This window comes from Phragmites australis, chromosome 7 (genome assembly GCF_958298935.1).
Source record: "Phragmites australis chromosome 7, lpPhrAust1.1, whole genome shotgun sequence".
Classification (NCBI taxonomy): Eukaryota; Viridiplantae; Streptophyta; class Magnoliopsida; order Poales; family Poaceae; genus Phragmites; species Phragmites australis.
This window is the reverse complement of record NC_084927.1, coordinates 20906985-21049816: the sequence shown is the minus strand read 5'-3', so window position 1 is coordinate 21049816 and position 142832 is coordinate 20906985. Positions and strand designations below refer to the sequence as shown.

The following is a 142832-nucleotide window of genomic DNA, read 5'->3' as shown; positions in this document are numbered from 1 at the left end:
GAGTTGTCGCTCTCCAATAGTCCTCGTTGGAATACCTATGCAAGGGTATAACTCCATCTTTATCAGCACAAGGATCAAATGCTCTCTTGGTGGTAGTCCTTCTCTACTCTGAAACAGTCGACTCCAAACTGACACATCATTATCTTGGGGCTTCAACACATTGTCATTATGAAGCTCACCAAGATCAAACACCACTAAACTGTCTAAGTGACACCAATCACCAAGAGTAACAAGGTAAAGACTTCACTTGACCTAATCTAAGATAAATAGATGGTTGGATGCACACTAGCTACTCTCATAACACTAATGATATCCTTAATCTTCAATTAAGGAACTTGCAAACCACTTGAATACTTCTTCTTCCTTTTGACTCTTCCATGAAGTGTATGAACTCACCAACCAACCAAGAGACCTCAATGCAGCAGGTGTGGGGGTATTTATAGCCCCAAAGAAAAACTAGATATGAGTATTCACGAGTTGTAGAATCTTGGGTTATTATATGATGCAATGGGTCACCGCATTATGCAGTGAGTAGGAACTCCAACGGTCATAAAAACTAGTTGTTACTGTTTTGTACAGCTCACTGAATCATGCAGCACGACCACCATATCATACAATGATTGTCCATCTTCGATCTCAAGTTTTTCCAAACTCCTAGAAAGCAACAGACAGTGCAACAAAACATGCGGTGACCACAACCACTGCATCATGTGGTGACTTGCCATCCTATCAAACTTCAAATCTTGGAGCTCTCTAAAAATAAAGAACGGCGCACCCCAACATGCTATGACTTCAACCACCACACATGTAGTGACTTAGCTCTGATCTCCCCGAGTTGCAACCTCTCTGCAACAGACCTATGGTGCACCGCACCTTGGGCCACTGCATCATGCGATGATCACTACATCATTTGAATCTTTAAAGAGGTCATCCATCTGTTAAGCCGTATTGCGTCATGCGGTGATGTCGATGCGGTGACCACTCACCAACCAAACTGTTTTGTGCACATGTTGATGGTTATTTTAGTGATAACTACATTTTTAACAGCTATCATGGCATTTTACACAATAAAGAATTTTATAACTGATATTTTTCTATGTGATCACGATGTAGGATAGCTTCTGTTATAGTGCTCACTATCAACTATAGCTCGCAACCCCACTACGCCGCAATGCCGTGAAAATCACTATTTGAACCATTGGGATTAAAAAAAAAGGATTTGGGAGTGCTTGCATTGTTTGAAATACTGAAGCGAGTATTATGTTCTTATGTGATGGTCACTGGATGAAATATGGGAACTTGACCTTGATCATTGCAGCCTCTTGCATAAAGGAATTAGGAAAATATTGTTTTTACGAGATCATCAATAATTGACTCCCATCCCAAACCAATCAATGGGAAGAGAAAGTATATGATCTAACTGAACAAGGAAATAATATGTTATGTTAAACAAAGGATTTTGTGTTGGTCATGAATAACGTAAACACAACTCTTCGTTAGCATACGATAGTGAGGGAAGGAAGAACATCATAGAGTAGAGGCTAGAAAGGAGTCTAAGGATTAGCCATCTTTCCCAGACATGACGCTGACAAGTTTTTCTTGCAGAGAAGGAAGGAGGAGTTAGGGAATCTATCTTACAGATGTTCTCTCCAGTTATCACCCTCGCGCTTAAATAGCCACTCAAACACCCGCTCACACCTCACGCTTCACGGGTTGAGCCCACACACATGTTACATAGTCATTTTAGTGAACTCACTCTCTTATTGGCCCGCCTGTCCCATCCTATATTGCTGGATGGGCAACATGCATGCTGACACTCCCCTGATCTTGACAGCCTACTTGTCCCCAAGCGAGAGCATTTGGGACAGCTTGATGAAGCGCTTCCGTGTCCTCCCATGATGCATGCTCAATTGGCCGAGAAGCCCATTTGATCAACGACTGCACCACCGACTTGTCTTCAAGGCGGATGATGCGTCTCAAAAGAACTACTTTAGGAACCTGAAACTGCACAGAAATATCAGGTAATGAAGATGTTACCTGATGGTTGCCGATGACCTTTTTGAGTTGTAACACATGAAACATCGGGTGGATGGTACTGTAAGTTGGCAACTCCAATTTGTAAGCCACAGTCTCGATTTTTGCTAGCACATGAAAATGTCCATAATACTTGAAGGAAAGCTTCTAACAAGATCGATTAGCTAGTGAAGGTTGTGTATATGGTTGAATTTTGAGGAAGACCAGATCATTCACTTCAAAAGATCTTTCAGATCTATTCTTGTTAGCCTGCTTTTTCATTCTCTCTTGTGCTCTCATCAGATGCTGATGAATGACAGCTTTCATCACCTCTCTATCAGATAACCATTGATCTAATTATGGTACTGTGCAGATCATAGATGCATCTACCCCAAAATGTCTGGGCTGGTGGCCATAAAGAACATCAAATGGCGAATGCTTGAGAGCTATATGGAAACTGGTATTGTACCAATATTCAAATAATGGAAGCCATTTACTCCACTGCTTAGGGCATGTGTGCACAAAACATCTTAGAAAGGTTTCAATGCATTGATTACTCGCTCTGTTTGACCGTCTGATCGTGGATGGTAAGAAGAGCTCATGTGAAGCCGCACATCAGCTAATTTGAATAGTTCTTGCCAAAACTTACTTGTAAAAATATGGTCTCTATCAGATATAATAGCAAAAGACATGCCATGTAGCTTGTAAACATTGTTTATAAAAGCATGTGCTACTGTTGCAATTGTGAAATGATGAAGTAAAGGAATGAAATGTCCATTCTTTGAAAACCTATCAACTACCACAAAAATGTAGTTGGCTGCACCTGATCTGGGGAAACCTTCAATAAAATCAATATATATTGTTTGCCAAGCACCAGATGGAATTGGTAGAGGTTCTAAGAGACCAGGATATCTAGATCTATCAGATTTTGCTCTTTGGTAGTTAATGCAAGATTGCACAAAAGTATGTGTTGTTGTTTTCATACCTTTCCAAGCAAACATCTGTTTCAATTTTCTGTATGTGACAAACCCAGAATGTCCTCCCACAGCTGAATTATGTACTACTGCTAATAGTTGCATTTGCTTGAGGGTTACTTTTGTACCTCAACAAACCATACTTATAGGTGAAATGATGAAAAACAGATCCATCAATAGCCAAAGATGCTATAAGTTGTAGAGCTTTTGGGTCCTTTTGATACCCTTCAGTCACACTGTAAATCCATGTAGGAGTTGGGGCAGAAATATGCATCAGTTGATTAGGTGGATTATGATGTCTAGACAAGGCATCTGCAACACTATTTTCACTACCTTTCTTATAAACAATTCTGTATTGAAGGCCAACCAATTCTGTGAAGACATTATGCTGCCAATGGGTATGGAGTCTTTGATTTGAGAGATGTGTTAAGCTCTTTTGATCAGTATATATGGTAAACTCATCTAACTGGAGACAGGATCTCCATTGCTCTACTCCAACAAGTATGGTCAAATATTCTTTTTTATAAGTAGATAAACCACCAGTCTTTGGACCAAGTGCTTTGCTAATGAAAGCCACTGGATGACATGCCTGCAAAAATATAGCTCCCACTCCCCTATCACTTGCATCAGTCTTGATTTGAAAAGGTTTACTAAAATTTGGTAGGACCAATATAGGTGCATATATCAATGCTTGCTGGAGGGTGAGAAATGTTGTTTGATGAATAGAGGTCCACTGAAATATGGCATTCTTCTTGAGAAGCTCAGGTAGAGGTTTACTAATAAGTGCAAACTGCTTGATAAATTTTCTATAATAACCTGCCAACCCTAAAAAGCTTCTGAGCTGTTTCACATTGCAAGGTGGAATCCAATTCCTGATGGCCTCAATTTTGGAAGGGTCTGTTGTAACACCTTCTTCAGATTTAACATGGCCTACATAGCCTATACTCCTCTGAGCAAAAGAACACTTGGAGAATTTTACTTGCCACTGGTCTTTGGAAAGTAACTGGAATACTTGTCTAAGGTGGTGTAAGTGATACTCAAGTGTTTTGTTGTAAATGAGGATGCCATAAAAAAAAGACTAACACACACTTTTGAAGCAGTGGTGCTAGTGTAGTGTTCATGGCCCTTTGAAATGTATTCGGTGCTCCAGATAGCCCAAATTCCATGACTCAAAATTCAAAATGACCAGAATGTGTTTGGAAATCAGTTTTGTATTCTTCTCCTAGAGCCAAGCGAATTTGGTGATACCCAGCCTTCATATCAAGCTTAGAGAACCAACTTGCTAATACTAGTTCACCAAGTAACTCATCTATCACTGGAATAGGAAATTTCCCTTTGATGCCTATAGTCTACACAAAAACACCACGAGCCATCTTTTTTCTTGACTAGTAAGACAGGAGAAGAAAAGGCACTAGCACTAGGTTGTATGATGCTAGACTTGAGCATTTCAGAAACCTGTTTTTCAATCTCATCTTTCAATACAAGTGCATACCTATATGGTTTGATATGGACTGGTCTTGCTCCAAGTATCAATGGTATGTGATGGTGACAATCTCTAGTAGGAGGTAAAGCATTTTTTTCCTCAAAGATTCAAGAAAATTTAGATAAGAGAGACTGCACCTTAGCTAGAATGATAGTGTTGTTGTTAGGAACTTGATCAGCTGTGATATGAAAAAGTTCAATTAATGTGCATTTTGGCATGTGTGGTAGCATCCCTTGCAAAACCCATTGAGAATCCTTTGTAAGGGATAGACATCCATTTCTGCTCCCAATGTACTTTCGTTGGTGAAAATGCTTCTAGCTAGTCCATACCAACTATTAGATCATATGACTTCAGAGGTAATATTTTGAGCGTAGAGTGAAAAAGATATTCTTGAATATACCAGTCAGCATGCTGCAATTCAGATGTACACTCAAGTACACCTCCATTTGCAACATGTGCTTGCATTGGATGATCAATAGTAGACACTCCACTAAGAGTTGATGCCATAGATGTACTAAGAAAGGAGAATGTGAACTGCCAGAATCCACCAATATAAGAAGTTCAATGTTCTGAATCGTACCTTTCAGTTTCATTGTGCGAGGAGCATCTGAACCAGAGAAGGCTACATTAGAAATAGCCATGACTTGAGAGTCTGCATAAACTTGTTACCGTTGGCCTTCTGAATTTGTATCTTCCTCATATGGAAACAACTTTAGAATGTCTTGTAAGGCATGTAACTGAACATTCGAGGAGCACCGATGCTCTCTATTCCACTTTTCACCACACTTGTGACAGAGCCCTTTGGCCTTGCGATAAGCACGAAGGTTGGACATCTTCTCTTCCACTGACAAAGATTTTGTCAGATCAGGTAGTGTTTTGTCTTCTAAGATACCCCCTGCTTTAGTTGATGTATTGCTCAGAGGTAAAGGTAGTGGATGAGGGCCTTTTGTAAATGCTTGGCAGCAGGAAATTCAGACTTGCGATATTCACGCTTGCACACATTGTCTGCAACTTCTTCCTGCAGAGAAGCAAGCACACCAGTAGTATTGAGGTCATGTGGATGTTGGACTAATACAATAGACTTGATGTCATCTTTTAATCCATCTATAAATTGCATTGTAAAATATCGAGGATCGGTGACTGATTTATAAGCTATGAGCTAGTCAACTAATTCAGAAAACTGCTCTATGTAGTTAGAGCCTGATCCTACTTGCTTAATGTGAAAAAGCTACCTAATCAGTATATCATGCTGATTTCTACCATTACTATCATGCAATAGATCACAAAAGTCATCCCAACATATGTGACGAATGCGATGTTCAACTACTTGAAGCCAGCGAGCAACCATACCTACAAAGTGCATAGTGGCTACCTTAATCCAAATTTCAAGGGAAACATTGTAGAGATCGAAATAATCCTCACAACGAGATTTCCACAGCTTAGGATTGCTACCGTCGAATGAGGGTAAAATTGATCTTAGGAATATGGTTGTGAAATTGCTGCTAAGCAGCGTGATGTACAAAAGAGGAATGACTACCCATGTGGCATCCCGAATGAGACTCATCAATGGAATGCTTAGAATGAGGTAATTCAGTCATACCCTTGATCCGGAGATGAGAGAAGGTGGTAATACACTCAAACCCACGCTCCCAGTGATGTGCGTCGCAGTGGTGCCCACTTGGGCTGACAGTCGTGAACTCGACAGGTATGGTTGCTGTGGTCGCTTCTGGAGGTGCGAGCAGACTCGGCGAAGGAGATTTGTGCTCAACCAACATCCGATCGATATGGTTGCGGATCACCCCAATCTCTAGCTTTAGATCATCGACGACGGCTTCCATCTGAGGCTTCTAGAGACTGATGGACCTCAAATGTTTGTCCAATTGCTTGATGCATTCATCATGCTTCAGATCGGATTCTGCCAGTTGCTTCTTGAGCGCTCGCTTCATGCTCTTCATCTCGTCCAGAAGTAGCTTCGTGTTGGGATCCATGGCGCTGAGCTTCCGTTTGAACCTTGTGAAGTGATCGTGGGACTCCAAAGCGGCACAAGATCGATGTCTCTGATACCAAGTTGTTAGCACACGATAGTGAGGGAAAGGAAGAACATCATAGAGTAGAGGCTAGAGAGGAGCCCGGGGATTAGCCATCTTGCCCTGGCGTGGCGACGCAAGTTCTTCTTGCAAAGGAGGAAGAAGGAGTCAGGGAATCTATCTTACAGCCTGTTCTATCCATTTGTCACCCTTGCACTCAAATAACCACTCGAACACCCGCTCACACATCACGCTTCATGGGCTGAGCCCACACATATGGTACACAACCATTCTGGCCCACTAACTCTCATATTGGCCTGCCTGGCCCGTTCTTGGCATGGAGACGCAGCTTCATCAGCGACACTCTCCTGTATTGTCGAATGGGCAACATACGTGCTGACACTCTTCAAATTGCATGCTATGCTATCCCTTTTGCTGCAGGATGCGCTAGGCACCATTTTTTTTAATCAAAATTGCCTATGAGAGATGTTGTAAAAACTAGCATTCTGTCAATGGAATGGAGATACTAGAATTAGTATGTCATACATACTTTGTCATGTGGCAACAATTACAGAACTAACATGACATCATTATACTGTATAGTTCTAGTATCTACATCATCTTAATTCTAGTATAAATGATTACAATATACTACATCATGTTATCTACATCATGTTAGTTCTAGTATCTACATCATGTTATCTACAACATGTTAGTTCTACATCATTTATACTGGAACTAACATGGCATCATTTATCATGATGTACTAGAACAAACAGTTGTCGCCATTTTACCGTAATTTGTCATACGTACTGTTGTCGCCATTGTTTCGTACATGTAGATACTAGAATTAGTTCAGTCATACATACTGTAAATTAAGCTCATGACATGCCAATTACCAGAGGCCTTTACAATGGAAGTATTTGTTGAGAATGAGTGACGATTTAATAACATACTTTGTGACATTTGATGGCACACTATTTATATAGTGGTTTTATCTTTAGGTTTTTCCAATTCCTATAATGTTCGCGGATCGCATTATATTGTAATAATGAACCAGGTCGTGTGCATTGCATGATGCAGATGCCGGAAACAATGTTTCTACTATCTAAAAAACTATAAATTAAGCTACATCTTTGTCGATTATTTGATACTCGATTATCGGTAATGAAATAAGAATGGGATATCTAGGCGTAGTCGTCGAAGAGTATCACGAATAGACACAGAGTTATACAAGTTCAGACATCTGAATTGGATAATAGTCATAGTCCTATCTTGCCTTGATTATTCTCAGGATCGAAGAGTACAATGAGGTATATGGATGGATTTAACCCTAAGAACTAGATGGATTTTTATGTATCTACTATTGAAGATCTAGTCGGATAGGGGATTGTTGTTGGTGTGGATCTTTAATGAGTATTGATCTTCTATCCGACTAAACTTGACGATGGGTTCATGACTTCGGTCTCCGTAGTTCTAAAGGTGTGAGTTGCTAAGGCTTGATTGCTCTATTGCTTTGTTGCTTTTGCTTTCGATTGCGGTTGTGGATTGGTTATCTTGACGTACCTCTCTCTCCCCGTCTTATATATATTCAGGGGAACCTAGGGTGTGATGCTACTCGGACATCTCCGAATATATCCTACTCGGATCGTTAGACTTCCGAATATCTAGGAATGCTCTCGAATAAAGTATAACTTTCGTATCTGAGATCAGTAGCTTTCAAGTATATCATCTCCATACCTTACTCGGGTACCTTTTTCAGATATACGATATTTATAGACTATATAATATTAATTATATATCCTTGTCAGTCTTTACCGTGCAAACAAAACTATATTTCAATCATAATAACCATGACAAATTCTTGATTGTCTTTTGCACTAGTATCCAGATCATCTGACTTCACCTTTGTGAAGTAAGGTGGGAACAATAATTTGTGAGGGGAGATATAGTAATTTGCAGTTAGATACCGTAACATCAAAACTTATTTATTAAATCAAACGGCTCATGCAGAATTAAAGCCACCGCTTGTGAAGTTGGAGCATCCCAATTCATATAGGAGAGTAAAAAAACAGGAGACTACTCTAGATTACATAAAGAAGCTTGTCACCCCACGCACGAACCCCAATTTTTGCATTGACGCCTTTGATACGATGGACCTACGACATAAGATCCGATGCCGTACTGCGGATGTTTCAAGCAGTCATCCAAACGTTGTTACGGAACACCTTATTGTTCCTGTTCTTCTATATGTTCCAGAGAATCGCTGTGAAAAGCGGTGGCACGAATGGCCCTGGGCGGCGACTGCTGTCAGAGGTAGGGGCTGGACCGGAGGGTGGAAAGCTGGTCCATGAGATGTTCAGCATCTGGAGAAGTATATGGGAGTTAGCTTTTAAAAGCGGCGCTGCATATATGGTAGTGCCCCTTCGACCATATTGTCGCGAAACAGTCTGTGGCTGCTGTTGGACAACGAGGCCGGGCGTCGTGTGCGTAGGTGCGACGTCGCTGTTTGGGGGGGTCCGGCTGAATTGTGATTGTCAATGTGTCACCACAAACATGTGCAGTGGCGGATCCACCGGGGGGGCTATGGGGGCTCAAGCCCCCCCTACGTTGTGCTGCCTCTGAGGAGGAGAGGAAGAAAGAAGGGGGGCTGGAGGAGGAAGGAGGAGGGCTGGAGGAGGAAGAAGGAGATCAGCCCCCCCTTCCACTCAGACCTGGCTCCGCCACTGAACATATGGGTAATGAGGCGACGTGTTCATAATATATATATGCAGAGGGGTAGTTAGTTCACCTCCCTTTCTTTGAAAAGCAGCCAACGCGCATGCTAACTCTGACCGCATCGACCCACTCCCGTTATTTTTCTGACCATTCCACATCGGGGAAATGGGTGCGGGCATGGACGCACGGTGCCGTGGACTATATGTGACCAACTGGCGAAGACTGTGCAGCCCAATGCCGAGACAAATCTGCTAAAGGTTGACATGAGAAGAAAGGAGAATATCTCATTGCCACCTACCTTTGAAAACTTCAACTTTCAGGTTTTGAAGTAGAAAAGCAGGTGTTTCTTTTGTTTAGCCGGAATATTTTTATATAGCAACTAGCAAGCGTTCAGAGCTCAGACGACAGATGAACACGAATGTATCAATCTCACAGGTATATTCACTGCAGACGAATTAGCTGGAATGGAACAATTACACGTATTATCACGATAAAAAATATAATCAAAATTGATTAACTCCCGGCAGCGAGGGACGAGTAGGACGACATGACCAGAAACTAACGTCGCTACTCGACGAATTCTCCTCTGAGCACTAGGAGGAATCAAGAGAGGCATCGGATGAGGTTATGGTGGAGGAGGCGCCGGCGGTCATGGGGGTCATGTCCATGGGGTAACTGCCGAGCACCCGCAAGAAGGAGGTGAACTCCTGGACCTCGGCCAGCGCGTTCTGCGCGCGGGGCTCGGCGAGGGAGGCCTGGAAGTCGACGTAGAACATGTACTCGAAGTGCTTGGCGGTGCCGACGTTGGCGTCGTCGACGAGGCGGATGGGCCTGTGGCGGTGCGGCCGGCTCTCGATCTTGGTGAGGGAGATGTCGCGGAAGGCGAAGGCGGAGAGAACCTTGAAGAGCACGGAGGTGCCCTCCTTGTCGTGAGCGAACACGATGCTGGTCTTGAAGGGGCGGTCCGTGCGCGGCACGATGGGCTCCCTGGCCAGCATCACGAACCGCGTCACGTTGCCGGAGTCGTCCTGGATGCCGTCGGCGAGCACCTCCATCCCGTACAGCTCGGCGGCGCGGGAGGACGCGATGGCGGCCGTGTCGCGGAGCCCGTTGGCGGCCACGTATTCGGCGGCGCCGGCCGTGTCGTCGAAGGCCTCGCGGACCACGTTGAGGCCCATGCGGGTGAGCGTGTGCTCGCACTGCGCCAGCGCTTGCGGGTGGCTGATGACGCGGGTGAGGCACTCCTTGCGCACCCCCGGGAGAGCCAGGAGGCAGTGGTGCACGGGGAGCTGCACCTCGCCGACGATGTGGAGGCGGTGCCGGAGCAGGAGGTCGTAGTTGCGGTGGATGCTGCCGCCCAGCGAGTTCTCCACGGGGAGCACGGCGCGGTCCGCGATCCACAGCTCCACGGCATGGAACGCCACCTCGAACTGGTCGCAGGGGATGGCGTCGCAGCCCGGGTACGCCTTCCCGGCCGCCTTCTCGCTGTACGCCCCCGGCACGCCCTGGTACGCTACGCGCAGCTGCGACCCGTGCATCGGCGCCGGGGACAGGTCCGCGATGCGCAGCGGCTGCGGCAGGTTCTTGGCTCCGCCGTTGATACTACTCACAGGGACCAGGTTCAGCACCTCCCCGTTCTGCGCCGGCGCCGATGCGACGTGGCCGTCGATGGACTGCGAGCCGAGCGCGGCCGCCTTGCTAGACAGCACCGCGCAGCTGCTCTGCCACTCCGTCCGGCCGCCGACGATCGCGCCCTGCAACGAGCACCTGACCAGGCCTCCGCTCCTCCCCGGGGCGCGGCACGCCAGCCTAGGATTCTGGCCGATGGGCACCTTGATCAAACTCGCTGCGGCCATGGCCACACCAATCAATCGCTTACCTCTCCTCTGTTTCTTGGCTTCGTACTCTGTTTGGCAGAAGCTCAGAAGGAACCGTGCCGGGTAACTGGTAGTTCGAAGCTTCAGAGCGAGAAGCTGAGGAGGGTACCGGCCGGTGAGGTGCGATATATAAGTGGTGCTGATTGGTTTGGTCTGATGCTTGGGGGTTGGTGGCGCGGTGGGAACTGGTGATGCGTGGGCTAAGGCTCATGGACTCGGCAGGAGGGACGGGGTTTGGTTGGGTCAAGCGTCACAATGCATCCTCCATCTCTTCACCCATCCAACCCCCGCGCCGCGGTGGGATTGAACGGAACGTGCAGTGCATCCCCCTTGGCTTGCCTCGGCTGCTTCTAGCGCCCGCTGTCTCTTTCGCCGTCTCTTCTTAGGTCTAGCTCGGTTTTTCTAGACTTCTACTAAAAAACCAAAAATCGAACCCAACAGTTCACCTATAAGCTATCTTTTAAAAAGCTAATGTTACACTCGGTTTAAAACCAAACCGAACGTATACTATATGTAAACCAAGATCATTTTATACATACATATTTCGACATCACTCGTAAAAAGTAGACACCGTGTTCATTATTACAAAATGACCACACAAATCTAAAGAAAATTACATAACAATGAAAAAGTAACACATCGTAGTGTCCACTCCACAGGCAGCCGATCGGGAGCTACACAAGTCTAGAACTCTGCACCATCCATGAGATATTCCTCAAAAGTTTCACCTTCTGAAAAGCAAACGTGAGTATTTCCAATACTTAGTAAGTAGGAAAAAAAATATGATATTAAGACTTAAATCAAGATTTCTCATCCTCTAGAGTTTAATTTGCATAAAAACCAATTTTAAACTAAGATAACATAAAGCAGTTTTTCAAAAGGAAAGAAGTGTAAATGATCTCCTTTAACCTTCGAGAATTTAACAATTTCTTTACCATGATAAACATCCACCAACTAATCATGTGAGGGTCAATGCTGCTTGTAACCGTGAGCACTGTTGAATATTCAGTTTGACATTGTAAAGTTTGTATGTGACCAACTCTTTCGCCGGTATCCGTCGGTATCTTACACACTTCCGAGGTGTACGCCGAAAGATCACTATGAGGCTTTTTCAAAGAGTCTCTCAGCATGCATTTGCCCACTAAAATTTTTTCACCGTACATAAGTGGAGTACCCTCTCCACCCCAAAAACCCTCTCTTGTGTTAGGTAGAATCAGAAAGTATTCATTCCTTCTCTATACATTCATTTGGCTCATACTCCACTAGAAGAACATATAGCAACTTAGCTAAACCATACCATATAGGTCTCGTAGTTGTACTATTATCATGGATGGTCGTTCCATAAACCGGTTCTTACTATGATTTGAGTAAGACCGCCAACTAACCGGGGGAAGCATCACACCTTAGCCAACAAACCAAAAACTGCCTCGAACATATCCACATGCTCTTCTTACCCAAACTCTAGATTCCTTGTTGCTAATATCCTTAACAACATCAATTATTATGTCATACTTTTTATCTCAACTTTTAATTTCATAGCTTATGATTCATCACCTACACACTACATGTTCATCTTAAAGCATGGCTAAGCAGTATACTCATGTTATTGAATAAAATATCTATAAAGGAAAACTACACATGTTGCTAGTATTTGCTAAATTACCCCATTTCACAAAAAACACAATATGCATGTTTTGTAAAATTGACTTTAATTGAAAATCAGGCTCACAACTTGCCTTCATCAAAGGCAATGCACGGTTCCTTCAAAGTCTTCTTGATGGAGATTTTCAAACTGCACTTGAACTGATCCTCTACACGAGCACACAAACAAACATAAGAATAATACACCAAACAGTAAGAAAATTTGGTAAAAACCCTATAAAAAAATTATACACGTCACTATGAGAATTTGAGCGCAAAAATTGCCTAAAACAAAGCTACGAGCAAAAAAGTTACAAGCATTTGAACTTCTAGGTGTTTTTCTACAAATTTACCTATTAACAGAGAAATTCTAGATTTATTTTAATTATGAAAATCCTTTTTATTGCGTATGCCGATGTCATAAAATAAATTGAAATATTTTGTTATTGAAAAACTATGTGAACCGAGTCCACGCTGCTTATGAACCAAAGGGAGACCTTGGTCCACGGGTCCACCATGGACCAGAGGCTCTGGCGGGGCTCGGCACGATGGCGGGCGGCTGGAGTTGGCTTGACAGGGGGTTCTGGCAGCTGTGGAATTCTGTTGAGCGGCGAAAAATGGCGAGGAAGCGCTGGCCCCCACGAGCCGAATCAAGGTCAAAACGGGGGTGATACGGCCGGGCAATGGTGACGGCGGCGGTGGAGGTCGCTGTGATTTTAGGGACGGGCTCCGGTGACTGAACGACGACAACGACCCACGGGTTCGACTCCGAAGAGACCTGCGGCGCCAGAGAGAAGGTTAACACAGCCAAAGATGACACAAATGCAAAGAATGGCGGCGGCGGCGCAACCTCACCGGAGATGAAAATGATGGCGCTGACGGCAATCTGAGTGAGGAAAGGGGCGAGAGTGGGGTGGATTGGGTGCGGAACCTCGCTGTAAAGGTGTACGATGGCTTAAATAGGCGCGAGGGAGAGCATAGCGGCCGGTGCTCGGAGAGAAACGACCGGTGGCGATGATGGCCATAAAGGCATTGGTTACCACACGAATTCGGACATTAGAGAGAAATGAAGAGGGGAAATGAATGGGGCGTCTTGATAGCGTTTAAAGCCACAGTTTCGGCCGTTATAGGGAGGGGAGAGGGCGCAGATTTGGCTGCGGCCAGTGGAGGGGATTAGAGCAGGGCGTAACAATAAAGGGACTCAAATCAGGGATTTTAATTTTGTTTAACAATTTTTTCATTCGCCGGTGAACATATTGAAATTTGTGAAATTTAATCAAAATTTTGATCATTTTTCGTTCTCTGATCTGTTTGTCCGATATGTCAGTGAAATAAAATTTTAGAATGAGATATTTTGTTTCCCTCTGAAATTCTTGTAATTTCAGCGTAATTTTGATCCCTAACTCAAACAGTGTCTATACCGATTGAGGAGAAGTCCCCATTTGCACTCGATTGCTTCCATCCAAGGACCTAAACAGAAGGGGTTATGTCCTAGGCTGAGTTGGCCCTTCCTAGAATGGGCATTATACCCTTTTGTTTTATTTTCGTATTTATACATTGTTTTTGTTTGGGATGTGGTTAATTCCAAAAAAACATTATAAGACAAGCCACACTGTTTGGTTGATTTTTTAGTTTAAAACATTAAAAAGGTTCGAATTGTGATTATATGAGTTTAGAACTTCTTAATCTTTTAATCAAACATAAATCTAAATCCAAAATATTGAATTCTGGACTTTGGAATCTGTAATCTGAATTCGGATTTCATACGCGAATAACTCTAAAATTTCAATTTTAGAGTTCAAATCTGGTTTCTTGGTTTTAAAATCTTTCACGAATGACTTGCAAAAGGGATATTGTAATTACAACTTGTCAAAGACTCGTGTAGTGGCTGAGTAACGGTCGCCACGGTTGTTTCCTAGGCATTACGATGACGTTTAAGCCTTTATTAAGCAGCGTTTACGGAGAGTGAACAGGGTGAGTCTCTGCATTACGATGCAGTTTACGGGGAGTTTTGCTATGGTTTCTTGCATGACTGAGCACGGCTAGTCAAGTCATCTTTTTGGGAGACTCGTACTCACCAGTGAAGTCATTCGTGAACATGTGTACTCACGTTTCGAGATGTACTCGCAAGTTCGGACGTCAGCAAAGTGAAAACCCGTGGACCTCCAGTCAAGCGACCAAGCCGGCCGGGTGCATGAGAACGGGCTAAACCAAGGGAACACGACCGAAGACCGCCCGAGCTGTTGAGGTCGCCGCGCTCGGGGTAGAACGAGAGAAACGGCCCAAAAGCTCGCTGCGCGCCAGCGTAGGTAGCTTGCGCTTGCAGCCTGGGGCGGAGGCGGCACTGCCAGCAGCTGTGGCTGGCGCTGCTCTCGCCTCCTGCGCGCGCACGTCTGACCACCGCAGCGAAACGTGGTACGCCCCGCGCGGGCTCAAGTGGAACGCCCTGACCGACAGGACTGGCTTGGCCCCAGCTAACCAACTACCCCACTCTGCACTACAGGCGCCTGCTCTCAGTGGCGGACCTAACCCAGGATAGACTAGGTATGCAAGATTGCGAGAGAGCAAATTAAGGAAACGTAATTGGACTCGTGGGTGACTAAGATGTGTTCAAGTGTGGGCCGTAGATTCGATGAGAGTATGCGAAAGTGAGGATGGGTCGACAGTGAACGTCTGATAGAAAGCTAATGTCGTAAGTGTTAAGTCTAATTAATTATGTACTACATATATCTAATATATACTATATATAATTAATTTTTTTCAAAAATAATTAGATATGTAATTGCATACCTATGCACCAACGTAGTTCCGCCATTACCGGTCCTACGGAGTACAAGCTTCACTAATTTTTGGCTCAACTGTAGTGTTGGTGCGATAGCCTCCTAGAGTCGTGTATGAGTCCTCTCTCATCGTGGTCCTCACTCAATTTCATGCGCATTTGCACCGAAAGTGTAAAGGGCGGCGGAAAAGGGCGAAAAAGAGTCAAGGGGACGCGCCGTGAAGAGTGCAGGTGTGGGATCGGTTGTGGCTGTCTGCAGGGCCGGCCCTGAGCTCTTGGAGGCCGCGGGGCGAGACAAAACTCGATGCCCTGTTTCGAGCATCAATACGAACAACTAGTAATTTGGCCCACGTATTTGCGCAGTTAGTTTCGTTAGTGTTTTTTTTAGATTAGGCAAGTATTTCTCAACCCCTTACTCTAATTAATGAATCCTTGGCGATCACATAGCATGGCTCCTATCGTTAGCTGCAGAATAGCGACATTGCCACAAAACTCAAAGATGAGCAGCTAAAGTACTCACCTTGCCGAGAACTAAGTCTTGTTTGAGTGGTTAGTGAAGTTGTTTATACTTCTACCACCAGGCCCTATACGCTACAAGGTGTACTCGTGTTTAAAAAAAAATCCCCACCTTGCTGATAGTAGACACGAGCTAGTTGTAGTACTCTTTCTTCCATGAGATGATCTGTCCACCGTGTATGATAATCTGCAACGACATCAACCAATACCTGATGACATGCAAACTATGGACTTTAGTATTTTATTGTGTGTCCTGCGAATGACATGCATAAAAATAATAAACTAACAGTGATATATACAACATAAAAAAGAAATTGCAGGAGCAGTGCAACATTTTCTATTGGTGTCAATGGCAGAAGCTGCACCCAAAAGTTCTCCATATACTTCATCAGTTATGTGAAATGTGCAAAAACATAGAAGGAAAAAAACTAGCAAAGAGTATAAACTATATCAGTTCAACAATATCACCTTATGCTACATGAACAGACATGGGTCTCTCCTAACTTTAGTTCAATGCTTACATCAAAGAAAATAATCTGTTTTCCTCCCACATACAAAAATTTGCACACATCATATGTATATATCTTAATAAGTACATACTCTGAATGGCTCCAATACTCCTTATAATTAGGTGAAATATATTGCCTACGAACTAAACCTAAGTAGTACTTCATAAGAATAGTGCAATCTAAGTTCAAACAACATGAAAAAACAAGTTGTATATCTAAAATGAAAACTCCTGACTCTAAGACATTACATGCAAGTCTGAACTTCCAGTGGTGGAACTAATCAGAAAAGTTTAGCGTGTACCATAAGATCACGTCTGCATGTTTCAAATTTCCAGCGATGCATAAAAAGATACTCCAATATGCATATTACAACGACATCTATAAGTTTTCAAATAGTTCAGGATATTCGGAGCGAATTTTATCCTTATGCTCCCAAGTTGCTTTATCCTCGATGTGGTTGCTCCATTGGACTTTGATGAATTTAATAGAGTGCCATCGAGTCTTGCGTTCTGCTTCATCTAAGATTAGAATTGGATTACAATTTTTGATTTGCAATTTCAATAACTTCGGTTGGAACTCGAAGGTATTTCTTCAGTTGCGAGACGTGGAACACATTGTGAATAGCATAGAGGAAGGAAGGTAGGTCCAATTGATAGGTCACCTCTCCATACTGAGCAATGATTTGGAAATACCCTACATATTAGGGTGCTAATTTCCCTTTGACTTGAAAGTATCGAACTCCTTTGAGAAGAGAAATCTTGAGATAGACAAAGTCCCTAATATCAAACACAAGTTCTCGTCAGCGGTGGTCTGCATAGCTCTTCTATCGGGACTAATCCATGAGGAGACACTTGCGAATAGCTAGAATATGCTCTTCTTCCTCTTTGATCAAATCCGGACCTAGAAAAGCCCTTTTGTTGGATTCAGATCAATTCAAGGACATTCGGCATCTTTGGCCACAGAGAGCTTCAAACGGCGACATTTAATACTCGACTGATTATTGTTGTTGTAGAAGAACTCGGTGAATGACAAGTAAATTTCCCACTTCTTCTCATATGTGAGAGCATAAACTCGCAACATATCTCCTAGAACCTGATTCACCCTCTACCATCAGTTTGAGGGTGGTAGGCGGTGCTATGGAAGAGCTTGGTTCTTATGGTTTTATGAAGGCTCCTCCAGAAATATGAGGTAAATTGAGTGCCTCAATCGGAGATGATCTTCTTTAGAATCCCATGAAAGCAAACAATTTGTGTAAGGTACAACCCCGTATATTGCTTGACCGAATAAGTGGTCTTGATAGGAAAGAAATGAGCACCTATACTTAACCAAAAGTATCTTCCTACCCTGTAACCAACAACTTGAACATAATATAACTGGAACCATCTCATGTAATCAATAATCATAAACAACCATTTCCAACATACCATTCCATATCACACATCCCCAAATTCAGAAACTCTACGACCGATACAAATAAACAGAAATATACTTATGAATGAGAGCGTGGCAATTCGAATTATTTTTACACCTTGTATGGGGTACTTCTTTACCTACACGACTCGAGGACCATTCGAGTCACATGTCCACACATGCCCACGTAAGAGGGTACTCGTGTCAACCATGCAATGGTACATAAGCCTGACACTAACTCGCTAATCATGCAAGGGTACATAAGCGACAACTTATCAATTTAGACTCCATTCAATTCAAACAAAGGTGCAATATACTTAGATGCTTGCCTTGCTGCTCTGGTTGTAGCTTGATATTTTCCTATAGAACTTAGGTAGCTCGGCACTGCCTTCACTCGCTTGGACTATCGGTGTAACGCTCTCTAAATAAATCAAGAATGCATTGCATAATAATCAAACGATTGAAAAGTGTGCATATGATGCATGCTTGAATATTAATAGAGCGACATGTTTTGAAAATATTTGCAAAAGACCGTTAAAAGATTAGGGTTTCAAAGTTTGAAACTCGAGACGAGGTAACTTAAATACATACAATCTTGAATGGTTGGCGGTCATATCGATGTGGAAGTGGTGGTATGTCCATGGGCCTGCAGAAGGTTCTGACATCTGACGGTCAGACCGATGGTATGTCGACGTTTAGACCATTGTCTGGTGGTCAAACTGACCATGATGGCAGTCAGACCATGAGACTCTATCGGCAGCACCTTTCGAAGGTTCCAGTGATACCTTGAAGGTATAGAAATGCTCTATGGGACTAGTGGAGTAGTTCTAAGGTGTTTTGGACAACATTTACTAGGCTAAATTCAATACACCCCATGGAGAAGTTCTAGGCTAGGGTAGAACTTGGGTCTAAATGGAATGGGAATCAACTCGAGCTCTAGAACAATAGAAAAAGGGATGGCTCATCTTAGTGTAGAGAAGCTTTCAATTGGAGAGGTTTACTCTGGAGAAGCTCCGATTTGGAGATCAGGCTCTGAGATAGTGTAGGGGCTTGAGTTGATAAAAGCGCATAGGAACTCCCCCGACGAAGAGGATGAAGGGGATGAGCTCGACAAAGCCTTCAAGGAGCTCAAGGAAGTTCCCTCTGTCAATCTCCGGTCGTCGAGGTGGTCTCTCCCTCTCTCTTGGTGTGGGTGCAGGAGTGAGTGAGAGTGTGTGAGAGAGTTGGCCGATTTCTTTAAGTAGATCATCTACGTTGTGGTGGTCAGACCATGGGAAGCCCATGTGACAAGCTCACATGGCTATCCCCTGACTGTCAGACCGCGAGAGGGATCTTTTACTGAGTTTTCCTAAATTTGGCACTCTTTTTTTCTTCTTTCTTTTCTTATTTTCTCCAAGGTATTTAGGGTCTTCCTATTTCTTCCTAAACCATTTCCACTCCCAAAAATATCCAAAATAATAATAATCACATAAGACATAATGTCAAGATGATTACACATGCTTAATAACATAATTAGTATTTTGGGATGTGACATAGGCAAGTGGAGGCCGTTCTACCATCCCAACACAAGTAGGAGCCGGACTGACACATTAGATAGTGCGGCGCCGCAATAAGCGATCGGTTGAGTACAACACCCTTAGAGTCACTCACACCTCTGCATTGCTATAGTAGATAATATCTTCTGATTATGGATAAATACATCCTACCTAGACTCATGTTGGGCGATTCGACCGGTCCTAGGTCTCTGTGGTATAGTGATAACTTGTATCACTATTTGTAAAGATATGCTTGCATATTTACACCTTAAACGACACTATAACACATGACCATCAGATAAGAGGACCCTAATCTTTTTACTACCAACACGTTTTTGGTTCTTCCCCCTCTCTACTTTTTCTCTAAACTTGAGCCTCCTCTCTAGAAGAGACTCTCGTCACACTTGATTCGTGGAAGACATCTGTTTGTAATTAAAAAAAAAACATAAGTGACAAGAGGCAAAGATAGTATGGGAGATGAGGAGCAACAACCCTAGTTCACTCTTTTTTTTGAATCTTTTGCCACCTCTAAAAATATCATAAGTGGCAGGATAATCGTTTTGTTTTATTTGGGTTGTGTGTTTTTTCCCCAAAACATTTGTTTGATAGTCTAGCTTTTCATTGGATCGGTTGGTTAATAGAATTTACTTTAAGGGTTGATTAATTGAAAAAAGTTCGATATAATATTACTTGAGTTTAAACTTTTTATTTTTTAATCAAAATAAATTTCAAATCCAAATATTGATTTTTTGAACTTGTAATTAAAAATTTGGGTTCGGATTTCATACGCAATTTGCTTCAATTTTTATTTTTTTTCTTACCAAACACCAAAGTCAAATCAAAATTTGAAAAATTTAGAGCTTTGTGGTCTACATTGTAAATATTTTTGGAAAAGATTGAAGGGGCAAGATCCGCCTCTGCAGCCCATAACTCCATATATAGAGGGAATTCTGAATGGCTTTTAGCAGGGAGAGCGGGAGGCCAGAGGCGCTTCATTTTTTTTATTTTTTTGTTCGGTTTATCAGAACAAAATGAAGGACATATTATTATTATGTGAAGTCAAGAAATTCTGTACCCACTTGGTATATTTTGGTTCAAGCTTACTTAGCCACCAGTAGTGCGCATTTTTAGGATGGTTAAAGTAATTTTCGAGGCTCAAACTTTGCTCCGCCATTGTAGCATACCATGCCATGACAACGATTTCGGTTCTTTTTGGGAAAAGGAGGAGAAATTTATAGCATGGATGCCTCCACTTTCTTTGATGCTCAAACAAAAAGGCTAGCAAGGGGGCCATGGGTAAGTAAAAGTGATGGAAATGAGAGAATGGGACAAAAGAAAATATACGATATTTGGCATGCGTGGAACATGACTTAATTCCTTTACAAAGAGATTTTCGTTCTCTTCAGCGTTTCAACGGTTTCCTTTATCATTCCTGTCACAAAAGGATTCTAAAGTTATTCCCTTTAGGATAGAATTCTCTCCTTTCACTTCACGAATCGTTTCGAATGAAAGCTGTTGAAAATGAGAGAAAATAAAGGAAATAAAAACGAGAAGGAAAATTGAAAAAGGAACAAAATGAAAAGAATATAGTTGGAGATGCCTTAGAACCTAGAAAAAACTTGCACGAAATGTGACATTGTAATTATGACATGTAAAAGACTAGTCCAGTGTTTGAACAACGGTTGCCACGGTTGATCTCGCCGATCGATGCCCTTCCAACGTAGAACACGGTGAAGCTGTTTGTTACGACGAAGGATCAGGTGCTTTCGGGTCGTTTCTCACATGACTCTTCTTCGCCGCCCCTGATCAGCAATCCCCAGTTCCGCCCTGATCAAACGTAAGCACGGTTGTGTGTAGTCAAGTCATTGTTTTCTGGGAGACTCACCGGTGGTCTCTTGCCATCTTGTCCACCTGCCCATATGCACCCACCAATTCTTCCTTTGAGATGTACTAAGTACTCGCGTTTTGTCGCTATGGAAGCAAGTCCGGACATTATATAGCAAAGTGAAAACCCTTCGTCTTGGATTCAAGCCGAGCCAGCAGGTTAGCTGGGTTTATGAGAACACGCTAAACCGATAGGGAACACGAGCAAAGACCGAGCGAGCTGCTGAGGTCGCCCGTCGTCGCGAGCGGGAGGACGGAGGGCGAGACAAACGGCACAAAACCTCGCTGCGCGCACGAGCGCCCCCGTACCCGGGCTACGTAGCTGGGGCTGTTTGGTTTGGTTTGACACCAATTTTTTCGTTTTCTTATTTTCTTAACACATTTTAATATAATATTTTAATTATGATTCCTATATAACTGAATTTTTAAGATTTAGTCCATATTTGTTAGGGCATGATACATAGCGTTGCTATATGGGTTGTCAGAGCAAGAATTTAGTCACGACATAGGTCTTGGCGCAGCAGCACATTTAGCCACGCTACGCATATGACGTGATGTGGTCCAAAGACCTAAAATAATTTCAAATCTTCCCTGCCAAATCTTACCAAAATTTTGTATTACCAAAATTTGGTCACCATTTTAGCTATCCATGATTTGATCAAACATTGGCAAAAACTACAGTAGTGTCACCAAAATTTGGTAGCAAACCAAATACTAGCCAACGATATCAAATTTTATCCGGGGCGGAAGGAGCACGAGCAGAGCAGCATCGCAACCAAACTTGACGTGTCCCGCGCATCGCAACCAAACTTGGCGCGTCCCGCGTGCACTCAGTCTGGAACACCGTGACCGATCGTGTCTTCTCACTACTGGCGGAAGGAGCAGGAGCAGAGCAGCGCCGCAACCAAACTTGACGCATCCCGCGTGCACTCAGTGTGGAACACCGTGACCGATCGTGTCTTCTCACTACTAAAAAAGGCATAAGAGTGCCGATTAAAAATAGCTTCAGTGCCAGTTTTTTAACCGGTACTCTTTAATCAGTACTGATAGTCAATGACTATCAGTGTTGGATCTGGAACCGGTACTGAAAGTTCTTTTCAGTATCGGGTTCATGCCTCCAACAGGCACTAAAAAAAGTTCCCAAGCCAAAAAAAAAGAGCAAACTCGAAAGAGCCAGTTGGGCTGTCGCTCCTGCCGTCGTCATGCTCCTGCCACCGCCACTGCCGTCTGGTCGTGCCCGCTCCGTGCGTTCCACTGGCCGCTCCGCCACCACGCTCCTCTAGTCGTCGCTTCCGCTCCTCTAGCTGAGCCCTCTTCCCCATCCCTCACTTAACAAGCGTCACAGCCCATTTCCCCCAAAGAGCAAGCACAGACACAGAAGAACACGCATACATAGCAAAATCAAATCCATCCATTATCCAACTCCAGTTCATATGCAGTATTTTGCATGCACACATAAAAAAAATCAAGCACGCAGATTGTTGGCGCTAATCCACTCAATTAGCATCTCTCTCTAATTCACTCTTGTGTTTAGCTCTCACAGACACAACCCAAGTCACACATGCACGAGCAAAAGAAGAACACACACACAAGCACTCGAACACTGTACTATACACAAGCTAGCAAAATGTAGCCTGTATTCGGTGGATTAGCGCCAACACAGACGAACTACTGATTGATGTACTCGGTGGCCTCCCCCGAGACATTGTCCTCGGGCCCGCACCCGCTAAAGCCCCGTCGCGGCGTCGTAACGTGTGAAGGTGACGGCGCTTAGTGGGGTACTCTAGGTAGTCATTCGGGAAGGGCATCCCTAGGAGCTCACAGAATTGACGCAGCAAGTGGAGGAGGAGGAGCACGACGGGAGCTCGCAGAACTATGGGAGCCCACAAATGTAGTGAGAGAGAGGAAGAGAGAGGGAGAGAGGAGGGGATCGATTAGACTTGTGGTGAGGAAGAGATAAGGATGTAGACGTGAGGACTGAGCGTCTGAGCTGGACATGAGAGCAAACAGATAAGGCTTGACGTGAGGATTGAGCCGGCAAGCCAAAATTGTATTAGAGGCGAATTTTAGGTCTGGACACATTAGTGTCGGTTGGGGTCGACCCAGCACTGATGTGTACTATCAGTGCCGGTTCGTGGCTGGAACCGGCACTGAAGTATTAGTGCCGGTTCTTAGCGGCTCACTCATTTTTCACGCGCGAGAGATTAAGAACCGGCAATGATATATCTTCAGTCACAGTTTTTACACAAATCAGCACCGATATGATGCTACTTATAGCTTGTTCTATAGTAGTGTCTGGCCCCAACGAACTGCTTCTAGCATTAGTACTGCTAACTTCCACCGACGGCTAAAGCCCTATTTGTTTTCTGCTTCTGGTTCTGCCAGAAATGGGAACAAACGAGGTTCTGGAGAAGTGACTTCTAAAGAAGCTAGAAGGCTGCTTCTAAGGAAAATAAATTGAAGCTAAGAAGCTCACTGAGATACAATTTTCTGAGAAGTTATGTGCTTAAAAATAAAAAATATGTTGTAAAAACTAACAGTCTATTTTCAAAAACAGTTTTTCAGATAAATAAAAAACACAGCTTTTCAAAAAAACTCAAAAATAAAAACCTAAATAAATAGGCTCTAAAACTTTTAGTACTTGTTAGTTCTGACTTCGTGTAATTGAGCTTGATCCGTGAGAATAGGGCCATCAGAACCCCCAACATCCGAGGGGAATGGGTGCGAAACTTCCATATATAGCCTGGAAAAATAAAAGCGTACGATTCATGAAAAAATATACAAAACAGGAAAGTACGTATTGCACCACGGCCCCTCATTTCGTTGTGGCTTGTGTCTAGGCTCTTTTTGGAACGCAGGAATGCAAAAATACAGGAATAGTAAAATTACATAAATAGGATAGGACTGTATGTACAAAATAGAGAATTGAAAAACACAAGAATTTTATTGAAAAAGTTGTTTGGATGAGGTGTAGGAAATATATAGGAATTTTTTTAAGAGGTATGTGGAAGTGAATGATAAATCACATTCTTGTTCTCATCTTCAGTAGCTAATGAGGACGATTTGCCTCGGTCCTACTTACGCCAGCGAAAAAATGAGGTTCGAGTGGATGTTTGTAATCCTACGATTTTCATGTGAAATCCGTAGCAACGAAAGTTTTCCTCCACTTTTCCTATACCTCAATCCTACGTTTCAAACGGTGCTACAGTTCTAAATTCCATATGAATAAGAATCCTATATTTTTCCTATAAAATTCTTTTGATTCAAATGAGGCCTTAGCCGGTGTTGAAGGGACATGGTATGATCTCAACGGTCAACTTTAGTCTGGATATGGAGCTGGTGACTTGGGACCACGAGCCCTTAGTCATGGTCCTCAGTCAATTTCCTGTGTACTAATCCACCGAAAGTGGTAAGCTAGACATGAAAGCGAGAGAAAAAGCGAGGGGATATGCCATGAAGCGTATGGGTGTCTAATGACGAAGTTTGAATTAAAATAATGACTATACTATTTCATATACTTCTCCGATTACAAATATAGATCGTTTTATACTTGTGTATAATAATTAAAAAAATAGATTAAATGATCTTATTATTCTTTATTTATTCTACATTAAAAAAGATAACTTATTAATTTGTGAGAGTGATAGCATTCATTGAACAAGGACAATAAAAGAACGAAAGAGAAAAAAGTGCATAGAAATTCGAGAATGATTTATATTTAGAGAATAGTTGAAAAGACTAAAACGACCTACATTTACAATCAGATGGAGTATATAACAACATATAGAAATAAATTGTTACAGGGTGCATAATTTTGAGTTTAAAGGATGCACATATGATCACAACGGTCAACTTCCACTAAAATTTTGCTTTACCAGAGGGGCCCCACCAATGTAAGATGTCGGCTTGGCTGCAGAGTAAGGTGCACTAGACGACCATGCATGCAAAGGATTCTTTGGTCTAGCGTGGAGGTTTAGTTTGTGTTTGTTTACAGAAAGGACGAGGCAATTGAAACGACAGCTCCAAAATCTGCATAAACTAGCGGCTATATATAGCTTCTTCAAGAAATTTTGTCCACCGCGCACCTAACCTTTTGTGTGTTACGAAGTAGTACTATGAAAATTTCTCGTGACCCAAACTCATCGTGTGGCAGAAAATGAACTTGGAGCCGCTCCTCGTGCATGCATAGACGATCACATATCAGGGGCGCATGCGCTAGTGATCATGCGGTAACAATCGTGGTTAGCGTTCATGTGGTATGGGACCCAGGAACTTATGGTCCATTTGAGAGCAATGCGTCGGCGATCGTTAACTGGCCGAACGACGAACCACGAAAATTAGCGGAGGATCACACACATATTCTTGTGACCTGTCACCGGCGGCAGCTTGAACACGGCGGCGTCTCTGCTTTCTAGCCCAAAAAGGAAAGCCGGGAGGGGTCCCCGCCGGCCGGGACTAGTGATAAGGGAGGCGTACGCGGTACGCGCCTCTTGATTTGTGCGGCATACAAGTCCCGGCCAGTGCCGGAGCTTGGACCAAGAATAAGACTGGACAAAGTTAGAAATTAGACAATTTTCAGAGGTGGCTAATTAATTCGAAGACTAACTAGTGAATCAACCTAAATACTTATACTTTACTGGGTAATTGCAAAAATGTTGAGCCTTGGCCCCAATGAAATGACCTCCAACATCGACGCTGATAGAAGGTTTAAATAAAATAAAAAATGTCTGTGGTTGGAGAATTTGGAAGAGGGTAGATCCGTACAAATGTATGCATGCATGTTGCAAGACGCAGGCATATAAAAACGATGACCGCCGTCTAGTTTGAAGCTCGGTTCGTGAAGTCAAACTCGTGCGCGCACGTGGGATTATTACCTGTTCTTGGGAAACAAAACGTGGTGTTATTACGTTGCCCTTTTTGTACATTTGTACTAGTACTTATTTTGTCCTGATCTTGATAGTCGGTGTTAGCGGGCTGCTTAACCAGGCGATTAAACAAATCGCTCGAAGTACTATTCACCTGCTCCAAGGAAGAAGCCCGGAAGGTGCGGCTCGAGCCTTGCTCACATGTGACACACGAGCCCACATGAAAAAGAACTCCAGGATGGCCCATTTACCATTCCTCTTGGTCCATTTCCGTAATGCTGCGAATTTTGGCTTCAACTTTGGAAGACAAAAACTTTTAGACCAAGAGCTTTATAATAACTTTATTCTTACGTCAGAGCATGTAAGTCACGTCATTCTTTTTTGGAGGACTCACACTCTAGCGAATCATTTAGAGAGGGTACACTTATCTTGTCCACCTGCCACCACTGAGCCTAAGCCTTTCGAGAACTTGTGTACTCATTTACACTATAATATATATAGAAAACTATTGCATCTTTACTAATCGTGGCAACAAGATGCGTGCAAAATCTTCACAATGTTCACTGGGAGTTTTAACTATATGTTAATACAACCTAATGACGCAACAATCATAGCGTGCACCATATGCTAAGCATGTATGTCCCATGGTTAACATATGATGACATTATAGCACATAACCATATTTGTGGAAATTGAAGGTTCCTCTAAAAATCAAGATATTTATGTGGTTATTGTTTAAAGATGTAGTCCTCATAAAAGACAACTTAGTTAAAAGAAATAATTATGGTAATAAAAATTGTTGCTTCTGTAATGGAAGTGAAACCATACATCTCTTTATGGATTGTAGCTTTGCTAAATTCATTTGAAGAACGGTAGAGATGATATTTGGCTTAATTACAACCTCCCCGCAGTATTACACATATGTTGGGTTAATGGATTAGGGGAATAGGGGCAAAGTTAAAAAAACAAATTCTAGTTAGGGCTAGTGCTATTTGTTGGGCAATTTGGTTTTGCCGAAATGATGTAATTTTTGACAAAACACGATTACATTCTCCAAATAGGTGGCCCGGCCCGATATGACACGGGCCCGGTCAGGCACGGCTCGTTTAGGCACGGCCCGTTACAACCTGTTAGCTAAACGGACCGTGCCATGCCGGCCCATGTGTCGTGGCTGCAGCCCAGGCACGGCCCATTTAAGATCAGATTGTGCTGTACCGACCCGCGGCACGGTAAATCCAATGATATTTTTTTTGCCTATCGGCCTGTTAACACGTGAAAATCAGAAAAAATATCAAAAAACTACTGGATGTTGGGGCCAAAGTCACGATATCATACATGGGAAACAACCACTCTACCACCCTGTTAAGCATCTCTTTATATATTAAGGATAAACAAATTATATAAAATCTTAAAAAAAACTTAAATGGATCGTGCCGTGTCGTGGCTCTGGCCCAGGCATGACCTGCCTAACCGTGCCGTGCCGGCTCAGCCCGTTTACTCTCGTGTCATACCGTACCTAAGCCGGACCATTTTTCCCGTGCCTCAGGCTCAACCGTTAGGCCCGACCAGTTGGTCACCTTTAGCTCTTGCACTTCAGCTAATAAGACAATGTCTTGTCAAAACATTAAGAATTACAAAGAAGAACACCTGAGGCTACAGATTAGTTGCTAAACAGATCATGTGAACTTTGAAAGGCAAAGAGCCACATTTTGTAAGTTATTAAGTATGTAAATTGACACATACAAAGTTCAGTAATAATAGTTCTGGGGTTATGCAAATTCATTTGCAACTAAATTGTAAATTAAACAGAGTGAAAAGTGGGGAAAAGTAAAATGGATAGAGTAATGAAAAATGAAGCGATGCACGGACTTCCTATCCTTTTCTCCTTGTAGTATGGAAAAAAACTGTGGTACGAATGTATATTGTTGCTTCCTACCTTATCTTTTACCAATTAATCATCGGATCGTCAATTGACATATTGTAGCTCGGCAAGACAAAAAACACAAAATGAATCACAAAGTGTAAGCACTAAAGCCACGCACACAAGAACAGGAAGCTAAATAACTTATTAGACACTTCAAAGTTCAAACTACCTACGATGGTATCCTGAAAAAAATGGTTATCAGTATTGCCTCAGAAAATTATATTGACAGAATAATCTCAATATACTACAATTTGCACAAATCATCAAATTGTTATTGCAAAGCTAGACATGCATGAAAGACTAATAAACTAAGAATTGTGGGGAGCCAGAACACATCAATAATGCAAACAAATCAGATGCATTTCACAAATATATATGGAAGCACTCCATTTAACCACACCAATCAGCGTAGACATTTCTAGTGACCAAGAAAAAGAAAACCCTACGAGACAACTATTCTGCTGGCTAGAATCAAATATCTCCAAAGCAGGAGGGAAGCATTCTTCTTTATCCTGGAAACACAATATATATATATATATATATATATATATATATATATATATATATATATATATATATATATATATATATTTTCAATGAAAGACAAGGAAAAATAGAAAAGAAAAAGGCAAAGACAAGAACGATTTTTGTAAGGAAGAAAAAAATTTGTAAGATTAGTGAAGCCTACAAAGAAAATTTTGTGATCAGTAATCTAAAGATGAAAAAATAATAATATTGGTGAAACCCTACAAACAGTATTAAAGATAGCCACATAAAGATTAAAATTACAGAGAAAAAATTTGATGTTACACATCGTTAACAAAGAAAAAGTTTGTGTGTTGTCAAGCCCAAAACATTTAAAAGCTCTATAGACGACCCCTATATTTAAAACACAAGAAAATTTTTGTGAATTGTCAAGCCCAAAACACTTGAAAGCTCTGCTCTGTAGATGGCCCTATATTTAAAGAGAAAATCTACAATTCACCATTAAATAAATCTCAGTTTTATCATTCGCTATCGAATAACTTCAGTTTCCTTATGCCACTGAATAACTGATTTTTGTCTACCATATGCCATTACGGTTAATTTAGCTAGGTTAGACATAATTTATATTTCTCAATTGACACGAATGCCCTCCATTAAAGGCAAGCCCCAATCTTACTAGCTACTCTGTTTTTTGAGGGATAATGGCCAGTTGTTCCGTCGTTTCGTTATAGGAGAAAGCAATGTTTAATTACAGGAGAGAGGCCAAGCCTTACGCGTTGTTTGGATCTTGAGTTGTATTAAAACTGGCTTTCCTGAACTCCGTTTCAGCCTAACAACCTCAATAATGTTTGGATATTATTCCAACTAATATGCGTTTAACAGAAACAAGTTTCCCATAAACCAGGAATTGTGGGCTTTGGCAAAAGCGATTGTATCTTGTTTCTAACAAAACCGATTTGCAGAACACCCAGTGGAACGATCCAACAGATATCGCTAGCGTACAGGGCACTTACAGCACGTGACGACAAAGACGAGATCCACCGGCATCAAATCGATTGCATTGCTACCCAGCATGCACACTTCCCAGTGACACTACGATGGGCTCGACGACCACATCTGCCGGCGGCGACGAATTTAACACCGCCGTTACGTCCTGGCACCTGCAACGTCACGCCGTGCACCCTCGCTTGGCAGTGTCCAAAACGCATCACCGCGTTGGAGCATGGGATCCAGGAGATGCAGAACGTGCAGACCAAAAGGGTGAGAAACAAGGGCATACCTATCTTTTTATGACACTTAACAAAACTAAACCGATAGCAATAACATATTGTAGACAAAATAAGTTATTAGATGGTATAAAAGGAAACTAAAGATGACTTATTCTATGGCAGATCATAGATTTTCTCATATTTAAAACACAATAAAAACAAAGAAATTTTCTTACACCAAACCCACTTCAAAGATTCATGAAACGTGAGTCACACTACGTGAAAAATAGATAAAAAAAAGACACAAAATTAGCAACGGGTCGTTATGACCTTTCACTAAAGAACCTTTAGTGACGGGTTTTTCTCTGGGCTTGGTCCTCGGCTACTGCTCTCTCCCTCTCTCCAACTGGGATCCGCTCTTGAGCGTGAACCATAGCACGGTGACCACAACGTCTGTCTGTAGGAGCACTAGGGATATACTCTTGAAACTGAGTAGGAGAATCCTCATAGACCTCGAGGAACTCAGGATACCTGATCGCGTGAACCAGCATATGTGAAATAAAGTATGCAAACGGCTGTTGTCTGGCCAGAGATATCCCCTCTGCTATGACATCCTCAATCTCACAAAGAATCAGATCCACTATATCAAAACGCTAGTGAGTGAGGATAGAGAGGATCAACCACTGCTGCAAACTAGTGATAGCCTCTTTGTAGCCGATCCTCGGCAACAAGCTACGTCTCAGGGCCAAATGGATGGCCTTCGCCTTAGGTGTTAACATGTTTGGTAGTCTCGACGATCCTAGAGCGAACGGCTGCCTGAATAGTGGCCTGATCTCCATATCAGTGGGAAAGACACCACCAATTAGAGGATGATGAGGGGGCTTGGCATTCGGATGAACGACCTTGTGAAGAGACCTGGAACTCGCCTGAACCCCCAAAATCTCAAGTATCATGTTCTTGTATAATCTGATATGCTCTCCTTGGAACATGAATTCGATGAAGTTCCTCTCTAGTGCAACCCATACTGTAATGTAGAAGATTCTGATCCACTCCTCAACATATTTGTCCACACCTATGAGCAGAGCTGTAAGACACAGAATGGAGTTAAAGTGATGCCTCACGTCCACTCCCCCTGCAGCCAACTGCATATAGTGCCAATTGAGCGTCATGTGCTGGCTCAACTTGACCTTCTTCCTAAGATAAGAGTGGAAAAAGCTCTCCTACAGAATGGTGTAGAACCTGTGATCTACCCCTCATCTCTGACCTAGGGAAACCACTCCTCGATCATCACAAACCTCAGTTTCTTAATTTTTGGTGACTTGTAAGAGCTCAAGTCACAGAAACGAATCTCTCCCTAGGGCTAAGGCTACTCTGTTTGCTCTGGCTCAAATTGCTCCTCCTCCTTCTCCTTTGCCACTGGCTCCGGACGAGCCCTCTTCCGACTACCTGACTAGCCGGAAGGCATCGAGCCCATCCCTGTGGTAGGACGGGTGCGGGTGGACCGACAAGGAAGTGAAGCGATGTCTCTGGTCTCAAAACCTCGCTGAGTGTTAGCTGCATCTACCACTGCAATGGCACGATCAATCTCTTTCTGAACCTTTGACTTCTTCTTCTTTAGCTTCTCAATAGCCTTGCACTTACCCTTATCACTACTCTCACAACCCATCTGATAGGTAGAAAGATGAAAACGAATGAGAGAGTGCTTCGGGTTTTAAGGATTTGAAATGAAATTTGACACGAATTGAACCCTAAGTAAGAATTGGATAATACTTGGGATGAATATGCTATGGATTCGAGATAGAGACACTAGAAATTGACCAACTTCAAGAAATTGACTTCAAATTTGAACAAATTAATCAAATTTGGCTTAAATTTGAGGTAAATTTGCATGAATTCTCTTGGATTTGAATGAATTTAGCAATTAAAGCACAAAAACTTGATAAGCATGCCCTCAATTCATGACAATTGATTGGAACTGCAGCATATTATAGCAATTTTGCACTTAATTGATCGAATTTTGCATGGTTTTGGGCAAGTTTGCATGAAATTTGCATCTAGGGTTTGCAAAAAAGAGGAACTGGCTGAAAATGTGCTCACCGCAATGAAAATGAGAAGAAAGCCAGTGATGAGGGAATCACAGGGGCCAGAGACGATGAGCGGCGGCGCTAGACACGGCGATGAGGCTGCTCTGGGCGCGGGAGCTCGGGGCGATGGACGCGGTTAAGCGACGGCGAGATGGCAACGGTGAACAGCGATGAGGGCGCAGGGTGCACAAGCGGCGACGACGAGTGGGGTTTTGGGCAACACGGAAGCCTCAAGTAGAACTTGGTGTGGTATCTCGACTCATCAAGACCAGTAGAACCAAAAGGTAAACCTGGAGAGTATGATTACATCGTTGTAAAAGGACTCCTTCACGTGTAAATTCTATCTAGCTTAGTTTACATATTTAACTTTTCTAATATTCAAATATTCCATAATTGATCACTCATTATGTAGGGATTTTCACAAGTACCTTCGAGCTGATCCTGACTACAACGTGGAAGACGGCCGCAGACTGACACACAAGACTGGATTCATGATAAATGCTACCAAAAAGATTATCAAATACTCTTTGTTGCTATTTTTTTTCTTTTGATCTAACAGTAAATGTTCTTTCCCACAGTGCTACCAACAACTAACAGGCAACACATGCGGATTCTATGTTGCGTACAACATGCTCATACTCATGATCCGAGTAAAGGATATCAAATCCCCTTATGTAAGTTAAATACAAGATTATTCATAACTTATTTTAGTAATTAGTTTAATTCGATGATAACATGATATTGGTTACGCGTCAAATTATACAGGATTATAAGGCTTTTTTTCCCCGGCAGTGCACTCTCGGGGATTCGATAACGGATCACCGAGTTCATAATGTCTGAAGTCATCAACCCACACGATGAGTTCCACTGTAGAAACCCTAGGTCGTGATGTCTCATGTAATATGAAGTGATTATAACTTTGTAACTTATGATTCTGTGATTAATTGTTTCGAATTTTGTAACCTTTACGATTTTATGATGAAGTGAGTTCTTATATAAGTGTATTTGTCGATATGGATATGAATGCATTGCTGTTGTTTGCAGGGAGAAGACGGCTCCCAAATTCTAGCTATGCTCTAGGATGCAATATGGAAACAGGAGAAACCTATAGGGGGCGAGGTCAATAGTGATAGGTCAAGACCATTACCCGTCACTGATGTGTTTCCCTCAGCACATAGGAGATACAAATTAGTGATGGATGAATACCATTAACCATCAGTTATGATCTACACATAAGTGACGGGTAACCTTGTCACTTATGATCTACATATAAGTGATGGGTAACTATATAACCCATCACTGATGTATTTCTCCCCATCACATGGAAGATGCATGTCAGTGATGGGTCACTATTATAATTTATCACTAATGATCTCTTATTAGTGACATATCAGAGATGACGGGTGCATTTTTTGTCACTAATAACGGTTACCACCCTTCACTAATGTGTTTTTTTCACATAATGGCACTGTCTTCAACTAACTAATTATCTCAACAAGGATCGTCCTCACTGGCAGAAATAATGGCAGGACTACTGAAATGAATCATGTTTGTCCCCAATCATCTATTATCAACTACTGTTCAAAGAAAAAATTAAATTAAAGTAATTATTGAAGAATACAACGTGCTAGATGCATTATCCACTGACATTAGCAGGACCTATATGAGAAGCAATTGAAATAAATTTAACTTGTTTAATATTTTAGCAGAAATTGTTCCTTCAAAAGATCGATATGCACACTTGCCATTAAGGAGTTACAATTTTTCCTTTTCGTTTTGTAAAATTACAAGGAAAAATTACATCAACATAAACGAATAAATTTAACAAGAAGACTGTAATTAGTGTCGAGACATGTTTAGAGAAGTCTAGTTATATCAGGCAAAGGCATCCACGGAGTAAAAAATTATGGGAAAGTATCTCCAGCAGAAAGAAAGGTCACGAGCCACAGTAAAATATGAGAACCAATCAACACTAGGTTGTTTGCACCTCCTTTCGTCTGCTAACACCTCTACTATAGGCAAGAATTTAATGCACAAAGGACAAATTATCAGGCATGCATGAACAACACTAAGCAACTAATAAATAGATTAAATCAAGGCCTCATCCACTTAGCGTGCGGTTGGTTCACTGGATGAATCCATTCGGCAGATGGCCATCCAGTTTTTAAGATGTTTAGTTTATTGGATAATTTGGATGGGGCGGTCAGATTTAGCGAATATTAGCTCAGATGCTGGATGGAGCAATCCACATGAAAACGGGCGGACGGAGCGATTCAGTTCCGATTCGTGCACTAGAGACGTGCTAGTGTGTTATTAATTTTTCATTTAACTCTCAATTTTTATCTGAAAGTATATTAGTGATCTAAAAATTCTAAATAAGAGCTCACTAGCAATCCATTTTAATTAGTTTGATCAAAAAGATAAACCAATATTTAATTAAAATTGTCTAAAAAAACTACTTTTATAACCTCTCATAATTTTTAATACTCAAATAAATTCTCAAAAATCTAAAAAAAATTACTAATATTTTTTTCATGTGATGTACTAATTTATAAAATATATTGAATCCTAGGTTATTTAGTGAAAAATGAGTTTCTTTACAATACTCTATTTATATGTATTTTTATTATTTCATAGAATGCATATAAATATGAATGAATCATCCTAATTTAACCTCATCAACCAAACAGAAAATTGATTTATCCTATCTACTCTAATACTACTAATCAAACAGAAAATTAACTCAACCTATACACCCTACCTAAATAAAAATTTAGATCATCCTATAAAAAAACATGAATAATACTATCGTATCTAACCCCGTTGTCTACCCAAACACACCTTTTGGTTAAACAAAACATGTACAATAACCAAAGGTCTGTCAAACATGATGTAACAAGCAAGAACCTCACCTAGGTCATAGGAAGGAAAACATCAACAACATGCAAATTATATGATGGACCATGCTAAACACCGCAGCAATCAACAATAATAGGAAGCAAATCAATCAACACAGCAACTGGTTTCTCTGTCTAAAAGCGTTAATCACAGCCAGTGAGGTCACAGGGACACCACGTAGCCACAGATATGAATCGAGGAAAGCCAAATCATTCTGATTTGTAACTCAAATCGCACCAGATTTGAGCAGCGCACAAGCCTTTCCATCTCCCAAAGCACACTGGGTCGACGTCGGCAACCGCGTCATAGAAAATTAGTTGACTAATATATAGCAATTCCGTATAAAAAATGCAATTATTTGGACTTGGCTGGGTATCATGTCCTTCGTACCATGGCTACTTGTTCAAGGTCTAAGATGGCCCGTTTACCATTCCCCGCGGCCCATCTTGATAATGGGTCAGAGCAGCAAGCAACACATTGCATTGCTCGAATCTCTGAGGCCTTTCTGTCAGAGTAGCAAGTCAGCGTGAGCCTAAAAAGCTTCTGGAGGTCAGTTCGCGATATGTGCCGTGCATTCTACTCTTCCAAACTACCAAACCAAACATCACAAAATTTCTAGAGATCAGTAGATCACATAAATACACAAATAGTCCTCGCTTGCAACTGCAAAATGCGGAAAGCATCGGAGATAGAGTGAGACGACAAGTTGCACACTTTTGTTGATGAGTCCTGACGCCAGCGACCATCACCAGGGGCCTAGAAAGGTGCTGCACCTGTAAACAATGGGGAAAAGGGTGCACGCCGACGTGAAAGGCGAGATGGGCGAAGCACCAAGGAACGAAAGAGATGGGCGAGAGGAGAGGGAGGAGAGACCACTTGGCAGCTGAGGATGAGACGCCTCACCTTGCTCAGCAGTAGCCTAGCTACGCGCCGATCGAGCACACGGCAGTAGGCTAGCTAGCAAGCGAGGATCAGCTACGGATTGACTGTAATTGGTGGCCATGGATGAGTGCTCGGCGTGATGTATGAGTAGGATGTGGGTAGGTATCTAATAGATAGTTTTGGATATCGGTAGATTTATTGGGTGAGGGTATGAATCTTTACTTCTGGATAGAACTTTTAGTTTTCATATAAATTTTGGTATAGGAGAGAAGGAAGAAGTGAGGAAAAGGACGAGGAGGAGAAAGAAAAGAAAAAAAAGGAGGGAAAATAGGAAGAAGAAGTTGAGTTTTTAATTCTTAGTTCTGGATCCACCATTGATTTTGTATCACCAATTAGTTTTTTTAATTTAATTAGGTGGGACTGAATTTTTAGGTTTTTTTAGTTTTGAGTTGACTAAATAATAAAAAATATAAAACTTGCATCTTGTACTAGCGTTGAGGGTGAGGGGTGCTTGTTCTGGATCGTCCAAGCGCAGATCAATAACATCCAGAGCGTTGATTTTTTATCCTACGATGCGCACGGGGCTGTGGCACGACCGTGAGTCGCACGATGAGTCGATGAGAGACCAGAATCGAGATTTGTATGATCAATTACATGCAAATTCAGATGGGATGAATGATCGCGGAAAGTAAATTTAAATTTTAACTCACCCTAAATAAATATTAAATTTAATCACGAAATCAATTCGAGATAGACTATCACGTTAATAAAAACAATTTTCAAAAAAGTAGAACGGTTGGATTGCCTTCACATTTTTACTTAGAAATTAGAAAATTGTGTGAAACTATTCTAATAAAAATCTCGATCAAATCTTTGAATCTAAAGATATGAAATTCTCAAGCAAAAATACTGATTGTGATAAAAATATATTAAACCTTAAAATGATGCTCTATGTCAGTTGCCACTGTGTCATGCCAACAACTCCAGTGCTGCCACCAGCACAGTAGCAAAACACAAGCACTCACAGTGCCTTGTATGTACACAGTACCTCAGTGCAGTACCACGCACCTCTTTCTTCCTTTATTCCAAAATTGCAAGCGCACATGAATGGACAAAAATACAAATTTATACAGCATACGTGAGCATATTTAAAGAAATAAATGATTTTTTTCCTGTATTTACGATTTTAGTTCGACGCATGGTGTGTCGAAAATAGCTTTTCGGGATACGGTGTACCAAAAAGGTATTTTCGGCACACCGTGTGTTGAATATATTCGGCACACCGTGTGCTAAAAATCACCTGTATTCGGCACACTGTGTGCCGAATACAGGGAAAAGTATATTTCGGCATACCGTGTGCCGAAAATCACGTGTATTCGGTACACCGTGTGCCGAAATACGCTTTTCCCGTCAGATCGTGTCGCGTCGCGCTTTACTTTTTCTTTTCTTTTCGCTTTTGCTTTTTGCTTTTCCTTTATGCATGCGCATGTCGGCCGGCTGTCTGTTTTTTGTATGCGGCTAGGAGCTGAAGTCTCGCGCAGCGCAACTATAAAAGGTCGTCGTTCGCTCCATCCTCTGCAAGCGCAAGCAGAGCGACGACGCTGCGTGAGCTGAGCAGTAGGTGAGCGCGAGCGCGAGCAACATTTGAAGCAGCAGTCAAGCACGAGTAGCTGTAGTGCAGCAGCGCGTGAAGAGAACAGCCTTCCGTAATAGTAAGTACGTAGATTATGTATGTATGTAATGTTTAGATGTGTAGATGTAATTAGAGGAATTAGAGTATTTATTAAGTTGATAAAATAGAGTAGCTATAATATTTGCATATTTTATGATGTCGTAACAGAATCATTCAGTTATTTTGATCCTAGATTATGTATGTACTTAATATTTAGATTAGAAAATATAATTAGAGGAAGCAGAGTATTTATTCTGTTCGAATATATTTGTTAAATGATATTAAGTTGATAAAATAGAGTAGGTATAATATTTGCATATTGTATGATCTCGCAACAGAAGCTACTATAGTGTAACAGTAATCGTAATATTTAGATTAGAAAATGTAATTAGAGCAAGTAGAGTATTTATTTTGTTCGAATATATTGGTTAAATGATATTAAGTTGCTAAAATAGAGTAGGTATAATATTTGCATATTGTATGATCTCGCAACAGAAGCTACTATAGTGTAACAGTAATCGTAATATTTAGATTAGAAAATGTAATTAGAGCAAGTAGAGTATTTATTTCGTTTAAATACATTGGTTAAATGGTATTAAATTGATAAAATAGAGTAGGTATAATATTTGCATATTTTTTGTTCTCGTAACAGAATCTAGTATAGTGTAACAGTAATTTTGTATATAGATTATGTATGTACTTAATATGTCAAATAAAAAATGTAATTAGAGAAAGTAGAGTATTTATTCTGTTCGAATACATTGGTTAAATGGTATTAAGTTGATAAAATATAGTAGATATATAACATACATCTAAGCAGTTATTTGGCAATTTACGTTTGTTTAGTAGAGATGCTATAACTATACATATTTATTATGGAGAACGTCCCGCTGTTTTGCATGGGAGACTCGTGTCAATTCAGAACTGCCAGCACGTATTGAGTACGGTTGAGCTACCTATTGATCTAGAAGGCTTAAAATCACATGTTATGAGCCTTTTGCGTCTGAATCAGCAGTCCTACAATATTGTCCTAGAGGGTGTACGGCCACAGCTTGTGCCAAACAGCTCGCTCATTGTCCATACGTTGTTCGATTTGAAAAGGAACAACACATGGGTCTTGTACTCACGTAAGGCATTAGAGGAGAACTTTGAAATGTGGGTGTACATAAACATAGTATCACGATTGGTGCATGGTGAAACGGTGCTTAGCGTGGAAGAATCAGACCATAGTGTGATGCATGATGAGGCGGGAGGGAATGTCGGGGAGGGCACTTCCGATACAGATGGACCCGAAGTGGACCATGGTGAGGTAGATGCAGGATGCATGGATGATGAAACCAGTGGTAGTGGGGACGAAGAAGGTGCTGACAACGATGACCCGGTGCCGGCGATCCAGTACTTTCATGGTGCTGGGCTGCTAGATTGTACCATCGTTGAGTATAACACTCTATCTAACGGGAGATACCAGAATAGCGACATCCAGGTGGGACAACGGTTTCGGAACAGGGAGGAGGTCATCCACTTTATCAATAACTATGTTGTAATCACAAGAAGGGACCACAAGTGCGCCCGGTCTAACCATACGGAGTATGAGGTTAGGTGTATCAAGCACCCGGATTGTCCTTACTTTGTACGAGCCTATAAGCCAAAGCATGAGAACTATTTTATACTGAGTAGACACACCTCACATACATTCAGTGAAGAAGCTGCTAGGAATGTGAGCCACGCCATTGATGCAAGGTTCATAGCCCAACTACTCATCACCCTTGTTGGCACAAATATATGTTTGTCACCAAAATCCATTATGGAGGAGGTGCAGACTAAGACGGGTATGCTGATCAATTACTACACCACGTGGCGAGCGAAGCAGAAGGCGTTGAAAATGTTGTTTGAAAGTTTCGAAGAGTCATACCACTATGCACTGAGGCTACTGCAGATGATTGCCATGACCAATCCAGGGACCCATGGGTCATGGCGGATGAGCCGATCAGGCTAGAGGATGAGTCATACAGTAGCACCGACCGGGAGGCTCTTATGATGGCAGGAGCTCCCATGGAGGGTGGTGGCAAGACTCCCCTGTCGCCGATTGAGGTCTCACTGCTCACAAGCCTCGTCGATAGCTGGCGTCCTGAGACGCACACGTTCCACTTTCCTTGCAGAGAGATGACCGTTACTTTACGGGACGTGGCCATGCTGACCGGGCTCCCGATAAGGGACACCCCATTAGTACTTTCACGACCAGCAAAGGAGCAGTGGAAGAGTTATATTCAGGGCAGGTAATTATTTGTTACATAAAGCATTTCATACGTTGCAGTGTTGTTCATGGTTCATTGAGTCTCTGCATCTTGTAGGTTTAATGTGCAATATGACATGAAGGACGCAGGGCTCTCCATGTCATGGATTCATGGGCTACCACAGTTCAGCCCTTGCCCACCGGATGTAGACGATGCAACAGTTATGCAGCATTACGAGGTGTACTTATACATCTTTCTTGGAGGCATTATGTTCTGCAACATGGCATACGACTATATACTTCCGCATATTGTATGGTTAGTGCGTCAGCTCGCGTCACGTCCGTACGAGCCGACACATTACAGTTAGGGATCTGCTGTGTTGGCCGCTACATACAAAGGATTGTGTGCCGCTATCCAACGGTCAACGAAGATGGGATCTATTTCTGTCTATCTACACCTTCTACAGCTCTGGAGCTAGGAGTATCTCCCGGTTTGTCGACCGTGGGTGAGCAAGACCTACTATCCAGTTCCCATCTCCGATGGCGTTGCCGACGACATGAGGCCAACGATGGGGTATCGGTGGATTCATGCCAGGCTGCAATGGTCACCACCAAGAAAACTACGCCCGGGTGATCAGTGACCTTGACGTCCTCAGTGCCGACCTCGTGGAGTGGGATCCATGCGTAGGGAACGAGTGGCTGAAATTGCGACTAGTGGCCTCATCGCATCCTCTTGTTTCCGTGACTCCGACTTATGGATGACCAGATGTTTTTTGCTTTACATGAACAATGTAGAAGTGTATTCTCCTGACCGTGTACAGAGGCAGTTTAGTCATTGTCAGTTGGTGCCAGTACCTCCCCCACGAGACGCTGATTGGGTGCACGGGTAAGTGTGTTATTGTACGTACCATTATTTTGTTACGAAATTGTAACTGTTTATGCCACGTATAGGAGGAGTGCACAAGGGAACGCATGCACACATGACTGGTCGGAGATTAATACAGAGCACATAACCTGGTGGATGGAGTCAGGCCCAGTGGATGTCGTCGTTCCTACGGGACAGGACGACAACATGTATTGGGAGTACCTTTCGTGGTACCAGTCACGCACACGTGCCACCTTACTCAGCGGCAACGTACTACCAGCCCCCAGACCCTTCCCCGAAGATCGTGCCCGGCTTCTTCATATGGTGGTAAGTGATGTTGTACTTATAACGATTTTCATTAGTTTCTTATCCGTATTACTGACATAACCCTCAACAACTACAGACTGAAGCGGGATACGAAATGCAAAGGCATGCGGAGCATGCATTTGGGGAAGCAAGTGGGTCATCCACGCGAAGGGATCGGCACCCTCTCCAGAACTACATGAGGACGAGAGGGTCTCACTTGTTGTCCGTGATACGTGGTCTAGATGGTTGCGCCCCGCGTTCTAGGGGCTACGATGTAGCCGCCATGGACCCGTCCCGTGCCTCCCACAGTAGGCGTTCGTCCAATGCTCATGAGGCACATTCACGGGAGGCACCTTCGTCTGCGGCTCATCATGTGACACGTTCTTGTGCTGGGGCCAAGGAGGTGACCGAGGCTCCTGCTCCCGAGGAGTGTACACTGGGTTCCCAGCCCCCTCCGTTCACACAATCTACTCAGGCTACGCAGACAACTCCACCAGTATTATCAACTCACCACGAAGACGTCATTGACTGCACGCAGCAGACGCCCACCTGAAGCAGCACACAAGATTTTGACTAGGCTGCTGTATTGCAAGTGGGCAGCTTCACCGAGCTACTGAGCGGCCAATACCCCCAATATCCCGATGCAACTGGGGGTTCACAGTGGCAACAGGAAGCTGAGACTTCAGCATTTTGGACTCCATCCGAGCACGTATTACCGGTAGAGACACTCCCGCATGACGATCCTACATCGTGGTACATGCAGGGTCGAGTTAGCGGTTCTAGATACACATTCGATGGAGTTGGAACACAGCACGACAATGAAGATGAGGACCAAGGGCACACGTGGCAGGGGCCAGCTCAAGCCGTTGGGATGAGGGTCACACACCCGCCAGACGCTTACACTCCTGGAGATTGCTTGCGGCGTCGGCGTCATTAATGAGCCAGTGCAATATATTGTGTACTTATCTATTTTGTGTACTCATCTGTACTATGTGGTTATTCACTATATTATGTACTCATTTGCACTATACCATACACTACAGTGTTCAAGTAATTACATTTAATTTACATAATCTTTGTCAACTAATTAGGATACATAACTTATTTATGAGTAACTTATTAAGCATTTGTATATATCATTTATGATATTTCATACCTATTTAATGTTTATTAAATAATCAACGGTTAGTGCTTTGGTGCAGAGCAAAAAAGTTACAGTGAAAGATCAATACCTATATGGCGGGAAATTCTAGTACTGGCTTCTCATGGACACATACAACAATCTATATAGCATTAACTGCCTCCTTGCAGGTTGTGTATAGAGGAAAGTATGATCCCTTCAAAGAGAGCAACCTAATTCAAGCTGTGTCTAAATTGAATGCAAGACCGCCATGTTCCGCGTTCACCGTTCCACTTCTACATGTAACAACCGACGACCTTAGGGCCCTCTTGCATGAGTGCCGCCAAATATACCTCAGGGTGTACGAACTAGCCGACCATTCTTCTATGCTGGGTTTCTGTATGAGGCAAAGAAGGAAGGCGATGTTGCCCGACATGCATCCCACATACAGGTTCATCAATTTCTATTTGATCACCATACTTATCTTATTGCTATTGATTCGAATGCCCCTCTTCTACTTTAGACGTTTGTCGGTGCATCAGGAACCGGGGGTCCTTAAGTCCCGAGGCCAGGCCAGCCATCCGCCACGTGTCACCGCCCCGCGAGGTCCCTCCTGTGAGGTGAGGAAAATCTAAGTTCCGGGAGAAGGTGCTTGGGGCCACAGTCTCTGGTCCCCGAGCACCCCAGTTCCTCGATGACCCGTAGAGTCCAAGTACCGGGAAGAAAGTGCTCGGGGAGGTGCCCGGTCATCCTCGAGCATCCTAGTCCCCCGACTATCAGAAGAGCTAAGTTCCGAGAGATAGTGCTCGGGGACCGCGCGCAGCAGTCCCCGAGCGCACGGTTCCCCGAGGGCCAGCGTGAGAATGCTCGGGAGAGAGTGCTCTCTCAGTTCCCCGAAGGGTCTGTGCAAAAGTGCTCGGGAGAGAGTGCTCGGGGTTGCTCGTGGTGGCCCCCGAGCACTCGGTTCCCCGAAGGATCGTGCGCGAGTGCTCGGGAGAGAGTCCTCGGGGAGGTAACCAGTACCCCTGAGCACACGGTACCCCGAAGACAAAGATAGGCATTCCCGGGAGAGAGTGCTCGGGGAGGTGAACGGTACCCCCGAGCACTCGGTTCCCTGACGACCCAGAGAGGCCCCCAGGGGGCCCACTGATGAGGTGTCCGCCCGTCAGAGGTCCAAGGCCGCATTAAATGAGCGCGCGTGGCCTGACATATCCAACTGCTCCCGCCGCAGCGTCAGTTCCTGCCATGCTTTGGCAAAGGGGCGTGGGGCTATTAATTGCACGGGTCCCGTCCCGTATCATCCGATGTATCTCGGGATAACGTCGCTAGGATCAGGGCGTTCCGCCTGCCGCCCTGCCGTGGCAGAGGAACAAGACAAGGCGGGCACGCCGGGTGGCTCTGTGGCTGCCCGGTGGGCCCTCTCAACGGCGCCCGTTGCCAGGGCGTCCACAGTGACAAGTGACCGGACGCGTGCCGCGTTTTTCCACCACCCTAGTCACTTCGCCCATAGGAAATGATGACACCTCTCTCAGTCGTGGCGTCTTGGAACTTGTGCCCCTTCCTTCCCGTTCGGGGTATGTCGCGGTCGACGAGTGCATAAAAGGGTCGGCACATAGGGAGAAATAAAGGGATCAACAAGCCCAAGCAGTTAACCGTGCCGCAACCAAAAAAGAAGAGACCGTAAGCATCGAGCACAGAAGCACCGAGAACAAAATCATAGTCCCTGCCCAAGAGCAAGGGGCTTCAAGCTCTTAGTTAGACACAATATTCCTGTAACCAGCTACATCTCTAAACCTAGTCTCAGTCCTGTCGCCGATCACGTTCTCCTCTAAGATACCACCTACATATGAATAAAACAACAACTAATTCAGAGCAAAGTTCTCCTAAATTTAGCTCACACAAATCCACATAACACTACTCACATAAGCGTATTGCACATATCAAAATCAAAAATACAATTATGTCACACGCGCATCATTACATAAATATTGTTAAATCACTTTACGTTTTTCTAATTTCATAACAACACCAATTTTAACTAATTTTTCCACACACGTAATCTCACAAGATTGGTGCATATGTGCAGTACGTGCATTATTTGGTCGGTTGTCCACTTGTCGTCATCGGCACATCAATCAGCCGCCCCCAGTAGCTGCTCAGGCCGGCCGCCCCCAGTAGCGAGCTCCACCGCGCCTGCTCCCATCGCTTTCCCGGTGCTTCCAGGGCGGGCATATCCTCACTCAACCCGTTCTTTTCCACTCCAATCCCGATCCAAAGAGCGCCAATTATCCTCCTGACCAGAAGGTCGAGTTTAGCACACGACAGACGATTAAATTATGCAAATCATCTCGTGGAAATCGGAATCTTTTCGCCTATTGATTGAATCGTGCGAATGGACAGGCCGCCGCATCGCGAGTTCTCTGGTCACCATCCGTTGGTCTCGCAGGCGTGTTCGACGTGACCGTAACTATCGTCCTATCGTAGATGGATTAGTTGGCTCCCAGGCAAATGATACACATGACTGGTTCTACAAAGATCCCACACTACTGGAGCTGGTCGAAAACTAAACCAATTATTGATGGGCGAAGTGGCTAGTTTCGTCTTTATATACGCGCGTCCTTGCCCTTCTCAGCTTTTGCCAAGGACAAGTCGTTTGCTGGCTGGTCACTTCTAGCTTTGATTCCTGTTCTGCTCTACTGCTCTGCCCTCGTCTCGGCCGGCTCTAGCTTGTATGGACACCGACACCCTCGCCGCCCGGCCTAGCGCCCGCGCGTCTTGCCGCCACCGATCGTAGCTCGCCCGCCCTCAGCTGCTCGTGATCGTGACTTGTCCTGCGACCGGCCGGTGCTCGCGACACGTTCGATGCCTCCTCTGGCGCCGCCGCACGCCGAGAAGAGCTTTTCCGGTTGCGGGGGTGGCAGGCAGAAGCGAGAAACGGCGGAGGCGGGGGCGGGGGCAGGGGCCGCCGCTTGGCAGCGGTCGGCGTCGTTCCACGGGAGCGGGGCGGAGCAGGGGCTGCAGCCGAAGCGGAGGCCCAAGACCCAGCCGGACCTGCTCGCCGGCGTGAGGGGGGCGAGCTACCGCTCCGCGTCCCCGGACGCCGAGAGCGGGATGAGGACGCCAAGCAAGGTGCTGGTGAGCGTGGCGGTGCAGCGGAGCATGTGGCCGCTGCACGTCATGGCGTCCGCCGAGTGGCGCGTGGCGGACCTGGTGGCCGCCACCGTGGGGCTCTACATCAAGGAAGGCAGGCGGCCACCGCTGCCGTCGGCCGACCCGGCCACCTTCGGCCTCCACTACTCCCAGTTCAGCTTGGAGAGTAGGTTTCTTGCATCTCCAGTTCTGCTCTGCATTACGCTATGCTTTGGCCCTCGCTTGCCAGTTCACTGTGGCAAAATTGCACCCTACTCCTAGGCCTCTCTGCTTACTTTCCAAGTTTACACATAGAAATTAAAGCAATTCAACTCAACTATAGTACTCAACTGGTGCAAGTAAGCAAACCATTTCGTCCAAAATTCCCTCTACGTATAGAGCACCTAATAATGTGCGGGCCCAGGTGTCAACGACTAGTTATCATCTATTTTTGACTTGTGGTACCCACATGACAGTGGCTAATAAAACAGAAGTCAGCTAGATATTCTGGAGGGGGTTTTCGTGCAATTTTCCTCAATTTTTTTTCTCTTATTTGTTGCTCAGGTTTGAACCCAAGCGAGAAGGTCATGGAACTGGGGTCGAGGAGCTTCTTCCTCTGTCCAAAGTCTTCAGCTCTCGGTCAGGCCGCTTCATCTTCATCCTCCGATGGAGCAAACGGGGTCATCAGGGAGGCGTCAGGGAAAGCAGGCAAAGCACCGGCTTGGCTGAGCTACATGCAGTTCTGGCCGATGATGTAGTCAGCTAGCCCCAGCTGCTTCCATCCACAGTGATCCAAGTATCTACCGCTGTGTTAGTTGTCCTGTGCTTTCACGAACCAGCTTGCGGTTTTACGCCGAACATATCTTCCAGCTTTGCATGTTGCAATGGTGGCATGTGGCAACAAGAACATAGCAGTACAGAAGCTTCAGGGGATGATACTGTAGCGAGTGTGTTAGCATCTTGTAAGGTGCAAACTGCCGCCTACTCGCGATCGTGGCACATTCAGTATTCAGAAATATCAAACGTGTATGTAATTAGAACAGTTTTCGTCAAGCGCGGAACTAATCCTGGGTTTAAACCCGAGGCTAGCCCATTCAAATTTAAACTAAACCTAAAAAAACTACTGTAAATACAAGGGTGATTTGGGCACCTGGCCCGGTCCACCCTTGGTTTTCGTTGAAAAAAGAGTTGCTGCCGTAATCTTGTGTAAACTATTGTATCTGCAATAGTCTGGAAAGCAATGGCTCGGATGAGGAAAAGGACTGACTAACCTTGTATGGATCTTGCAAGTGGCAAGGAAATATCCACACTGCCGTTGCCTTTTCTTTTTTTTCTATTTTTCCGTATTGTCCCGCTCTTTGACGAAAAATACAGAGGCCATCATCAGTTGCTAGAATGCTAGATACCCTCAGCCTCCATCTTCTGGACGCACCCAATGCTTACCTGCAGAAAAGAACAGCTGACATCATAGATGTAGTAGTTTTGTTTTCCATTTGGAGAATCAACTCAAGATATGCAGGGATATCTTACAAGCTGACATGAAGTGGGGAGACAGTCAAGTCACAGTTGTATTTCTGATTCATGTTGTTCAGGAATACTAGAGATGTACCATATACTGCCCCAGCAGCGTTGGCAAATCCCTTTCGAGAAGGTGCTCTTCATTAAAATCAATGCTATCGAGCTCTCAGCATTACATAGCATCAGGTAAACTAAAAGATTATCAACATTGCTGCCCCACTTCAAAATTTGGAAAAAGAAGCGAAATAATTATCAAACACTTTCCAGAACCTGATATTGTAATCACAATAGTCAAATAGCATATAGTACTTCATCAATTTGCATTAAAACACGATAGTTGCTGGAAGACCATAGGAAAGTGCAAAAAGAGAACTTATTCTAACACAACACTGCAACTCAAACAGCAACGTTACAACTTACAACACTACATTCTGATCTGGGTACCCGTGAACCACTTTACACAAGCCCTTCCACTAACCTACAAATCACATTACAAACAGATATTACAGGATAAATACTTTTTTCCCAATCAGGACAATTGCCGCCACAACACATATTACACAACATGCATCCCAGGCAAATCAAGGTGCAAGCTTCTGTCTGATGAACAAGCTTCCCCTCTCCTATCCAGAAAAATCCATGCAAGTAAAGAATGCATCATGTCCCCCCAGAGTATTGGCGTGCCCATAAGCTCGGCTTCCATTAATCCTAATAATTTAAGTGATCCTCCCTGACTGGTCAACTAAGGTACCTATTTGATCTCCACAAATCGCTCTGGAGATGTTACCAGGCTCTAAAATGTGAAAGATGACAACTGCAAGAAATACATACACAAATGTCATCTTATTAAAACTGGTAATACAGTACCAACACAACTTTGTAAGTGATTAGTTAATGAGAGGTACTAACCAGGAATATTGTTCTCCTCACAACATGTAACTGCTGTCATGTCCATTCTGCTGAATCCTCTTGCTGCTAACTCCCTAAAGGAGATGTGCTCAAATGGTACATTACTATTGCTCCTAGGAGGACAACCATATTCATCATCACCAACAATACCTTTGAGGACAACATCTGCATTGACTGGTTGACAAGTACATCTAGTCAGATTTCCTCTCCTTATCAGTTGAAGCTTTCATAGAAATAAAATTAAACCATCTGCGAATGGGAAGTTGTATGTGCATGTCCATTGGATAAGTCATAAGAATGAACAGAAAACGGTTAGGGAGGGGACGCAACGGCATACTTTCAGAAGCTCTTAACGCAGCAGCTGTATCTGTTGTGAAAAGTGGATTCCCAATACCAACACCAATTCCACCAAAGATAACAACCCTCCCTTTTTCAAGATGGCGTATGGCTCGCCGCCTAATGTATGGTTCTGCAACTTCTTGCATCATCAATGCAGTCTGGACTCGTGTCTCCACACCTATCTTTTCTAGTGATGCTTGAAGAAGGACTGAATTTATCACCGATGCCATCATTCTGACAAAATTAAAAGAGACAGGTGTCAGTATATACTATATACACATGTCACAGAAGTAGCAGTTCACCACAAGCCCTTCAATTGTAGAGAAGGAAAGCTAGAATCCAAAGTAACAGCATAACACAAGCTGAATAGACATGGAGTTTTTGTAGCAAAAGATGTACAACAGAAGACTAAATCATATGAGCATCGAGCTCCATTGGTCATTATTAAGTTAAAGAGCGAAAGGTGTGCCTGCCTATTGAACTGCATGCACCGGAAAACAAGCTACAATTCAGATGTTCAAATGTTCATGCTCAGATGCTCTACAGCACTCTGCACTAACGAATATTGAATACTTGCCATGCTGTCCTCTGACTCAACGATCGTGGCTAGTCGCTAGTCGCAAGTCGCGACTAGCCGACAAAGTCAATAAGTCGGTCCACTAGCGGCTCGGCTTGGCTTTACAACTTAAAAACCTTGAATTCTAGCATTCTTGTCCCCATTCAGTCATCCATGACAGACCCAAGTACCCAACCCAACAACATATAACCTAGTTGACCCCAGTGTACGAACTTTTGAAGCTTAATTACGGCAGTAAAGGTTTTTTTCCCACAGACCTCATAGCATCATAGCTTAACTGTCTTTGTTGCTGCAACCTGTCAACAGTTGACTAGGATTTTCAGCAGAACAATGCTGTAGAATCACACAACAATGATAGTATGATTTTTTTAATTGAGAAGGCTCCTGTGGTTCTAAAATTCACTGACTTGATTCACTTCATAAGCACTAAATTCTGATTTCATCACTAATCACATATGGCTTCAGCGAAAATTTTGAATTTGAACTGGCACTTGCTAATATAAATGTCTGGTCAAAATGAATGATGCACAAAAGATAAGCATAAGAAAACTTCTAATAGATTCTAAATTAACAAACAGATCCAACCAGTTGGTCTATCAATCTGTCCACTGGACTAGGACTACAACCAAGGAAAAGTCCTACACTATCAATATTTGCTGGCACAACCATGGGTGTCCACTGTCCACATTACAACGTAAACTGGCAACTTGCTAGTAATCTTTTCTCTAGGGACCTCCAAATATTTGTGTTGCATGTTCACCATTAATTCCAGCTAGGACCAAAGTGTACGAGAAGCAAGCATGGGACAATGACCAAAAGGAAATAATAAGGAAAAAATAACAATTGCAGAAAATCACCCAATTGGGTGCGTTGAGGCTCGATCGGTGCCAGTTGCAGCTACCCAATTGTCACTGCAGAATATATTCCGCCCTCCCAACACAATTGCCACCTAATAGGACCGAATGCAATATTAACCTGACAAGCATTGCTTCATATATCATATATGCATCTCTGAAATGAATGTACTCCATTTACCTGAACACCATGATGGCATGCCACTTGAACTTCTCTAGCGATCAGCATAATCACCTGGCAAGATGATAAATTTTTGTATGAAACAATCAGGACATCATGAAACTAGATGTACTACCCCTAGCTAATAAACATTACCTTGGGGTCAACATTTTGATGAGCTGCTCCTGACAATGCAGTGCCCCCAATCTTCAGAAGCACCCTCTTCCATCTTGGATTTGAGAGAGGGGTCGCTCTGGAGCCGCTAACCACAGCAGGAGGACCAGTACTGGAAAGAGGATACCTGTAGTGAAAAAACAATGGCTGAGACCATTAGAACCCCAAATTAATCAAGCAAAGATGTAAAAATGGGCCACCTTTTGTTGCCGTGCTGCTGCTGCCTCGGCTTGTCATCCTCTGCTGCGGCAAGCGGCTTGGAGGAGGCAGGAGACGCAGAACTACCGACGATCTGCTCCATTTTCTTGAACCAGGGCCAGTGGCTGACGGTGCCGGCGCCGGAGCCGGAGCCGGCAAGCCGCTGGCGTTCCACCTTGTAGCGTTTCTTGAGGTTGTCGATCTTGTTCTTACACTGTTCCACGCTCTTGGCCACGCTGGCCTTGCCCTGCCCATCGGTCACGGCGCCGGCGACGTCCTCCCAGTCCCGCCCCCGCAGGTTCCCCCGGTTGAGCTGCTCGAACCGCTCCGTGTACGCGTCGAGGAGGCTGCTGATGGCGCCGTCCGTCCACTCTTCCCGATCCTTCCGGTAGTCCGGCGCGCCCCCGCTACCTCCGCCGCCGCAGCCACGGCCCTTCTTTCCCCCGCCGCCGCTGTTGATGTAGGAGCAGTACTCGCCCCCATCGCTGCTGAACTCCTCCGCGCGCTCCCTGACCCGCTTGGCGTTGTGCGCCGACTTGCCGCGATCGGCGTGGTGGTTGCTCTCCTCCTGGGCCAGCGCGAAGGGGCCGGCGCCGGAGCCCGCCGCCGCGGTCGCGTCGGCGAAGCAAAAGGCCTGGGCCGTCGGCGGTGGCGCGGGCTGCTGGGCGGTGGGAGGCTGGAGCGGGGGAGCCGGTTGGGCGTCGTCACCGAGGAGGCCGAAGTCGTCGTCGCAGGAGGCCATGGATGGCCGCTCGTGGCGGCGTTAGGGTTGCGCCGCGGCTCCGCTCCTGCCACGGCGGCGGCGTTAGGGTGACGACGTTACCCCAGAGGGTGGCGCGGGTTAATGGGGCCGGGCGGGCACGACCCACGGAGCCGTCACGACTCGTTCACGGCTCCGTCACCGCGGGCGCGTTACATGTTGCGGGGAGGGGTGGGGCCCGCATCGTCGACGGCGCTCCGGAAGAAATGAAATGGGCCCCAGTGGCCGGTCGGTCAAATGGGCCGGCAGGAGGACTGAACTAATGAATCACTGACAGGGGCACAGGGCACTTGTGTGAGCTAAATTAAATTGATAATTTCTTCTATGCCATCGATTTTTTTCGAAATTAAAAAAAATCTGTTATGTGCCACTACTTAAAATTTTCCTTCCTATGTATACCACTGGCATCATAACAAAACTGCAGTGGCACACAAGAGAAGATAAATTTAGCGCTTCCATCTCCTATGTGCCATTAGAATTACACGGTTATGACATCATTGACATATAGGATAAGAATAATTTCAAATAAGACTAAGACCAACCGTTTTTCTTCAGGGATAAAAATCTCGTCGTGAAAGGATTTTTTTTCTTTAACGCTCTAACGGTTTCACTTCACGATTCTCGTCATGAAAGAATTCTCAAATTCATTCCCTCCAAGACGGGATTCTCTCTCATTTCTTTTCGCGATTCCCCTCGAAGGGAAACAGTTGAAGATAAGAGAAAATAAAATTAATAGGAACAAGGAAGGAAATCGAGAAGAGAATAAAATGAAAGGAATATGGTTAAGAATGGTCTAATACCATGTGAGACAAGAACTTGCTAAAAACAAAAAAAATTGTGGAGATAATTACGAAACATCGGATGCAAAGTGGAGATAATTACGAAGTTCCATCTTAGCAATAGGATTTGACATAGAAAGATTTGAGCATCATTTAAAATGTTCTAGCAGATAAACACAAAGACGTAGTTAAAATGCCAACTGCTAGCATTGTGTAACCAAAAAAAAAACGTGCCTTCAATCTAAGACCACTGTCTAACATCCAGATGTATCCAGCAAGGGTAATATTCAGTACAGTTGTTATTTCCAGGACCATTCCTTACAGATAAAATCCATGAGATTGCAAAGAACATTATCAGTATGAACTCTATCCAGTTGCAAATTGTAGAACCAGGTGCCTGGTAGAAAGAAAGAAAAACACAATAAAGAAATTGAAGGTGCAAAAGGACAGTTAATCACTAAACATTGACAAATCATAATAGGGTTTTCCCACACTAGACGTCCAATATCAACAAAGAAAGCAAGAAGATGCTTTCAAGCCAAAAGCAAATTAATCACTGACCATTAACGAACCTTTATGGTTGTAACAATTTTGTAAGTATTATCCTTGCAAAATTCCTTAACCAAATACTAAGCAACCTGGAATTTTCATACTAAATTTGGCATTCAATATCAATACTGCAAGCAAGACAATCTTATAAAAGAGCAGTAAAAGAATATTGCCAGCAAGATTATGCTTTCAAGTTTCAACACCCCAATACAGACATAACAATAGTGCAAAGGTTTAGTATTTTGAGGTAAGTTTGAATAGCACAAGCAACACATTGCTTGTGCCAAACCTGTCATGATGATATCCAAGCAACTGTCCAAACTGGAAATCAGCTTAATTCTAATATGAGACTAATATCAAGTATTGTCTAATATATTCAAAGCTCTTAGGAAGCTTTCTGATAGATTCTCTAACAGAAAGAGTTCAACTTCCAAATTTCAAAAAAGACCAGATAGAGCACTTACCTATCAGTCTATTTGGAATCATAGCATTAATATACCACCATAGTAATAATCTGATAGTAGAGATGATGAAACATATTGAACTACAAAATGGTCTAAAGTATAAGAAATGATGTAAATAACAATGGAAAAAACACATTTTATCATGAGCATTTTTTCTGACAACAAATGCACGATACCTTGCGAAAAACAAGAAATTTGTGCAGACATGCTGCAAAATGTTTCATTTGGCGCCATAGAAGAGGTTCCGAGACATCAAATTCTTGAAGGCGGGTATGGTTGTAGACACATAAACTCATGACAGTGGAAACTCAGTGTCAGGATCAGACTGGGCATAGAGGTGGTGCACAAGGAGTAACCTCGCACGGTTAACGGCTGCAAAGTAGAGGCAGATGTGCTCCTCAAGGTCAGCGAGCTGCCGAAGCAGGCTGGGATGGTTCTTCCGGAGATGTCGTACCACCTCCTCTATGGTGTGGTGCTGCCCCCTCCCGTGCTCCAGCCCCAGACGGACAAGCTTCTTGTCGCTCTCCACAGTACCATGGAGCCTGGTCACCAGCCGCTCGATTGTGTCGACGTCATTGTTCAAGACGTAGGTGCCCCTGGCCGTGGCGTCGAGCCGGTCCATGTGCTTCTGCAGGCGTTTCATCGAAGCAGCCAGTGGACAGCAGGAGGAACTTGACGCAGCACAGGTTGGGGCCGTTAACAACAACGCCGAAATGGCGTGGATCGCGAGCACGAGGCCCGCGATGGCAGCGCCGGTGGCGCAGGCGATGAGGCAGATGCCTGACCCGCGCGTGGCGCAGCGGAGCAACCGGCGCCTGCGTCGGACCCTGAGGAGGTGAAGGTCGAGGTGGTTCTTAAGGCCAACGAAGCTTCGGTGCATGCCCTGGAACCCAGCCGCAGGCGCCGGGAACGGGTTGGGCATTTGGTCGAATATGAGGAAGGCGTCGAACGCGCAGTCGCAGTGCAGCGTTGCGAGCTGCGGCACGTGCGGGATCAGCGCGAGGAGGTCCATGATGGGCCTGTACAGCACCCGCGCGCGGCGGAGCGCCCGGAGGAGGGAGAGGCAGAGCAGCGACGCGTGGTGCGTGCTGCGGAGGTAGTCCTCCGCGAGGCGGGTCAGCTCCGTGTCGAGCGCGTCCCCCAGCGCGCGCTCTACCACCCCGTCCTCCGGCTGGAGCACGACATCCAAGGTGACCCTGTCCTCCTCCTCCTCGCCGCCGCCGCCACCGCCGCCGCTGCCGCCACCATCCTCCCGCCGCCCGTCCCCGTCCCCGTCCTCGTGGATCTTCGCCCAAATCTCGTGGTAGGAGCTGGTGTGGATGGCGAGCGTGTACTCCCTGCTCAGATTTATTGTCGCCGCCGACATGGGGCTGCTCCCCCGCCCCACCGCCGCTCCCCCGCTCCGCCTCGCGCCGCTGCTAGCAGCGGTGCTCGAGCTGCTGCTTGCATTAGCGCTGCCGGTGTTAGCATCAGTACTCGAGCAGGCCGCCTCCTCGCATCCCTCCCCGTCCGCGTCGCCCCGCTCCGACGGCCGCATCGCACTCCCCGGCCGGTGAGCAAGCTCAAGCAGCAGGCGGGGGGGGGGGGGGGGGAGGGGGCAAAGTTGTACGTGCGCGGCGGGGTGGCGTGCGGCATAAGCCAACGGGCACGAAGCGCTCTTTGGAGCACTGACCCGTCTGACCACGGGTTGGGGGCGGATCGCACGGCCCGCGCACCGCTCCTGGCGGCATCGTGCGGCTCTCGGGCCGCGGCGGTCGTTACGAGGCGGGGCTTTGCCGCACTCGCTCCGAGTGGTGCGGGCGCGTGCCGCGTGACAGCCGCCACACTCGCTGGTAGTTGAAGCGGAGACGCAACGGGGAAAATCCGTACGGCTACAGAAGAAGGGGTGGGGGCGCAGGAGAGATGATAAGGATGGCGGCGGCGTCTCCGCCACCTGCGTCCGCCGTGCGGCTGCGCGGCTGCGGCGGCGCGGCGGTGTCCTCCTCCTCGGCGTGCCTCTTCATGGGGTCCCGGAGTAGAGTCGCGGCGTCAAGTTGGAGCGGGAGGAGGAGGAGGAGGAGGTGCGCCATCTCGTGCTGCTCGGCCGAGGACGGGGAGGTGCCCCGCTCGGCTACGCCGTCGACCCCCGCGGCGCCATCCGACGGGTCGATACAACTCTACTCCCAGATCGAGAGGTAGCAGATGGACGATTCCATGGCTCCGATCTGTTATCCTCGCAGTCTCTTGGTTTTAACCTCTTGCTGCTGCGTTCGGCGATTTAGGGTGATCACGGAGGCGGCGAAGCAGTCTCGGGAGGGCTGGGGTTCGACCGGAGATTGGACCGAAATTGATGTGAGCTTCGGTGGCTCTCGCATATACTGCAATTGCCTTGTATGTTTAGTCAGATTGAATTGATTAGTGTTGCTTGTTATGCCAGGGATCGTGGGTGTTGAGACCCAAGTCCTCGGAGCCCTCGTTTGTTGTCCATTTCGTTGGTGGGATTTTTGTCGGTGCCGCGCCGCAGATCACATACCGCTTCTTCCTCGAGCGTCTTGCGGACAGGTATGTTTACAAGCAGTGTCTAACGATCCAAATTTGTTTCTATGGTGCATATGATTCTTTTCAATGAATAAGCTTCGTGATCCTGTAATTAAGGTTTTTCAGCTGCTTAATGCAAAGCCGGCAAAACTTGATCTTTCAAAAAAAAAACTCTGTCATCCTTTGTTGTCATGGAGGAAGAGTGACATCTGATTTTTGTCAACCATACTGGAGAATCGGCCCTAGTCTTGTACTTTGAATTTAAGCTTCCATGTTGTGTTCTGAGTTTCTTTTGTCGAACAAAGCTTCATCACATGAACATGATCAAATGAAGAGCTTTAGACCTTTAGTGCATGGGTGCGTGCAATTTGTCACCACCATGTGAGTGCACGTTTCTCGTGGGTTTAAGCATAGCATAATTGTTCATCTGTGAGAGGAAAAATAAAAGGGATATGATAATCTTGTAAGGCAAATGACTCTACCATTACCTAACTGCAGACCTAATCTCAGTTGTTTGATTGCTTCCTATTACAGATTTTGCGGTTGTTCATTGTTATTATAATTTGTCGTATAGCTAACTTTTTTTTTCTAGGATTCCTACTTCCAGTGCAAAAATTCTGACTTATTAATTTGAAATCTAGGGGAGCTTTGGTGATTGCTACGCCGTATGCCAGCGGCTTTGATCATTTCTTCATCGCAGATGAAGTTCAATTTAAGTTTGACAGGTGCTTGAGAAACTTGGCTGAACCTGTAAGTAGAACTATCTAACTAGTAATTCAGGATCTATTCCATTATACTAAGTATATGAAATTTTACGCAGGTAAATGACCTTCCAACATTTGGTGTTGGACATTCCTTGGGATCTGTCATCCACCTTCTGATTGGTAATAGTTTACCATGGATTGAATTTCAATTAATGTGCTTATTATTTATGAAGTACTACTATTTAACCTTAAATTTTACTTTTTCTTTTTACTGTTCAATCAATTGTATAATATGTTGTTTATGCTTGTTCATATTACAGGATCAAGGTATGCTGTGCAGCGAAGTGGAAATATACTGATGTCCTTTAACAACAAGGTATGTTTTGCATCTCCCTCCCTCCTCTGTGTGTGGAATAAGTGTTTCTTTTGAGCTGCAAGTATAGTGTTATAAAATGTGATTCATAGTTTTAGTCCTTCCATCCCAAAGAAATATACATATGCTTACAGTTGTCCTTTAAATGAGGGTTGGAGTGTAGGACCATCTAGCACTATAGCTAAAATGATCTTTCTCTATTTCAAATTGAGTTGCCATGCATCAAGGGGTGCAAATGCCAAAGCGAAGTGACAAGTTTTGTATGATTCATTCATAAAACAGCACTATCAATTTTATAGCATGTGATGTGAGCATGTGGCTCTTTTAATGTGACATGAAAATCTTAGTTTTGTTAAACATATGCATTTATACATCAGATGGCATGTCGCCATCTCGTTTTTTCTACTTCAAATCAGATAAGGTTGTGCCAAGTATTTTTGTTCTTCTCAAGTTGCCCATTCTACAAAAATCTGTTTATGGAAAAACTACAGGTAGTTTTTATATTGTTCTTTTGCAGGAGGCAAGCTCCGCGATCCCATTATTTTCACCTGTAATTGTTCCCATGGCACAGAGTTTTGGCCCAATATTATCCCAGCTGACATCATATCCGACAATCCGTTTTGGGGTACGATGTGTTTCTATGACTTTTCATGTCAAAACTGTTGCTTGAAATGTACAACACATTCCATACAGGTCACTTTTTCTTTATATTTACACCTTCAATGTTCACTTGGATATTTCCTGCCTTGTTTTGAAGATGCACTGTCTTTCTTACTATAGAAATCTCATAGGTGGAAGTTCTGGGGAATGTCCCAAGTAACAAAAATATAGCTTGATCCTTTTTCGTATTAACAAGAATTTCCTATTTGCATCCAACTGAACAATACAACTTTTACTTAATACCACAAAACTACTAGAATACTCAACTTTTAGGCCTGTAGGCTTCTCTATTTCGTAATTCAGACTTTTAAGCATGGGAATGATACTGCTTTTTTTAATTAAAAAAAAGCATGGGAAATGGCACACGGATGTCTTTGTTCCACTCCATGGTATAATGACCTGATATCTTTAGGACCAACTTTGTCTTCATTTACTTTTCTTCTTGGAAAATATGAGGATTTGCTAATTGTAAGCATGTCAATTGTGGTGAAACTCACTCCATTGAAATTGAGGATTTGCCACTCTTTTCATAGCGCACTCACTTTTTGAAACCTTTAACCTCAGTATCTTATAATTTCTGCATAACAGGCAGAAGCAGCCATTAAGCAGCTTGAGAATCTAAGCCCTCCTGTTGTTAAGCAACTTCTTCCTTTACTTCAACAACTTCCTCCTTTGTATATGGACTTAGTAAAAGGCCGAGAAGACTTCATTCCAAAACCGGAAGAGACACGTCGGCTGGTATGTTCGCACTATTCTTTAAAAATATTTGAAACGTTTGCATGCATATATGTTACCTCCCATGTGAGAAACTGGTGATAGTTAATGTGACTTAACATCTGAAATGATGTCTTCTCTAAACCTTTCCTTAAGTCACTTAACTAAATCACAGAGATAATATATATGAATGTTATTACAAATTGTTTCTGGTTGTACAGTTCTGGAGGCATCTCTGTCAATACCTATTTATTAGGGTCCTGGGAATTATCAGAATTCTCAGTTCAAAACTTCAGATCATAACCAATTCTAGGATTCTCATGTGTGTTTATGTCTCAATCTGTTTACGCTGAATAACTAAGATTCTCGTTTCAGTCATTTTACAATTGTTCTATACTGACTCATCATGATGATGCCTTACTGGTGCATCATGATTTTTCGCAGATAAAATCATACTATGGAATTTCTCGGAACCTCTTAATAAAGTTCAAAGATGATCAAATTGATGAAACATCTACCCTTGCGCAAGTTCTAAGCTCTGAAGCAGCCATTAGCTCGCTGCTTGATATGTCGATTCGATCGCTTCCAGGGGATCATGGTATGCCATTACAACAGGTGCTGTTTTTTCGTTTCAGGTTTCCATGTTTTAGAGCTATTATCAAAGCCACTGATAGAACAAAGATGCTATAATTCTGATAAGGTAATTGTGTTTTGTTTCTTCAGGTTCTTCCTGATGTTCCACCAGCAATGGCTGATGCAGTGAACCGTGGAGGTGAACTTCTGGCAAATCTGACAACAGGCACACCATGGGAGGCTGTTGCTAAAGAGGTTGGTACCTCTTTGGGTACTGACTCAGGCATTCTACGAGCACAGATCTCAAAGGATGTTGACACACTTGTCGATGTTATTGCTTCATGGATATCATCAAATTCTGGTCCAAGACTACTACGTTCATGATCATCCATTATCCGTACAGGAATGTCAATTCCAATGAACATCATCAGGATTTTACTGACGAACTGTAAGTAATAAAAAATTTAGATTGCACTTCAGTGCGACATGTTAGTAGTCTAGATCCATACTGTAGTCCAGAAAAAAAAAGAACATGGCATGTATCTAGATGGAGTATTTTATGAACTAAGATAATTTTGTAAAAAGAAAGTTTAAAAGGATTAGAAATAAGATGATAGATTCCGGCTGCGGTACAGGCGCTAAGTTGGTTTTAGAGCTTTACATGAAAGTGTTCAGAAAAATGTGACGTACAAGGGGGTGGGTGGGGGGAGGGGGTTAATGTACACAACAACAACAAAGCCTTTCAGTCCCAAACAAGTTGGGGTAGACTAGAGATGAAACCCATAAGATCTTGCAAGTCTAGTCATGGCTCTGGCACGTGAATAGCTAACTTCCACACACCCATATCCATGGCTAGTTCTTTGGTGATATTCCAGTCTTTCAGATCCCTCTTTACAGACTCCTCCCATGTCAAGTTTGGTCTACCTCGACCTCTCTTGACATTATCCGCACGCAGAAAGGTTAAAAAAAAAAGGAGGATATGATTGGAACTAGGAACAAGCCCTCAGCTGCAGGATGAGGCATGGGTAGGAGGTGAGATTCAGCCTCTGCTGAGGCCAACTTGACCTCACCAGGCGGTTGCCTACTCGCCTAAGTGTCTGACCGCTTAGCCTCACAGCCTAGGACATAATCGTGGTGGTCGTGGCTGTTGGCCACTGCCTAGGTCAACTTTCGAAACAGAGAAATGTTGACTCTGTCTTGCTTTTGTAAATGGTCCTTTTGTAGACAACGGAAAATGCATAAATGCATGCTTTCTGTACTGAAGGTATACTGGTTTTGGTGAATATTATCTATGTTTATCATTCTTAGCATGTGTGATTATTTTCTGTCAAGTGCATTAAGTTTTATTGTGCTGACTGATGATCTGAAACATTGGCAAGTAGAGCATTATGCCACGTCGATGGAGAATGGAAGGATGCACAGCACTGGCATAGGAGCTTTGGTGAACTAGTCATCTTAACCCAGTGGCAAAGGCAAGATCTCGTTCCTCAGATGTTAGTCTGTAATCAACGATGGATTTATGGTAAATGATATAGGCTTATAAGGTGCTTAAGTAAGGTAGAGTATTTCTCCTCTTTAAGTGTATAAACTCTTATTTTCAAGATGAATATGGGTAAGGAAGCCCAAACATAGGCAACACAATTACTCTAAATAGCTATTGCATGATAAGTCTTCATTTACTCGTAAGACATTGTCAGTTTTCTCTGCGGGATGTACCCAATGTGGATCAAAACCTTCTGGCATGTAGGTGGCATCACGGTTACGCTCTTCTCATGCCTAGCTTTTCTGTTGGACATGGATCTAGCATGTCCACAATCTCTGTGTAGGAGGTAGACGTGGAATTGTATTCCAACATTTTTTGACAATGTCATGAGTATATGCATCGTCCTTGAAAGACCTCCTGAAATTTAAAGAAAAATAATCATTTGAAGTGATGCATATACTTTTACATCAAATATCTGGATAAATAATAAATAAACATTTTTAAATGCTACACTTGATACTTAAATCCAAAAAGGCTCAGGAAACTTCTCTAAATGTTGTAAGACTACCTGGAAGACCATGGTTAACATAAACAAGATTTATGCAAAACTTAATTTGGATAATAGACAGAACCAACACATTATTTTGCATTTGAGTTGACCAATTTGCTTGCTGGTTTCTTGTCCACCTCAAAGCTAAATCGCTATCACAATCTTGTGGTCAGCCTCTGCTGCAGAATGTGTTCACATATATGGTTTAGTTATGTTCACTAACACTTAACAAACAACTGCTTGTACCTGCAAACGAACAGAAAAGGAAAATTTGCAATTAGTTCTCTTAGTTTCTTTGTGTTGATATTTTGGGCTCCGAACTTCCTTTGTCTTTTGCTCCAGATTGCCCCCTTTTTAAGTATGATAGAATATGTATGACTCCCGTTTGAAGTATGATAGGATATGTTTCATTGTAAGCTGGAATGTGCTGGTTATGTTCGTATTTGGGGATTGGTTTATTTGCTGCTGTTTGTGATTTACTGCACTTGCCGCTTGCTCTCTTGTTTTGTGCTCGCGGAGTGAGTTGCCGTGTTGGTCAAATTGCATATCAAGACTGTTGTTCTCTGCATTTTGAACAGTGCCGTTCAAACCTGCTTCCAATCCTGTGTCTCTACAACAAGTCAACCACTCTTCATTAGATATTTTATGTACTTATTGATGATGTAGAGGCAATGAAATATTAGATTTCAAATTGAAGCTGGCCAATACGTTTAGGCAGCAAAATTCTCAGTTTGGAAATTGTCTCTGCGGGTTGATGTCTCTTCATGAATTTCATGCTGAATACCAAATCCAAAACGAGGCTTTAGAAATAAGATGCCCTCTTAATGTCTGAAGTCAGGAGCATTGGCCACCGTGTCAGCACATCGAGTTTCTTTCTTTTTTTTCCCTACAAGAGGTGTCAGAACACACTGAGTTAGGTGAATATGAATTGCTACCTGGCATCCTGCTGCTTACTTTTATGCCAGTGTCACCTGGAACGGAGCCATGCATGCAAGATCTCTGCCAATATCGAAAGCGGATGCACGGGCATGCGTAGCCTGGGGTCTGTAGAGTACAATGGCTGTCGCACGAATGCAATTTCGCAGCAGCAGCCAACAGGCAGGAGAGAGAAGGGCACTGTAGGTACGGAACCGGTTTTAAGGAACTCCACGCATGTGTAGCATCGGCGTAACCAAACTGAAGGTGATGTGCGTCGTAGACGGTACTGATGCCTTGATGTGAAGTTTGGAACAAGTAAGAAGATCACCAGACCCATGTTAATAGATGTGACCTGCATGCATTCTCCTTGCAGATTGGAGAGAGAAACTGCATGCAAATGTGCCAGTGTTCACTCGCGGGTCGCGTCTAGGATCCGTCCATCGGGTACTCAATGCTGGACATGTTGCTACTTCACATCAGTTGGTCGATGCGCCACCCTGGATCGAACTAAAACTAGCTAGATTCGTTTTGTGGTCGCTGTAGTGTTTGATAATGCAAGGAGGGAGTAGGGCACATTTCTAGGTCCGGCAGACAAGCCAGCAACCCTCCCTGCTGCCTTGTGGGATCGTGGCAGATAAAGATTTGTGTATCTCCTTCCACGACGGAGATCAAATACTGCTATTTAACTTGGGATATGTACCTCAGTATGCTAGTACTATATGCCAAGATAAATGGGTGAGGGCAGGGGCCAGTGAAAACTGCCTAGCAAGCTCGTGCTGGCACATGCAGCAGTGGAGACCGCAGATCGTCGGCTCCGACCATCAGTCATGTGGCCGCTGGTGCTATGCCGTGGAGTTGATTAAGGTTACATGTCATGTCCGCCTCTGTCCTTGCAACAATTTTCAGACAATGATGGAACAGCTATCGTTTTGGATCGTCCGTTTCCATGGCCTGCGTGCACTGTGGTGATCCTATGCACTCGGTCTTCAGGCGTGACGCATCCAGTCAGCCATCGACCATCCAACCTCGAACCCAAAGCCTCCAATGGTCTGACCCAATAGGGGAAATATAACTGCGTATGCTCTCACGCACGTACGGTAAATTCTGGGTTAGGTCGTCGGAACGGGGTAGCAACAACGGTAAATTCTGGGTTATAAACGTTGTTTTGCTGGGGATCCGTTGCCATAAACGCCTTCCTGCTGCTGGGCTACACGCGCACAGAGAGATCAGAGATGCGCCCCCATCACACCCCACCCCCACGTGCCCAGCCTGATGGAGCGAGCAGGACAAAAAGAAACAGGAGGAAGTGGCGCTAAAATAAGGCACGCGCAGCGCGAGCCGAGCAGAGCACCACGCCACCCCTGCCTGGCTGCCTCCTCCTCTCTCCCCTCCCCTGCCTCCTCCTCCTCTCTCAGCTCTCCCCTCCTCTCTCTGTCCTCCTCCTCGTCTCCACGTTCGCACATGCTCTTGCGGCGGAGAGCAGACCGCTTTGCCGAAGAGAGAGCTAGCTAGCTCAGCAAGTCGAGAGCAAGCGGCGGCAGTGATGTGGGGAGTCGTCGCTTAGCCAAGATCCATCCAACTGCGCGGAGAACGTACAGGTTGAGGTGGCAGAGAAGCTTTAATTTAGAATGGAGGATAAGGCAGCGGACGCAGTGGCAGTGGCGGTTGCGGCGGCGGTAGCGACGGATCAGGACGGCGCGGTGTACTGCAGCGAGCACCCCTACCCGCCCGGAGCGGCCGCGGCGGCTGGGGCGGGCACCGGCGGCATCTGCGCCTTCTGCCTGCAGGAGAAGCTCGGCATGCTGGTCTCGTCGTCCAAGTCCAGCCCCTTCCACCCGCCGCCGCCACCGGTCTCCGCGTCGCCGTCCTCGCCGCCGTCCAACGGCGCCACCTCTGGCTCTGAGCCGCCGCTGCCTCTTCATCCTTCGGCGGCCGCCTCGCGCAAGGTGATGTCGTCGCAGAAGACGAAGACATCGTCCTCGTCGGCCGCTCCAGCGGCGGGCGGGCTCAAGAGGAGCAAGTCGGTGGCGCCGCGGCCGGATGAGCCACTGCCGCCGGCGTCCGCTCCGTCCGCGATCACCGCGGACAGCCCACGCAAGAAGAGCTTCTGGTCATTCCTCCACCTCTCCTCGTCTTCCAGCAGCCACAAGAGCGCGTCCTCGACTTTGGCCAACGGCGGCGGCGGCGCAGCGGTGGCGAGGAGGAACTCCGTGTCGGTGGCGTCGGCGTCGTCGGCGTCGCTTGGGGGGCGGCTGGAGGCGATCGTGGAGCCGGAGAGCCCGGGTCGCCGGAGCGAGGGATCCTCGTCGTCGTCATTCGGGAGGAAGGTGGCGCGGTCGCGCTCCGTGGGGTGCGGCAGTCGCAGCTTCTCGGGGGACTTCCTGGAGCGCCTCTCAACCGGCTTCGGCGACTGCGCGCTCCGGCGCGTCGAGTCCCACCGCGAGCCCAAGCCCAAAGCGGGCGCGCTCGACCACCTGGGCGTCGCGGACGGCAACGACGAGGAGCACGAGCACGGACAGCACCACCGGATCAAGTGCGCCGGGTTCTTCGGCGGCCTAGGCACCGCGCCCCCGCCCTCGTCCTCCTACTGGCTCTCCGCGCCCGACGGCAGTAGCGGCAGCACGAGGGTGCCCTCCGGCGCGCGGAGCCACCGGAGCTGGGCCTGGGCGCTGGCGAGCCCCATGAGGGTGCTGAGGCCGACGAGCTCCACGTCCAGCAAGAGCATCATGGCCACGCCCCACAGCCGCGTGCACGGCAACAACGGCAACGGCGGCATGCCGTCGATGGCGGCGGTGGCGACGAGCTAGCTTCATGGGTTGCAGCTGCGTGATCGAACAATGGCCGGTGAATCATGCATCCCTCGATCTTCTTGAACTATACTACTACACAAGTCTCTCCCTCTTTCTTAGTGTTCTTGCGCCCATGTCTCCTCAAGAACCTGCTCCTAAGTTGAAATGTTACTGTGGATCTAGCTATAGCTGCATTTGCATTTGGGACTCTTGTCTTCGGTTGGCCAAGAACCTGTGAAATTTGTCGATCTGTTTAATTTAATTTCATATTGTTGGCTATTCACCATCTGTTTTTAAACTTGGTCCTGAATTCTGTCTTCGTTCTCGGTGGAAATTTAGCCATGCATGGAGTAGAAGACGTTGGTCCGCTGCCAATCCACGCATGCTACACTGATCCAGATGATGCGCGCAGTGATCGCATAGCTTTCATGCGAGAGATTGACGTGTTCAGCGTCGCAGTGGCCAGTGATTGCGCAAGAACTGTAATTGACAATAGGCAGCACACAGGGGTACGGTTTTTCACTTTTACTAGCACGGCAAGAGTAAAACTAAACCACGAACCATGCATTCCGTCAGGTGTCAGCACACGGGCAGTGGCCCCAGCTAGTACCGCATACAGCACGGCTCCATATGGCTGCCATAGCTTTTACCCTGCTGGTGCTGGGGAATGAGAGTGACCACCGTCTTTTCCTCTGCCGCCTGCTGTCGTACACTCGTACGCTATTACCACCCGGTGCTGCGCACCGAGTCGCACAGCTCACATGACTCTCCGGTCCGCGCGCGCAGGCGCAGCAGCCGGCGGTGCCGCTGCGCTCGCTACACGGTACGGCGCGAACCGGCTGCGGCGGTGCACGTACGGTGCGATCGAGCGCTGTTGGATGCGCTGCTGCTGTGAATGCCATCGTCACGTCGCAGATGAACGAGCAAAACAGAGCGAGGCGCGGGTGGGAGGGCATGCATACGTAGCATACATGTTATATGTAGATGGTGAGTGTTTTGATGATTAACTATATTGTATTATTGTGATTAATAAGTATTTTTTGAAAGATAATAAAATTTTAGTTTATAATGATGATTAAGTAGTTTTAGTCTCTAAGACGATTCTATGGATGATTAAAGTATATAAACATCAAGATTAAAGATTTTTTAGTTTTAAATATTATAAAGAGATAAGAAATACTTAGAGTAGTATATATTTTTTTCATAGTGTTTTGATCGTAATATAAAAATAAACTAAAAGTAGTAGTTTGATTTAAGTTAGTTAGACTTGATTAGATACACACTTGTGAAATTCTAGCACTATGTAGCTCAGAGAAGTCTTTGGATAAGTTTTTGAGAAGTTAGAACTCAAGAATAGTTGAATTGGACGAGTTTAGAAAAATTTGCATATGTCGGATAGTCTGACATCTAGCAGTTTGAACTTGTCGAAATGTTTTGACTCAGAAGGAGAATTTAAATCAACACATCGGATGGTTCGACGTTAAGGATAAATACGCCTAAGTGTTTTTAGAAGAAGATGAAGTATAACACGTCGGATGGTCCAGCATACTTTTAAAGACTTCATCGAAGCATTTCTTACAAAGAAGATTTCTCAGATGATTTTTTATTGTTGTACTCGCCGGATGGTCCGACATGTAAATCGAAAGCTTCGCCAAAGCATTTCATAGCAGTAACAATTATTGATAGGTGGCTTTGGCAGTGTTTGAGAAAAGTACACGCCGGATGGTCCAGCATGTGTGAGCCAGTGCACGCCGAACCTTCCGACGCTAACAGAAAATATGGGTGGTTGGACAACGGTAAGATTTGAACATCTAGCCTATAAATACTCTCTCACTCATTCTCACTTCAATCTCTTGCAACTCAGAGTAGCCTATACAATGTGTTCATCATCAAGAAGCAAGAGAGAGCACTAGAGTGATTTACAAAGTCCTTAATTAAAGATTAAAAATATCATTAGTGCTTCGAGAGTGACAAGTATGTATCTAGCTGAAGTTTGAGTTTTATCTTGTCAAGTAAAGCTATTAGCTTATTACTTTTGGTGGTTGACAACACATAGCTAATCTTTTATGATTGGAGGTGTCTCAATGAGCTCTTAAGTTCGTGTAGGAGCCTTAAAAAGAGTGGTGTACTTGATTTGATACTCATCAATCCGTAAATAAAGAAGTGGTAATTATGAGGAAGTATTTGAGTCTCGGTGACAAAGGGTAGCGGTATCGGTGTCAGATGCTCCAACGAGGACTACCAGGAGTGCCAACTCCCCAATACATTCAAAAAAATAATGTCTTCTTATCTATCTTTTTACTTTACTATATCTAAATTTAAGCCTTTACTTTCTTATAAATTTTTAGTTCTATATTTACTTTATGTTGTAGCTTATTTGTTTCTTTGCTGTCATCTAATTTGATCGTATAGTAATTTTATCTTTCCTATTATATGTTAAGATTACTATTTATTCTAAAATTCAATAAAAAAATATTTTTAATTAATATCTAATTCATCTGCTCTTATACCATTCGATCCTTTCGGCATCCGTCCGTGCGCGCCCTACGTGCGGGTGCGGCGGCAAGGCTGCAGTGCTGCTCAGCTAAACCATGTGGTGTGTACGACGCACATGCTTGAGCATCCTCTCTTTGCGCGTTCTGCGTATTCTTCCGGTCATGTATGCACGTACGTACACTTGAATACATTGATCGGTCAGAGATGCATGATGCATCGGCGTGTGATCGTGATAGGGCAGCGGCACGCCGGCAGCTGGTTGGTCTGCTTCTCTGCTCGACTGTAGAGCCGGTCGAGGCCAGATTCCCTCCCATATTATCACTGCCTAGATAATGAAAACTAGTACAGTACGTACCTGGCATGGGGCACGTGGTGCATCTGACCGGGCTCCATGCATGTGCTCGCCCAATTATATTGTTGACATGCCATGGTTTCCGGTAAAAATCTAAACTTAAATAATATATATTTATTAAAATAGATAATACATTATCATATTTACAATTTTAACATCAGTATTCAACATCTCAATCGAAAACTAATTTTTGATACAACGTACGCCAAAAAAATATGGATCCAGCCATATTCGACATATGAGGTACCGAATATGAGTTACAGTGTCATATTCAGTATCTCGTGTGCCGAATATTGCCTATCACTTCGGTGCATGCGGTCACGTCCTGCCATCATCGCTTCGGTGTTTTGCTTTCAACGTGAATGGCCGGCATGCAGTTGCTTTTTTTCGCGTCGGTGCATTATTTTGTTGTTTTCGGTGCGTCGCCTGCAGGCCGCTATAAAATGAGGAGTGAGGAGGAGCAGCAGAGGCAAGCAGCAGCCAGCGCGAGGTGAGGAGTAGCATCGCAAGGAGAGGAGTAGTAGCAGTGCGAGAAGAAGAGGAGCAACAGCGCGAGATCAGTTATAGTAAGTAATTAGATTATGTATGTAATTTATATAGATTATTAATAATAATTAGAGTAAGTATATTGTTTAAGCCGATCAATTAGATTTGATAAATTATATTAAATTGATAATTAGAATACTTAGATTATGTGTGTAATTAATATTTAGATTAGTATTAGTAATTAGAGTAAGTAGATTAATTAATCTGTTAAATTATATTTTTTAAATTATATTAAGTTGATAAATTAGAGTATTTAGATTATTTGAATAGTTTGATTATATGAATTTAATTAGTCAATGTAATTATATTATTAACTTAGTTTAATCAGTGTAATTAGATTATTTCTTTAGTATAGTTGTATGTATGTTATTAACCAGTATAATTAGAGTATTTACATAATTTAATCAAAGTTATTATAGTTATATAATTAATCGGAAGGTCACATATTCCTTACAACATAGTTAAGAGCACCTTACTGTGGGGTTATTTCCTATAGGTTCACCATAAAAAAAACACATTTAAGAGCAGCTTCAACAGTAATATGAGCCAATCCCTCGTTACAAAATTCTAAGATCAGCTACTTGTACGAATAAATTACGTCAATATCTATTGAACATCAATAGAATAGAACATCTATATTTATTACATGTACGTCTGTTTAGCAGATACGATATGATTATCCATATTTATTATGGAGAATGTCTTTTTGTTTTGCACGGAAGGCTCGTATCAATTCAGAACTGTCAGCATATAGAGAGTACAGTTGAGGTACCTATTGATCTAGATACCTGAAATCACATGTTATGAGCTTTTTATATGTGAACCAACAGTCATATAATATTGTCCTAGAGAGTGTGTGGTCACGGCTTATTCCAAATAGCTCGTTCATTGTCCATACATTATTTGAGATGAGAAAGAACAACGTATGGGCTTTGTACTCACGCAAGATATTGAAGGAGAACTTTGAAATATGGGTGTACATAAATATAGTGTCACGATTGGTGCAAGGTAATGCAGTGACTAGCGTTGAAGGTTCAGAACAACGTGTGATGCATGAAGAGGAGGGAGGGCATGTCGGGGAGGGCAGTTTCGGTACATAGGGAGCGGGAGTGGACCCTTATGAGGTAGATACAGGATGCATGGATGATGTAAATCGGTGGTAGCGGGGATGAATAAGCTGCTGATAACAATGACCAGGTGCTGATGATCCAGTACTTTCGTGGTGCTGGGCTGCTAGATTGTATCGTCTTTAAATATAACACCCTATCCAACTGGAGATATCAGCATCCAGGTCGAACAACGATTTCGTAACAGAGAGGAGGTCATCCACTGTATTAGCAACTATGATGTAATCACAAGAAGGGACCACAAGTGCGACCGGTCTAACCCTACAGAATATGAGATCAGGTGTATCAAGCACCCGAATTGTCCTTACTTCGTACGAGCATATAAGCCAAAATATAAGAATTATTTTGTGCTCAGTAGGCACATCCAACATACTTGCAACGAAGAGGCTATTAGGAATATGAGCCACGCCATTGATGCAAGGTTTATAGCCCAACTCCTCATCACCTTTGTTGGCACGAACATATGTTTATCGCCAAAATCTATTATGGAGGAGGTGCAGACTAAGGCGGGTATGCTAATCAATTACCACATCACGTAGCGAGCAAAGCAGAAGACATTGAAGTTGCTGTTTGGAAGTTTCGAAGAGTCTTACAATTATGCTCTAAGGCTGCTTCAAAAGATTGCCATGACGAATCCAGGGACTCAGTGGCCCATGTCGGATGAGCCGATCAAGTTGGAGGATGGGTCATACAACATCACTAACGGATACCTCATTAGCTTTTTTTTGGTCCTTTGAACAATGCATCGAAGCTTTCAGACATTGTAGGGCAGTTGCGTGCGTGGATGCCACATTTCTGAGCAGCAAGTAGCATGGTAACCTTATGACAGCATGGTGGCGGATGCAAATAATTAGATCATTCCTCTCGCATTTGCAATGGTTGAGAGTGATAGCTGGCTGTGATTCCTCACCTTGGTGAGGACATGTGTCGTGGCCAATAAGGAACGAGTTTGCATCATCTCAGACCGTAACAAGGGTCTTCTGCATGTGTTGGACGTGCTACATGATAGCAAACTACTCCATTGCATGGCCTGATGTGGAGAGAAGATAGTGCATGCGATACTTAGGCGTGAATCAATATATAAGGTACTACAATAAGGCTCTTGTAAAGAGATTCAAAGGATTGTATCTTTAGAACCAGCAGACGAAGTTCAACGAGATATGGAGAGAGTTAAATGAGACCACTTGCAAGATGATGGTAGAGCAAGAAGCACAGGAGAACCATTTGCGGACACAAATAATGGGGGGCCAAACTATCGTTAGCCATTCACGTGCTACGTTTAGCCAGTAGATAGCGGGAAAGACAGCAGAGCATTGGACCCTAATCTATGACACTCAAGGTGCCAAGTTAGCATATAACATTTTAATGATCGTATTCTACCCTTTGTTATGCAAATATCCCTTCTAAAATTATTATCTTCCATGTTATGTACTCCATCATGACAACAAATATCTTACAGTTAGGGATCGGTTGTGCTCGCTGCTATGTATAGAGGATTGTGTGCTGCAACCTAGTGGTCAAAGAAGAAGTGATCTATTTCAAGCTGTCTACACCTGTTACAGCTATGGAGCTGTGAGTACCTCCCAGTTTGTCGACCTTGGATGAGCAAGAGCTACTATTATGTCTCTATCTCCGATGGCATTGCAGATGACATGAGACCTACGATGGGATATCGGTGGATTCATGCCAGGCTGAGATGGAGTCAGCAGCAAGACCATAGTAACTACTTCCGGATAATCAGTGATCTAAACGTTCTCAGCGCTGATATCGTGGAGTAAGATCTATGACGTATGACACGAGTGGCCGAAATTGCGATTGGAGGCCTCATCACATCCTCTTTTTTGCGTGACTCACACTTGTGAAAGACCAGATACTTCTTGGTGTACATGAATAACGTGGAAGTTTATTCTCTTGAGCATGTACAGAGGCAGTTCGGGTACAGACAGTTGGTTTCAGTACCTCCCTCACGAGATGTTGGACAAAGCATGAGTAAGTGTGTTATTGTACGTACTATTATTACATTAAGTAATCCATGTTAAGAAATTATAATTGTTTATATCACGTACAAGAGGAGTGCACATGGGACTGTAGACATACAGGACTTGTCATCCATTAATGCCGAGCACATAAATAGGTGAACAAAGTCAGCTGTGATGGATGTCGTCATTCCTTCTATACAATATGATGACGTAACGTATTGAGAGTACTTTTTGTGGTACCATTCGCACAAGCGTGCCACCTTACTCAGCGGACTTGTAGAGCCAGCCCCTATACCCTTCCCCAAGGATTGTGCCCATCTTCTTTATATTGTGGTAAGTGATGCGGTACTTCTAACGATTTTCATTAGTTAAACCTATGTATTACTGATATGACCCTCATCTTATACAAACCGAAGCGACGTAAGAAATGCATACGCAAGCGGAGCAAGCTTGTGGTGGAGTAAGCGGGTTATCAATGCGAAGGGATCGGAACCCTCTTCGGGACTACATGAGGATGAGAGGGTCTCGCTTGCTATCCTCTTTACGTGGTCTAGTTGGTTGTGCTCCGCGTTCGAGGGGGTACGACCTACCAACCATGAACCCGTCCCGTGCCTCCCATATCAGGCTCTCGTTTAGTGCCCATGAGGAACAAGTTCGAACATAGTTGCAAGAGGCACCTTCGGCTATGGAGCATCATGTGCCATGTTTCATTGCTGAAACTAAGGATTGCACGGATGCTCCTGAGCCCGAGTAGTGTATACTAGGTTCACAGCCCCCGCAGTGGACACAACCTTCCCAGACTACGATGACATCTCCGCCTTTAGTATCGACTCATCACGAGAACGTCATTGACTCCACGCAGTAGACATCTAACTAGAGCGGCTCACATGATTTTGACCAGGCTGCTGCAATGCAGGCCGATAGCTTTGCTGAGCTTCTAAGAAGCCAATACCCACAATATTCTGATGCACCTAAGGGTTCACAATGGTGCTAGCATGGTGAGACTTCGGCACACCAGACTCTATCGGAGCATGTACTACATGGATCCACACTTCTGCATGAGGATCTTTCATCATGGTACATGCAAGACTGAGTTAGCGAGTCTGGATACACGTTCGATGGGGGTCTAACAGGGCAGGACGATGATGATGACAAGCAAGAGTACACGTGGCAAGGGCCAATGCATGCCGCTGAGATGAGGCCCACACACTCGCCAGACGCTTACACTCCTGGAGATTATGGACGTCGTCGTCGTCGTTGAGTAGGTAGTGCACTTGTACTTATTCATGACACATGTATTATTCACTTTATTTTTTAGTCATCTCTATTATGTCTTATTCACCGTATTATTAATGTAATTATTTTTAATTTATTTAATATTTATCAAATAATTATGGCACATAACCTTATTTATTATTCATTTATTAAGCGTTGTTACATATTAATTATGATATTTAATAATTATTTAATGTTTCTTAAATAATGAGGGATTCGTGCTTTGGTGCAGAGCCAGAACATTGTAGTCAAGGAGCAATAGATCTATGGCGGGACCTTCGAGTATATATTTTTTATGGACACATACAACGATCGATATAGCATTAATGCCTCATTGGAGGTTGTGCGTGGAGGGAAGGATGATCCCTTTCAGGAGAATAACCTAATCTAAGCCGTATCTAAATTGCATGCAAAATCCTTCTGCTCCGCATTAACAGCTCCGTTCCACCATATAACCACCGATGACCTTTGTTCCCTCTTGCATGAGCGACATCAAATGTATTTCAGGGTGTGCGAACTAGCCGACCATCCTTCTATGCTAGGTTTCTCTATGAGGCAAAGAAGGATAGCGATGTTACCTGACCAGTATGCATCTCACATCTAGGTTCGTCATTATCTATTTAGTCACCCTGGTTATCTTTTTTTCCATTGATTCGAATGCGCCTCTTTTACGTTAGACGTTCCCAAAAGACGCTGAGTTGATCAACAAAGAAATCTCGAACTTCTTGGTGATGTATATGCTCTTCGATGGGGGTTTGATGCCTGGTTCATGTAGAAGACGACAAAGATCAGTGAACCTAAGGGATACAAGAGCGCCCTATACTATTGAACGAGAAAATAATGAGACCGATGAGGACGATGATTTCATGCCACCAATACCTTGACATTCTGGCAACAATATAGGAGAATGTTCAAGGAACACTGCAAGAGGAGGTTTACGCACCACATCGATACGACGTACGACCAACAAGAAAATTAGATATGCTCCTACTGTGATAGCTCAAGATGACAACGAGGACAACGATTTTTCCACAACAACCCCTCCTTTCGAGGACTCCATCTCTGGAGGACATTGATGACCCTGAAGATTATGGTGAATTTGCTTCTACCCATCCTCGCAACCTCCAATCACCAACTCGGCGACGACAACCATCTTACCCTGATAACATTGACTGGCACAACTGATATTCTTTCACTAGTTTACGTCGCTACTTTCTACCATCATCTTGAGATGATCTAGGCAATCAACAACTATGCACTATGCATCTTGAGATTAATGATACAAGGGGGAATATTACTACTACTATATTTTAAATTGTGCATCTTCAAACATGGCTAAGTGTTAAGGCTATTCATAGCTTTAAGACTACATGGTGAATTAGAAATTTTGAAATGTACATTTAAATTAGCAAATAATTTCTAATTTTGTCGATAGTTAGCAATTGCTAACATTAATGTGCTTAGTCTCAAACCATGACATATGTTCATACCTATGTTTTGTCTCAGCCTTTAGACAAAAAGTGACCAGAACTTTAAGCATAAAATGATAATACCTCTATCCTGACTCTATCTTTAGACACGAAGTAATCATGTGACAGAACTTCAAATATGAAATAACAACACACCCGTTTCTGTCTCTGTCGATGGATGTTACGTGATGCAGGTGGTCCTGGCATAAAATAAACATGAAGTGTTACGTGATACAGCACTTCCTGGCATAAAATAATAGCATCAAAGTGCTTGTAGGTCCAGGCTATATTTGACACACGAGGTGCCAAATATGGCACTGTAGCCCATGTGCCAAATACACCTGATATTCGGCACATGAGGTGCCGAATGTGAGTTACAGTGCCATATTCGGCACACGATGGTCGAGCTCGTGTTTTTTCGACGTACAATATATCGAAAGTCAGTTTTCGGTAAATAAGGTGTTAAATACGGATGCTAAAATTGTAAATACGACGATATATTATCTATTTCAATACATACGCTTGCATATGCTGTCTAATTTTGGATTTAGCCTCATGATTTCTTGCAGCAGTGCAGGGTACCAGCATGCGTGTATAAGGATGTGTTTGGTAGGTACCAGCATGCGTGTATAAGGATCTGTTTGGTAGGGATTTCGATTTTTTAAGGAACGTTTCAGTTTTAGATTCTTTTTGCAAATGTTGATCTGATGATTTAGAATCATCTTTGAAATCCGTTTGGCTAGTTGTCTAGATTCAATTTTTTAAAGATATAATAATAATGCAATTGACTATTTTACTCTCGTGTTATTATGGTGTTTGTTTGTTTTATTTCTAATAACGACATTAGAAATGTGTCGTGACAAAACGCATGGTTCCAATCCTACTGTGCATATTCTTGAAACCCATTTCAGGCCGGTCCCAGTTTTTTTAGCCCGTTTCCATTTCCACCTGGGCTAAGGCGCGGCAGGCTTTTGCTCTCTCCATTGGGCTGAATTCCAGACCAAAGCCCACCCCACGTCTCCTTTTCTCCTCTCTCTGTAGCGTTATCTCCTACCTCCAGCTGCCTCTCTCTCTCTCGTGTCCAGAACAGAGCAGCTCCAAAATCCTTCCCAAATCCAACTTGAGTACAAGGGGAAGATCATCTAGAAGCTATCAAACGAGATCAATATCAAGTCCCAAACCAAATCCCCCTCTTATCTCTAACCGAATCCAATCCAATCACTCGAATCGAATCGGATAAACTCAGCCGCCGAACTCTCCCCAACATTTTAACTGATTTGAGCTCAATCCCCGTTGCCAGTGGCATTTGCGATTGAAACCCAGGGGATGTTCGAACATGACCGCGCAGAAACGGTGAGAAACGGCCTTCACCGATTCGGGCTGATTCACAGGATCATTTCACCCGGAAACATTTCGATGCCGATCGTTTGGATGCGTTCCAACCGAATCGGCTGTGAATCCGGAACGCTCCGAGCGACCAAACGGACCCTAATTATGCAGGGTGATTCGTCGGCTTGAAGTCGTAATTGGGCACCCCAAAACTGAGAAAATTTGTTGGTGCAGAAACCTTGCGAAAGGAACGGCACAGGAGCAATAAGACTGTATCCATGGAGTACTTCGCAAATTGCAAATCGCGACGCAGTTGCTACCTTGCTGGTGCTGGCGTGTCGCATTTTCACGCCACATACAACGGTGACATCGAGGCGCATGTACATCAACAGTAGCATACTATTACTAGCATTAATTTGCTGTCCAGCTAAAAAAACTAAGGTGATAAGTAATTTAATGGGTAACCGATCCGGAAAACCTAACACAATTCTATCAAAAATGCTCGATTCGGTCTGATCCGATCAGTGCACAGGTTGTACTCGAGCTTCAAAACATAATACTGTAGTTCCTATCGGATTAGACTTGGGCTTCAAAACAAACTCAAAACCAAAAAAACCCAAACAATCTGACCCGACAAAAAAACCTGACAAAAAAAACGCAAGCCCGACAAAAAAAATTCAATGTTAGGCTGGGCTCAAATTTAACAACCCGACCCGACGTCGACCTCAGACCTATAAATTTCCTATAGGGCTTTTTAAAGTTCAACCAAAACCCAACGTAGCATGAAGTTTGAACAGGCTAAAAAAAACTAAAGTGATAAGTAATTTAAAGAGAAGAAAGAATATCTTATTTGTTACACAAAATTTAGCATTTTAAGTAATCCTATACAGATGAATTACGATTTCACTGTCTCATTTGTCTGTGCCCATCCGTATCCCCGCACACGTGGAAGCCATCCCGTTTGCCTCCTCTATGAACTGGCCCTCTTGATTTTTCCATCCATCGTCTCACGCAAAAAGAAAATGGAGCTGTCACCCGTTAACGCTCTGCTCCTTTTCTTTTCTTTTATCTTGAAGTCAACCCCTTTTGCTCTGTGCTTCCTTGCCTAGCCGTCACACGTGGAAGATAAACCAAGGAGACACTGAAGTTGGAATATTTAGAGAAGAAAACATCAGAAGATGAGAAGTTTTTCTATTTTACTCATATTCAAGGTGATGAGGATGACTTGATAACAAATATTTTCTGGACTGATTTTAAAATGATCGCGGACTATAAAGTTTTTGGCGATGTTGTTTGCTTTCACACAACATAAAGAAAACTAAACAATGGGAATCCATTTAGCTTGCTAGTTGGAGTGAATAATCATAAGAAAACTACTATTTTTGGAGTTGCACTTTTGTATGATGAAAACGCAGCTAGTTTTTGTTTGGCTGTTCAATATATTTTGGCTGCTATGTCAAGCAAGAAGCCTCATACCATTTTGACTGAGGAAGATACAACAATAGCAAAAGTAATCAAGTTAGTCTTATCTGAGACTTATCACAGGATATGTGTTTGGTGTATGAATCAGAATGCATGCAAAGACCTCGTTGAACTTGTAAATGACTATAGAAAGCAATGCAGACTTTCAGAATTGTATTATGATCAAGAGGAGGAGGATTTTATAAAATAGGAAGTTCAATGTAGACTTACAGGATTGTATTTATGATCAAGAGGAGGAGGATGATTTTATAAATACGTATAATAAATTGCTAGATATATACAAGTTGAGACAAAATAAATTGCTCAAAAGGTTATTTGATAAAAAGGAGCAATGGGCCTTAGTATATGGGTGAAAACATTATCTGTTGATATGGTTAGCACTCAAAGAAGCGAAATCATTAATAATGAATTGAAGGGGTATATTAGTGTCAAATATGACATACTTACCTTTTTTAGCACTTTAACAGGTTGGTGTCAGATGAAAAAAATATGAGGAGGTGAAATATGACTTCAAGGTAACACAAAAGTACACCAAAGTTGAAACCAGATTTGAGAATACTAAGGCAAGCAACAAGAATTTATACACCAACAAGATTTAATGTATTTCAAGAACAAGCTATACAAACATTGAACTGTGACCTATTCTATGGTGTAGATATTGATGCTGAAAGGGTGTACAAAGTAAAGGTTGATGGTAGTCACAATGAACATGTTGTAAAGTTTTCTACATTGGAAGGTAATGTGAAGTGTAGCTGCAAAAAGTTCGAAATTGTTGGCATCTTATGCTATCATGCATTGAAGATACTTGACATTAACACTTCGTTGTTCCGATTCTTCCATATGTTCCATAGAACAGCCATCAAGGCGGTGGCATAGACATCCCTGGACGGTGACTGATAGAGGTCAGGGATGGACCAGAGAGCGAGCAGATCATCAACTTGACACACCTTATTGAGAGTGGCAGAGTGCCCAAACACATCGGGTGTGCAGGTACTGGAGCTGGAGGTGGTTTTTGTTGGATAGAGGAGCACTTTAAGATTTAGTTTAATTCTTAGATAAATCATGAATACGAATTGATAAAACAATATAATCATGTATAGAGGTAGTTTTTGTTAGATAAAAGAGCACTTTAGATTTAGTTTAATCCCTAGATAAATCATAAATACGAATTGATAAAACAGCATAATCATATAGCAAAAGTAGAAGAAAACTATATGGTTGAGACGTGTCATGATCAAAATCCTAACCCACCTGCGTGAATCTGCATCCCGATAAGGTGAGCAAGCGCACGTGTTATTTTAGTTCCTTCATCCACATGTGGTAGTAGATAGAGAACACAATTTATTTTAAGTTAGTCTACCTCCATCTCTACTAGCAAGTGAGACTAAAACTACACTCTCCATTCACTTATTGGACCTTTACGATTTATTAAGAATTATTTAAAAAATATAATAAGCCAAAGCCCATATATTGTAGCAGTTTTGATATCCGGGCGCAGAGCAGAAGGGGCAGCATGCTATCGTGGAGATGTTCCGGTGATGCAGCAGACTTCGAGTGGGCAGTCGGGCACGGTGGAGCAGCATAGAAAGTGCTTGCATTTCACTGGCGCAAAGGAGGACCAGATGTGGCACACGTTCTCGTCATCCGCCAACCTGAACAGACATGGCGATTTTGTAGGCGTTCGACGAGGTGAACGGTAGGGTTGCCTCTCCCAGCCCCAGGCAGCGCGCGTCCGGGGTGCCTGGTTGGAGCGTCACTTGTTGCAGAGCAATGAGGAGCAGCCCGAGCTCTGAAGACGTTGTTGCAGCGTTGGTGAGCCGTGGCTGGAGGTGCAGTGACCAGTTGTCGTTCGTGATGGCGGCGGCGACCGAGATGTTGCCCCTCTTGATATGTGAGAATATAGCTCGCTTGAGGCGCGGCAGGGATGCCGGGCCGATCGAGCGATCTTCCCAGAAAGCAGTGGTCTTGCCATCACCGAGGATGACCGATGTGCTGAGGCGAAAATACGGGAGAAGGGACAGGAAACTCTTCCATACTGGTGTGTCGAGGTAGTGAGTGTCACCGCTTTGTCTGCTTCTTGCAGAATAAAATTGGGAAGTTCATGAAATTAAAATTGGTGTGCAAGTTCGCTGCCTTTTGTTGAGGATTTAGTGAGGGATGAGGATTTTTCATGTGCGACTTGTGCGTCTAATAAATTTGGGGCTAATTGCGTAAGTGGGTCAGACGGTCAGTGCTAAAGCCCTAAAGCAAGTCTGCTCCTTAGCTTAGCGATTTTTTTAGAAGAACCTTAGCTTAGTGAATAGTAGCATGGTCCTCGGGAAAAAAAATAAAGAAACAGCACAACGAGTTGGGCTGAGCCTGGCAAACAGATATACGGGCTGAACACGGCAAACTGCAGATATGTGATTCTGGGAGGGAGCGTCTAAGGAAGAATTTTTTTATATATTTTTTATTTCAAAATTTACAAAATTACATGACCGTTTTAAAATATTACAACAATAGACTCGCGTTATCAGGCGAGACATTTAGAACGGATGGCGGTAGTCTATTATTGTAATATTTTGAAACAGTTGTATAATTTTGTAAAGTTTGAAATAAATAAATAAATAAATAAAGCTTATTATTATAATATTTTGAAATTATCATGTAATTTTATAAAATTTGAAACAAATTAATAAATAAATATATAATTCGCAGCTCGAGTGCGAGCGAGTTTTGGCAAGACCGACAGATTCGCAGCATACTCACTCATGCAGAGCTGCATCCATCTGTTCAGAGCTTCACTCTCGGGTCACAATGATGCCGTATATATTTATATTTATTAGATCGGATTAGAACATTAAATACAGATAACTAATTATATTATTTTTTAAGATTATACGTATCTACTTAATCAGATGGAGATTCGTGCAATCAAACACGCCCTACAGCAGCGGAGCGTCCAAAGGGAGGGAGGGATAAAGCAGCAGGCAGCAGGTCAACAACAGCTATCCCCTTCTCTTCCTCGGCCTCTTCGAAGCACCGGACCCGGATGGAAAGGCCGGGGCAGAAGAGGCGGCCGCTGGTGGTGATGGCGTCATCGTCGCAGGCGGCGGCGCGGGGAGTGGGCATGGCCAACCCGCTGGCGGAGTGGGGCGACCGCGTCAGGTCGCTGGAGGCCGGCCTGCGCGCGTGGCTGGCGAAGCAGCCCACACACGTGGAGGCCGCCGTGGCCACCGCGGTCGGGGCCGTGCAGGGCGGCGCGCTCGGCGGGCTGATGGGCACGCTCGCGCCCGACGGCGGGGCCGCGCTCCCCGTGCCGCAGCCGCCGCCCGGGCTCGACCCCAAGGCCATGGCCTCCTTCAAGCAAGCGCAGGTCTTCCCCTCATTCCCTGTCCCTATACATAGTCATTTTGTGGACAATACTTGGCACGAAATTCGCTTAGGTATGCAGGTTTAGTGCTTAAAAAGTATCTGAAATGCTGTGCCGTCAGACTTCTTTTAGCTAATGTTCGTGTGCAATCTAAAGCAATCCAATTGTTTAGAAGTAGTAGAGCATTGACATTGCATGGTATGAAAATGAATGAGCTGTGAGACGTTTCTGTTGTTGAGATAGACGGATTCGTCATTTGGCCAGGAAGCAAGTAAACTTTATTGAAGAACAAAAGGAAGGTAGGCAGTAGCTTCTTTTTGTGTCCATGTGACGGTATTTCTCTTTTAAGAAAAAAAGCAAATGCTCTTCTTTTGACGTTACTTGTAAGTGTACCAAAGTGTTCCTCGAGGGTTCCTTTAGGCTTTACAAAAACAGATGCATTATGCATCAAATACTTTGCTTAGATTATACGATGCATCTAGACACAATTTCCATTCATCTTCCTCTAAGCAGACAAAAGTAAAATGTTCTCCCTTTCCTTTAAGCATTCGGTTTAAGAGATATATTTGAATTATAGGCTTTAGCGGGTGGACCCCTGGTGCAAGCACGAAACTTCGCAGTCATGACTGGTGCAAATGCAGGCATATCTTGTGTTATGAGAAGGATAAGAGGAGTGGAGGATGTCCAGGGCAGGTAAGGGTTTCCAAGTCCTTGTTTACTGTTCTGTAAATATTTGCAAGTACGGTAAGAGCCTTCATGTATTGTTGCACAAGTGCACCTTACTTTTCCCTGCCTTCAGTAGCCAATAGCAGGGTGCTTGATACTTTTATAGGATATGCTTAGCAATTTGTACTTTACAAGATTATTTTGTTCTGAGAGATTCATCTTATGTTAGCTGCAACTGTAAGCCCCCATGCAATGCACAGAATTTCAAGAAACAGAAACTAGATTGCACATTTAATTTCATGCGGATCAAGTTGTTCTTATCTGTTGTATTTTCTACGTGCAGTTATGTTGGACAGGTTTGTTTAGATCATTTTTCGTCCTACATGATTGACAATTTCTCATTTGTATAGCATGGCAGCAGCTTTTGGTTCAGGGGCTTTATTCTCCATCGTGAGTGGAATGGGAACACCAAATCCAGTAGCCAATGCAATTACAACTGGTGTTGCTTTTGCTGTATTTCAAGGTGGTTTTTTCATGGTAAGAACCTGGAGATGTCTATTACTGATGGAAGTTGCTTCGTTTCACTTTGAGTTTTGTCACAGGATTTTGTATCTTGTCAATGCTGTTTCCTATATGTTGGCAAGTTGCCATTGCAATAAGTCAATAACTGTGCTTGCCTTCTTTATCATCTGTGTTGTACGTCAGCAAAATTTCTGCTCGATAAACTGTCACCAGAGTAGAGCCAATTGATACGATTTTGATCCACTATTATCAGATCGTTCTAATCATCATCAATCTACCTATTTTGTAGATCGGTCAAAAGTTTTCACAGCCGCAGAGTGAAGATACATACTATTCTCATGGAAGAAGCATGTTGCAAAAATTAGGCCTTCAGAACTACGAGAAGAATTTCACGAGGGGTCTCCTGACTGATCAAACCTTGCCCCTTCTTACTGACAGGTATGTTTTTTTTAAAAAAGGAAACTACAGAAACCTTAGCTATGTGGCACAGGATGTAGAAATCCCACATATCTTGGTAAGTGGAACATAACTTAGGTGTTGCGGCCTCAACATTTCACAAACCACGAGTAATTCAAATGGTAGCTGAGTTCCCATTGGCGTGGTTCTGCTCCTGATGAGCATTGAGTAGTGGTGTAGGGCGAATACCCGAGGCATGCACCATATATCTGGGGTTATTTTGCTTCTGGCCCCGGCTTATGCTGGCTTTTGGCTGCCTGGGAAACGGTTGTGGTTGAAATGAACTAAAAACTAAGAAGTAGGTTCTGACTGGTTTTTCTGGCTTTTGGGTGTACTGAGAAGCTAAAAATTTATTGTAAAAACCAACAATCAAAATTCAACAGCTACAACCGCTTTCTCAGCTAGCCAGAAGCTCCGAAGCCACAACCTATACAAACGGGGTCATAGTCTCCCCCAACAACTCAGAAAAAACAATCTTAGGGAAAGTATTGGTGATGTGCTTATTGAAGTTACACGTTGTTCATGCCAGTGCACTCAGAGATGTGAAGATCCCTCCTGGTCCCAGACTCCTCATACTCGATCACATTAAAAGGTCCAGAATGGTTGATGAGATTTTCTGGTTTCTACCGTTTTGTTTTCCTTTATCTAATCTCCAAGTTTTTATACGTTTTGCAGAGATCCTGAGTTGACAAGAGCAAATTAAAGTGATTGCCACTGTCTGCCAGCACCAGTTTTTTCTCGAGTTGCAGAAATTAGGTGTTCTCGGGAGAACAATTTAGCTATTCACGGATGAGCTCTTTAGGCTGCAGTATTTGGTTGTACTACTAGTATATGTTTTGTAGTCATTAGACTATGATCAATTTGCATGCATCGGTCTGTATTGAAGTTTCAGCGAATCACTCTGCTCCTGGAATGGCAGAATTTGATATTCTCAAAGGTTTTGTTAAGTAATCTAGATTTAATTAATCTAGGGCATGTTAAGCTGAAAGAAAAACAGCAATTGAGACGTTTAATTTGACTTCTGGATGTTTGTTGGGTTATGTCCTGTATACTGTAGTCGTTTGCAAAGTTGTCTCTAGTTTTGTGCCTTGATTTATACAGTATAATATGCTTATATAAATGTACGCATGCAGGAATTTCACAAGAATCTTATAAGAATAAATCCTTCGATTTTCTTTCTACATGGTTCCTGCATGCAAAAATCAAAGTGGGGCCTTCCTTGGACTTGAATAGCCGTGAAATATAGGCTTTGTGAGCTAAGATCACCACTGGCTGGCTGGGAGCCACACGGCCACGCTAGTTTTGTAAAAGGCCAAGACATGGGATACTGGCACTGGGAAAGTCAGTTATTCGAAAACTAGCAGATGATCAACATTGAAATTCAATAATGAGATTAGTCAACAATGTTGACATGTTGGAGCACACATAAATCATATGACCGACATAGATAATGTACACCTTTTAGGATCAAATGCTATGTACAATTGGATTAAGATTTAGATCATAGATACAGCCTATGTACGGAAGAATCAAGAGTCGTACCAGTTTGTGAAAGAATAAATGGGTAAGCCGCTACTATACACAGGGTGCTAGAATGTTCACAGCGTTGAAGCGGGGTCAGACAATTGGACGGTCTGATCATTCAGCCGGATCAAGCAAGGTTTCCCTGTGCCGTCAGTGTCCATCATTATCGTGTCACCAGGCTTGTACTGTCCCGAGAGAATTGCTTCGCTGATGACATCCTCGACCAGCTGGGTGACGGCCCTTCTCAGTGGTCGTGCACCATAGCTTCTGTCATATCCTTGCTGAGAAATCAGGTTCTTCATTGAATCAGATATCTCTAAGCCAATCCCCAGGGCTAAAAGCCTACCCTTGACTTCTTGCAGAATTATATTGAGGATAGCCAGCATCTGCAAAATGTCGGGAGCATAAATGTCTCATTTGCAATCTGGCACATGGCTTAACTACATGCAAGCAATTACATTACACACAACGTTTTGCCACATAGGGAAAAAACGGATGCACGAAAAGTACAAAAAGGGAACTCTTTTTTCTAGGTGCAAGCGTATTGCATCACGTTAGCTATAAAGTACAAAAAGGGGAACTCTTTTTTTCTTCGTTTCCATAACTAAGTGATAGAATATTTTAAAACCACATAATATTAACAAAATAAAATAAGTATGATATGTAGAAAAACAACAGACCTGAGTCTTCTCAAGAGGACGGAACACAACCACTTCATCCATTCTATTGAGCAATTCAGGCCGGAAAAAAGCCTTCAACTCTTCCATCACAAGGGATTTCATTGCAGCATATGTGGTTTCCTCTGTGTCATTTTGGGTCGAGAAACCTATAGTCCTCTTTCCTTTCGAAATTGATGTCGAGCCAACATTTGACGTCATGACAATTAATGTGTTCTTGAAGGAAACTCTACGCCCCTGTAGTTTATACGACCGTTCAATAATGCACATCGTAATGGAGCCACTGAGAGGATAAAGCCTATGTGAAGTAAGTTGCTTTCATGAAACAGCTTAGACAAATCTATTTCTATCTTTACAGTTGGATCAGTAATTTGTTTCACTAAAGAAATTAACAAGGGTAGAACTGCAGCAATCATTTTATTGAGTTTATTGGTGGCTGTGTTCGCAAAAAAAAAAGAATTTATTGGTGGCTGGCTGCTAGTGTAGCTCTACAGGAACATGATTTCGTAAATAAGTTCTGAAAATTGCAGTTCATGAATTGTTTCTATAGACTTGCAGAAAAAAATAATGCAAATATCAGTGGGTAGTACTTGTGAGTCGGTCAGATGTCCATCTTCAAATACTTGGAGAAGAATGTTGAAAATATCTGGATGCGCTTTCTCTATTTCATCAAGCAATACTACAGTGAATGGTTTTCTCCTGACTGCTTCAGTCAAAGTACCACCTTCACCGAATCCCATGTACCCTGGGGGAGAGCCTATCAGCTTGCTCACAGCATGCCTCTCCATATACTCGCTCATATCTAACCTAACCATAGCTGACTCCTGTTAAATGAACGAAATAACTTTTTCATCATGAAACATGTCACGAACTCTATAAATAACAATAGAATGACGTAAGCAGGAAAGAGTAACCCACAGATCCAAAATAACTCCCTGCTAGTGCTTTGGTGAGTTCAGTTTTTCCAACTCCTGTTGGGCCACAGAAAAGTAGTGTAGCAATAGGTCTGTCCGGATCATTCAGGCCAACACGTGATCTCTTCACAGCTCTAGATATGGCCACAACAGCATCATCTTGACCTATGACACGCTTTCTGAGTTCATCATCTAGTCCCACTAGAAGCTTTCTTTCATCTGCAGTCAACTTCTGGACTGGTATCCCTGACCACAATGATGTGACTCTTGCAATTTCCTCTGACCCAACCAGAACAGGTCTGCACGTTAAGAGTGATTATAAATTCTATGGTGATTAGTTGCAGGATGCGGATCCTAGTATGTATGATATGAGAAAACCTACTCATCAGCTTTAGTTGGCGGTGTAGATGCTGAAGCAATCGTGTTCTCATCTAGTACTTCAGTATTAACATCGGTCTCTTTTTCATTCTCATCTAGAGAATACTTCAACCTGTTAGTTAGTGCCTGAAATGTGATATACAATGAAATATTAAACATTCATCAGTATATGGTATATGTGCAAGTTGCAACTGCTCTATTGTAAATGCTGTATTACCACTTCATGCATGCCCTGCACAGCTCTAATCTCTTGCCAATATTCATCGGGTGACTTGGAGAGAATAGAGCACTGCTCTTCCTTCTTCCTTTTAAATGACTCCATCCGGGCTCTGCTACCAGCTTCATCAATCAGATCAATAGCCTTATCAGGAAGATGTCTGTCAGGGATGTATCTTGCTGACAAATAAACTGCTGCATTGATCCCTTCTAAAGTGTATTTGCATTTGTGGTAAGTCTCATATTTCTCACGCAGACCGAGTAATATCTTCACAGCATCCTCCTGCAGGGAGTACAAAGGATTAACAAGAGAACTAATACCCATCCTACCAAGTGACTTCTGGAAAATGAATCTGAGCTACCTGACTAGGCTCATTTACAAATACTGGCTGGAATCTGCGGGCCAAAGCCTTATCCTTCTCAAAATGCAACCGGTGTTCATCCAGAGTTGTCGATGCAATGCACTGTGAGCAAAGACAAGAATAATCACAGGGAATAAAAATGAACTTGAACAGCTAGATGGCATATAAAACACTTGTTATTCTGTCACAGATTGACAAAACAACCTGTTTTACCTCAGCATGGATGTGGATCATGACCATGATATTCATAAACATTTTACACATCTTCGTAAGGATGGAATTTTGCTCAAGTGACAAAGTATACACTAAACAGTATAACAAGAGTGGTACAAGAAGCATCAGTCCAACCACTAATTAACTTTACAACTATTCCTCGTAGATGTTCTTTCACAAAACAAGAAACCTTTATCGCAGATAGGCTATGCATTCAACAGATTACAGGTATAGAGAATGCATGCTTCTCTAATTATAAAAAATGTACACAGTGCATGAGTGGTATACTCTGTCTGTTTAGAAATTGCAGCCAAGGAACTCATATGATATCATTGGATGTTTACCTAAAATATTAGGGCAATATGCAAACAACACATCTAGAAAGTAAAATGATGCAATTCATGCACAATGCTGCTTATTTGGGAAGTGACACACATTAAGTGCAAAGCAAGAAGGGCAACATAGACTCAGGGAGATTGTTTTGTAAAATTCATACCTGCAATTCACCTCTAGCGAGTGCAGGTTTCAGCAAATTGGCAATATCAAGGCCCGCTCCCTTACTTCCTCTTCCAGCAATTCCAGATCCAATAAGAGTATGAACCTCATCAATGAAGAGAATAACATCACCTGCATGAAATTTGGAGCTCTTTAAAGATTGTATACCAAGAAAAAAAGTTCAATATCTGATGATTCATAGTGGAGTGGACGAGCGAGATAACCTGCTTTACGCACTTCACGTAGTAAACTAGTAATCCTGGCTTCCAGTTCGCCCCTCTCTTTTGCACCAGCCATAAGTAGAGCAACATCCAGTGACAATATACGCTTTCCCTGTAAAACAATGTAAACAAGTGGTAACTATTAACTACAGTTGTGTGAGCAAAATATTACAATAAACATGAGTGGGAAACTGGGAATCCACCACCGGTTGCAGGATCTTACCACGAGGAAAATGGGAACATCTCCATTAGCGATTTTAAGAGCCAAGCCCTCAGCAATAGCTGTTTTACCAACACCTGCTTCACCCAAAAGAATCGGATTGTTCTTTGTTCGCCGGCATATAATCTGAACTACTCTTTCAATCTCCTCCTTGCGACAAATAACAGGATCAATTAATCCTCCACTTGCTCGCATGGTCAAATCCACACAAAATTGAGCTAGTGCACTCTTCTCTGAAATGACAAAATAAAACAAGTCCATTCATTCAATGAGCTCTATTATCAAGAATAGTGGCATAAACTCCAACGAAGTAGCTCAACCCCTTACCTTTCTTTTTATTCGAGTATTTGACAATTGCAGACTTGCCGCTTCCAGGGGTAGATTTCTCACGCACTTTGAAAGAAGATAATCCCACAGGCTCTCTGCCATCCTTGGCAAGCTCCCTTTGGACTCGAGTAAGTGCCTGCTTTGCTAGCTGACTTGGATCTGCTCCTAAGCTACAGTAAACACAATGTGTCGGTAAAATCCACAAACAATGAGAAGCATAACAGGACAAACTTTTATCTATATTCCGCTAAGATGAATAAACATTTCTTTGGAAAGTCTGCATCCACCAGTCTGGTCATCCACCTCAATCGGTCCTAGCTACTGGGTAAATTCGATTGAATTCCCAGCTGCCAGGCTGCTGAGTTTTCTAATGATCTATTTATATGGTGCAATTAGTTAGAAAACATATGTCCCACATTATCTATAAGTTAATTAGCTGATTGACTCTAGCTGTGACTAACTGACTGAGTGCATTTGTAACACTACAAAACAGGCGCATTGCTTACTTATTTGGTGATGAAGAGGTTGTTGTCTTGTTGATCGTTGATCACATTACTGTGAATCATTGGCCAAATAAGATGGGAAAATAGCAGGGTTTCTTTTTGGGGGGTATGGAAGAGAATACCACCACCAACCTCTTAAGGATGTTGTTGGCGGTGGGATCGTCCAGGTTGAAGAGGCCGAGCGCGATGTGCTCCGGCGAGATGAAGTTGCAGCCCATGTTCCTGGAGAATTCCACCGCGGCCTCGAAGACGCGCTTGCTGGCACCCGAGAAGGGCACGTCCGTGGCCAGCCCAGTGGCCGCCTGCGCGGGCCCGCCCTTGCCCAGGGCGGCGCGGCACGCGTCGCGGGCGCTCTCGACGCGGACCCCAGACCCGAGGAACCCCGCCGCGGACCGGTCCTCGGCGACGAGGCCCAGCAGCAGGTGGTGCGGCGCCACCGCCTCGTCCCCCATCCCGCGCGCCTCCCGCTGCGAGAACACCACCGCCTTCACCGCCCGCTCCGTGAACCGCTCGAACACCGCCCTGACGACCCCGCGCCGCCGCCGCGGCGCGGCCGCGGTGGCCAGCGTAATCGCAGACGCGCGCAGTGGGTGCGCCGGCGTCAGCGCCACCGCCCTCCTGCCCACCGACGACGCAGAGAAGCGGCGGCGGAGGGCCGCGCCGGGGGTGGCGAGGATGGACGCGGACGGCGCCGACGAGGACGAGCAGCAGCACGCCTCCATCGTCGGAATCCGCAGCGACAAGCAGCGAACTGCCTTTTCCTCTTTATATCCTTCGATCGGTTCGGCAGTGTACGATCGGATGCTTCTTCAATTATGGGCTCCTCCTCCAACCTGCTGCAAGGTGCGGCTGTAAATCGGCACGAAATCGAATAGAAAATGGCAGCCGCTACCGCCGCTACTTGGCTCAGGAATCAAGTGAGGAGGGGAAGTGGAGGCGGCACGCAAGGAAGGAGGCGAGGGAGGGGAAACCGAACCGGCACGGCGGCGGCAGCAGGGGCTGATGGTCGGAGACGCGATGCGAGGGGAGGAACTGAGTGAAGAAAGGGACTTCTTTTTGGCCTCGATTCCGCCGCGCCGACCGCACGCCACCGCGCGGTGTGTTCTCCGGTCGCGCGCGCGCCTGACGGGTGTTATCCGAATGCGGTGGGTGGACGCAGGACGCGTTCCGTGGCCGCGCCGCGCCTTGCGGTTGGGGCGGCCGTGCGATGTGGGATGGACGGGCGCGGCGCGGTGGGTTTGCCCGTTTCGCCACTATTTCTAGCTGTTCTTGGCACGTCTGACCGTGAGATCCCGCCGCGCGGACGCGGGTCCGTCTCGCTCTCGGCGTCGTCGCGGGGGCTGGCTAGCCTCTCCTGGCCATCCCACAGGCCCACGTTGTGCATTCCGGGTGCCGTTGCCTCAACCAAGACTCTCGTCCTGAGCGCAGAAGAAATTTTTATTTTTATATTTTGATTTTTTGAAGAAACATCTATTTGAAAAAATTGCAAAACTAAAATACTGTCGCCCAGTGGAATGAGTGACAGATTTAAAAGTCAATAAATATTGTGTTACATTGCTTTTAAAATTCAAAATACTATTGAAATAGTTATGAAAAATTCAAAAACATTTGTAGTGTAGATGATAATATGATCTAGCTCTCTAGTATTACTTTAAAATTTAAAATACTATCGAAATAGTCATAATTTTTTTTGAAAAAATTGGTGGTTTAGAGAATACTACATCTAGCTATCTAGTTTTGTAATTTTTTCAAATCAACACTATTTTTGTATTTTTTATTTTCGAAATATAAATAAATGGAGCATAGACCTCGTCTGTTGGCCCAATAGACATCACACAAACCCTATAAGACCGGCCACATAAAGCAGGCCTCCATGTAGTATCTTTTTTTAGGCCCACACCACCGTGAAGAGCACTCGAGCCTTGAAACATGAACGTTTGGTTCTGCGGCTAGGAAAATTCTAGCCTAGCCTGGCAAGGTTTGAAGTTCGGAACCTCTTAAGAAACTGACTTTCAGGGACAAGTTAGCCTCGGTTGGCAAGCAAAACCTAGCTCAGCGACGAAAGTCCAATTAGCTTTCTTTCATCGGCAAGAACTGCGCACACTAGGAGTGCAAATTAATAAATTTAAAAGCATTTATCATTCTCTTTAGTTCTATCAATATTACTATTTTTCTTAAGTTGAGGTTTTTTTTTATAAAAAAGAAACTAGTGTTGTTGGTTAAATTAAAGGGAGTAGGTGAATAACTTAGGTTAATTAATTTGTACCCTTAACGCATATGAAACTATTAACTTGCAACTACCTTGTTGATGTGACAGAACCAAAGCATATGTGGGACCACGGGGGCTCGTGCGATCAGTCCCCTAATTGTAGAAGGAAACGCCAGCCTTTACTGGTCGCGGGACATGTACTCACCTAACTAGTCTAATATTATTTAATGTCATCTACTCAAGTATTTTCTTTTCCCAAGTATCTCCTCTCGGCAAGCAAAATCATGATCGGCGTAGAGGCGCAGTGCCCCGTCAAGTGGGATGGTCTTGCACGCAGGCATGGCGCCATTCGGCGGATGGGACAGTGCCTGCAGGACAGCCAAGCAAGTGGGATGGTTTCACAGGCGAGTGTGAGGTGCACGGTGATGGGAATGCTACGGGATGGCCTTGCAGACATGTGTGGCGCCCTTCAGTGGATCGGATAGGGCTTGTGGGATGGATAGGCAAGTGGGATGGTCGCATAGGCGAGTGTGCGGCGCACGGTGACAGAACAAGGCGTACCGATCGACCAGAGTAGGGCGGACCTGCCTACCCTTCGTTATCATAGGCTAGGAGTAGTTGGCTTTGTCAGTGTTAGGCTGGTCTTAGGGTTTGGAACGATCTGTTTATATGTACTCCTCTCCTCCTACTATATAAAGGAGGAGGACCGGGCTTGTAAGAGGGAGGAACTCATTCTGTAATAAATTCATCTAAGCCATAAGAAAATACATAGGATGTAGGGCTATTATTCTGCAGGAGGCCTGAACCTGAATAATTCCTTGTGTTCTTAATTTTCTTTCGACACACACACATCCACTAGAAATGCTGATCACGCACGCGTTGTCTGGTACACTCTGAAAATATTGTCAGAGATTAACCCTCGACAGTGGCGCGCTAGGTAGGGGCGCGTTTTCACGTTTTGGTAAGAAGCTGACCTCAAGGAAACGTTTGACAACCTTCGGAAATGCCGCATGAAGCTGAACTCGAAAAAATGCACGTTTGGAGTCTCATCAGGGAAGTTTCTCGACTTTATCATGTCTAACCGAGGAATAGAGGCAATCCCTGACAAGATCAAAGCCATCGACCATATGGGATCCCCAATCGGGTTAAAGGAAATCTAGAAACTAACAGGGTGTGTGTCGGCTTTGAGAAGGTTCATCTCGAGGCTAGGAGAGAAGGGGCTGCCACTCTTAAAGCTCCTGAAGAAAAGCAACCACTTCTTGTGGACGGCAGAAGCAGAAATGATCTTCCAGGATCTCAAAAGGTACCTCTATTCCCCTCATGTATTGACCGCTCCTTGACCAAATGAGGAGCTCTTTATCTATGTTGCAGCTACCCCACAGGTCGCGAGCGCAATCCTGATCATTGAACGAGAAGGTCTTCAGTGATCAGTGTACTATGTCAGTGAGGTCCTGCACGACGCAAAGGCTCGGTATACACATGCTTAAAAGCTTCTATACACTGTGCTGATGGCCTCTCGCAAGCTCAGACACTACTTTCAGTCCCACAAAATCAAGGTAATCTCCTCCCTCCTAATAAGAGAAATTCTCCACAATAGGGATGAAGAAGAACATCAAAGTAGGCAGTAGAGCTCGAAGAGTTCGATATTCTTTTCGTCCCTCGAATTGTTATCAAGTCCCAGGTGTTGGTTGATTTTATGGCCGAATGGTCGTCCTTTGAGCCCGAGCAGGAACAGCGACCAGAGGCGGACGAGCACTGGACCATGCATTTCGATGGGTCATTCACGCTGAAGGGAGCGGGGGCTAGAGTGGTCCTAACCTCATTGACCGGTGACATCCTCATGTACGTAGTTTAATTATGTTTTTTAGCCATGAATAATATTGCGGAATACGAGGGCCTCTTGTCCGGAATGCGAGCAGCCTCCACGCTTGGGATAAAACGCTTGCTAGCGATAGGGGACTCGCTACTAGTCGTAAACCAAGTACAAAAGGAGTTTCAGTGCTCTGATTTGATAGTGACGGCATACCTCGCCGAAGTGAGAAGGCTAGAGCGACGCTTTATCGGTTTATAGGTCAAGCATGTTCCTCGCAAGGACAACTTTCTAGCCAGTGAGTTAGCATGTTTAGCTTCTTCTCACAAACCTGTCCCGGTCGTAGTCTTTGAAGAAAGACTCATACGACCATCCACCATGGTTTCGGACCCAGGTGAAGGGGAAACTACTAGAGGCAACATCTTTTGAGGCAACGCCTCCTTTGGTGCAGTCGACCTCAGACGGCCATTATGTGGTCACCATACTTGATTCGGGTACGATCTGGATGGATCAAATCTTGGCATACCTTCATAATCAAGCAGTCCCTAACGATGATGTGTCAGCAGAAAGGGTCACACGGTAGGCTCGCATATACTCCCTGGTAGAAGGATGCCTTTACCGCAGAGGGAGCAACGGCCTTTTACTTAAATGCGTCACTTAGAAAGAGAGAAGCACAATGCTCTCTGATATCTACGGAGATATATGTGGTAGTAACACTTCATACCGCACTTTGGTTGGAAAAGCGTTCTAGCAAGGATTCTGTTGGCCCACAACCCTCCAGGATGCTTGCAAGCTGGTGAAACGGTGTGAGTCATGTTAGTACCATGTCAGACATACCAACCTACCAGCCCAAGCACTGCAAACTATACCACTCTCTTGGCCTTTCACTGTCTGGGGCTTGATATCGTGGGACCATTCTCTAAAGCCTCTGGCAGTTTCAAACTCCTGTTCGTGGCAATCGACAAATTCACTAAGTGGATCAAAGTTGAGTCCGTCAGGAAGACCACTGCCGCGGCAGTGATCAAGTTCATATGTGGGTTGGTAGTGCGGTTTGGCAGTCCAAACCGCATAATTACGGACAATGGGACATAGTTCGTCAGTAGCGCTTTTTGAGACTACTGCAAAGAGATTGAGATCAAGGTTTGCTATGCATTGGTGTTGCACCTCCAAAGCAACAGACAAGTCAAAAGGGAAAATGGGATGATACTGGTCCTCGATTGGCTTAAGAGATATTCAAGATGCTGGGTGGACGAGTTTCTCACAATACTCTGGTCGCTGCGAACGATCCCCAGCAGGGCTACAGTCGAAACTCATTTCTTCCTGGTCTTTGGCGCAAAAGCAATGCCCCCCTTCGATATCGCCTTTCAGTCTCCTTGAGTGATTAGCTACTCAAACGACGACCAGATGGCGCAATGAGAGGATGACATAAACCTGATTGAAGAGTTTCGTGACTGTGCTCTAATTTGAGCATCCCAATATCTGCAAAGTTTCAGACGCTGTCATGACCGCATGGTGCAGGAGCGGACACTAGTCGTAGGTGACCTCATCCTTAGACAAATCCAAAATATGGCAGGATGCAATAAGCTCTCCTCCAAGTGGGAGGGGCCCTACAAATTTGTTGATGTTACCCGACTCTTGGAACATAGCCCAGTTACGCAAATTCTATGTGTAGGCTTGCTCGAAGATGAGCCTGTTTATCTATTTTGCAGGATCTTTTGACGAGCATGGAACATAGCTTCTAAGTTTTTTCTGATTCAAAAACCAGATTCTCTGTATTTGCATGATTTCCCAGATAAGAATGATCTCCTGACGGATTCTGAGTTTTTCCAATTCAAAAGCTTGACCGCCTAGTCTGCCGACCAGACGGTCGGGGGCTAGTACAACTTAGGATTCCTTTTTAAAATGTTTCAGTATTTGTGACCTGATCGTTCATATGGTAAGCAATAAATCATTTGGGGGGATTTAGGCAGCCGCTCGCACATTTTTAAAGACTCGTCGAACGCTGGTCGAGCTTGGGTCAAGCATTGGTCACCACTGAAGAGCTCGTCGTGCTAAGGGTTGTCCTAGTTGCCACGAACCTAACTAGTGAGTGACACGGAAAGCTATGGTACCTCCTAAACGTAGCGAGCACTCAGAACCCACTCGCTGCATGAACTAGGGAAGATTTACTTAAAGACATGTCATTTTATTACAAAATAACCACTCAGGTTATGCCTGGGGGCTGGTTCTTACGATTTTGATCAAGGTGTCTCTAGGATCCAAAGATACCCCTCAACGGGTCAAACCGGATAGACCAAAGTAGAGACTGAGCTGCAAAATGAAATAAGCCTGCAAGGTCGTGAAGCTCCTCTGTGGTCTTTCGAACGCCGATGAAACCTTCGAAGATCGCTGGAGCGAGGTCAAGATCGGGAAGTGCTTATTGACACAAGCAAAGTCAAGACAGGCATCGTGGGCTGTGGCCGCATGTAGGTGGTTGCTGATGTTACCGCAAAGCTTCTGCTCGAGCACACCCGTCTTCTCGAAAGCCGCCAACGTTATTCAACATGACCAGTCACATTGTCTCCAGGAGTAGGGCGGATCTAAACGCCTGTAACCCAGAGCAACGAATAAAATGAGGTAAATGTCAGCCTTAGGCGTTCATAGAAATACGCTTGCCGCTGGTCGTCCTCCCTCGTAGTGCTTGCCTCTCTGCACTATGAGCAGCTCTTCTCGACAAGCTGGTTAAAGAAATAGGTCTCAAGCCTCGCAAGGGTAAGTTGGTTGAGTCTCACTTGGCTTGCCTAAGACCACATACGATTAAGTGGGGGTAGGACCAGCGCACCTCGAAGATCACTCTTCAGGATCTCCTGCTCGACCGCGAACTTAAGTTCACAATGGGCCATCACTTCTTGATTGCACTGGTCAGCCGAGTCACCAGCAGGTGTGGTCGGGGGCTTAGAGCGAGAAGGAGGGGCTATCATTTCATGGACTCTACGACCATAACGATGACATAAGCTCATCAGAGAAATAAAAAACTTCATTCAGGTATAATACAAGGCTAAGTTACAGTTTGGGGTTTACTATTCTTCGATGGTCTCCACCTAGAAGAGAGACCCAACATAATCCAACGACCTTTGTCACTCCGCCTCCAACATCTCCGTGGCTACGGGACCGTTGGTCACGACCCCCTCCCGGACGAGTTTGAGGTTGAAGTTGTGGTTGCGACAGCGGTAGCACTGGAGAATGTATGCCATCGTGGTTTTCGCTGCCTTCACAATGTTGTCCGATGCCTTCATGGACAGGATGCCTGGGAGCAGGAAAAACTTCTCTATCAGGACATGGATGGCATAGGCCCATCCCAGTGCAGTTATTTCATCCTTCGAGTTGGTGGCATCTAGCTTGATGCTCCTCAAGGGCCTCTAAATTGCCTTAAAGGCTTCCTCAAGAATGCCGCAGGTCCTTCGCTCATTCTCTTGGAGCTCGGAACATTGAGCGGTGAGCGTGACCTTTTCCTATTGAAGCCTGGGATTCTCCTACTGAAGCAAGAGCCTCGCCTCCTTTTCTTCGGCCACTAGTCTCTCTAGTTCAACACACCTATCCTTTGCTGCCTCCTTCTTGGTGATTAGTTTGCAGATAGAAGAGGAGAGGCTTGCGATTAAGAAAAGCAGGTCAAAGGCTAGAACGGGCTCCAGAACCAGCTCTGTAGGCCTAGGAGTCAAGACTAGTGCTCCCAGCATCATAACTACTGTTGGCTGGGGGGCTAGAGCACCATACTGAGGTGCCAGGGGAGTTACAAATGGGGCAGTTGGTGGGGTCGAGGACCTGCATCAACAAAAAATTGAGGAGTTAAGAAAGAGCTCCAAGTATCTACACCTAGTCGGAGAACTTATCGTGTTGGTGGAGGGGTGAGCACAAGTCTTGTCCTTGTAAAGCCACCGGGTTGGCTGGGCGGGGAAGCCAAGGCTGCCGTCGTGTCGCCGGTGGTCGGTGCCGCATGAGCGCATTTGGACGTTTCCGCAGAGGCTGAGTCCTCCACTGGTATCTTCCCCCCTTGCGTGGATGCTTGGCCAGTAGCAGCCTGATCTCCCCTGGTTTGGTCGGGGTGAGGCTGGTCGGAGTGAGTCTGGTCGGGGTGAGGCTGGTCAGAGCTATGCTAGTCGGAGCGAGACTGGTTGTCCCTCTGCTGATCGGCGCTGCTCACAGAACCTCCACCCATGGTCAATACCAGGCTCTGAGCAGTCTGGTCATCACCATGACCAGCTGGGTCGGTATCGCGACCAGATTGGTGGCTGACCAAGGCGATACTGGGTGACAAAGAGGGCATGCATGCACCAAGATTGATTTCCCGAATGACCTCCATGACCTCATTGACCATCGAGTGCAAGACATCAACCTCAGGAAGATCATGTAGTGACACAAACTATGAAACCTAACCCAGGAGAAGGCCTAGAGGTGGAAATTATGAGAAAATGCCAAACATACCAGTCTGATTCGAGCACTCTCTGACAAAGGGAGATAACACATTCTTGAAGCACCACGCGGAGGGCCATCTTTCCTCGTGGTGGCCGCCATAAGGAATTTGACCCGTGACTCGATGACCTCGTCATGAAGATCTGGATGGTAGGGATACTTAAGATGTTGCATCATTAAGAATGAACGCAAAGGAAATGGCTACGGTATTACCTGTGGTGCTTTCCCGGGTGACATCGTCACTCCCGGTGTACTTGTATACTGGATGTGTTCTCCACCGCAAGGGGCACAGCTAGCCCTTGATAAAGTTACGGGCAACATCTAATCCCGATAGCATGGCATCCGTAAGCGCCTTGAATCATGCAGCAAGGGTTAGTAGCTCCAGTGTTGTCGTGGGGGCGCTCCCCCAGTTCTCGTTAATATGCGCCGGTGTGCCCGCACGTGGATGTTTTCTAAGAAATCTTTTGTCGCAATGTAGAACCAGACCTCTCTCCAGCCTGACCACTACAACTTGAGGCCCATCTCGAGGTAGGTGCCCGCAACACCGTCGCAAAGGTGAAACCCACAGCTTTCGGTGGCCGACCCAGTCTGTAACCTGGCCATGTAGAAAAACGTGAAGAGGTCGAGGCACGGCTTGACCTCGATGAAATTCCCGCACTTGTGAGCAAAGACGCTCAAAATGATAATAGAATTTGGGTTGAGGAGGATGTGACAGATGTCACAGAAGGAGATAACGATGGTGAAGAATTCGGAGAAGGATGACACAAGGCCGGCCAAGAAGAAAGAGACGAACATCACGATCTCCCCCTAACGGGAAGCAGACACGCTCTACCTAGGGCGGTACCCCAAAGATAGGTGGTGAGGGAGCAGGTGGTTATGGCGCATCTGCTTTAGCTTGACCGCATTGCACTTGGATTTGGGAAAGTCTAGCTCGTTGCCGGTGCGTGGCACCATTGTAACGACAAAAGCTTTACAGCGGGAGTACGGATGACGACGGAGAGCAAATAGTTGGAGGCTAAGGGAGATGACAAAAGGATATGTGGGGAGCCATCGACGGTCCATTTATAAGACCGTTATAGTATCTCAACTGTCGTGAGGACCGGTCCATTCGAAATTCAAAAATTCGCGCATGGGGAAATGAGATTCCCTCGGGTCCTGCAACAATCAATGTTTCTCTCTCCTGCATCCTCCTTTTTTCTCTCCCACTTCCTCCTGTTTTCTCTCCCACGTTCTCTCTCTCTTCGGACATTTAAACTCCCCTCGGTATGTGGTTTCTTGAGCCAAAAACGAAAGTGGACCGCGTCGATGACCACTCACTTGGTGAACTTATGTCCCCCTAGGGCCCAAGTGGTGCGACCAGGCCCAACCATGACTACGTGGCAAACAACATAGTCTCTTACATCCACGAAGGAGCTTGGAGGCTACTGTTAGTGTAAAGAATAAGGGGGTGTCCTGTCATGAGGGTTCACACTGGAAAATGACAGTCGGTAGTTGATATTATCATGACTATGGCCCCACCGTGCGACTAAGCGGGGCTGGCATGACTAGTCTTCTAATCGCATAAGGAAACCTCGCGACAAGCTCTTGCTGGTCACGGGGCACGTACTTACCTAATTAGTCTAATCTTGTTTAATGTCATCCACTCAATTATTTTCCTTTCCCAAGCATCTCCTCTCGGCGAGCAAAGTTGTGGCCGGCGCAGAGGTGCAGTGCTCCATCTCGTAGTATTAAATGATACCGGATGGCCTTGCAGGCAAACGTGGCGCCATTCAGCGGATGGGACATGGCCTGTGGGACGGCCAGGCAAGTGGGATGGTCTCATAGGTGAGCGTGCGGTGCGCGGTGACAGGACATGGCGTACCGGTCGACCAGAGTTGGGAGGACCTGCCTACCCTTCGTCATCATGGGCTAGGAGTAGTTGGCTCCATCAGTGTTATGCCAGTCTCAGGGTTTGGCACGGTCTATTTGTACGTATCCCTCTCCTCCTACTTTATAAAGGGAGAAGGATTGGGCTTGTAAGAGAGACGAACTAATTATGTAATAAGTTCATCCAAGTCATAAGAAAATACATAGGACGTAGGGCTGTTATCTTACGGGAGGCCTGAACATGGATAATTCTTTGTGTTCTTGAGTTTCCTTTGACACACACACATCCATCGAAATGTTGATCACACGCCCGTTGTTTGGTATACCCCGAAAATATTATCAGAGATTAACCCTAGACACACTTCTTGTTGATGATTGGTGAACCACCGATATTACGAACATGTAGAAATAGTAGTGGATGCTTCAAGTAGATGAATCACGGAACACACTGAAAGTGCATCTAGCCCCTATGTGTGGTTTTGGTAATTAATGACAATACCTATAGACTAATAATGATGTTGAGTTTGTTAGTAGGTTGTTCCATAGGTGATGCATGGATGAGAGATATGCATGAACTCTAGGTGAATGGAAAGATTGAAAGTACATCAAGATGAATGAGCTCTAGGTGATGCTCGGATGTGATGCATGGAGGAGAAATATGCATCTAGATAAATGAGCTCTTGGTGATGCTCATAAAGAGAAGAAGAAGCTTGATGAATGACAATAAGCATGAAGGCTAAGTCACTTGTGGAGACTAAGTGACTAAAGGTATAAATTGTTAATTTAGTTTTATGGACTAACCCGTGTGCTATGTGTTTGAGAGTGAGTTGGGGTTAGGATCCATAAGAAGGCATAAGTTGAATTGAAATCATATATGCCAAGAGTGAAGAACAAGAGTGGACTCCATATTTGATAAAATGAATTCCTTGAAGATGTCGAATACAAAGTGGTTTTCTATGGCAAGACGGTGAAGGGCAAGCAAGACTCGGCTGTGATGGACCATCCATGGTGAAGGGCAAGCAAATGGCTTGGCGCTGAAGGACCAAGGCGGTGGTGAAGAGCGAGTGAAGGCTTTGTGCCGATGGACTGTGCGAGGCCATGGGAAGCTATGGATGATTCACATCAATCATATAAAGAATCAAGAAGAGATGGAGTGAAGAATATATGGAAGTTGGCAACCCTCAAGGTTTGAAAGTAAGAAGCGGTACTTGAAAGTATTCAAATGCTCAAAGTGGTTCAAATGCGTTTTATCTTTGAATTTGAGTATAGGTATGCCGCACTATTAAGAGGAATGCAACATGAGCTAATTATAACATCTCAGTGCTCAAGAGTTCCCAACCAAACCCAAAGTGAGAGTTTCTTGTTAAGAGTCCGGAGCGGGAAGTGTGGAAGTGTTTAAAATGGGTTTTGGAGTGTTCCTAGTTTGATACTATGTGTTTTAAGTCATAAATTCAGTTGGGATGTGTAGCCCTCTGAATAAGCTTTCCATAGAGTCCAAAATTGTCGAAATCAGACTCCGGGATCAAAAGTTAACGATATTTTTTGGAGGTCAGCTGTGCTTTTCTCGGAGACTCCGGTGAAGTCCGGATACTCCGGTACCTGGAGTGGTCGGAGACGAGACTCCGGGAAGTCTCCGGGGCTGTTTTCTGTGTTAAGTGCCGACCGGAGACTCCGGTGTAGGTCGGATACTCCGGTAAAGTCCAGAAAAGAGCATAACGGCTAGTTCTGACACAGTTCTGTGACCGTTCTGACGCCGTTTTGGATTTTAGGCCGGAGACTCCGGTGTTCATCGGATACTTTGGGGTAGGTGTGTCAGAACAGTAACGGCTAGTTTTTTGAAGTGTGCTATTTATACCCAACTCACCCCATCTTTTGGGGCTGTTGAAAAGGGCACGAAAACAACATCCTCTAGAGCCAAAAGCACTCCTTCCCACTCCAATCTAGTGTGTGATTTGAGAACAAAAGAGAGTTGGGTTGTGAGATTGGAAGATTGTGTGCATGTGAGCTAAAATCCAATCTTGAGCACTTGAGTTCTCGACAAGAAGTTCTCGAAGCATTTGTTACTCTTGGAGGTGAAGCCTCCTAGCCGGCTAGGTGTCGCCGGTGAGCTCCCGTGCTTGTGGTGAGCCGTGGGAAAGTTTGTGAAGGTCGATCTCACCTCCGGAAGGGAAGAGATCAAGTTAGTGGAAGCCAAGCTCAAGTGTGACCGAGCTTGGAGAGGAAAGCGGTTGAAAGAGACCCGGCTCGTTGGAGCTTTATCAACGAAGACGTAGGATTCACGGTGGTGAATCCGAACTTCGAGAAACAAATCTTTGTGTATCCTCTCTTATTTCCTTACTTTTAAGTTCTTGCTCAAATCTTTGTGCATATTGCTCGATCTTTTTGTTTGTGTGTATTTGAGTGTAGGTTCTCTGTGAATCTACTTGGAATCATCTCCGGGAACACACGACATCACTTGGTTTGAGCTAGAACTCTCTGCCCATCCTTTTTTATTCAGTTTCGGACTCTGTTCTGTACAGAAACTGGAGAATCCGGCCTTCACCGGAGTTTCCGGACCTGTACAACCCAGAGAATCCGGTTTTCACCGGAGTATCCGGATGAACAGTAATTTCAGACATATGAACAGTGTTTTTTAAAGCATTTTTCAATTTAAGTTTTATTGCATATCTCTCGCTAGATTAGAGTAATTTTTGTCACTTTCGGATTGTAATTTTCACACTTATTTAGGGTGATTGTGCACTAGTTGAGCCTAGCATATTTAGGTTTTTCTCTTGTGAAAAATCCGTTAATTTATATTCTGCTGCAAGTTTAGGCCAACGGTAAAAGGGGACGAATTTTTGTAAATCGCCTATTCACCCCCCTCTAGGCGACATCATTGTCCTTTCACACACAAAACACCTATTGCTCTTGTATTATTCTCTGAGACTGTTACAAGGGGGTGCGTGGTTAGGGATGGTAATTAGGTGTGGCAGGTATGGGTAATGCTCGCCTATACCCGTACCCACCAAATTTATCATTCCCCGCGGGTATACCCGTGAGCACCCATGGGTGAACAAATGAGCCCAAACCCGTCGCCCACAGGCATACCCACAGGCAGCTGCCGTAGATATGAGATTTGTGAGCAGCAGGACTACTTGAAGAGGCAAAGGGCCAACAACGGTGTCTGGCGATGCGCAGCAAAGCCACCTCCATTCTGCTCGCTCTCCACCGTGCCTCCACCAGCCATGCCCACGCCGTTGCTAGCTACGTGTCACAGGGTGCCACCGCCAGCTCCATTGTCGTGCATGCCATGAGCTAGGGTTGGGGGGCAGGCGAGGCAGCGACACCAGGCATGTCGATGGGGGCAGGGCGGGTAGCTCCCAACCAGGTGGCATGGAAGCCCGGGGGTCACGCCTGTGCTTGGTGGGCGGATGTGGCATCGACAGTGGTGCTTCCTAGTCGGGGCAGTCATCGTCTTTGGCGAGGGAGTTCGGCGCCACTACCAGGGACTGGGGCGGGTTGGCGCTGCGGGCCTCTGCCTTGATGCGGGGGTAGTGGGTTGTGGGAAGAATGGATCGAGAGGGGCTGGTGGTGGGGGCGGCGGGGGAAGATATTGGGAGGGGGCTAGCGGTGGGGGCAGCGGGGAGAAGAGCATGTGTGCGTGTGGCAGCTAGGCTGAGGAATGGACGAGAGTTATAAAGGTTTGGAGGGTTAGGGCCCACCTGTCATAGAGTTTACGGGTATATGAGTTTTGTGGGTATGGTTATACCTTACCCATACCTGTATCTGTCTACCCATCGGGTAATATTTTCCACCCACGAATGTATCCATGGGTACCAAATGCTACCCATACCCTACCCTATTTGGGTATTTACCCATGGGTAAACAGGTAATCGGGATAAATCACCATCCCTATGCGTGGCTAGCCTAGATGAATCTAAATCTAGTTGAAAAACTCCCTTACGTGTAGTCAGGGAGAGATGCTAATACAGATCTAACCGCATAAGGCTTGGAGGGTTAGGGCTTTTGCATGCTTCAATGGCGTTTATGGACCTCTATGTGCTTGAGTCGACTTGTCCTCTGTAGGGTCACATAACTCTATATATATAGGGGGTCGTCGTATTGCCTCTAAAGTTCTTCCTTCTTGTTCTTGAAGATAAGCTTTCCTGTTTATGAAATATCCCTGGTATCTGAGGGTAGTTTCCATGCATCTAGGGATTCCCTTCCCGGGGATAAAGATATGCACCAATAATGACGAAAAACCTCGTGGTATCTGAATATGGTAGTTCTATACTACTCATTGTCAGTTCCCCCACTAGTACACGAAATGAGGCCTCGAGGGATTAAAGACTTGGCCAGCAAAGATAAGCATTTTGACCGACCACATCTGTGAGATCATGTGATGAAAAATTGTTTTGAATAATGAAATTGGCAAAGCAAAGTTATTTAGCATAATGACATTAGGATGATGTTCTTGAGTTGCTAAGATATTGCTTGGATAGTATAGATGGTTTGATGCGCTATCAGTAGTTGGGTTTCCTTATGTTAGCATGTTGGTTTTGCTTGGAGTTTGCATAGTGTTGCGTGAACTGATCTTTAGTCAAGCCGGGAAGAACTTGTGCTCATACTCGTTTGTTGTTTGATTCATGTGCAAGTGTTGCTCGAAGGCGAACGTGGTCGATGACGGGATTGAACTAGTTTCAGGGAGGAATTGAGGTTTGGAACTAGCTTCAGAGAGGAACTGAGATTCTAGTGATCGATGATGTCATGTGGGACGTTCAGACTAGAGAACAATATACGTGAAGGTAAGGTTGCATCTGTGCGACTAGGTGCATTGCCGAGAAGGGCAGACGTACGCGAGGTTGTGGGCAACCAGATTGTGTGTTCAGATGATGGAGTCGTTCGAGTACATAACGAGGTCAAGCTGTGGTCAGATTGGTCGCAGAGTCCAGCCTCATAAGGAATCGAGTGTTAGTTGGAGTTGGACTCAAGCACGAGTTAGATTTGATTATGGGTGGACGTGTTTTCGTATGGTTTGTGTCCGGGTAGGATACGACCAGGATTGTTTCCAAACCAAGGTTGGTTTGGAGGGCTATATATTGAGAGGGTCTCGATCAGGAAGGTGGGCGCCAAGAACGAGATTAGATTCAGACTTTTGATCTGTCTAGGGTTTTGGATTTTGTGAAAATCCTTATTGGATGCTTTGGAGAGTCATCTTGTAAACTCATCTATGCAATTTTCTTTGTGTTCTATATTCTGCGTGCTTGGTTTTGGTTTTTAATTAATTTTGTGTTTTTAGCAAGTTTCATCTTGATTTAATCCATCCAAAACCTTGCTAAAATATATAGTGTTTGATCTAAGAAAATTTCGAGTGCCTTTGGTTTGATCTCGAATAGCTTTTTGGTCAACTCGACTAGGTTTGATCTACTCGATTCTGATTGATATAGTCTGCTTTGACTAGGCATAATTCTTAATCCACATATATGATTAACTCGATTCTTGTTGAAATAGTTTTGTATTTGAATCTAGTTCATTCTGTCTAAATTTGAGGGTAATCAGATCAACAAATTTTTCTATACATTGTTTTTACTATTGCGTGTACAATATATTTTGAGTGGAATACCGAGTTTAAATCGATTAGGTGAGTTAATCTTTGAATTTGGTTTCTACAATCATTCACCCCCTCTGATTGAGTATTTTGCGCATATTTGATCCTAAAATTGGTATCAAAGCCTTAATCCTTTCTAATTGATCTTAATCAGTAATTAGAAACATAGCTTTAGATAGGTATTCCATAAAACCTTGTGTTTTTGATGGATTTGATTTTCAGTTCTGGAAGGCGAAGATGGAGACCTACATTCAAGCACAAGACTTTGCAATTTGGGAGAAGGTCTACAAGCCATATGTGGTTTCGGAGAATAATGAAGTGATGGCACATAACATGCCAGCAGTCGAGGCAAATAGCAAGACAAGGTACTTGATCATCTAAGGCTTGAAAAGGAGTGACTTCGACCGAATGATACATCTCAAATCAGCGTTCGAGGTATGGAAATCACTCTATGATTACCATGAAGGTTTGTCTACCATTAAAGAGGTACGTCAAGATTTATATAGAAAGAATACATGAAATTTGAGATGAAACCCGATGAGTATCTTGATGATGTTTTTCTCGCTTTAATAAGATTCTTAGCAATATGCGTGCTGTTAATCTTACATATACTGATTGTGAAAATGCACGACAACTACTAGGAGCTTTAGACATGTCGGTATGGGAGATGAATGTGACATCTATTAGAGAATCTACTGTCATGTGTACATTTACATTAGATGTTCTTTATTCTAAATTAAAAACTCATGAGCTAGACGTCTTTGCTAGAAAAAACGCTAATAAATCGATTGCTTTGGTCTCTCAACCCACCATGTCTTATATTGAATCTTCTTCATCAAGCTTTTCATTATCTTCTATATCTTCACTAACTGATGATCAGCTTGAGTTGATTCCTGAAGAAGATTTAGCACTACTCTCTACTCATTTCTCTAAAGCGCTGTTAAATGTACGTATGAGGAAGAGAGGAAGTGGAAGTCCTCAAAGATGCTATGAATGTGGTGATCTCAACCATATTCGTTCCAGTTGTGCTAAGTTTACAGAGAAGGCATCAAAAGAGGAGAAGGAGAAAAAGAAGCGCTCGTTCAGTGAAAAGAAAAAGAAGAGCTTTCTCAACCGTAAGGTTGTGCATCAAGGTCTTTTAGCACTTGAACAAGTCAACTTGGGTGATGTTAATTCGGAGAACAGCGAGGATGACACAACATCCAAGAGCAAGACATTACGTGATTTGACTGGATTGTGTCTCATGGCAAGCAACAAAGAAAGCTCAATCGAGTATGAACTTGACAGCGATGGAAATGAGGTATTACCTACTTACGATGATGATCTATCTAATGGTGTTGTTCGTCTTGGTACACTCTTAGAGAAATCTAACAAGAAAATTAAGAAATATGATATTTTAATTGAATCACTTAATTATGAAATTGTAAGACTTAAAACTTTAATTCCTGATGATGATGCTTGCAAGTCATGTGACTTAATTTATTTTGATCTCACTTCTCTTAGAAATGTTCATGTTTCTACTCGTAAGAAGCTTAGAGAAGAAATTGAGAAACTTGTTGTATTGAATTGCAAATATGTTAAAATGCTATTTGTTCAACGTCTGATTTGCTTGATTCAACTTCCTGTTCTAATTGCTCAATTCTTGAATTGAAGTTGCATGATGCTAATGTTAGAGTTTCTCAAATAGCTAATGACATGAATACTCATGAGGTTCTTTCATGCTCTAATTGTCGTAAATAAAAGAAACCCATAAATGTTGCTTGTGATAAGTGTCTAGCTCTTTTTAAATAGGTTGAATATTTAAAAGAAACTCTAGAACGTTTTTCTAAGCAAAAGAAAAATCCGAACCTGATTTTAGATTCATCTAAGTCGAGCACATGTAAACAAGGTTTATATTTTGAACCCTATGCTCATTGAAAGACAAATGCACTCACTGTTGTCAAGGCTCTTGGTAGTGGTAAATTTGAAACACTTGTTAAATCTGAACATAAAAAAGTTATTTTTAAGTCTGCTGGATTTTTATCTTCTACAATAAATGCAAATGTTGCTTTTTTTTCTTTTCTAAATCTACATCTCGAGTTAAGTACAATTGCACTCATTGTGGTAGAGATGGATATTTAGTAGATTTTTTCTTTATACTAGATAAACAACAAAGGAAATAAAAATTTAAGGCTAGGTCTAATTTCCGAAAGGCACGTGTTATCCCTCATGATGTTGTGGCACCTCACTTTGTGCCTCGGGTGAAATAATCATCACCTTTTGCTGCTCATGTAACACATCATGAACCTACTCGGTCTTCTTGAGTTAAGACTACTCAGGCTGCTAGTGCTTCTCGAGTTGAACCTACTCGAGCCTCTCAAGTTGAGTCTACTCGGGTTACTCGTATTTTGCTTACTCGTATTTCTAGTCGAGTGACTCAGTACTGGATCCCTAAATTCTTTATTACTAACACAAGTACTGAGGCATTGATATCTTTTGTTGCTTTGTAGGCTTCTCGAGTAAGGAAGGAGAATATATCGTTACTCAATTCTGAATGCTCATGCCACATGTCCGGTAATAAGAATTGGTTATCCTCTCTTATACATGCATCTTGTGCTGAAAGTGTTAATTTTAGAGATGCTTCTTCTACATCAGTTGTTGCAAAAGGTATAATACAGGTAAATGAAAAGTTTATGTTCAAGGATGTTACTTTAGTTGAGAACTTGAAATTTAACTTGCTTTCTATCTCACAAATGATTGATGAAGATCTTGAGGTGTGCTTTAAGAAAAATGAATGTAAAGTTTTAGATGCTTCAGGTGATCTGGTTTTTAGAATCTGATGTTTTGGAAGAGTTTTTAAAGTTGATTTTAATGCATCACCTTCTTCTAAGTTTAGATATCTTGTTGCTGATGTTTCTAAAGATCTGTTCTTTTGGCATCGTAGACTTGGTCATATACACTCGAGTTAGTGGTTTAGATCTTATTCGTGGCTTGCCTAAGCTTAAAAGTGATAGCGAGTTAGTTTGCTCTTCTTGTAGACATGGTAAAATACATTCAGGTTCACATCCACCTATTACTATAGTTATGACAAATGCGCCATATCAATTTTTACACATTGATATTGTTAGACCTTCTAGAGTTCAATCTTTTGGAGGTTACTTTTGATCAGTCTAGTCCTGGAACTAGACCAAGTGATGCAAGTACAGGTACACATGCTTATGGGAAGTCTAAGAGCATTTTATGGATGATGATGAGGAGGAGGAGGAGGATGACATTTCAATTCTGATGACACAATCAGTTGTAGATCCCTTGACACCTTCGTACTCTTGAAACCTTTGACTACTTCGGGTACAACTAGACATCCTCAAACTACTAAATCATCTGAGCATGTTGAAGGAGAAGAAGAGATTGTTTCTAGAGTTAATGCTTCTTTGCACATTCAGCGGAGTCATCCACCTGATCATTTGATTGGAGATTTTCATGAACGAGTCACACGGTCCATGTTTATTGATTCTAATTCTCACACTAATTCAGCTTTTGCTGCTTCTTTTGAACCCAAAGATGTTTCACAAGTATTAACTAGCGATTCTTGGATCAATGACATGCATGAGGAATTTGAAAATTTTGAACGCAATAAAGTCTGGAAGCTAGTCACACCTCCTTCAGGTCATACCCTTATCGGTACTAGATGGGTTTTCAAAAATAAACAAAGTGAGGATGATGTTGTTGTTAGAAACAAAGCTAAACTTGTAGCTCAGGCTTTTACACAGATAGAAGTGCTAGATTTTGAGGAAACTTTTGTTCCGGTTGCTAGACTAGAAGCTATTAGAATTCTTTTAGCTTTTGCCGCATCTAAATACTTTAGATTATATCAAATGGATGTGAAAAACACTTTTCTAAATGGCTACATTAATAAAGAGATTTATGTTAAGCATCCACCAAGTTTTGGAAATTCTAAATATCCAGATCATGTATACAAGCTGTCTAAAGCTTTGTATGGTTTAAAACAAGCTCCTAGAGCATGGTATGATTGGTGAACTAACGTATTTTTTGGGTCTTCAAGTCAAACAAACCAAAGAAGGTACTTTTGTTCATCAAAGTAAGTATACACGAGACCTGCTACGACGTTTTGAGATGAAAAATAGCAAGTCGATCATGACACCTACTGGAGCGACAACGACACTTGATCCTGATGAAGATGATGAGCTGGTTGAACAAAAAGAGTATAGAAGTATGATTTGATCACTTTTGTACTTCACCACTTGAAGCCTAAACATACAATTTGTTGTATGCTTGTGTGCATGATTTCAAGCTTCCTTACACGCTTCACATCAACAAGCTATCAAATGGATTCTCGGGTATCTTCATGGCACTCAAGATTTTGGTATTTGGCTTTCTGCTTCTTCATCTATTAGCTGAAGAGATTTTTCTGATGGTGATTTTAAAGGTTGTAGAATTGATAGAAAGAGTACATCTGGTACATGTTATTTCTAGGGTAATTCTCTTGTTGCATGGTCATCTAGGAAACAGTCCTCTGTTGCATAATCTACCGCTGAATCTGAATATATAGCTGCTGCTAGTTGTTATTCATAAACTCTTTGGATAGTTGCTACACTTAAAGATTATGGGGTTAATTTAGAGAGTGTTTTACTTTTCTGTGATAACACTAGTGCTATAAGTATTGCTAAAATCTTGTGCAACATTCTCGGACTAAACACATTGACATCAGATTTCATTTTCTTAGAGACAATGTTGAAAAAGGAAACATTGAACTTCTCCAAGTGGATACTGAACACCAATTGACAGATATTTTCACAAAACCTTTGGATTATTCTCGTTTTGCTTTTTGCAGGGAGAACTTTGTGTTATTCATCCTATGAGATTGTTTTGAGGGGGAGTTCTTATATCTTGGAAGATTGTCGGGGTTTAAAAATAAGAAAACAATGAAATATGATGAGCATCATATCTGATACATATGTGACTTTTGAAGCCAATGCTTATGCTACTGGGAATTTTTTGCACTTTCATATTTATACATGTAACTGTGTAATTTTTGTCATGACTTTTTAATCGGAATACAAACTCGAATTAAATCTTGTCATGGTTAAACTCTCTTGATTGCTTTAATCTTTAATAAAAATGCTATATGTGAAAGATTCAAAGAAATAAAAAAGTATTGAATAATAGTTGATAGGTAAAAGATCAATGAAGTATGTACTGTCGTACTTCTTCTTTACAAGACTGCTTATCAATGCACTTTGATATGAACTTAGAAGAAGTCGTGTATAACCATAACCATTGTCTTAAGCTCCTTATTATCTTTTTGACATAGGCTTGGTATGGTTGGATAAAGTAAGGCTGATGTGCATATAATTCCTTGCAATAGAATATGAGAAGTTCTTGACAATAGAATTGGCATCTTGCTATTTTTAAATCAAAACAATGATATACTTTTGGTATCCATGCTTTTTACAGCATATAAATTGAGGTTCGAGTAGTTGAGATTGCAAGACTATGCCTTATAAATAAATCATTAATTATACTTGACAAGTTATGCTCACACTATATTTTTACATGTACAGACAAGTTGGTATAGATATTCTTAATAGTATGGCTTGGTCGAGTATCTGTTATATATGTGGCTGATCTACAATACTCATTATGACAAAAAATAACAAAAATATTTAATTCTCTCTTTTGAATTTTTTATGAAATCATTGTCAAAGGGGGAGAGAGTTGCTCATTTCAAGAGAATTTTTTCTTTTTTCTCTCAAAGGGGAGAGTTTTTTATTTTTGTCAAAGGGGAAGTTTTTAATTATTATTTTCACTTTGCTTTTGATTTTAAAATAAAATCATGTCTGTTAAGAGGTTTCCAATGTTCACATGCGGGTTGCAAATATTTTCATCAAGTGGGATTGTGAGATAATGTGATGAAAAAATAGTTTGCATAATGAAATTGGCAAAGCAAAGTGATTTAGCATAATGACATTAGGATGATGTTCATGAGTTGCTAAGATATTGCTTGGATATGATTGGATATCATAGATGGTTTGATACGCTATCAGTAGTTGGGTTTGCTTATGTTAGCATGTTGGTTTTGCTTGGAGTTTGTGTGGTGTTGTGTGAACTGATCTTAAGTCAAGTCAGGAAGAGTCAAGTCGGGAAGGACTTGTGCTCATACTCGTTTGTTGTTTTATTTATGTGCAAGTGTTGCTCGAAGGCAAATGTGGTTGATGACAAGATCAGAACTAAGTTCAGAGAGGAATTGAGGTTTGAAACTAGGTTCAGGGAGGAACTAGGTTCTAGTGATCGAGGATGTCATGCGAGATGTTCGAGCTAGAGAATAGTGTACGTGAAGGTAAGGTTGCATATGTGCGACTAGGTGCGTTGTGGAGAAGAGCAGACGTACGTGAGGTTGTGGGCAACCAGATTATGTGTTCGGATGATGGAGTCGTTCGAGTACGTGGCGAGGTCAAAATGTGGTCTGATTGGTCGAAGAGTCCAGTCACATAAGGAATCGAGTGCTAGTCGGAGTTGGACTCGAGCATGAGTTGGATTCGATTATGGGTGGACGTGTTTTGGTATGGTTTGTGTCCGGGTAGGATACGACGAGGATTGTTTCCAAACCAAGGTTGGTTTTGAGGGCTATATATTGAGAGGGTCTTGATCAGGGAGGTGTGCGCCAAGAACGAGATCAGGTTTAGACTTTTGATCTAGAGAGTAGATCTATCTAAGATTTTTGGATTTCGTGGAAATCCTTGTTGGATGCTTTGGAGAGGCATCTTGTAAACTCATCTATGCAATTTTATCCGTGTTCTATATTCTGCGTGCTTGGTTTTGGTTTTCGATTAATTTTGTGTTTTTTGTGAGTTTCATCTTGGTTTAATCCATCCAAAACCTTGCTAGAACATTTAGTGTTTTCTCTGAGAAAATTTTGTGTAACTTTGGTTTGATCTCGAGTAGCTTTATGGTCAACTCGACTAGGTTTAATCTACTCAATTCTGGTTGGTACAATCTGTTTTGATTAGGCATAATTTTTGATCCACATATCCGATTGACTCGATTTTTGTTGGAATAGTTTCATATTTGAATCTAGTTTCTTCTTTCCAATTTGAGGGCAAAAGGATCAATAGATTTTTCTCTACATTTTTACTAGAGTGTGTACCATCTATTTTGAGTGGAATACCGAATTTAAATCGATTTTTGATTTGGGTGAGTTAATCTTTGAATTTGGTTTTTGCAATCATTCATCCCCCATCTGGTTGGGTATTTTGCTCATATTCGATCCTACAACATCATTGAGTAGAAATTGGGTTTCCGATTAGGATGACACATCTAACTGGGTTCTCGGGATCCTCGGGTAATCTATTTAGGATTTCAAACACCTTCGAGTACTCAAGCGAACCCTCGAGAAGGTATTCCTTCCGAGTAGGAATTCCAATTCACCCGAAAATATCATCCCAATCTTTAGAAAAAACGAGAGATAAAAGATTTGTCCTGGCCAGGTTTGAAATTTGAATCATCACAGTGGGGATTTCGGGTAGTGGTGTTAACCTTTACCTATCAAAAGATCATGATGACTTTAGGAAAATGTACATGCATGGCGGCGTAGTGCATCGAGTTCCATGGGTTACTTCTCTAACTGCCCCCGTATGTGTTGGGTATTAAATGCGATGTGACATTAAAGCAGGAGATCGTGGCCTCGAGTCGTGTTTGGAACCTTCACGATGTCCGTTGATGAGCCATCCAAAGAACCGGCGTCTCATATAAAATGTGACGGGAGCTCTCAAAACGTTTACTCCCTTCGTCGTCGTTCACCTCGTGCCATTTCCTTGTGCGCCTCTCGCTTTCAACCTCCTCCAAACCCTAAAAACCCTTCAACTGCCGCAAGAAGACAGAGCGAGTGGAGAGTTCTGCCGCCAGCGCTATGGCGATTGCGATCCCACCTTGGCCAGAATCTAAAATCTCGGAGGAGGCTCTGACCAAGGCGGAATGTGACGAGGTCATACCCTCACGTGCCTTAATCGCCTAGGCACCAGCGGTGGGCGAGGTGATACCTAGTCCAAACACTACCTGGACTATCATCTTCCTTGATTTCTTCCATTGTGGTTTCCATTTACCCCCTTACAGCTTCTTTCTTTAAGTACCTAGTTTTTATGGCCTTAAAGTCATCCACCTCAACCCCAACTCCATCGTTATGCTTAGCGTCTTCACACAAGATTTTTCTTTGATGAAGACTCATGATCTCCAAACAAGAACATCTCATAAGCACATATCTTCCCAACAGCGTCGGTGATGGTCATGTCATTGATGTCCCTTTCATGAAGAAGATAGATGACAATGTTGTAATGCGGCTTTAGAAGCACCATCAAAATTCTACGAATAACATCTCCTTGAGACAATTGAGTTAGTTCAAGAGAGTTAATTTCTTATACAAGCATATTCATGTGAGAATACATATCATTGCACAATTCATTTGGAAGCATCTTGAATTGATTGAGAGCATTCATAAGCACATGATATCTTTCCTCACGAATTTTTCTAGACCCCTCATGAATTTCACAAAGAGCGGTCCAAATCTCATTAGCATATTACTTGCTACGAATTCTAGAGAAAACCTCTACACTAATTCCCTCAAATATAGCATTCTTAGCCTTATCATTCTATCTAACTTTTTGGTCGGTAAAAGGGTTATCAAACCCAATAGAAGTGGTTAGCCAAACTTCGAGGGAAATAGCCTCAAAATAGCTCGCCATGCGAACTTTCCAATAGGCGAAGTTCTTTCCATCGAACCTTGGCACGCTACTTCTATTCCCCGGGGCCATTGCTCTAGGATTTTAAGCCTATAAAGAGCACGAGGCTCTGATACGAATTGAAAGGATCTAATGGCCCTAGAGGGGGGTGAATAGGGCACTAATAAAAAACTAAACCAACTACCGAATTCTAGAACAAAGAGCAACCTTAGCCTAGAATGAATAAAAACAACTAGATGACCTAGTAAGCTAGAATGATAAGCACAAACATGAAAGCATATAGAATATAAGTAAAGTGGGGAATTGAAACTTGCATGAAGGAAATGCTAGAAGTAAAATGCGGAATGTAACAAGAGTAGGGAAAGGCGACACCGAGTTTTTCCCGAGGTATCGAAGAGTTGGCACTCTCCACTAATCCTTGTTAGAGAATCCACACAAGGATGTCGCTCCCCCTTGAGTCACCAAGACTCAAGTGCTCACTAGTGATTGCCACTTTTTCATCTCCGGATTGGTGGGCATCAAACCAAGTACACGAGCTTCTCGGGGCTCCCACAAGACCTCCAAGAGCTCACCGAGAATACCTCCAATCTCCACGACCGGCTAGATGTTGCCAACCACCAAGAGTAACAAGCTAACTGATTCACTTGATCCCTATCAAGCCTAAACAACAGCTAGATGCACACTCACTACTCTTGAAGCACTAATGGAGTACTTAATCTTCAATTAAGAACTTGCAAATCACCTCAAGTGCTCTCTCTTGCCTCTAAATGATACACACTGTGTATGAATGCTTCTGGGTTGCAAGAGAGTCAAATAAAACCAAGTGAAGGGGTATATATAGGCTAGAGGTCCAAATCTAGCCGTTGCCCAACCACTCGCTTTTTTTGTAAACACCGGATGGTCCGGTGCACACGCCTCTGTTAACACTGGACAATCCGGTGAGTTAACCTTTTTCACATGCTGATTTGACAATTCTCAGTAGCCGTTGCAAAATACTCCGGTGTTCTTCCACATAACATCACCGGATAGTCCGGTGAGTTATAATCTATTTCCTCCAAAAATACCAAGCTTCTGTTAAATAGTCCGGTGATAACTCCTTTAAGTCACCGGACAATCCGGTCAGTTCAACTCTGATTTTCTCCAGAAAAACGGTCCTTCTGTTAAATAGTCTGGTGTATGAGTCCTTCAGATTACCGGACAATCCGGTGCATGTAACTTCAAATTTCTCTGAAAAATGACTCTTCTGTTAAATGCTATGATGTAAAATTCCTTCCATCACCAGACAATCCAGTGAAGTCATTTGAAATCTTCACAGAGAAGAAGAATAGTCCGGTGAGTATAATCCTTCTCACACCAGATAATCCGATGAGAACAAACGTTCTGGAACTCATCTAATTCAATTGACTTTGATTTCTAACTTCTCAACTTCTCACTCATGGACTTCTTTGAGCTACCTAGTGCTAGAATTTCGTAAGTGTGCATCCAACTAAGTATAGACTCAACTAGGTTAAGCTACAACACTTAGCCCCCCTTTATAGTACGGTCAAAAAAAAAGAGACCTATGTCTACTCTAAGTGTTCTTCATCACCTTGTGACACTTAGAACTAGAAGATTCTTAATATTAACGCAAATGTCCTTTGATGGACCAATATAATTCCATGAGGGATCAAGAAAACTCATTCAATTATTGTGAACTAAAGAATTTTGATTCCCTTCAAAATATACACATTAGTCACAATGATACGGTTGTCATTAATCACCGAAACACTTACCACTTACTTAGGGACCTAGATGCTACAACGCACCTGTGCGAGGCCTTCCTGGGCGTGTGCCCATCCGTCGACCTCTTCAGGTACTTCTAAGGGGGTTCTCGAGCAAAGTCATCATCGGCGCCAGATTCCGCCTCCGAGAAGGGAGGTCGGCAGAGTACATCGACTTCGCTGCCAAGAGTTCCTAGTTGGAGTGGCACAAGAAATGGTTTTACTGCCAGCCCGGCCCACCCAAACTCCCATATAGGTGCCTTGCACTGTTGTCGAGGCATGTGTGGACGGAGTAACCGAGGGAGACTACTATCTGCCGGACTCTTGTTGCCGAGATTCGGTACCTAAAGGAGCAGGGGTTGATAACGTATGACGTCGCCAAAGACTTCATCAAGCGTTGCCTGAGCCCTCTGAGGTCGAGGATCTCTGCGGTTGGGAGTTTATGGCCATGGAGGACCCGTCCTAAGAAAGTGAGCAAGGTATTGACTGATCCCATGTAGCTATTGGGAAATCTTGTGGGTTTATTTCTTATGAATTGTCATTTTTTTTTCTCATTCACATATCTCCCGTCGAAGGTGGTGGAACAGAGGACCAGGTTCCTGTTTGACTCATCCCCTGTGCCTAATCACCAAAACATCATAATCCTCATCGTAGGGATGGAGGCTGACGCTTGGGTGAGGATCTTGTCAGTGCCTCATGAGCCTTCTCATTTTTTTTTCTTATTTCATCTTCTTTCAGAGTAGTCATAACTCACGGTGGTGGTTGTCATGAACCGTGAAGCTTCATGGACATGGGCGGTCCGACCTAGAGGCCAAGAATGCGGGTGTTCAGGATGATGACACGGATGAAGTCCTAATCACGGGGACTAAGGGCCGAAGTGGGATCAGAGGTGGTGGTATGTCATCGGCCTCATCCTCCGGCAATGGCGACGTACCGGATGAGGACGACTTCTTGGTGGGCGAAGGCTCACCGATTACTGACATCATGTCGTCGCATGGACGGTGCCAACCGCCGATTATTAAGAATATTATGAATTATAGTATTATTATATTATAGTTAGTATATTCTTATGTTAATAATTTTTTCAAACATGAACTATGTTACATAAAAGTTTATTTTTTTTATTAATATTAAAATGTGATAAAGGATAGGTCACGCGATAACTAGCCATAGCTTATGTAGCTTTTATAGAAACCGGGTCACAAAGCCGCAAAAATCATGATTTAAAAGGTTACTATGATACCATACCATTATCACACATGATTAACCGAACTGCAATTTGCAGTAAACAGCTAGTAACTCGGTAGGTCAATCCAAAGCAAGTTGTTATAGCTAGGGATGAAAACGGTCGGAAACGATCGGAAGAAGCTTTCACCATTTTTACTTTCATATTTTTTTCTCGAAAACGAAATCGAAAACGATAGTGCCGGAAACGAATACGGCGTCGATATTACGGGAACATCAATAACGATATTGTCGGAACGGAAACAAGCCGATATCGATCGGGAATCGAAATTATAGAACGATAAACACCGGCGTAACGCTACTCGCAATCACGCCCATGCACCATGTATAGGATCAAGTCAATTGATCGATAATTACACACAAGCACACTATGAGGATAATATCAAATGTTTAACTTAAGTAATAATACCATACATGTTCGACTTATGACAGGCCAAACAAACACATAAGTACTGAAGTATACAATCAGACACCAGAACATCGCAACATGTTAACATCCAACGAGATAGACATATTACATATAGTTTTTAGTTCAGACTTAACATAGACACATAATAGTTTAGACTTGACATAGATTTATATGGGTTGGGCTGCTTGTGGATGTGAGCCTTCAGATATGAGGGTAGAAAACGGTAATTATTGGGCTTAAAATATGATAATTACCAGCTAAATACGGAAAAACCCGAAAACGATCAGAAGAGTCAAAATCATTTCCACTTTCATTTCCGGGACGTAATACTATTTCCATTTCTATTTTTTCGGTATATCATTTTCAGCTGCTACGGTCGGAACTCTTTGAAAACAAGCCCCGGAAAACCGATATATATCGTTTCCATTTTCATCCCTAATTACAGCCAGAGCAATACCTATCATACACTGACATAGTTGGGTCTATATGTACTGCAGAGTCCAGCACGGGCACAACATCTCTGTCTCTCTGATTCTCTGGATCCGTTTGGTTACCCGAACGATTTAGGTAGTGAGTTGGATTTATTTGAGTTAGGTTGTGCGTATGTAATATTATTTATTTAGTTGGTTATATATGTTTAGTTTGATTGAGAAGTGATTGTGATTAGTTATTCGTATGAGTATATATGTTACATAAAATTAAAAAAAATATTAACATGAGTTAGGTTGTGTGTATGCAATATTATTTATTTGGTTGGTTATATATGTTTAGTCTGATTGAGAAGTGATTATGATTGGTTATCCGTACGAGTATATGCTATATGAAATTAAAATTAAAAAAAAGTATTAATATAATATTTATTTTGTATAAATCCACTCTATAGTACTTAATTTATTCTATTAAGTTTTAATCTAATTTAAAATACACTAATATGAGTTAATACTCACTAAATATTAACTAGCTGAGCCAGGCCTACATTTCATGAGCCTGGTTCTAAAGAAACGTAATCGAAATCTATTTTCAGCAGCCAGACTTGCACATTGATTTCGCATCCATTGAGTCAGACCTTGAAAGTGGTACAGACAATCAGATCTTGCATCCTGTGAACCTGATTAGAACATGTGTACCCAATCAAATAGGTCCGAAAAGCTAGTCCTTCAACCAGCTCACCTCCTTTGCATGCGATCAGACGCCCCAAAAAAGCAGACACGCACGAACCAAGCAATCCGACGGCCGGAGCGCGATCGATCGACAGAAACGGCAGGCTGACACGTGACCGAGTCGAAGAACCGAGACGGCGCGCGCGCGAGGTGTGCGGCCATGACGCAACGCAGATAAAGGCGCGCGGACCCGTCAGGGGGAAGCCGAACGGAGCAGGGCGAAGAAGCCCGGAGGACGCAGCTATATATATACCACTTTCTTTTATTTGTTCTCGGAACAACCCGTTCGCCGATCTCGCGCCGAGGGTCGCAAGAGCACGATCAGGCGCGGAGCAGCAGCACAAGAAGCGGCGCGCGGCTGCTGTTTGCTAGTTGCGGGGAACCAAACGCACGACGGCACGAGCCTACCGAGGCGAGTGGTTGCGGGTTGTCAGGTGAGCGGGCGCCTTCCGCGCCGCATCTTGTCACGCACTTGTTATTGCTGCTGCTGTTATTCTTCTTCGGGGGACACGCGTGGTGATGGGCGCTGCTGCGGGCAATGCAGGAAAGTCGCCCGGGCGGTGCGGCGGCGGCGGCGGCGGGCGGCAGCTGGGCGCGGGGGCGATGGGGGGCTACGAGCTCGTCCAAAGCGACGACGCGCCCGCCCTCGCGGTGGATCTGGAGGCTGGCGGGCCGTGCGGCTACCCCAAGGGCCGCGGGTCCAAGGACGCCGGCGGCGCCGGCGCAGGTTCCTCTCCGTCGTCGGCGTTGGGGCCACCACGGCAGCGGCTCGTCTCGCTAGACGTATTCCGAGGGATCACCGTGCTGGTACGTACAGAATCATTGCCTTTCCTTTTTTCTCTGCTCGCTCTTAATCTGTTTCCCTTCGTTATTGCTGCGCTTCACCACGCGATTTTATTCCCTGCCAAATCGAGTTGCTTGCTGATCGATCAAACCTGTGGTGCTCTTGGTGCCAACCAAACACGCTCCATGAACAATCATGGTGCATGGTGGTGGTAGCAGCGGTAGTAGTCAAGTTTCCTTTTCCCTTTCCCTTTTTGTTTGTACTTAAACGGGAGTAGTAATAAAAAGAAAACAGGGTTGCTTAAACAAACCCATCACTACAGTACAAGCTTTAGCTTTAGGGAGAGTATCACCAGCCAGCGAGGCCTGTAGGGATCGACACGACGGCTTCCGCTTCTGTTCATGCCGCCATGAACCTGTAGCTCCTCCAGGTAGCTCTGTTGTTCAAACAGCAAAGCCGATGTTTCTGATACTCTCTATCCAGCTCTTCTCTGTGGCTAGCCACTTGCCCACTGCAGCCATTATAGATGGGCAGAAGCGTAGATCACCATCTTGTTGCTGCTTATGGAGAGATATGGTTGTTTAGAGCTGGCGTAGATTAAGAATCACCGGCCTGGCTCGCCAGATTCCCAAGAGTGCTTGCTCCTGTCGCATCACCCAGCCTAACGGGGTTAGAACCGTCGGTGCTCAGCTCGGTCGTGGCCCCACGTATTCGCAATAAGAAAAGCCCTGCTCACCAGCGTACGGAAGTTCTTCAGATATTGGACCCGAACCGCACCGAAGAGTTCATGCGTTCAGAGTATTAGACTATTTTTGTAACTTCAGTCTCTGTTGCTTACCTAGCTAGCTTCCTGCCAGCATTAGGTGGATAGAAAAATGGTAATTGTCAACTCTAGCTCACCTGTCCATGAGCGCATGTACAGGCCCTTATAATTGACGCCTAGAAAAATCAAGAATAACTTTTTTGAGAGAAAAATCAAGAATAACTTGCGCTTTCAGATCCCGGTCAGCTAACAGCACGCAATTTTTTGATTGCTTGAGCTTGTAATATAGAAATATTCTTGTGTAGTGAGCAACATACTACATACGAAAACTAGAGTATAAAATTGGCTTGAAGGGCCAGATCAGGAGCAAATTAACGGAGCGACAGTTGAAAACCAGGAACAGCTTTTCTAAAAGAGAATCAAGAATAGAAAATGGGTGTAAGATGCTATTAATAATGTGTTCTCCACTGCTCTTCTTGCTTGATGCTTTAGAATCTATGCGATCAAACTTTTTAGATTTGACTTATCGTTATGCTTAAAGCTATGAATAATATTGACTGTACAAAAACTATGTCGCTAGATTTACAATTAGAAGTAGTTCATAAGTACAGGGTACGAAATATCTCGAGATTTTAGGCAACTGTGTGAATACGAAGGTTGCAAGTGAATTTAGAGAAGGAGATTAGGGTTCGAAGTTTCGAAGTTCACCAACGGTCCTAGGGTTAGAAGGAGGTGTAGGGAGGTGGCCGAACCGAAAGTGTATGATAGTGTGGTGGTGCGGTGAGACAAGTGGTAAGAGGGGTTAGCAGTGGGGGCAAGATAATATAGTGGTTAGTGCGGCAACGGATGGTGCACGTAGATACAGTAGCAAGAGGTTGAAGAAGGCATATGCAGCCACGATTTAGATCGGACGGTTCTCCTCCGTTGAGTGAGAGAGTTAAAAACCAGGCACCTGATTTTTAGCGTCTCCCATATTCTCTGCCGAAGGAGGGAAGCTGAAAAGCATATGCGTACTCCCGCGCCGGTGGGTGGCCTCTCCACGTCGAGACAAGCCCATGAGACGACCGATGCCTTTTGCGTGCCGTTCGGCTCGCGCGCGCCCAGTGTCCCTCTCCGGGCGTACGCACGCACGCACGCGCGCGCGCCGGCGCCAACCCGGTCGCGCGCAAGCCAAGTGGGGTCCGTGAGCTTTGCGTAGGAGGTTCAGGACAGGCAGCTTTCCGCCTAACCTGTGCTAATTTAAAGGTGAGCCCCCTGTGCTGTTCGATCGATGGATCCGCGGCCGAGCGCGTAAACCAACGCCACGCCCTGCGCTTGTGGTGGGCTCGTAACCGGGGATCGGTCCCACCTGTCGCACCGCCGGGAGCGCCTGCTCCACATGTTTGCAAAGCCACCTTAACCAAGGCGTTTTCTCAATAAGAAATCAGCTACCCTTCCGTTCTCTTGCTTGCTTGGCCCGCGACGGGGGGAGGGGAGGGGTGCCGACACGAAACGCGGCGAATCAGGGGACGCGTAAACTACAGGGGGGCTCACCTTTGAAACCGAAGACCTTGCCGTGCCCGTCCGGCAGCTTCAAACATGCATGTGTGCGACACATGATATGATCGCCGGATCAGATCGCTGAAATTCCTTTCTTTAGTTAAAGATAAAGATGGCATCTTGCTGCGCGCTCTCTCTCTTCTTGATCCCGGCGCGCGAGCCAGTTGTGTGGTGCGCAGACGCGTGCGTCCAACCGGCAACAGACAGACCTGGCCTGTCCCTGCCATGTAGATCGTGTGGCCTGATACGGTTGTCCTAACCGCATCAGCAGCTAGTTTTTGTTAGGTGTGATGTGAGTTGGGACTAAACCAGAGGAGTTATTTTTGTCCATCGATCATAGTACTGTATGATCAACTGCTGATCTATTTATAAGAATTGCAGTTAGCCGAGATCACATCTAACATTCTCTTATTTGATCAAAAGGCTAACACTATAAAGTTCAATCTTAATAGAATAATTAATGAGATACTACTAAAATCTTAGCATCTATAATATACTACTTTATCTCGATAGGATAATCATTTATACTTATTTGAGAGATGACTTATAAATTTATAGTCTTTTTTTCCAGAATCGAAGTTTGAGATCTCGATTTGTCCTAGAAGTATAGGCTGTCAATAAATGTTATACCGCCACTAATTTTGAGACAAGCCTTTAACAGAGAATCATTAGTCTAAATATGGTACATTACAATTATATGTTGAATATCCATATAGCAGGGAGTCATTATGTTAGAAATCCATATTATAGGCTGAACATTAATAATTTGATTCTGCATTACGTCTTTCACAATGTCAAGTGTTTGGCAACACCACTTATATGTTGTTACTCGAAGCAAAGTTGCACTCTAACATAATTAGTTTCTTGATAGAAACTTAAGTCAAGAATTTTTTTCGTATTCTTATACCACAACAACATAATATGAATTTCTTATTATCCAATAGATTTATAACATGCCATAAGTCATTTTGCATCATTAATGATACCTTAAAAGATTGGTTAGAGTCATTACACAATATGGCTCCTCCTACAAGGGTGAAGATTTGATTTGATGTGAATTTCTTAATATCAACACACCTTGCATAATTTGCGTCTTGATAACGCACAATTATATGATTATGAGACTACTCATATATGACCATGTAATTATTAGCACACTACGTATAACACAGAGTTGTCTTTAGTAGTTTTCCAGTGATCCAATTGTGGATCAATATCTATCAAGTATCCGGTTACATAAATTAATGAGGCACATCAAAAACTTAATTATAATGTTCATGATAGCGGTAGCGTAAAAAAAACTTTTATTGCCATCAATAATTAGAGTAAACTCCTTTAATATTGGACCTATCTTGGTGAATCTTAATAGTCAAAACATGAGAGGCATCACCAAGACAATTTTAATACCCAGAAGAAAAGGAATCTTCGAGTCTAAAACATTAATGTCCCTATTATTGATAGTCAACAAGACATCATCTATGTGAACACTAATCGTAATGTAGTCTTAAGGTTAAAACTTAATGTATCTATACGTGAGGCTCATATTATTCATAAACTCTAGAATCAAATGGAGGAAAAACTTTTAGAGACATGGTTTAGGGTCTCTCGGACTTTTGGTATTGTAACATAACCTCAATTGTCCTCGAGTATAGTTTACCCTGCCTCAGAGCTCCCACTAGAATCGACAACTCTACAAACCAGTGTTATAGCTTAGAAAAAAATAGTAGTAAGTTTGACTATCCTACTAGAAATGTAACTTATTTCTAGGATACTAACTAAATATATGCGTGATTATCTTTAATCCTTCCATATCCTTAATGGAGTAAGAAATTTGTTCATGAGGTTTATATCTCACATAATGAAGTATTTTCTTTCTTAATGAGATGTTCCATTTTCCCTCTCGAAATGTGGCATAACCATCATTACCACAATTTCGATGAGCTCTAAGTGAAGTCAATAGAGGTGGAAACATGATTAATGCTCTCCAAATACTTCATATGATTAACTACTGATCTATTCATAAGGACGACGGTTAACCGAGATCACATCCAATAGTTTTCCCTTCTCTTTCTCTTAAAAGATCGCGTCATCTGCATATGTGACGTGACCATTTAAGCCGTGAACATCTTCAGTGTGCTGCACTCCTGCCACATATGTGGAGGGAAGGTAAGGAAGAGCTGTGTCGGTGTCAAACTAGCACGACACGGCTACGAAGCTTGATGAAGCGACCCCTACCGCTACAGAAGAAGCTTTATAGGCTCAGATGTCTCCGACATCTCGAGATGAAGAGGGCTTGGGAAAATGCAGAGTCAAGATCCACTAATAAGCCTGACCTAAAGCCTTTTAGGAGTAGATCGATACAAAAGGCGGGCAACGTCTTTCGATGTCGTGTCACCCATCCTGATATCGTAAGAACTTTTACAGAAAAAAAACAGGTTAGGTGGCGTCGATCCTGATTTGCCGGTCCATGCTCAGCACAAGTTGAGCCAATTAATTTTTTTTTTACCCTCGTTAAGAAATGACTTCGCTTATTATGCTACCGCCCCAAATACGATGCTCATGGCTCGGTTCTATTATCTCGTGCCATGGCTGTCCAGTGCATCGAAAATGACTGCCCTGTATAAAGAGTAGCCATGTATGCATGTATGTATGTATGCGTGTACATACCTGACTAGACTGATCTGTCTAGCTCTAGCCTACCTCAGTTGCAGCCATTACTAGGGTGATCTGTCTAGCTCTAGCCTAGCTCAGCTCCAGTCATGAGTCGCCTCAAAATATCGAGCAATTCAATTCACTTCTGTTGACAAAAAAGAAGAAGAAGTATGTGCATGGAGCACAGCAAGGCATGACCAATGAGGCGAGATTGGTTACCCATCGTTGGGTAGTGATGGGTCCCACTTTGTTTCGTTTACTCCTTCACCAGTCACCACTACGTAAAAGCGTGACAGAGTACTGAGACTGAGAAGCTAGGCTTGCAATATTGACGGTAGGTCCCCGTCGCTTTGAACCTTAGGTGATTCATCTCTCCACCAACTGCTCTTTGCTACGCCATGTTTGGACAGCAGAGAAGGACTAATCTATTATGACATTAGCCAATGACCTTGGAGCTGCATGGGTAGACGGCTTAGGTGAAGTCATCAGCTGAAAAACGTCGTAGGATTATCTGGGTCATGGATAGGTTAAACTTAAAACGGCTCTTGGCTTGATCATCTCTGATGTTGCGCCCTGCCAAGTAAGGCACTTAACCGTGCGTGCTTGCCACGAAACTTGCAACTGATCGTGCTAAATAAGCTACACGCATCATATATACTATATATGTTATTGGCGTCGCCGTGGTCCTACGTACACTGCTACTTCTTCCCATCTTTAATGTTGAAGTGTTAGGTTGATATGTCGCCGACGGTAATGGCTAACACGCGCGCTTTCTTCCGGGTTAGAATATTTGCCTTTCGAGGTTAAATGTATTTGGAGGCCGTATCTGATGCCTCACCCATGTGTAGCGTGAAGTGTGTTTTTTTTTCAAACGAATATGTAACGTGCAGTTGTTATCGCTTTTCATCGAATCCTTCCCTTTGTTTCCTAAGATATCTATAGCCGGACCCGGACGTGCTTCTTTAAGAACGGTGGTAATGCAAGAATCACGAATTTTATAGTAGGTAAATAACAATCACTTGACAGTGGAATCATATCTAGTTTGGTCTTTTTAGCATGATCACTGTAGCTTGTAGATTTGCAGATACTTGCTTTAGCCTGGCGACTTTGGAATTTTTTACTGGCCCTCGGTCGTTTTCACTGAAAATCCGAACTACAAGAGCTGTTTAAAATCAAACAGAGCTAAATAAACTGCTGTTTTCCTTGTTGCAGCTTATGATCATCGTGGATGACGCTGGAGCATTCCTTCCGGCAATGAACCACTCCCCATGGGACGGCGTAACTGTGGCTGATTTTGTCATGCCTTTTTTCCTTTTCATCGTTGGAGTCGCCCTAGCGCTCGCGTACAAGGTACACATTCGCAAAGCAAGATCGTGACGCTTACCTTAGTTTCTGAAATCACCAACAGTGACCTCCACGACTTGCCAAAACCTAATCATGTCACCTTTTACAGAGAGTGCCGGACAAATTGGACGCAACAAAAAAGGCAGTACTCCGTGCACTGAAGCTGTTCTGCCTCGGTCTTGTTCTACAAGGTATCGTGGTGGTTATTTTTCTTGAACTGAACAAAGGTACACTTGTGGAAAAAATAAAAGGTGTTTGGTGTTTGATGTCTTTGCTGCAACACTACACAGGTGGATTCTTTCATGGTGTCCGTAGTCTGACTTTTGGGGTTGATCTTCAACAAATACGGTTGATGGGTATACTACAGGTATATGAAATGCTTCGTTTTATACGATATATACACTTGTCCATTAGCAATATAAATTTGATATTTGGCAAGTATGTAATCAATGACATATATTCTTGGTTGCAGAGAATAGCAATAGCTTATCTATTGACCGCCCTATGTGAAATTTGGCTCAAAGGGGACGAAGATGTGGATTATGGATTTGATTTGCTGAAGAGATACCGCTATCAACTGTGAGTTTAGACCAAAAAGTATCCCCATTTTTTCTCGGTTTATTTTTTTCCTCCCATAATCACGTCGATGAGAATAGACCATAAGCGGCTATGCACAATAGGATACACCAGTCAGTCAGTGTCAATATCATGTACCTGGTGTGTTCTGTAGCACTGTAGCAATTCATTAGTCCGTTACTATTTCCACAATATTTTGGACTATGGAAAGGGCATGAACAATTCTGTTCGATGTTGATTTCTTATGTTTCTAACACTACAATATGCTGCTGTTCGTCCAGGTTTGTAGGCTCGGTCGTGGCAATCACATACATGGCCCTGTTGTATGGCACCTATGTTCCTGACTGGGAGTATCAGACATCAGGTCCTGGTTCCACAGCGAAGTCCTTCTTTGTAAGTGCCACTTCATCATTTCCTCATGCTAAGAGATGTTCCGTATTATACATGAGAGGGGGAACTGATGAGCTTCGAGTTCATAATCTTTATCAGGTGAAATGCGGAGTAAGAGGTGACACCAATCCGGGTTGCAATGCGGTTGGCATGATCGACCGTAAAATCTTAGGCATCCAGCATCTCTACGGTCGACCGGTTTACGCACGATCCGAGGTTTTTATAGCGTTTCTATCTCTTTTGTTTAAGAAATTTCTATCTCCTGTTTACTCGGTCCCTGATAACTCTTCACTCATGTGGCAGCAATGCAGCATCAATTCACCACAAAATGGGCCCCTTCCGCCTGATGCTCCCTCTTGGTGCCAGGCCCCTTTTGATCCTGAAGGGCTTCTCAGGTTCATCGTTGCTTCAAACCATCCTCTTTCAAAGTTCAATGCACGTTTTTGTAACTACTGCCAATGCTGACTGTTCCTTCTTTGTGCTCTCACCAGTTCTGTGATGGCCATTGTCACATGCTTGATTGGGCTCCAATACGGACACATCATTGTACATTTTCAGGTACAGCACTTGCTTGCAGTACCGTTTGATCAGCATATCATCCATTCGACCAATGGAACTGACTCTTAATTTCTGTTTCCTTTCCTGAACTGGCTTGCAGAAACACAAGGAAAGAATCATGAATTGGTTAATCCCTTCCTTCAGCATGCTGGTCCTAGCGTTCGCAATGGACTTCTTTGGTAAGCACATCATGAAACCACTAACCCACCCTGCACATTCCGTTTCTGATCGTCAAGAACATTACCAATGACCGATCGTGATCTTTAGCAGGAATGCATATGAACAAGCCATTGTACACCGTAAGCTACACCTTGGCCACCGCCGGCGCCGCTGGGCTCCTCTTCGCCGGGATCTACACGCTGGTCGACCTCTACGGCTACCGGCGGCCGACCGTCGTCATGGAGTGGATGGGGCTGCACGCGCTGATGATCTTCATCCTCATCGCGTGCAACATCGTGCCCATCTTCATCCATGGCTTCTACTGGAGGGAGCCCAAGAACAACTTTGTAAGCTTTTCATCGATAGTCCCTATCAACCAGATTTCAGTAAACACACAACGAACTGAAAGTCTGAAACTAATGCGTTTGGCATCTAACGCGCTTGACTTGTTGGTGCTGTGTTGCAGTTGAAGTTCATCGGAGTTGGGGCATGAGGCCATGAACCTTAGTCAATTTGGCACGTTACACGGATACATATATTATTTAGGAGTCTACTTGGACAAAGTATAAATAGAGAGAAGCAATGAATCAGGCCTACTTTTGCTATACGGCCAGTGCATCATTGTTGATGCGCAGAGTGCTTTCTCTGTGAGCTATTGTATATGGTAAAGAAGCCTTTGTGTATATGATAACGACACGATTTGAAAGGAAATATAGTACAGAAATTTTTCACAAATGACGGTGGGAACTTTCGCGACACGGAAGCAGCCTAGTTTGGAATGCAAATGCAAGCGTGAAACCAGGCTGGGCTTATTTTAGTGGCCTGCTAGCCCAGCTCAGAAAACTCCGATAATAACTGTTCCTACTAGCCCATCCAATGTTCTGTTACCGGTGTCACTCTAGAAGAGATGAGTCCGGAAGACATCAAACAAGAGGATGCTCAAGAGGAGCACAACGGGAATTGGCATGAACAAGAGAAGCACCAAAGGAGGAGTACAAGGATATATGGGCCGGAGTGGTGTAACTAAGCAGCGACCCATGTATCGATAGTTGACCCGTGTGTGGATTGCTTGGTGAGAAACCGGTTAAGACCGGAGGACTTGTAAAAGAAACGATCAGACGATGAACATACGAAGAACTGAGTGGTGAAATCGAGCACGGCTCGTAGCAGTATCTCTGGACTCTATCCTCGATCCCCTTGCTATCTCTCTAATCAGTAGTATGCTCGTAACAATTGGTATCATAGCAGTTCGCCCTGGCGGGCCATGATCATCGGATGTGTCTACAAGTTGCGATGAAGACGGAAGATCAGTTTGCCTTGATCCTAAAGAGACTTGAGGAAAACAACAAGGTGATCGCAGAGGTGCGAGAGACCATACTCGAGTTGAAGGCGGCCAAGGGCGAGTTCGATCAATGGAAACCTCAGATGGAGACCAACATGCTAAATCTTTAGTCAAGTGTGGCTAATTTGTGAGTTCAAGTGGAGCATATCCTGTCCAAGCATGGATCCACACGAACTCAATGAAGGAAGCATCTCTCACGCCCTTGCCTGGATGGGAAGTGTCGGCCACCGCTCATCTGGGGGCGTCCTCTATGGAGGTGGCGTTCGGGTCTCATGGCCATCACGTTGCTCAGACACACCGGGGGCATGGTTTTGGGGTGAACACCACCCCAATACCATCTCCGGTCATAGGTGCATTTCACCCCTTCGGTTTTGCTTCAATTCTTTAGAAATCGCGAGATTCTATCGCTTCTAGTACTTTGAGTTCCAGTTTCATTGCTGCTATGCGTCAGTTGAATTTTCCATAATTTGATGGTAGTAGTCCTAAGATGTGGATCAAACACTGTGAAATCTTCTTTGATATTTACTAAATTTCATCTCATATGTGGGTTAAGTTATCTACCATGCATGCACTTTGTGGGTTCGGCTACTTTCTGGCTACAATCTATGGAGACTGGAGTTAGTCAATGGAGTTGGGCAGATCTTGGCTTGGCTATCTGTCATAGGTTTGATCGGGATCAAGGAAACCAACTGATTAGGCAATTCTTTCATATTAGTCAAAATGGGACAGTAGTGGACTATATTGAGAGGTTTGATGATTTAGTACATCAATTGTTAGGTCATGATCCTTCTTTGAATATGTTTGTTATTACCAGCCGTTTTATAGTCAGATTGAGAGGGGATATAAAATATGTGGTGTTGTTTCATAGACCTTTAGACCTCGATACTGCGAGCTCTCTTGTTCTATTGCAGGAAGAAGTCCTACAAGAATTTTCTAACAAGGATAAAAGAAAACAAGAAGGACTTTCTTACTCAAGAAATATGTTGAGACCTTCCATCAATGTACCAACCTCAGTGACATCAAGGGGAATTGATATACGTGGTGCTTCTAAAGACAAAAAGTTGACAACTAATACCAATTGTAGAGAATTGGGCATTGAGGACAAACTATCAAATCTGAGGGCATATAGAAGGGCAAAAGGACTATGTTTCAAATGTGGGGACAAGTGGGGATTGAACCATAAATGTGCTACTGTAGTTCCTCTAAACTTGGTGGAAGAATTTTGGCAGATGTTACCTGAAGAATCAGAAAACAGAGACACTTATGATAATTTGACAAATCAGATTCTGATGAAGAATTGATGGCAATCTCTCAACAAGCTATTAATGGTACTAAGGGCAATTCTACAGTGAGACTGTTAGGATATTTATCTCATTGTGAAGTGCTCAAGTTGTTTGATTCGGGAAGTTTTCATTCTTTCATCAGATAACTATTAGCAGTGTTGATATCTAGCTGGATAGAATTAAGTAATCCCATGAGAGTAAGGGTGGCTAATGGTAATATATTTGATATGTACTCATGAGTTGCAGAATCTGAACTGGGGTGTTCAAGGCCATACATTTTGCAATGATTTCAAGGGTTCTACCTCTTAGTTGCTATAACATGATCCTAGGTATGGATTTGTCCAATGCAAGTTCATTGGTTGGAAAAGTGGATGATCTTTAACCAAAATAGCAAGAAAATTATATTGCAAGGCTTACAGTCAAAGGCACAAATGGGAACACCCATCTCTAAGTTACAACTTCAAGCACTTCAAAAGGCAGATAGCTTTGTGTTCATGTTACAACTCAGTACAATAGAACCAAATACAGTCCAATCTAACTCATGGCCACCTGAGGTCAAGAAACTCGTAAAATAGTTTGCTGATATTTTCATGGAACCCATTGGGCTGCCACAAAAAAAGATTGTATGATCACACCATACCTTTGATGTCAGGTGCACAACATTTTAGACTTCATCCTTATAGATACAATCTTGCACAAAATGATAAAATTGAGAGGCAGGTAATGAATTGCTCAAGAATGGCATGATTCAATCAAGCTCCAACCCATTTGCTTCACCTGTTTTGTTAGTGAAGAAGAAAACAGGAGAATGGAGAATGTGTGTTGACTATATAAGATCGAATGCCTTAACAATTAAGAATAATTATCCCATGCCAATTATAGATAAGCTGATGGATGAATTGAGTGGGGCTTGTTGGTTCACATCCTTGGATTTGTGAGCTGGTTTTCACCAAATCAAGATGGCTGAAGGTGAATAAAGTAAAATAGCTTTTCAAACACATTATGGGCATTTTGAATATAAAGTTATGCCTTATGATCTTACTGGTGCACCTGGTACTTTCCAAGGAGTAATGGATCAAGTGCTAGCTCCTCTCCTTTGGAAATGCGTAGTGGTATTTAGAGATGATATCCTTATATATAGTCAAAGTTGGGAGGACCATCTGCAGCATATTTGCTAAGTCTTTGGGATATTGCATCAACATTAGGTGAAGGTCAAACTCTCCAAATGCCACTTTGCTCTGACCTAGTTTTCTTATTTGGGACACATCATTAGTAAGAAGGGTGTAGCTACTGATCCTGCTACGGTCCAGATCATACAAGACTGGCCAACTCCCACATCTGTCAAGGAGGTTAGAAGTTTTTTGAGCTTAGCTGGGTATTATAGAAAATTTGTGAGATATTTTGACCATATCAGTAAGCCTTTAACTAATTTACTTAAAAAGGGGCAAATTTTTGTATGGACCAATGATACAGATACAACTTTTCAAGCTCTTAAACAAGCCTTGATGACTGCCCCAATTTTGGCTTTACCTAATTTCCAAAAGACCTTTGTTATTGAAACAGATGCATATGAGTTGGATATTGGGGCAATGTTGCAGCAAGAAGGCCATCCCATTGCTTTTGTGGGCAGAACACTAGGACCAAAAACTCAAGGCCCATCAACCTATGAAAAGGAGTATTTGGTCATTATCATGGCTGTGGACCATTGGAAATCCTATCTTTAGCAAGCTGAATTTTTAATCAAGACTGATCAAAAGAGTTTGATTCATTTGGGAGAACAAAAGGTTGTCTACACCTTGGCAGCACAAAGCCTTGACAAGGCTGTTGTGACTACAATTTAAGATAGTCTACAAGAAAGGAGCTAAAAATAGAGCTGCTGATGCATTGTGTAGAGCACCTCATGCCACTTTAGATGCTTTGGTTACAGTAGCTCACCCAATTTTGCTAGAGGAAGTAATACTTGGATATCAACCAGATGCACACACTCGTAGATTATTAACTGAACTTGTAGTTAAAGGTGCAGTGGGTCATTTTACTCTAAGGAAGGGTTAATTAGATACAAGCAGAGAATATAGGTAGCAAATGATTCAACAATGCATAACAAAATATTGAAAGTTTGCTTGGCACAAGCTAAAAGAGACAGTCAAGTCTTTTGTGGCTTAGTGCACTATATGTCAGCAAGCTAAATCTGACAGAGCAGCCTATCCTGGATTATTATCTCCTCTACCCATCCCTGATGGTGCATGGCAAGTCATTACAATGAATTTTATTGAGGGACTTCCTCCTTCTTTCAAATTTAACTGTATACTTATGGTAGTAGATAAATTCTCTAGGTATTCACACTTTATACCTTTAGCTCATCCATTTACTACACTTCAAGTTGCAATGGCCTTTATGAACAATATCTTTAAACTATATGGGCTGCTTAGAGAAATCATATCGGATAGAGATTGAATATTTACTAGTTTAGTCTAGCAAAAACTGTTTAACTAGTAGGCACTGATCTTAGGATGAGTACTTTCTACCACCCTCAAACAGATGGTCTCACCGAAAGAGTTAACCAATGTTTAGAAACATACCTTCGTTGTTTTGTTCATGCCTGTCCAACCAAATGGGAGAAATTATTATCTAGGTATTCACACTTTATACCTTTAGCTCATCCATTTACTGCACTTCAAGTTGCATGGCCTTTATGAACAATATCTTTAAACTATATGGGCTGCTTAGAGAAATCATATCGGATAGAGATTGAATATTTACTAGTTCAGTCTAGCAAAAACTGTTTAAACTAGTAGGCATTGATCTTAGGATGAGTACTTTCTACCACCCTCAAACAGATGGTCTCACCGAAAGAGTTAACTAATGTTTAGAAACATACTTTCATTGTTTTGTTCATACCTGTCCAACCAAATGGGAGAAATTATTATCTTTGGTAGAGTTCTGGTTTAACACCAGTTTCACTTAGTTTTGGGCAAAACACCATTTGAGGTCCTCTATGGCCATGAGCCAAGTCATATGGGAATTGATAGAGTAGAATCTTGCAAAATTTCTAACGTACATGACTGGTTAACAAATAGATAAATGATGATTGCACTGTTACATCAACATTTGATCAGAGCTCAGCAAATTATGAAAACTCAGGCTGACAAACATCGTTCAGACCGTCAGTTTGATGTTGGGGATCATGTCTATTTAAAACTACAACCATATGTCCAATCTTCGATGGCTAATCGAGCACATCACAAATTATAATTTCGTTACTTTGGTTCTTATTTGATCTTGCAACGTATTGGTGAAGTAGCTTACAAACTACAATTGCCTCTATCATCTTCTATACATCATGTGTTTCATGTTTCACAATTGAAGAGAGCAGTTCTACCACCGGAATTGGTGAGCATCGAATTGTCTCCACCTTCTGCTGATCTACAGGTACGAGAGGCCATTCTGAAGTGACGTCTTCACTGGCATCAAAACCGCACAGTGCAGCAAGTCCTTGTTAAGTGGTTTGCATGATCGGCCTCCTTGGCTACCTGGGAAGATGAAGAAGCGCTTCGCCAACAATTTCCAAGTCCGCCGGCTTGGGAACAAGCCCTTTCTCAAGGAGGAGGGAGTGTTACCGGTGTCACTCCAGGAGAGTTGAGTCTGGAAGACGTCAGGCAAGAGGATGTTGAAGAGAAGCACAACGAGAATTGGTGTGAACAAGAGAAGCGCCAAAGGAGAAGGAACACAAGTATATCTGGGCTAGAGTTGTGTAACTAAGCAGCGGCCCATGTATCGGTATTTGGCCCATGTGTAGGTTGCTTGGTGAGAAACCGGTTAAGACCAGAGGACTCATAAAAGAAATGATCAGATGATGAACATACTAAGAACTGAGTGGTGAAATCGAGCATGGCTCGTTGCTGTGTCTCTGGACTCTATTCTCGATCCCTTTGCTATATCTCTGATCAATAGTGTGCTTGTAACATGTTCAGGCTAGATTTTTTTATTTTTATATATTTTTATTTTAAAAATTAGCAGAAATGTATGCCCTTTTCAAAAAAAAAAAGCAAAATAGGTGCTGCTCGCGAGATATAAATCTCACCCCTGAACGGGCGAGATTTGTAAAAATCACCCTCTCAAAGGGAGAGAAATAAATCTCGCCCTCAGCGAGGGTGATCCATATCCCCGTCCAATCCGATGGCGAGGAGAGTTCACCTGTCATGCTACTGTGCCCTGCATGACCTCCATTGAGGCTAAAAAATGGATCACTTGCTGAGAGGGCAAATCCATTAAAAAATCACCATCTTAGTGGGCGATCCATGGGAGCTGCGCTCCTGGTGGGTCTAGGCAATTTATCGTTTGCTAGGAGGGCAAGATTTAGAAAAATATCCCTCCCTACTGTGCCCTGCACGACCGCCATCGAGGCTAAAAAATGGGTCACATGCTGAGAGGGCAAATCCATTAAAAAAATCACCATCTTAGCGGGCGATCCATGGGAGCCGCACTCCTGGTGGGCCTAGGCAATGGATCTTTCGCTAGGAGGGCAAGATTTAGAAAAATATCCCTCCCAGTGGGCGATCCATTATGCGGGGCAATTTCTCACCCGTTGGAAGGGCAATACATACATGACTGTGATCAATTGGACTGCTCTAGATGAACTTTTCATAGCATTTTCATATATGTGATCTGTACCCCAAAATTTTTTTCTAAGGGTGCTTCCCTCGACCCGTGAGGAGCAGCTACCCCTTGTCCCCTGCTCGCTAACTAGCTAGTGGGATTATCGTGTTGTCCAAGCATAAAGCTTTTAAGTGTAGTGTATACATATCACCCCATTAAAATTCGTGAGGAAATGTAAATTTTATAAAAAACACCTTTCTCGCCATCTGCGTGGGAGAGAAATATTACTCATCCTCTGGGTAGAGAAAAAATATATCTTACCCTATGAGTAAGCGAGAAATATTTATCTTCCTCTACCACTCAAGGGCAACAAGAACCTTTGTACGGCCACGTTGGCATGCCACATCATTTCTTGCATGTTTAGTGGGCAAGAAGCTCCTATTTTGTAGATTTTGAAAATAGGCATATATTTATGTTAATTTTAAAAATAAAAATATATAAATAAAAAATATTCTTCAGGCTAAACGGACACACCACTACATTAGGTCCGGTTAAATTCGGTTAGCCCATTTGGCCCCATTGTACCCCTTGACACCTGACACGACGCAGAATGGGCCAGTTTTTTTTGTCTCATTCGAAAGGCTTAAGGCACGGGATTTTGGCTGAAAATTTCGATAGATTACTGATAGAAAAAATTATAAAACTAGACACCTACCGCCCTCTTAGGAGACGGTAAGGCCGGCTCTTACCACCTGTCAGGTGGAGGGTAGGCTTCCAGCTACGGTCAGCGCAGTACGTGAACAGTAATCCACGATGAACAGTACTTTGAAGTTCAATTTCCCCTCCTACCTTCTCTATTCAAAACAGTGATGTTCTGTTGCTCTAAAAATTCTAAAATTTTTATACGTGTTTCATAATTCATATGAAACCCATTTTAATTGAATTCACCAAAAAATCCTGTGTAGAATTTAAAATAAAATTCTGAAAAAAGGCTACTTTTATAACTTCTAGCAATTGTTAGTGCCTCAAATAAATTTCTAAAAAACTGGTAAAATTCACTAATATTCTTTTTATGTGATGAGATAATTTCTAAAATTATTTTTAGCAGTAGGTTTATATATTTTTTAATTCAAAATTCAAATTAAGTTAAAAGAAGAATATCACATGAAATTATAAAAATACATATAAATGGTGCATTACAAAGGAATCCACTTTTTTACCATATAATATAGGGCTAAAAATAATTTTAGAAATTATCTCATCACATAAGAAGAATATTAGTGAATTTTGCCAGTTTTTTATAAATTTATTTGAGGTACTAACAATTTCTAGAAGTAATAAAAGTGACCTTTTTTTGGAGAATTTTATTTTAAATTCTACACAGGATTTTTTGGTGAACTTAATTAAAATGGGTTGCACATGAATTATGAAACACGTACAAAAAAGTTTAGAATTTTTGGAGCAATAGAACATCACTATTTTGAATATAGAAGATAGGAGGAGAAATTGAATTTTAGAGTACTGTTTATCGCAGATTACTGTTCATATGATTACCGCTTAGAGGGCTGTAAGGGCTGTAAGCCTACCCGCCTCTAAAAGAGCAGTAAGAGTCTGTAGAATTGCTTACCGTCCTCTCAGGGACGGTAGTTTTGCAATTTTTTTATCAGGAATTTATTTATTTAATTTTTTAATCGAAAAAATATAAAAATGAAGAAAACTCGAAAATTTCCATAAGAAAAACGAAAGTTTCTTCCCGGTTGACTGAATAGAGGAACAAACTTAGCCCACTTTAGATCGTCGACCGAACCTGTACCAAATAGCAATTTTTGTGGGCTTTTAGTTGAAAATTGCAAAACTCACATGCAAGCAAGTCAGGGTTCATAAACCCACATGCAAATCATTTGCTACACCTGCAAGTTTTATTTATTTTCATATCCCTGACTGCATTGACTTGTAGGTGAGTTTTTTCACTTTTCACTTTTAAAATTTATGACCAAATTTGTACCGCATCCGTGGTGAAAATTGCTATTAGTGTCGGCGCATGACAGCTGCTGGTCTCTCTTGTTGCCGAATGCTCCTTGGCTAATTATTTGGTAGTTGGGCGGCGGCGTTGTAGAAAAATAATTTTATTAGGTTATAACCGGGACTTTAGTGATTAATGATAATATAGTTATTGAGGTTAATATATTTGTTAAAAATATATGTTAGTAAGTTTTATAAATGTAATACATCAAGAAGTTATAGTAGCTAGGACAAAATTTGATTGAATTGGAGAAGTCATAAAAGAATTAACCTTACCGGATGGTCTGGTGTTCAAGAATTAAACTCACCGGAGTACGTATTTTTTCCAGAGGCAAAGTGAAGGCCGATGACTTCACCGGATGGTCCGGTGCTCTGTGTGTTGAATTCATCGAAGTATTTCTGATAAAGGGGGAGAAAACTGAGTGATCTATATTGGGTAACACCAGAGTATTTCATATAAAGAAGAATGCAAGTGCAGAAGACTGAAGATCAACCCACCTGATGGTCCGATGCTTGGTTTGTGCACATTGAATTATAGCACCAGGGCATTTCTTGTAGAGGCGACTGTAAGTGTTGAAGAATGAAGAATAACCCACCGCAAGGTCCAGTGCTTCGAAGATCAATGCACCGGAGCATTTCTTGTAAAGAAGAAGTGTCACGGTCTGCCTCAAGATAACTCACCGAAAGATCCCGTGATGGATTTGAAGGTACACCGGAGTGTCTGTTGTTCACAAAGACATTGAGTGGAGTTCCAACAACTAATTTATGAGGTTGTACTCACCGGATGATCTCGTATTAGTACTACTGTTCTCACTGGATCATTCAGTGTTAACAGTTTTTTTAGCCGTTGGGAAAACAGATAGTTGGTGGGTTTGAAGCTATAAATACATCTTCACTCAGTAATTTGAAGGTGTGGTATGCTGATGGAGTCTATAGGAAGCTCATATACACTTGAAAAGACATCCAAGCCAGCAAAATACTTAAAGTGATAATCTAAGGTGATTAAGCACAAGATTAAAGAATATATAGTGTTTATAGGTCTAGAGTGAGTTGTAGCTAGGTGCTGTAGCTTGAAGAAGGGATCAAGGAATGATCCTAGTGTGTACTGAGAGATACATCGAATCTTGAAGTCTTGGTAACTCACTGGCATCTTAGGCCTTGGTGGCATCTTAGGCCTTGTTGTGGAATGGCAGCATGACACGTGTACGGGGACGCGGAGATCCGTGCCTTGGTGGTTCAAGCTCCAAAATGATCATGGTAGCAAGTGACTGGAAGAGATACTAGTTGTGAGATCTTGCCTTGGTAGCCTGGTGGTTTATCGTGCTTGAGATTTTGTCTTGGTGACTTGGTAGCTCAAGAGCTGTGACCGGAAGGGATTTAACGACTAGGAGCATATCCTGGATAGAGCTCAAATGTGAACTAGGGGTGATATTCCATCAATACCACGAGATAAAAATCCCTTGTGCCGAGTTTATCTTTCTACCTTATTTACGTATTTACATACTTATAATTTAACTTGGTAGAGTAGGTTATAATCCTTTTAAACGGTAGAGTAGACACACTAGATAAAATCAGAACACATTTAGATATAAATTAAGATAGATTTATCTTATGAAAGTTTTAGAACTAATTTAATTTAGATTTTTAAATATTTTAATTCATCCCTCTTATAACGTCACTGTTACTCACAGGCGCACACGGCTACCACGACAGCAAACCAGAACCACGCACAGGCATTGTTGGCTTGTCTGTTGTTCTGTGTTTTCGCCGAGTCTGAGATGACACAATACTTACTTAGAAAAAAAACTAAGGTTGATGGAAAAGTTAAACAATTTATTTATACTTCGACGATCCTCTCTCACATATCACATGTGAAATGGGAGTGAATACTAATTCTTTTTATTAAATTAAACCGTTAAAACTTAAACTCAAGACTTCTAGTTTAATACATATCGAGCTATTATGCACCATACAACTCACCACAAAATCTAAACTAATAAGAAAAATCGAGCAATTTACTTATACTTCGAAGCTCGTGCGAACCTCGTTCCTCGTGGCAGTAGGTAGACGCGCACTCGATTCATCTGGAGATCACCGTGCCCCGTTTCACCGCTCCGCCGCATCGTGACCGCGCGTCCGGCGCCGCCGGGGCTGACAAGATGATGCTCACGCGTGCACCAGAACATGTTCTATTCCAATCTTGCGACGACAATGGGGTCCCACAAACTAATATCAAGAAGATGCGTGTGCCCGGGCATCCGGCGCGTGAGCGTTCGCTTGGCACCCATATATCTGTTCTGACCGGTGCTGCTTGCGTACTGCATTGACATTCAGAGCTATCACTCGTCAGGTTTTTTTTTTAAAAAAAAATTCTTCAAGCTCGCTCCTTTATTTCACCACAGGTTCAGCCAGTTCGCGAACCAACAAGGAGTTTACAAAGCCAGGGAGGGGATCAAGCCAAATGCTATGATGATCCGGGTCCCAACTTAAAACATAACGAGCTAGCTCGTGTGCACATGAGTTACAGTATCTAGGAATGAACGTAATATCGAAGAGCGTAAAATTCAAAGCAGCTTCAGTTTTTGCTTCTCTGAACAGTGCACCTCCTGAAGCATGATCATATGTATTGGATGGACCTCATGGCAGAGACTAGCACCGATGAGTCTGTTTCCATTTGGATCCCAATAATGCCTTGGCCTGCGATCGTTGTCAACGCTGCTAGGCAAGCTTCCGTTTCAGCACTCATTGCATCTTGTACAAAGGTTAGCTTCCCCGCTCCAGCCATGACCGCTTGACCCTCATGATCTCGAACAATGAAACCCCAAACACCTGAGTTTGTCTCTTTCACGAAGGCCCCATCTATATTCACTTTCAGTACGTCCGGCGGAGTAGGTTGCCATGTCTGCCTCGTTCTAGGATCGGGCTTAGCTGCAGTCTTCAGTCTTGTAACAATTTCAGAGACTAGAGAGTTAACTTTGTATACCACCTCTTCACATGATTTCAAAAGCTCCCCCGCACTGGCCTTGTTTCGGACATCCCACCAAGTCCATAGAAGCACAGTCGCTTTGACTTTTGTACGCTCCTCCAGATACAGAACATATTGCACGACTTCTTTTGCTGAATTTAGTTCCAATAGGTGCTGTGGGATTAGATCAAGCCCCAAGCTTTGCCAGCATCGTCTCACAAACTTGCACTTGAGGAAGCAGTGACCAGCATCCTCATCGAACCTCATACAAACTAGGCATCTGGTATCAATCTCCATACCGCGTCTTTTGATGTTCATACGTAACGCTATACTATTATGAGCTAGACGCCATATGAACTGTTTAATCTTTGGCAGACATGTAAGTTTCCGTATCTTACCCCATTCAAAGCTCTGTGGGCACACAGCTGGTGATGCAGCTTTGCTGTTTTGCCGGACAGCTTCATGCTCACGTCTGTCCTCCATAACATGATATGCCGATTTAACTGAAAACAGGCCCCTCGAATCATAATGCCACATAAGAAAATCCGCCCATTCATACTTCACCGGGATCACCAAGATGTACTTCACATCCTCCTCCTAGAATATTTCACGGACTAAAGCCCAGTCCCAGTCCCCTATTGTCGGATCATCAACTCCGACACTTTTTTCAGTATAACCTGCCCACGCAGCGTAATCGTTCTTCGTGTTGCACCATTAGGAATCCATATATCTATCCAAATATTTATTAGTTCCCCATTGCGAACTCTCCATATGAGCCCTTCTTTCAAAGCTTGAAATTCTCTCAGGATGCTTCTCCAGGAATATGAGATGCTTAGCCCTTCCTTTGCGCTCAACACTTGGCCATCTGGATAGTACTTTGCGCGCAAGACTTGTGCACATAGTGAGTCAGGTGACATGATGAGCCGCCAACCCTGCCTCGCCAGCATGGCAAGGTTAAACAGATGGAGATCCCTGTAACCCAACCCACCCTTCTTCTTTCTCCTGCACAGCACATCTTTCTATCATTGTCTTCTTGTGACCACCAATAACGATAGATTATGGTACTGATTTCATCACATAAGGTTTCAGTAAGGTCAAAACACGACATTGCATACGACAAGATAGCTTGTGCCACTGCTTTGATTAGGATTTTTTTGCCGGCCTTGGACAGTAGCTTCTCCTTCCACCCTTGTATTCTGTTCCAAATTCTATCTTTCAAGCAAGCAAATGTTTTTGCTTTGGACTTCCCCATATAAACTGGTAATCCCAAGTATCTTTCGGTTCTTGCTTCAATGGAAATATCCAATGCCGTCATAAGCCCAACCTTATCTACCGCCTTGGTGTTTTTACTAAACATGATTGATGACTTATCCGTATTTATTGTTTGCCCCGAGCATACCTCATACAAAGATAGTATTTGTTGCAGATAATGTGCACTCCGTTCATCAGCTTTCAGGAGTAGTAGTGAGGCATCAGCAAACAGTAGATGGTTAATGCTCAAACTTTGACACCCTTTAGATCTCCTCTATCTTTAGCTACATTTAACAAAGATGAGAACCCTTTAGCACATATGAGAAACAGATAAGGAGATAGTGGATCACCCTGTCTTAGTCGCCTCTCCAGGATGATTTCTTCAGTCAACTCACCATTCACTTTGATCCTGTAAGACACAGTAGATATACATTTCATGATGATTTGCACCCATCAGTTATGGAAACCAATTTTCAGCATCATCTTCCTTAAGAAATCCCATTCCACTCGGTCATAGGCCTTGCTCATATCTAGTTTCACTGCAACATAGCCCTCTATCCCACTCCTTTTATTCTGCATGTAGTGAGTTAACTCATAAGCCAATAACACATTATCTGTGATTAGTCAACCAAGGAAAAAGGCACTCTGATTCCAGGCAATGATGTCGAGTAAAATAACCTTTAATCTGTTGGAGGGTACCTTGGATGCAATCTTGTATACCACGTTACATAGATTGATTGGTCTCAGATCTTTGATTCTCTTCGGGTTGTTTACCTTTGGTATTAATGCCACAACCATTTCATTCCATCCCTTCGGCATTTCACCACCTGCTAAGAAATTCTTCATTTCTCTAGTGATATCATCTCCCACAATTGACCAATATTTCTTGTTAAAAAGCGCCGACATTCCATTCGGCCTTGGTGCCTTCAGGTCGCTGATGCTATCAAGGGCTTACTTGATTTCTTCATTACTTAAGTCCCACAACAGTGTGCTATTCATGTCATGTGTGACACGTTGATTAACATGCTGGAGCAATTCTTCACATCGGTCACCTGCATTGGATTCAAAAAGATTTTTGTAATAATTAGTGATAAGAGTGTGCATCCACACCGTTTCCGTCACCGCTCCCCCCATCATCCTTCACCAATTTTCTTATTCTATTTCTTTATTTCCTCTCTGATGCATACTCATGGAAGAACTTCGTATTTCGATCACCTTTATTCAACTAGTTAACATGCGCTCTTTGGTGCCAATGAATACCTCTTTGCTCCTCCAACTTCTCAAGTTTGTATTTCAAGATCTCCTCATGAGCGACACTGTTAGCGTATAAGGAGCTTCTATGGCACTCTTCGAGAGCTCTTCTGGCTCGTTTAATTCTCTTCTCAAGGTCACCCAGAACATTCCTACTCTAGTCCCACAATTCCGCTACCACCTCCCATACTGCGGCCTGAACCTTGCCCACTCTTGCATTCATCATGAGCTTCCATGCATTCTGAACGATAGCGGCACAGTTCTCCTCCTGGACCCAGCCCGCTTCAAAACAAAAACTCGGTGCACTGCCACCTCTCCTTCTACCTTCCTACTCATCTGTGATTATTATTACGGGTCTATGGTCCAAATGCGGGGTTCACCATTGATCACCCGCGCACTTGGGAACCGAGCGTGCCACTCACCATCCGCCACCGCTCCGTCAAGGCATTCCCGTATGTAGGTGTCTCGTGTATGATTGTTGTTTCTCCATGTGTACAAATCCCCCTCAAAACCTAAGTCGGTCAATGCACAATCCTGCAAAGCCGACCTAAATGAGTCCATATAGCGTCGTGCCCGAGGTTGGCCCCCTTCCTTCTCACAAGTCATTAGGATTTTGTTGAAATCCCCGGCACACAACCATGGGCGTCACCTTGTTGCATTCAGAGTATGCAGTGCTCGCCAAGTCACCTCCTTCTAATCTATCCTTGGATCACCATAAATACCCGTGAATTGCCAAACAAACCCATCATTCTCCACCACATCCACATCAATGTACAGCCGAGACACTGTACGGAACTGCAGATTAATTCCTTTCCTCCAAAAGACTGCAAATCCACCACTTTGCCTTTGCAATCTTTGACAATCATGTTTGTTAAGCCCAACTTCCACCTGAAACCTTGAATCCTATTCCTGTCCATTTTTGTTTCAGATAAGAACAAGACATCAGGGTATTCCTCCTTCTGAAGATTCAGAAGGCCACGAACTACTGGGCCATTCCCCAACCCCTGACAGTTCCAAACAACAATCTTCATTAGTTCATGCAGGGCTGCTCCGACAACCCGCACCATTGGATGGATTGAACATCTTCACACTTCCCTCATTGGCAACCTTTGCTTTCTTCCTCTCTTCCTCATCGCTTTTCTCCTAGATATCCAGGTTCCTTTTCTTTTCTACTGTACCGAGGTTGCTTGTAGTTGCATCTACGCCATCAACAACCCATGGGAGCCTCCTGAAGGTTCTAACTTTTTTGTCATTTCCTTTCTTTTCGTCAACCCTATTGTCACCTGACTCCATGTCTACCACTTGCTCCCGATTTACATGCATGATGTGCATGGTACCGTGCACGTGGATCAACTCACTGTTCCTCATCTCACCCAACAAAGCATTCTCCTCAGTCTTTCCCTTCAATAACACAATAGCTCACCTCCCCTCATCATCATGCTTTCCACCCACCTGTGGACTATCAGTAATTGATACATCGCCCTTCTCCGTTCCATCTCCTTCTTTTGCTTTGTTCTCAATAAAAAAAACTTTCTTTGCTCCCTTCTCCGTCAGCTTCTCCGTCGTACTTGCATCTACAATTTGTTTGAGCGGGCTTTGTACCTCCTTTTCCTCCCTGTTAACCGTCTTTCTCCCATCGCCACTCCTATCATCATCATTCCACCATGATGGAACATCACTCTGCGACTTGTCATAGCTCCATTTGCTACCTAATCCACCAAGGCTACCCTGCGATCCTGAGGAGTTGCCCCTCCAAAACTGGCCCCCCTGATGTTTCAGTTCTTCCCCTTCTGTCATTCTTCTTGGGTGCGATGTATCGCGGCTTCCTGTCATATTGTGGGGTTTCACCTTTTGCAAGCTTGATATCACAAAACCTCTCAGTATGCCATGTGATGCCACAAAAATAACAGAAGTCCGGTAGAAATTCATAGATCAAAGGGCACCACATCTCCTATTCTTGGCCCTCCTTGCCAACAAGTACCATCACACTAGGCATCAATGGTTTGCGTATGTCCATCCGGACCTTCACCAGCAAGAAAGCTCCAACTGCCTCACCTCCCGGGCCGACATCCGCTTCCATGAACTCGCCAATTTCATTGCCAATCGCCTCACCCGTGCCTCTGGTCATCATGCAATAGGGAGTTTTGTGATTCGGACCTAGATCGGAATGAAAGAAAAATCAATCTCCTCTAGGGTTTTGGAGTCATCAATATCCGCCATGACCAGCAACTCATCCGATAGCATCCACAGGCCATCCTCCAGCGCCTTCTTTTTCCTTGATGCTTGGTAGAAAGGGAAGATGAATTTGTTGTCACCTAGTTCCTTGCAATCCAGGCTCTAGAGAGGACACCATAAATTGCTAAGTGCTTGCACCAAAGCCTCCGCTCGCGCATGTCGCTCCGAGAGTAGTTTTTCAAAGGCTTGTGGCATCGATTCCTCCTACCCCACTTCCTCATCCACCTCGATCCGCACCCCTTCTTCTTCGTCGTTGACAATTGGAGTTTCTTCATCATCCCCTCCATCTTCTCCATCTCACAGGAAGGGGAGGAAACACAACTAGAAAAAGAAATCCGGTGCCGATGTCTCAGAAAAAAAAACTAGGGCTAGCAAGATCTTGGTTAGGGCTGCACACAGTAAGATCTTTGGATATGAGTGTTGAATGGGACGTGAACTCTAATCAGATTATGATGTGGAATCAGATCAAGAGTGAGGGAAGAGAGATCCGGATTGTGAGGAAAAACATACAAAATCGCCGTCACTGACCCCGAGTCACCTAGAAACCCTAGACACCATCACTCAGTCAGGTTGGGCACGTACGTAAAGTGGCAAAGCATCCGCTTTGTAAAAGTTCAAACGGTGGACGTGCATGTCATGACCCATCCCAGATGCATGGTCAGATCCCAATACGTCTACGAGTATCAAGCTATCAGTTGCTATCACAGGAGTATGAAGCAAACATTTCCTACTGTTATTCTTAAGTCTTAACTGATCGACATAGCTCTTATGCTCGTACTGCATTGACCATTCGAGTATTCCTACCTTCCATCCATGTACATTGAGGTCATGTTTGGAACACGGGATCTCGTAGGAATTTTACTAAAATTTCACCAAAAATGGTTCGATTTTCATAGGGATTGGCAAAATTTCCGTGTTCCAAACACGACAAGCTTCAAACGGCACACAAAGAGATGCAGTAAATGTGACCTATTGTAGAGTCCATGGCCAAATTCTGCACACCGCATCCATAAAATGTGATTTATCGCACTATACTTTTATGCAGCCAAAACTTGCAATTATATTTATCTCCTTATTTACCAAGCTATATCTACCTGTGACTGATCCAACAATTTACAGAAGCACCGCATCAAACCCCTAGTTTATAGCATCTCTCTTTGGTTGCCATCCCTAAAACCATCGACGAAATCAAGA

General features: G+C 43.6%; 10 protein-coding genes across 17 annotated transcripts in view; 5 read left to right on the top strand and 5 right to left on the bottom strand.

Annotated features, from left to right (window-relative positions):
• Positions 1-9636: 9636 nt before the first annotated feature.
• Positions 9637-11327, bottom strand: LOC133924157 (arogenate dehydratase/prephenate dehydratase 6, chloroplastic-like). The gene has a single exon (XM_062369574.1). The coding sequence runs from the start codon at positions 11069-11071 to the stop codon at positions 9809-9811; it is 1263 nt and encodes a 420-aa protein (XP_062225558.1). The 5' UTR covers positions 11072-11327; the 3' UTR covers positions 9637-9808.
• A 33151-nt stretch (positions 11328-44478) lies between these two features.
• On the top strand, positions 44479-46238 carry LOC133924156 (uncharacterized). Its single transcript, XM_062369572.1, has 2 exons — positions 44479-45225; positions 45603-46238. The coding sequence occupies exons 1-2, from the start codon at positions 44772-44774 to the stop codon at positions 45794-45796; spliced, it is 648 nt and encodes a 215-aa protein (XP_062225556.1). The 5' UTR covers positions 44479-44771; the 3' UTR covers positions 45797-46238.
• Positions 46239-46805: 567 nt separating this feature from the next.
• On the bottom strand, positions 46806-50943 carry LOC133924152 (uncharacterized). 2 transcript variants are annotated; one of them, XM_062369564.1, is made up of 7 exons: positions 49770-50800; positions 49552-49696; positions 49417-49470; positions 49239-49330; positions 47803-48038; positions 47466-47639; positions 46806-47370 (listed from the first exon to the last, which is right to left on the bottom strand). In XM_062369564.1, exons 1-7 carry the CDS (start codon positions 50507-50509, stop codon positions 47273-47275), a joined length of 1539 nt encoding a protein of 512 aa, XP_062225548.1. In that variant the 5' UTR covers positions 50510-50800; the 3' UTR covers positions 46806-47272. The 2 variants fall into 2 exon arrangements, with proteins under 2 accessions (XP_062225548.1, XP_062225549.1); XM_062369565.1 differs by lacking the exon at positions 46806-47370 and having other exon boundaries at positions 47575-47714; positions 49770-50943.
• Positions 50944-51418: 475 nt separating this feature from the next.
• LOC133924154 (UPF0496 protein At3g19330-like) lies at positions 51419-53943 on the bottom strand. Its single transcript, XM_062369570.1, has 2 exons — positions 52496-53943; positions 51419-51703 (listed from the first exon to the last, which is right to left on the bottom strand). Exon 1 carries the CDS (start codon positions 53854-53856, stop codon positions 52612-52614), a length of 1245 nt encoding a protein of 414 aa, XP_062225554.1. The 5' UTR covers positions 53857-53943; the 3' UTR covers positions 51419-51703; positions 52496-52611.
• Positions 53944-54119: 176 nt separating this feature from the next.
• On the top strand, positions 54120-59546 carry LOC133924153 (uncharacterized). Of its 3 annotated transcripts, none has more exons than XM_062369566.1 (11): positions 54122-54493; positions 54581-54650; positions 54736-54860; positions 55478-55586; positions 55657-55720; positions 55861-55916; positions 56431-56538; positions 57162-57311; positions 57732-57902; positions 58011-58308; positions 59243-59546. In XM_062369566.1, exons 1-10 carry the CDS (start codon positions 54222-54224, stop codon positions 58242-58244), a joined length of 1359 nt encoding a protein of 452 aa, XP_062225550.1. In that variant the 5' UTR covers positions 54122-54221; the 3' UTR covers positions 58245-58308; positions 59243-59546. The 3 variants fall into 3 exon arrangements, with proteins under 3 accessions (XP_062225553.1, XP_062225550.1, XP_062225551.1); XM_062369567.1 differs by having other exon boundaries at positions 59240-59546; XM_062369569.1 differs by lacking the exon at positions 59243-59546 and having other exon boundaries at positions 54120-54493; positions 57732-57885; positions 58011-58064.
• Positions 59547-59701: 155 nt separating this feature from the next.
• LOC133924155 (uncharacterized) lies at positions 59702-63883 on the top strand. The gene has a single exon (XM_062369571.1). It carries the CDS (start codon positions 62440-62442, stop codon positions 63616-63618), a length of 1179 nt encoding a protein of 392 aa, XP_062225555.1. The 5' UTR covers positions 59702-62439; the 3' UTR covers positions 63619-63883.
• Positions 63884-78626: 14743 nt separating this feature from the next.
• Positions 78627-81691, top strand: LOC133924150 (chloroplastic import inner membrane translocase subunit HP30-2-like). Its single transcript, XM_062369563.1, has 6 exons — positions 78627-79010; positions 79585-79700; positions 80084-80210; positions 80485-80633; positions 81181-81243; positions 81327-81691. The coding sequence occupies exons 1-6, from the start codon at positions 78687-78689 to the stop codon at positions 81352-81354; spliced, it is 807 nt and encodes a 268-aa protein (XP_062225547.1). The 5' UTR covers positions 78627-78686; the 3' UTR covers positions 81355-81691.
• Positions 81692-82079: 388 nt separating this feature from the next.
• On the bottom strand, positions 82080-87937 carry LOC133924149 (chaperone protein ClpD2, chloroplastic). 4 transcript variants are annotated; one of them, XM_062369561.1, is made up of 13 exons: positions 87678-87935; positions 86834-87537; positions 86199-86368; positions 85875-86104; positions 85655-85763; positions 85432-85562; positions 84723-84824; positions 84362-84643; positions 84149-84270; positions 83771-84065; positions 83443-83676; positions 82856-83089; positions 82080-82561 (listed from the first exon to the last, which is right to left on the bottom strand). In XM_062369561.1, exons 2-13 carry the CDS (start codon positions 87421-87423, stop codon positions 82250-82252), a joined length of 2811 nt encoding a protein of 936 aa, XP_062225545.1. In that variant the 5' UTR covers positions 87424-87537; positions 87678-87935; the 3' UTR covers positions 82080-82249. The 4 variants fall into 4 exon arrangements, with proteins under 4 accessions (XP_062225545.1, XP_062225544.1, XP_062225543.1 ...); XM_062369560.1 differs by having other exon boundaries at positions 86834-87534; XM_062369559.1 differs by having other exon boundaries at positions 86834-87935.
• Positions 87938-116160: 28223 nt separating this feature from the next.
• On the top strand, positions 116161-125821 carry LOC133924148 (uncharacterized). Of its 2 annotated transcripts, none has more exons than XM_062369558.1 (13): positions 116161-116362; positions 116473-116735; positions 122879-123016; positions 123120-123201; positions 123301-123377; positions 123483-123589; positions 123868-123979; positions 124076-124192; positions 124280-124371; positions 124468-124534; positions 124635-124713; positions 124805-125040; positions 125160-125817. In XM_062369558.1, the coding sequence occupies exons 2-13, from the start codon at positions 116532-116534 to the stop codon at positions 125184-125186; spliced, it is 1338 nt and encodes a 445-aa protein (XP_062225542.1). In that variant the 5' UTR covers positions 116161-116362; positions 116473-116531; the 3' UTR covers positions 125187-125817. The 2 variants fall into 2 exon arrangements, with proteins under 2 accessions (XP_062225542.1, XP_062225541.1); XM_062369557.1 differs by having other exon boundaries at positions 116229-116362; positions 124802-125040; positions 125160-125821.
• Positions 125822-142648: 16827 nt separating this feature from the next.
• Positions 142649-142832, bottom strand: part of LOC133924147 (acetyl-coenzyme A synthetase, chloroplastic/glyoxysomal-like) — a 9011-nt gene continuing 8827 nt past the window's right edge. The window contains exon 18 of the mRNA XM_062369556.1: positions 142649-142832. This exon is cut by the window's right edge and continues 274 nt beyond it. The gene's annotated coding sequence lies outside the window, so the exon portion shown is untranslated.

Bases quoted from the DNA above. Each gene is read 5' to 3' on its own strand.
- LOC133924156 (XM_062369572.1), top strand. From the start codon at position 44,772: ATGCCTCCTCTGGCGCCGCCGCACGCCGAGAAGAGCTTTTCCGGTTGC. The intron at 45,226-45,602 runs GTAGGTTTCTTG...TTTGTTGCTCAG, and splicing joins CTCCCAGTTCAGCTTGGAGA to GTTTGAACCCAAGCGAGAAG.
- LOC133924155 (XM_062369571.1), top strand. From the start codon at position 62,440: ATGGAGGATAAGGCAGCGGACGCAGTGGCAGTGGCGGTTGCGGCGGCG.
- LOC133924153 (XM_062369566.1), top strand. From the start codon at position 54,222: ATGATAAGGATGGCGGCGGCGTCTCCGCCACCTGCGTCCGCCGTGCGG. The intron at 54,861-55,477 runs GTATGTTTACAA...TTTGAAATCTAG, and splicing joins CTCGAGCGTCTTGCGGACAG to GGGAGCTTTGGTGATTGCTA. The intron at 55,721-55,860 runs GTAATAGTTTAC...TTCATATTACAG, and splicing joins TGTCATCCACCTTCTGATTG to GATCAAGGTATGCTGTGCAG.
- LOC133924157 (XM_062369574.1), bottom strand. From the start codon at position 11,071: ATGGCCGCAGCGAGTTTGATCAAGGTGCCCATCGGCCAGAATCCTAGG.
- LOC133924149 (XM_062369559.1), bottom strand. From the start codon at position 87,423: ATGGAGGCGTGCTGCTGCTCGTCCTCGTCGGCGCCGTCCGCGTCCATC. The intron at 84,066-84,148 runs GTAGGTTTTCTC...CTTAACGTGCAG, and splicing joins CCGCCAACTAAAGCTGATGA to ACCTGTTCTGGTTGGGTCAG. The intron at 82,562-82,855 runs GTCTGTTGTTTT...GACATTTTGCAG, and splicing joins GTCCTCTTGAGAAGACTCAG to ATGCTGGCTATCCTCAATAT.
- LOC133924150 (XM_062369563.1), top strand. From the start codon at position 78,687: ATGGAAAGGCCGGGGCAGAAGAGGCGGCCGCTGGTGGTGATGGCGTCA. The intron at 79,701-80,083 runs GTAAGGGTTTCC...TCATTTGTATAG, and splicing joins GTGGAGGATGTCCAGGGCAG to CATGGCAGCAGCTTTTGGTT. The intron at 81,244-81,326 runs GTCCAGAATGGT...TACGTTTTGCAG, and splicing joins ATACTCGATCACATTAAAAG to AGATCCTGAGTTGACAAGAG.
- LOC133924152 (XM_062369564.1), bottom strand. From the start codon at position 50,509: ATGGCCTCCTGCGACGACGACTTCGGCCTCCTCGGTGACGACGCCCAA. The intron at 49,471-49,551 runs GTAATGTTTATT...TCATCTTGCCAG, and splicing joins ATCAAAATGTTGACCCCAAG to GTGATTATGCTGATCGCTAG. The intron at 48,039-49,238 runs GTGATTTTCTGC...TAATTTTGTCAG, and splicing joins GCCTCAACGCACCCAATTGG to AATGATGGCATCGGTGATAA.
- LOC133924154 (XM_062369570.1), bottom strand. From the start codon at position 53,856: ATGCGGCCGTCGGAGCGGGGCGACGCGGACGGGGAGGGATGCGAGGAG.
- LOC133924148 (XM_062369557.1), top strand. From the start codon at position 116,532: ATGGGGGGCTACGAGCTCGTCCAAAGCGACGACGCGCCCGCCCTCGCG. The intron at 123,202-123,300 runs GTATCGTGGTGG...AACACTACACAG, and splicing joins CCTCGGTCTTGTTCTACAAG to GTGGATTCTTTCATGGTGTC. The intron at 123,590-123,867 runs GTGAGTTTAGAC...CTGTTCGTCCAG, and splicing joins AAGAGATACCGCTATCAACT to GTTTGTAGGCTCGGTCGTGG.